The sequence below is a fragment of the Lemur catta genome, chromosome 16, assembly GCF_020740605.2.
Source record: "Lemur catta isolate mLemCat1 chromosome 16, mLemCat1.pri, whole genome shotgun sequence".
NCBI classification, from domain to species: domain Eukaryota; kingdom Metazoa; phylum Chordata; class Mammalia; order Primates; family Lemuridae; genus Lemur; species Lemur catta.
In genome coordinates this window covers 1,245,834-1,390,012 of record NC_059143.1, presented here as the reverse complement: position 1 = coordinate 1,390,012, position 144,179 = coordinate 1,245,834, and the positions used below count along the sequence as shown (strand labels likewise).

Sequence of the window (144,179 nt, the reverse complement as noted above, 5' to 3'; positions counted from 1 at the left end):
TTTGTTGTCCATATAATTTCTTTATATTTTTTAGTAGAGATGGGGTCTCACTCTTGCTCAAGCTGGTCTCGAACTCCTGAGCTCAAACAATCCACCCACCTCGGCCTCCCAGAGTGCTAGGATTACAGGTGTGAGCCACCATGCCTGGCCTCTAGAATTGTATTATTGAGTGTCAAAATGTTTGGGGATTTCATAGCTATCTTTCTGTTGTTGATTTCTAATTTAATTCCCTTGTGGTTAGAGAATTTATTGAGACTTGTTTTCTGGCATGACATATGTAAATGTTTCCTGTGCACTTGAAAATAATGTGTATTCTGTTAGTAATATTCTTTGTTCCATCTGATGTCATTTTTCTTCTGTCTGAAGGACTTCCTCGGAAAGTCTTCTTTAAACATAGTTCTTCTCTTAATGTATTCTTTCAGCTTTTGTATGTCCAAAAAAGTTTATATTTCACTTTCATTTTTGAAAAATATTTTCACTTGACATAAAATTCTAGGTTGACAGAATTTTTTTTCCATATATATATATATATATATATATATATATATATATATATATATATCTTTAGCTGTCCATATAATTTCTTTCTGTTTTTAGTAGAGACGGGGTCTCGCTCTTGCTCAGGCTGGTCTCGAACTCCTGGCCTCAAGCAATCCTCCCGCCTCGGCCTCCCAGAGTGCTAGGATTACAGGTGTGAGCCACCATGCCCGGCCGACAGAATTTTTTATTCCATAGTTTCAAAATGTTGTTCTCTTCTCCAGGCAAGAAGTCTGCTTTGTTCCTCTGTGCAGAATGTGTCTTTCTTCTCTGGCTGCTTTCAGATATTCTCTTTATCATTGGTTTTTTTTATTTTTTTATTTTTTTTGAGACAGAGTCTCGCTCTGTTGCCTGGGCTAGAGTGAGTGCCGTGGCATCAGCCTAGCTCACAGCAACCTCAAACTCCTGGGCTTAAGCGATCCTACTGCCTCAGCCTCCCGAGTAGCTGGGACTACAGGCATGCGCCACCATGTCTGGCTAATTTTTTCTATATAGATTTTTAGTTGGCCAGATAATTTCTTTCTATTTTTAGTAGAGACGGGGTCTCACTCTTGCTCAGGCTGGTCTCGAACTCCTGACCTCAAGCAATCCACCCGCCTCGGCCTCCCAGAGTGCTAGGATTACAGGCGTGAGCACCGCACCCAGCCTATCATTGGTTTTTGAGCAATGTGATTATGATATGCCTTTGTGTGGTTTTCTTCGTGTTTTTTTGCTTGAGCTTTGTTGATCTTCTTACATCTGTGAATTTATATTTTTCATTAAATTTGGAAAAATTGGTGCCATTATTTCTTCAAGTATTTTTTCTCTTTCTTTCCTCTCTCTCTCCTCTCCCTTGAGGATTCCAAATTACACATATATTATGTTGTTGACATTTCCCACAAATACTGTTTTCATTTCTTAAATTTATTTTTTTCTGTCTATATTTCAACTTCACTACTTTTTTTCCTCCTGAAATGTCCCATCTGTCATTAATTCCCATCCAGTGTATTTTTCATATTAGATATCATAATCTTCATCTTTAGAAGTTCTGTGTCTCTTACTAACTCATTGAATGTTGTGATTCAGGTATAACAACTGTTAATGTTGTTGTCTGCTGTTCTAACACACGAGTCAGTTCTGGGTCAGTCTCAATTGATTGTTATCATTCTCACCAGCTTTGTTTGCCAGGGATCTCTGACCGGATGCGAGGGGGTGTGAATTTCAGCTTGTTGAGCGCTGAGTATTTTGTATTCCTATAAGTGTTCTCAGCTTGGTCCTGAGGTGCAGTTAAGCTGCTTGGAAACATTTGGTCCTTTCAGGTCCTGCTTTTATGACTTGTTATGTAGGTCCAAAGCAATACTGCCCAGGGGTAATTATTTCCTACTGTAAAGGCAAGACCTTCCTGAACACTCTTCCCAATATCCCATGAATTATGAATTTTTTCAGTACGGCTATTAAGAACAGGCAGTATTCCCAGCCCTGTTTGAGTTTCAAGCTACGTTCCTGCAAATCCTTCCATGAGGTTCTTTCCTTGGTCTCGGGTAGTTTCCTCATGTGCATATGCTGATCAGCACTTTGGTAAAGACGCAGGAAGACCCTCCCCTGGTCTCCTGAGTTCTCTCTGCCCAGCTCTCTCCTCTCTGGTGCTCTGTCCCGCACCCTCAGCTGCCTGCCCTCAACTCAGGGGCCGCTGACTGTGCCTCAGTCCCTCTCCAGCTCCACAGCCTGGGAACATTCTCAAGGCAAGCGGGGCTAATTATAGGCTCATCTTTTTGCTTCCCATCTGTCGGGGATTACTGTCCTACACTGACTAATGTTCTATGTCTTGAAACCCATTGTTTATGTATTTTTCCTGGTTTTGCTTGTTTGTGTGTAGTTGTTCTTGTTGTTTTTGGAAGGAGGGTAAACCTGGCCCTGTTCATTTATCTTGGCCAGAAATGGGAGTCTACACCATCTGATTTTAAGACGTATTATAAAGTTACAGTAGTCAAGAGTGTGATATTAGAGAAGGGCAGACACACAGATAAATAGAAGGGAATAGAAAGTCCAGAAATTAACCCACATAATGATGGCCGATTGATCTTTTACAAAGGTGCAAAGGCAATTTGATGGAGAACAGATAAAATTTTCAACAATTTTGTTGAAACAGTAATGAATCTCAACCTAAACCTCATGTTAGACAAAAATTAATTCAAAATAGATCATACATCTAAATGTAAAACAAAAACTGTAAAACTTTTAAAAGAAAACCTAGGAGAAAGTCTTCATGATCTTAGGTTAGGCAAACAGTTCTTAGATATGACACCAAAAGCATGATCCATAAAAGTAAAGGTTGATCAATTTGACTTCATCAAAGTGTTAATTTTTTCCTGCACATTAAAACCACAATAAGACACCATCACATACCTTTGAGAGTGGCTAGAATTAAACAAACAACCAAACCAAACCTCATCAATACCAAGTGCTGGAAGCCCAGCCACTGGAACTCATGCCCACGGCTGATGGGAGTGTAAAAATGGCGTGGCCACTCTGACAGCAGTTTGGTGGCAGTTTCTCATAAAGTTAAACATGTACTACATATGACTCAGTAGTCCCACTCCTACATATTTCCCCTAGAGAAAACGAAAACATATATTCACACAAAAATCTTACACAAATGTTTATAGTAGCTCAATGCATAATTGCCAGGAATCATAAATAACCCAAATGTGACGAGCCAATGGTTGAATAAACTTTGGCTCATTCATAGAATGGAAGCCTACTCAGCAATAACAGCAACGCACTCTTTTTTTTTTTTTTTTTTTTTTGAGACAGAGTCTCACTCTGTTGCCCAAGCTGGAGTGCTGTGGGGTCAGCCTCGCTCACAGCAACCTCAAATTCCTGGGCTCAAGCGATCCTCCTGCCTCAGCCTCCCGAGTAGCTGGGACTACAGGCATGCGCCACCATGCCCGGCTAATTTTTTCTGTATATTTTTAGTTGTCCGGCTAATTTCTTTCTATTTTTAGGAGAGACGGGGTCTCACTCTTGCTCAGGCTGGTCTCGAACTCCTGACCTCCAGCGATCCTCCCACCTTGGCCTCCCAGAGTGCTAGGATTACAGGCATGAGCCACCACACCCAGCCTAGCAATGCACTCTTGATACGTGGAACACTGCGTGTGGATCTCAGAGGCACTAGGCTAAATGGAGAAGGCAGATTCAAGAAGTTACAAGCTATATGATTCCATCCATATGACATTCTGGAAAAGGCAAAACTACAGGGACAGAGAACAGATCAGTGGTGGCCAGAAGTTAGGTACAGAGGCTAGGTTTTCTACAAAGGGGTGGCATGCGGGAGATTTTTTGGGGTGGTGAAACTGTTCTGTACTCTAATTGTGATTGTGGCCAGCCTTCCCCAAAGCCAGAGGCTGGACTCTCTTCTCCAATTATATAGCCACTGAATATGTCCTTATTTGGCTCCTATGACATACATGACACTGCGCTGGACAGTGTGGGGAGTAAGACAAACTCTGGGGGGCTCCAGACACGAGCACGTGGCGAGGCAGGGCTCAGACTCCGAGGTCCCAAGTGAGGTGTGCGCGAGCGGCGGCTCCTCCCATCGCGGGTGCTGGTCTCTGCCCCGAGACCTGCTGCTGCGGAATCCTCATCAGGCCATGCAGTAACTCCTGTCCAGTCCTGCGCTTTCTCAGATACCTGGTGTTTGAAAACCAGTCCATTCAAGGTTTTGCTCCCTGCCCTCCTCCCAGGGCATCTAAGCTCTAGGGGCTCAGAGGTGAAGGGGAGCGGGAGGGTGCCCGGCTGTTCCCCCCTGCTGTGGGGTCCTGCAGATCTGGGCTTGTCCTTCTCACCCTCCTGGCACCCAAGAACTCTGGGTGACTGTCCACGTGTCTCCCTACTGGCAGCACTCGGGTCCCTCCTCCTAGATGGGCCAGAGCTCTGCTGCCTTCTAGGCTGCAGGGCTGGGCCTGGCCTTCCCAGTGGACTCCTGCCACCCTGAGCTCACCTGGGAAGGTATCCTCTGTGCTAGGTCCCTTGAGCCTCTCTGGATTCTGGCCCTGCCTTGCCCTCTGGGAGTTGGGAGGAGTTGAAGCAGTGTCCCTTTTCAGAGGCTCAGACAAGCTGTACTTGCCCCCAGCCCCAGGAGGCCCCGCACGGGCCCCAGGAAACTGGCTCTCGCAGTCATGCCAACCAAGGGCTCACGCTTTCTAGTTTGGAATTCAACATCCCCTGTCTTTCGTACCTAAAGGCCTTTCCCCTAAGAGCTATGGATGATCCAAGCCATGGGTTCCAAAAGTCACCCAGCAAGCACCTGGCACTGCCCTGTGTCTTCCTCCAAGGGCCAGGAGGACAGGATGCTGCATGAATAGCAGGTAGGCAGGAAGCAGGAAGTACAGACAAAGAAATCCCAGTTATTCTGCCCAGCTGGCTCTGGAAACAATGAGAAATGGGCTTGAATAATACCTTACCTACTTCCTAACCATGGGACCATGGCAGCTTCTTAAACCCTTGGCCACTGTTCTCCTGGCCCTGAACTGGGAATGCAGGCAGGGCTGGCTCCAGGGATTGCTGTGAGGAGTTGGGGATAATGTGGCTGACACAGCAGGAGTGTGTCATGGTGGCACTCTTAAGTGGTTAGCACCCCAGTGGGGGATACACGGCAGGAGTCTCAAACAGCCAGCAAGCCCTGGGGAGATGAGGCCCATCGCTGATTCCCCCTAAGCTGCAAGCCTCAGTCCCAGCCTAAGTGAGCTTGTCTTGACTGGGAGCAAACGAGGTTGGCAGAATCCCAGTTGCCACCACCACCACCACTGGCGGACAGCATGGCTTTTCCCTGTGGTGGCCAGGGCTGGACACAGCTCCAGGCTCCTAGGGCACGTGAACGCATCATCTTGCCCCAAACCAACCCCTCTCTATGGGCCCTCAGGCCCTGTCTTGGAGCCCCTGGAGAGCCAGCAGATGAGCGGTTGGACGTCCTTGAGACTGGTCTGCCCCGAGGGACTTCGAGGCCACCCCAAGTGCAGCAGAAGAGGAGGACTCCACACACAAGGGGCTGCCAAGGACTACAACCCGTAGGGGTAGAGCACTTGTCACAGAGCCATGTGACCTTGGAAATAGTCCCATCCCCAGCATGAGCCTCAGTTTCTTAATCTGTAATACAGGAACAACAATACATAACTCACAGAGTCACCGTACAGACCGAAAGAGACCGGGGGAGCAGAGCGCACCCGGCGGCAGTAGCACCACAGCATTGCTGCGCCCGCCCTGATCATGACGATGACGATGAGGATGACGATGATCATGCCCAGAGGGGTTTGGTGGGCTGGGAGTGAGGGGCTCCTACAACCTGCAAGGCTGAGCTGGTGGGGTCCTGCCTCCCCACACGTGCTTGCCTGGATGGTCCCCATGTGGCACAGTTTTTGGATTCTCTGGGAGAGAGAGGTCAGCGGTCCCCGTGGTCTCCCAGAACTGGGGCCCCATGACCAGGTGGCCTGGGCTCGCTCCTCGGGCTTGTCCAGAACGTGATCGGTGCTGTCTGGTGGCAGGTGCCGCCTGTGAGCCCTAGCGAGGGGAGGAGGGGGCTGGGCAGACCACCCGGCTGGAGGGAGGGCCTCCAGCACTGACTGCGCAGTCTGGGTCAGATCCCCAGAATGACAGGGAGCTAATTGAAATACTTTCTGCATAATGTATTTATTGCATTTATAGAGCACATTATTTTAACTTAGACTCACTGTACATATTTGCACATGACAAACAGAAAGAGTGTGTGTGTGTCTGGATCTGTCCTGATGTCCCTCTCTCAGCCGAGCGGCCCAGGACAGGACCGCAGCAGCTCTCACCTGGGCCGCTGGGTGGGGCGGAAGCCAGGCCTGCCCGGGAGGGGGCTGGGAGGTGGGCAGCTGCATCAGGGCCCCGCGTCTGCCCACCCTCATCGCTTAGCTCTCAGGCTTTGTGCCCGGGAGAGTGGCTCTGATCGGCCTTGCCCTACCTTGATCCTCCTGGCGAGGGCTGCCCAGGCACCAGGGTGACAGCTGCCACTGAGACTGACGAGCAGAGCGCGTGACCTGGAGCAGGAGGAATCAAACTGGGTGCCAGTCACTGCGATCCTCCCCTTTACAGATGCAGATACCAGGGCTCCAGCGGGGAAGTCACTTGCCCACGGCTGCTATCTTAGTCGGGTCCCCCAGAAGCAGACTCTGAGACAGGAGTTCGTGTGCAAGGAGTTAACTGGGCGCTGAAAGCGGGTTGTTTGGGTCCAGGTTCCCAGAAAGCACTGGGAGGGCGTGTGGAAGGAAGGTGGGGAGGCAGGGGGACCCACGAGGGTGTGTTATCGAGCAGGTTAGCTCTGGGGCAACTGGGGCTCAGACCCTGGGACCTTCTGAGAGACTCAGACGAACGCACCTTGAAGGCTCTCTTGGAGTGGAACAAGCTGGGTCCTTACCCTCCCACTTCCATCCCGGGGCGTCAGTCCTGGCACTGCGGGCCTGCCCTGGGGAGAGACGTGTGGGAGCGTCGTGTGACCTTAGGGCAGGCCTGGGCCCTGGGCTGCAGAGAGGCAGGCCGTCCCCCTGGGGGCTGCTGTGTTCCCCAGTACGAATAGACGGGCTGGAGTGGTCCTTCTCCCACTGGGACATCTGGGTTCTGGGCAAGACTCTGCAGCTCCGTCTGCCGCAGACTCAGTGTTTGTCCCCTCCCCCCGCACCGCCCTCCACTCATACTTGAAGCACAACCCCCAGTGGGATGGTGTTAGGAGAGGGGGCCGGTGGGGTGACTAGGGCCCGAGGTGGAGCCTGAGGAACGGGATCAGTGCCCTGACAACAGGGAGCCCAGAGAGAGAGAGAGCGCCGCTGGGCAGGAATCGGGAAGTGGGCCCTCACCAGATCTGCCAGTGCCTTCAACTTGGACTTTCTGCTACCAGAACTGTGAGAAATAAATTTCTGTTTAAGTAAAAAATCATAAGCCCCCAGGCTGTGCTGTTGCGCTACAGCAGCCCAGAGGGACTAAGGCACCTTGCTCGGGGTTGGATGATTTCTCCCCATTACCGTGGCTGTCTCCGGGCTCACCCTCCGCGTGGCCCAGCCCTGTCCTCTGTGGCCACGCCTCAGCCCCCATCTCTGTGCCTGCGGTCCCACAGCCCACGTCGGTTGGACACTCACGTGGCCACCTCCCCTGGATGGCCCGTGGGCACCTACAGACTGGCCGCTGTGTCTCACCAGAGCAGGAACAGTGGCCAGTAAGCACCTGCTGAACCAAATGCAAGCTGTGACTTTGCAGAAGAAACTTCTAAGGGCAGCCTTAGGTGGACATGTGCACACACTGACCTGTCTCTCGGTCACCACTGCCTGAGGGCAGCCACCCCTAGGGCCAACTGTGACCCATGACACAGCCTGAACTGAAAAAAGGGGCAAGAGCCTCAGAAGAAGCCTGCGTTCACACCCTGCCCTGGCCTCTCCTCGGCTCTGGGCCCTCGGCCAGCCAACACCCTGGCTGAGCCTTGATTTCCTCATCGGTAAGTTAGGGATAATAACAGAGTCTACCACAAGCACAGGATTAAATAAGATGAGGCAGCCCAAAGGTTACTGACTTATTTCTGTTACGATTGTAACAGTTTTTTTCATTACATGCTGTTGTGAAGATTAAATGTAACAGTATAGTAAAGGATTAAGCACTCTGCGGGCATATTAGTAGGTGTTCCATGAACAAATTTATCCTCAACTGGAAAGAAGGAATGAATGATGGACGATGGGATCATCATTCCCGGGGTGCCGAGCTGACGAGTGGGTCCTTGTCGACCACTGGGCAATAGGCACCCACCGAAACCTAGAACGTCGGTGGGGATGTCCCCCTGCGCAAGGCCAAGGTGGCACTGCTGAGAGAGGGCAACCAGAGGTTGTGTGCCTCCAACAGGCATGTGAGAAGCTCCCAGCCTTGCCTCTGAGATTTTTGCCCAAAAAGTTGAGCCTGAATCCAGTGAATTAGTTTTACAACTGACTTTCAGTTTCAAGGCAGAAGGGGACATGGAGGATCTGATTAAACAGCCCCTCTAGGCAGCCCAGACAAATTGGGAGGGAGGGGCAACACTGCGGGGTGATGGACCCAGCCCGCAGCAAGCCAATGGCAAGAAGGGAGGCTGCAGGGAGGACTCTAGATTAAAAGAGAATTAAGTAGGTTTGGTGGCTCACACCTGTAATCCCAGCATTTTGGGAGGCCAAGGCGAGACGGTCACTTGAGGCCAGGAGTTCAAGACCACCCTGGGCAATATAGCAAGACCCTGTCTGTACAAAAAATAGAAAAATTAGCTGGGCATGGTAGCGTGCCTGTAGTCCCAGCTACTCAGGGGGCAGAGGCTGGAGGATCACTTGAGCTCAGTAGTTTGAGGCTACAGTGAGCTATAATTGTGCCACTGTAGTCCAACTTGGACAACAGAGCAAGATCCTGTCTCAAAAAAATGTTTTTAAATTAAAAAATAAATAAAAGAGAATTACAAAGCATAACACCCAACTATTTATGGCTTTTGTTTGCATCTTATTTGAACAAAATGCACGAGAAAAGACTTAATGTTTGAGGCAGTGGGAAAAGTGACCATGGACTGGGGATTAGCAACATCAAAGACCTCTTGATCATTTAGTGCCATAGTGGCATTACAATCACGTAGGGAAACGTCCTCATGAATATGAAGGGGTAAAATAAGACTTGCTTTTGAGAAAGAGATATGATGTTTCCTAAATGCCTGAGTTCCACAAAAAATAAGAAAGAAAAGAAAACAAAAAAAAGGAAAAGCTATGATGGCAGACCAAAAATTTACAGTTATTTTGCATAAGCTGTCTGTTTACCAGTGGCCTCTCTATTTGTCTATAGTACAAGAATATTCTTGACAAGCAGATTTTATTTCTAAAAACAAAATAACAAAGCAAAAATTTTGAAAAATTAATGATAAAAATTAATGCCAGCAATGCTGTTGTGAAACCATAAGTTCATTTATCGATAGCAAAAGTATATAAGCACGTGGGAAAATAATCTGGCAGTAAGCCCCAAGAACCATACAAATGTTCATATTCTCCAGCTCAAGAAGCCCACTACTGGGAATTTACTCTGACGAAATAATAATCGGAAAGAAGGGGAAAACCTCTCCCAAGGGTGTGGCCCTGGAGTTGTGTGCTTTGCTCCTTGGCGCTGGAAAGCAAAATTCCAAGGACTATGTCGAAACTTGGGAGGCCCCGTGGGCAGATAGCCCGAGGCCGCTGCCGGAGGGACAGCCAGGGAGGCTGCACCACCCACGGGACGCAGGGGCCTGGCGTGCTCGCAAGCTGGTGCCATGCTGCCTGGCCATGGGTACAGCTTCAACAGAAAAGGGTCCTGAACCGGAGTGCCCTGGGGACACCTGGTGAAAACCCAGCCAGCCTTATGCTCAGTGAAGCTGGGTTGTCAGAGGCCCTGGGGGGTCCCTGTCCTTGCCGCACTCCTAGTCAGCCAGTTCTAGGGCTCTGTGCTCACGCACTGACCAGCTGCCTCCATAGGCTGGGATTGTCACACCCTTTCCAGAAATGTCAGCTGGGGAAGGGGTGAGACCATGCAGGCAGAGTGGGAGGGAGGGAAGGGCTGGAGAGGAGGGGGAACAAAGTGAGGACACTTCTTGGTGCTAGGTCCTTTGCACATTCATCTCACTGCCCCAAGACCTTTTTGACGTGAGGCACAGTTTAATATCTCCCTTCTCTGTTCCTTCATCATAGTCTACAGTAGATATTATTTCCATTTCACAGATGAGGAAAACTGAGGCTCCAAGGGATTTGTTGAGCAGATTATTACCATTAAATGGCTTTGAGTTATTGTCTATTGTCTATTGATTGAAGAATTGTTTTTCTGGATGTGGAATTCTTGGTTGACAGCTTTTCTCTTTCAGCACTTTACTTTTTTTATTTAAAAAAATATTTTTTGAAATGAAGTCTCACTCTGTTCCCTGGGCTAAAGTACAGTGATGTCGTCATAGCTCACTGCAACCTCAGACTCCTGGGGTCAAGTGATTCTCCTGCTTTAGCTTCCTGAATAGCTGGGACTATAGGCACCCACCACCATACCTGGCTAATTTTTTTATTCTTTGTAGAGACAAGGTCTTGCTGTTGCCCAGGCTGGTCTCCAACTCCTGAGCTCAAGCGATCCTCCCACCTCGGCCTTCCAGAGGGCTGGGATCACAGGTGTGAGCAAACAGGCCCAGCTTCTTGCAGCACTTTAAATATGTCAACCTCTGACCTCCATGGTTTCTCATGAGAAATTAGCTTTTACTCTTATTGAGGATCTCCTATATGTGACAAAGTTTACTTCTCCTTTGCTGCTTCCGAGATTCTCTCTTTGGCTAGATGGGAGGGGTGAAGTAGACTTTCCAGCGATTGTCCCACTGCAAAAACATCAATTTGAACAACTATCCATGCTTGAAAATATCTTCATAAGAGCCAAGGAAACCAGGTAAGAGATCACGGTAGCTGGTTGTAGCATACTAATAAGAAAAGACACATTGAAGAAGGTAGGAAGGACACTTTTACATTACCCACATCACTCCTTCCCAACTCTAGGCAACACCAAACTCGGAGAGATACCATCCACTTGGGGAAAGAGAGGGAAGTGAGCATAGACTTTAGCTTGGACCCCAACAACAAGCCTGCCCTAGTAAAGCCCATTACTATAGCCCCATATTCCAGGCCAATACCCGTGGACTTAGCCTCTAAACCTGCTCTAATACCACATCATATACAAAAATCAACTCAAAATGGACTAATGACTTAAGTGTAAGAACCCAAATTATGAAACTGCTAAAAGAAAACATAGGACAAAAGCTCCATAACATTGGCCTAGGGAATGACATTTTGGATATAACCCAAAAAGCATGGGCAACAAAAGCATAAATAGATAAATGGGATTACATCAAGCTAAAAAGCTTCTGCCATCAAAGGAAACAATGAACAGAGTAAAAAGACAACCTATAGAATGGGAGAAAATATTTGCAAGCTATACATCTTACAAGAGGCAAATATTCAGAATATATAACAGATGCAAACAGCTCAATGGGAAAAAAAAAAACAAACAATCCAGTTAAAAATGGGAAGGCCAGGCACGGTGGCTCACGCCTGTAATCCTAGCACTCTGGGAGGACAAGGCGGGAGGATCACTCAAGGTCAGGAATTCGAGACCAGCCTGAACAAGAGCAAGACCCCATCTCTACCAAAAACATAAAGAAATTATCTGGGCAACTAAAAATATATACATAAAAAAATTAGCTAGGCATGGTGGTGCATGCCTGTAGTCCCAACTACTTGGGAGGCTGAGGCAGAAGGATGGCTTGAGCCCAGGAGTTTGAGGTTGCTGTGAGCTAGGCTGATGCCATAGCACTCTAGCCTGGGCAACAGAGCACGACTGTGTCTCCAAAAAAAAAAAAAAAAAAAAAAAAATTGGGCAAAAGACATTTAATAGACATTTCCCAAAAAAAGACATACATATTACTAACAGGTATATGAAAAAATGCTCAACATCACTAATCATCAGAGAAATGCAAATTAAAACCACAATGAGATATCATCTCACACATGTTAGAATGGCTACTATCAAAACAACAAAAGAGAACAAGTGTTGCCTAGGGTGTGAAGAAAAGGGAACTCTGGTACACTGTTGATGGGAATGTAAATTGGTACAGCCATTATAGAAAACAGTATGGAGGTTTCTTGAAAACTTAAAAATAGATCCACTACTACTAGGTGTATAGCCAAAAGAATCCTAGCTCATGCATCCCAAGTAGCTAGGACTATAGGCATGTGCCACCATGCCAGGTTAAGTTGTCTGTTGTTTTGTAGACACAGGGTTTTTCTCTGTTGTCCAAACTGGTCTAAAACTCCCAGCCTCAAAGGATTCTCCTTCCTCAGCCTCCCAAAGTGCTGGGATTACAGGTATGAGCCACCATACCTAGTCCCTGCTACCTCTTACGTAGAGTAGTTTTTGATGGTATGCTGGACATTGTTATGCTACATTATTATAGGACTACATTATGTTATTTTCCTTTAAAGAGTGTCATATTTTGTTTGCCTTTATGTTGTCTCATTTGAGTTCTTGGCATTCAGCAAGTTCCTTTTATTTGGGCTGTTTGGAGCTACAATTTTTTCCCACATTGTGTGACTTCAGGAATCTCAGTTCAGCTCAATTTCTCAGTAGCTTTTCTTTAATTGGCCTCACGGAGTATTACCCTGAGCATTCCAGCTTAGTATTCAGTCAAAGAGTCTCGGGACTCTTGCATATGCATATTTCTAAAGTTTCTTCTTTGCACCACACCCTCCTCTCTGTCAGTCTGCCTCACCAATTCCAGCTGCAACAGCAGTTCTAACCTCTAATCTTCATTTCCTCTGCCCAACAAGACCAATGCTTCCTATTTCAGCAACAGTTTATTGTTTGGAAATTGCTCCCAGGCAGAAAGCTGGGATTAATATGAACTCACCACATGCTTCTCTTTTTTAAAAATCCTGTTTCTGTAGTACTACATCACATATTTTCTACAGTTTTACTGTTAGAAGGTAAGTCCAATACTTGTTTCGCTGTCATGGTTAGAACTGAAAATCCTCCATTCTACTTTTCTGCATTGTTTTTCTTTTTTTTGTTTGTTTGAGACACAGTCTCGCTCTGTTGCCTGGGCTAGAGTGAGTGCCGTGGCATCAGCCTCGCTCACAGCAACCTCAAACTCCTGGGCTCAAGCGATCCTCTTGCCTCAGCCTCCCGAGTGGCTGGGACTACAGCAATGCGCCACCATGCCCAGCTAATTTCTTTTTTTTTCCTATATATATTTTTAGTTATCCAGATAATTTCTTTATGTTTTTGGTAGAGACGGGGTTTCGCTCTTGTTCAGGCTGGTCTCCAACTGCTGAGCTCAAACGATCCACCCGCCTTGGCCTCCCAGAGTGCTAGGATTACAGGTGTGAGCCACCTCGCCTGGCCATGCATTGTTAAATGTTAATGAATAGTCAAGGATTACCACATGTTTGAAGAAAGCTTCTTATATCAAGTCTAGGGACCAAAACTAACTATCAAGCAGACAAAGAAACAACCTGAATGAGGAAGAAACCACACATGGAAAGAAAAACTTTAAAAAGAAACCTATTATTATCCCCAGAGAGATAGCGCATCCAGTGACTGACGAACAGGATTTTATAATATATTTTAAAGGGGTAAGAAGCCATCCAGAGAAAAAGACTGGTTTTAGAAAATAAAAACATGATCTTAGAAATATAAAGTTCAACAAGAGATAGAAAATATGAGGAGCAAAAAAGATTTAAAAATTTCTAACCCAGCCCAAAAAGTCCAATATCTGAATAATAGGAGTTTCAGAGAGAACAGAAAAATCAAAGGAGACAGAGATACCAAAGAAATGTTCAAGAAACCTCCTGGAAGCATGAGTCATTCATTCTGAAGAGTGAAAGGAACACCCCCCCAGAACAAGTGGTCTGCACAACTGATGAAAATACACCAACACCAAACACATCACCATGAAAGTTTAGCACATTGAATAAAAAGCACGTTTTATAAGCCCCCAGGTAGAAAGACGGAAAAAAAAAAAAAAAAAAAAACCTGTTCCACAAAAAAAAAGATCAATAATAATGCTTCGGATGTCTCAATAGCAGCTCTGGAAGGAAGCAGGCATCTTCAGAATGTGATGGGGAAAAAAACACTTCCAACCTAGATACGTATATCCAACCAAACCACCAATCATGTATGAGGGTAAATTAAATACATTTGCAGAGACGCAAGTTCTCAAAATAATTGTCTCCCATGCCTCTGGTTTCTAGAATGTGCTTACAATACCAGGAAGAAAACGAAGAAAGAGTAGTCATAGGATGCAGGAAAGAGGCTTGAGCTCAAGAATGAGGTGGAGGAGAGCCCCAGAATGATGGCGGGAGGAGGCCTCTGGTGAAGGCCATGCGCTAGGCATGGGGACCACACCACTCGTCCAGACCAGAGCAAATTAGGAGGCTCTAGGAGCCAGCTCCTCGGTAAAGCTTCAAGCACATCCAATGTGTTTTTACACAATGGAAAGTAGATTTCTCTAATGAGGGAAAGTTTGGGGATAAAATTAGTGATAAGTTCATAGAGAAACAGATGATGGTCATTACCTCTAGTGCAAAGAGCTGTTCTAGGAAAGGAACAGTAATCCCAGCACCACATGGTTCGGCTGTGAATAGCATTTGCACAGCCACAGTGACATTACTCCTGAGCAGCAATCTACCGAAATGACATGAAAACTGCATCTACTAGGAAGATGGGGGATTAAAAGTTGATGTGGGAGCTGGGGACAGAGAGGGAAGGAAAGAGACCTAAATTTTCATCTTGGATTGCAAGACACTTAAAATGAAACAATCAACAATCCACAATATAACCTGCTATTTAGAAGTATAAAATCAAACAACCCTATCAAAAAGTGGGCAAACGACATGAATAGAAATTTTTCAAAAGAAGATATAAAAAAGGCTAACAAACATATGAAAAAATGCTCAACATCCCTAATCATCAGGGAAATGCAAATCAAAACCACAATGAGATATCACTTAACTCCAGTAAGAATGGCCTTTATCAAAAAATCCCAAAACAACACATGTTGGCGTGGATGTGGAGAGACAGGAACACTCATACACTGCTGGTGGGACTGCAAACTAGTGCAACCCCTGTGGAAAGCATTATGGAGATACCTTAAACAGATTCAAGTAGACCTACCATTCGATCCAGCAATCCCATTATTGGGCATCTACCCAGAAGAACAAAAGTCATTCTATAACAAAGACACCTGTACCCGAATGTTTATAGCAGCACAATTCACAATCGCAAAGCTGTGGAAACAACCCAAGTGCCCATCAATCCACGAATGGATTAGTAAACTGTGGTATATGTATACCATGGAGTATTACTCAGCTATAAGAAACAACGGTGATACGACATCTCTTTGGTTCTCCTGGAGAGAGTTGGAACTCATTATATTAAGTGAAGTATCCAAAGAATGGAAAAACAAGCATCACATGTACTCACCACAAAATTGGTTTTCCTGATCACCTAAATGCACATCGGGGAAGGATATCAATTGGATATCAGACTGAGATGGGGGATGGGGGCAGGGGATGGGTGTATGCCTACATGTCGGGTGCGTTGCATACCGTCTGGGGAATGGTCTTGCTTGAAGGTGCTGACTCGGGGAGGTAGGGGGGTGGGGGAGGAGGGGATGGAGGTATGACTACATGGTGAATGCCAGGCGCACTGTCTGGAGAATGGACACGCCTGAGGCTCTGACTCAGGGGGATGGGCGGGACATGGACAATGTATATAACCTGAGGTTTTGTACCCCCATGAAGAGCTGAAAAAAAAAAAAAAGAAAAAAAGACTCAAATAGAAGGGTTGAACAGGAAATGGAGGGACTGCTGTTCTTGGTATGATTCTTGCACAATTTCTGAAGTCTGTGTTATCTGCATGCAAAACTTTGATGATCATCAACAATAAATTTAAAACAAATAATGCTGTAATAAGCACTTCTATGCAGAGAAGGGTTTCTTTTTTACTTTTTAAGAATTACTTCCAAAGATTACTAAAAGTGAAAATATTGGCCAATGGTGTACCCTTTTTAAATTTTTTTGCCACATTTTGACGTATTCCTCTGACCGGGACCCCCGTAGCCCTCCTGGCCGCTGCGCGGGGCTGTAGGCACGGACTGAGCATCTCTGGTGCAAAGGCCTGAAGTTGGACCCCTTAACGGTGGGTTGCAGGACCCCGGAGGAGAGCGGGGCCTTCTGGGGTAGGCTTCTTGGAGGAGGAGATATTCAAGAAGAAAGAAGAGTTCTGCATGTGGGGCAGGCTTTCTGGTGGGAGTGGGAGAAAGCCGTTCCGCGGCGGCGGTTTCCGTGCGGGGCTGAGTCAGACGCAGCCGCGGGAGCAGGCTCACGCGGGGGCCGCTCGCCAGCCAGCGGCGGAAAGAGAAGCGAGGGGAAGGTCTAGGCCGGAGCCTGTTGGGGGGCTTCCCCGGGAAAGGCAGGGAGGGGAGAAGAGCGTAGAACCGGCCAGCTGGGTCCCCGAGTGCCCAGGCCCGGCCCTGGGCTGATTAAGGCAGAGGGAGGTTTCCTCCGGGCGCGTGCAGCCAGGCAGGCGACGGCCGCTGGTCGCGGCGGGCGGTTTGCGCGTCCCAGGCCTGCAGGGTCAGCCCGCTACTGGCGCTAAGAATTGGCTACTCAGGACAGCCTCTCCCCGGCCAGAAAGGTTTTTTTAAGATGTCAAAACATCATAATATACAGAAAATTAAAACTATAAACGAATCAAAAGCCGGCTCAAATTAGCCATAGGACACACAGGTGGGGCAAGGGGGAGTAGCCTTAGGGATAATGGGAAGCAGCAACAGGGACACCAGCTCTCCCTCCAGCCTCCCCTTGGAGAGAGTCACTGGCCTCACCAGGAAGCCACACTGCCCAGGGCTGCCACAGCCGTGGTTGACCAAGCTCCTGGGTGCTCCAGGCAGCGTGTGGTTTGGAGGCCCTGGTCACCCCGCAGGGGAGCTGCCCTCTCCCGGGAGCCCGGTGACGAATGCCCGCTGTGCTGAGGGACGCTCCAGCTGGGGGCAGGGCTCTCCCCAGGGCAGGAGAGTATGGCTGGCTGAGTAACGGCCGCAAAGCTACCAGGTCCAGTCACTGCAGCCTGCAAACGCTGCCTTCTGCAGCACACTGAGACTCCGCAGATGAGATGAAGTTGAGGGTCTCGAGAGGGGACACTGCACGGGCTTGTCTGGGCGAGCCCCACAGGCAGCCAGTGTCCTTGTGAGAGAGAGGCGGAGGCAGACGAGACAGAAGAGGACAGAGGACGTGATCGCAGGGGCAGAGGCTGCAGCCATGCGGCCACCTGCAGCCGCCAGGGTCTGGGAGGGGCCAGGAGCGGACACCCACGGCCCCTCCAGAAAGAAGCAGCCTTGCTGACAGCTTGGGTTTAGCCCCGTGAAACGGACTCTGGGCTTCTGGCCTCCAGAACTCTAAGGGAATAAATTTTTGTTTTACGTCTTTGAGTTTGTGGTAGTTTGTCACAGCAGACATCAGTTGTGGGGTGGCTCCTCCTGTACCATACAGGGGTCCCACAGGGCCTGGGGAGGAGTCAGCTGGGGGTTGAACCCAAAGCCAGCAGCCCCCAAGCGCCCTTACCCTCCCCCGACGGCTGGAGCCACATCTGCCGGCTGTTGTTTCCAGTTCCCTGACCAGCTGGAGCCTCCCAGCTCGGCCCAGAGCGGTGCCTGCTGGTGCAGCCGGCTCCCGGGGCACCTGCAGCCCGGCCTGGCCTGCAGGATTGCTGAGAAGCCCCAGGCCGGCGCTCAGCGACCTCGCCAGCTCAAGCTCCCCCATCCGGAAGGCCCCTCCTGCCCTTTCACCTTTCAGGGTCTCCACTTCTGTCCGTGTGACTTGCCTCCCTGACCCTCATTGTGCAGAACAGGCCTCGGAGGCTGCAGCAGGGACACAGGTTGCCTGGCTAGGGCCGGGCCTGCCACCCTTCCTGCCGCGGGTCCTGGAGCACGGGCCAGCGAGGGTCTGCTCCAGCTTCCGCACCCGCTCCCAGGGACGGGCTGGAGCCCGCAGCCCCCGAGAAGGCTGGTTTCCTCTGGAGAGAGTCGGTGCTGTCTTCCCACCCCACACCTCCCAGGCCTCCCTTCTGTCCACTCAGCCTCCACCTCCCCATGGAGTCCCACAGCTGTGCTCCGTTGGGACTTCACTGTGGCCTAAGACAACCGGCTCCGAGCCCGGAGTCCTCTTGGCAGGGGTGGAAACCAGTGGACACTGGACCTAGGACAAAGGACTGTGCTGGTTGGTTAGCTGAAGCCCGGGGCGTAGATGGCAGGCATGGCTGGTCCCCAGGCTCATGGATCTCCTGCCACCCCAAGTGTCCCCCAGCTCTGCCGCACTCTGTGTTGCCTTCACTCTCGGCCAGGCCCCAGCCGAGACCTCAGACTTCCATGTGCCCAGCTGAATAAACCCACGAGAAACAGTCCCTCCAAAAGTCCCTGAATAGTGTCTGCCATCCTTGGCCGAACTCCTGCCCAACTCAGAAGCAGTAACTTTGGCAGGGAGTGGAATTCTCTGAGTCAGCCGGCCGGCCCGTGCCCGGTGTGGGCCGTGCCTCTGGAAGCCTGTCTACCGAGGGCGGGGCGGGAGGGAGCCCCAGGGGAACCCACCATGAGAGAGAGCACGTGCTTCACCGAAAGACGCCCCTTGGACTGCCTGTCTTGCAGGTTCCCCTGGGCACAGCCCCGTCCTCACTGTCCCAGGGCCGCCCCGCCCTGGCGGTGGCGCTGTGGCCGGCCGCCGAGCCTGCCGTTTGGGCGGCAGGGCCTCTGTGTTCTCTGCCCCCTGTCAGCGCCGCCTCAGCCCCAGCCTGGCGGCCTTGGCACTTTGTAGGAACCAGACCAAGTCCTGCCACGAAACCCTCCTCACCTGCCCCAGCCAGAAGAGGCAGTGACAGGAAGCAGGGCAGTGAGATACGTCTGCCACACAACACCCCGGGGAACTAAGTATCAATCTCTCTGACGTCAGCTTCCTCATCTGACCACGGGGGCGGCGGCACTTCCCGCTCACCTGCCTGGGCGAGGACGAGGGCAGCTGTAGGAGGATGCTGTGCAGGCCAAAAGGCGCTCTGCAGGCGTCCGGGCAGTTCCCCCTAAGTGGCATTGAACTTGGAGAATGCACCCTGGGCCAGGTGTGTTCCCCAGGTCAGCAGGTCCAGGCTGGATTCGTCCGTGCAAGCCAGAGGCCACCTGTTAATTTTTAGAGAGATTCATCCTGGTCCACGAAAGGCCACCAACAGAGGGCGCTCTGGAGCCCGGGGCTCAGGGCGGGGAGAGACCGGGCCGCAGTGGCTCCGCCTCTCTGGAGCGGCAGCGGCCTCCCCAGGCTCAGGGGCTCCTCACACCCTGTCCCCAGACAATACCCAGTAAGAACTCTGTGGCAAGGACAGGCCTGGCCAAACATCCGCTTTGCAGGGTCCCCTCTGCCTCGCCTCTTTCCCCTGGCAGGGCTGGACGGGCAGCGTTTGCCTTGGTTTCAGCGGCTTCCAATGCCCGGCTCGAGCTTCCATATTCTGAACTTCAGGCCTAGTCCACTCCCAGGGGAGCAAGACAGGAGGATGGAGGGTTCCCAAACCCATCCCTCAGCCACGCGGAGGCTGGTGTGGTGGCTCCCATGTGTCCCTGATCCTGTCCAGAGAGTGGGAGGTCTCTGGGAGGCTGCTCGGAGCTCAGCCAGGTTTACCAGTCTGTGCGTGCAGGGAACAGGGGAGGGGCTCACAGCAGCCCCCAAGCACCAGGCACTTGGCCAGACACAAGGGGAGATGCTGCAGGCCACACAACACTGAGCTAGTTCTGCACGAAGCCCAAGGTTATTGTTCCTGGGGGTTGGGGTCCTCGGGGAGGCTTCCCAGAGGAAGAAGCAGGCCTGGGACGGAGAGGGTGCCTGTGGGCGAGGCTGTGGTGGTGTTGGGAGGCAGGGTGTGGCAGCATGGGTGTGGCCAGCCATGAGCTTGGAGTTCCCCAGGGCTTTCCAGAAGCCAGCAAGCCAGGGTGGAGCGGATCGTCCCTGCAGTCTTGTCCTCCCTCACCAGCCATAGCTGAGAAGCCCTGGGCAGGCACCCATGGTCAGCTGGCACATTCTGCCTTTGGCAGAGAACTGAGAGGGCTGGGAGACGAAGGAGAGGGGGGAGAGGTGTCCTGGGGCTGCGGGACAAGGCCCTGCCCTGCACTGAAGATAGGAATTGAGGTGCGGAGGGGAGTGGTGAGGAAGGGGGCTGCCCCGTCCAGCTGTGGACCAAGGACAAAGGCAAGTCTGGCGCCCAGTTCCAGGGCTGGTGGGGACTGTTTCACAGTCCCGGGTTAGCCCTAGCAGGCCTCCCCGTGCCACCTGGCCCGGGAGATCTGACTAGGGAAGGTGAGGAAAGCATTTCCCATGGTCAGAGAGGAAATGGCCTCACCCCAGTTTACAGACAAGGAAACCAGAGCCCAGAGTGTGGTTAAAGCACCCCACGGGCTGGGCAGTGGGGGGCAGGCTGGCAGCAGCCCAGGGTTGCTGGGCACTGGCTCCAGATGGGAGAAGGAGGGGCCGATGGGCCTGTGCCGCGACGGGCAGCTCGGACTGCTGACCTGGAGAACAGGAGACCTGCGAGTCAGGGACACCAGGAAAGCGGCCCTGGCTTGAGTGTGTGCCCAGAGTTCGTGTGTTGGCAGCTTAGCCCCCAGCACAAGTGCTGAGAAGTGGGACCTGCAAGAGGTGACGAAGTCACGAGGGCTCTGCCATCCTGAATGGATTAGTGCCATTTTCCAGGGAGTGGGTGTGTCGCAAAAGCGAGTCTGGCCCCTTCTTGCTCTCTGTCTGACCCGCATGCACACTCTCCTGTGCTCCCACCCTCTGCCGGGATGGTACAGCAAGAAGGCCCCCACCAGATGCCAGTCCCTTGATCCGGGACTCCCCAGCCCCCAGCACTGTAGGTCAAACAAATTTCTGTTCATTATAAATTGGCAGTCTGTGGTATTCTGTTACGGCGACAGAAAACGAACTAAGACGGAAGCAGAGGTCAGCTCAGGAGGAGTGGGGCCCAGTGTGAGCCAGGGTCAGGAGCAAGAAGTTGGGGCAGAGCAGGGGCTGCCCAGGAGTTCTGGATCTGCTCAGGGCCTCTGGGGCTTCCCAGGCCCAGCCTTGTCACCTCTGCGTTCACATGCCTGACCCCTAGCTCCCTACAGCCCCTGCGGCCAGCCTGGTCTCTTTCATGTCCTGCGTGCTCACTGCAGCTCCATCTCCCACACTAAACCCTGCCTGAAACAGCCTGTGCTTCCGAAAAGCCTGCCTCCTGGAGCTTTATCTCGGGAGGCCCCAGGGCCCTGGGATTTCCTGGGTCCCGAAACACGTTGGCCAGTCACTCAGCACCAGCTTGAATACAAGTGTCTGTCACTGCACAGAACTGACAGTCGTAGGGGAGAGACAGACGATATCACCCGGGCAATGAACCGATACATCATCGTCACGTGGACATTGTTATGAAGGAAATGCTCAGTGTGCCGAGAACCAGAGTGAGGGCAAGGCAGGGGACCCGCTGTGCAGATCTGAGGGCGGGCGGAGGGGGGCGGTACCGCAGAAGCAGCGGCAGGGAGTGGCCCCGGGCAGAGCTGGAGAGGTTACCACCGCATGGCTGCCTTGGTGATAGTTTGGGCTTTGTTCTAAAAGAATGGGAAGCCACCAGTAGACTCCCACAGGGAACTATGTAGGAACAGATTTGCGATTGGGGATGATCCCTCTGACTGCTGCAGGGGAGTGGATTGGAGAGGTCTGCCACTTTTGCTTCAAGATGATGTTCTTGAACCCGGGTGGTGGCAGTGGGAATGAGGAGAACTGGATGGATTTGGGGAGCAGAATCAACAAGACTCTGGAGATGGGAAAGGGGAACAAGCAGGACTCTGGCAGAAGGAGGCAGGTGCGGCATGAAGCCTCGGCATGCGTTCCACTGTGAGTGTGCAATGCCAGTGAAGGACCGCGTGGAGGTGTCAGGTGGACAAGCTGTCACAGGGTGTGAGGAGGGATCTGGGCAGATGACACAAACCTGAGAGTCACTGTGGCACTGCAGACGCTTGTCTGAATGACAGGCAAGTGCAGGCTCTCACCACGGAGTCAGAAGAGCTGAGTTCAAATCTACTTCACCCATATATGTGGCCACCTGGATACCGTCCAGGCTACTCACCCTCCCAGAGGGATTTCGTCTGCACTCGGAGCTCCAGCCAGCACAGGTGTGCTCCCAGCTCCCACAACTGCACCTCCTGCCTCATCCCGCCCTCCCCCGATTCCCCCCCTTCAGGACGTGCTCAACCCCTTCTAGACACGGCGCCTGGTGTCGCAGGTCCCCCACACTCTGTAGACCCCAGTGGAACTCACTTATCCCTCCATACCTGCTCCTGCTCCAAGGACAGTGTCATTGCTCACAACAGCCAGCGTCCTAGTCATCACTCCAGACCAGGGCTTTCTAAACCTCAAGGAATGCATAAATTGCCTGGAGGTCTTCTTGCTAAAATGTACGTTCTGATTCAGCGGTCTGGGAGGCCCAAGATTCTGCATTTCTTTTTTTTTTAAGAGATGGGGTCCTGCTCTTGCTCAGGCTGGTCTTGAACTCCTGACTTCAAGCGATCCTCCCAGAATGTTAGGATTACAGGTGTGAGCCACCGCACCCAGCCTGCATTTCTCTTTTTTACTTTTATTTTTATTTTTTAGAGATGAGGGTCTCATTATATCGCCCAGACTAGACTTGAATTCCCGGGCTCAAGTGATCCTCCCACCTCAGCCTCCCAAGTAGCTGAAGCTACAGGCCAGATTCCACATTCCTAAGAACTCAGATGGAAGACTGAGGCTTCTCCGGGCCGTGCCTCTCCCTCCCTCCCGCTCCCCACCTCAAACACCGCCTGGATCTGCCCTCTGCTTCTTTCCTTCCACCGCACCTGCGTTCAGGCTCCATCGTCTCAATCCTGGACTACCGCAGCCGCCTCTGACACACCTTCCTTTGGTTAACGTCGCCGAAGGGTGTCGCCAGGAGACATCACGTGTCCCGTGGTAGGTGCGACGCGTCCAGTCGCCTCTCCCTGCGGGCGGCGGGGTCGCGTGTCCCCCGGGGGCCGTCCGCGGGGCCGGGCGCAGGTACGGCCGGGACTGAGCGGGGAGACGGGCCCGCCGTCCCGGGCTCGCAGCGGGGCCGCCAGGGGTCGGGACCCGCCCCGAGGGAGGGAGGCAGAGAGGGAAGCCAGTGCCCGCTTGGTGCTGTAAGCCAGCAGCTCTCAGATTTTCCTGGTGTGGACTAAAATCGCTTGTTCAGATACGCGGTTTGTCCCCCACCCCAGAGCTCTGGTCCTGTCCCCCGTGCAGCCATCACCGTGAAAGGAAAAGCAGCAACCGACGGCGGCCGGGGCTGCCGCGCGGAGTCGCTGGTGCGCACGGCGCCGCCTGGCGGCCGTCGTGCGAGTTGCAGGGAGGCCCCGCCCGGCGCTCTTGCGGACGCCGCTCGCTGCAGGTAGCGTTTCTTCTGACTTTCCTCATCCCCGCTGCACTGAGAGGGAAGCGGAGACTCAAAGAGTTAAGGTGCCGTCTCCAAAATCACACTTCTGGGAAGTGGAAGAGTCTGAACCCCAGCCACGGCGTCCATGCCAGCGACTTGTAAATAAATGTGGCCGGTAGGAAATCATCCCGGAGCCCTTGCGAGCTAGGGATGAGGCCATCAGGATCACCGGTGCACATGGCTCCCCGCCCTCCCAAGAGGGGGACACTCAAAATAGACAAAGTCAGGAAGACTTTGGCCACCCAGGACCAAGACTGGCCCTGGAGCTGGGGGGGAGGTGGAGGCCCTTCGCTGCTGAATCAGGCCCCCCCCCCCCACAGCTGCCGGACTGTGGATAGTGGGGCGTCTCCGGCTGGGGCTGTCGGGGAACCTGGGGCATGGGACCCAGATATTTCAGCATTTTCTTTCCTTCCTTCCTTTTGTTTTTCTTTTCTTTTTCTTTTTCTTTCTTCTTTTTTCTTTTTGAGACAGTGTCTTGCTCCGTTGCCCACGCTAGAGTGCAGTGACATCATCACAGCTCACTGCAAACTCCAACTCCTGGGCTCAAGCGATCCTCCTGCCTTGGCCTCCCAAAATGCTAGGAGTACAGGAGTGAGGCACTGCACCCAGCATTTTAACAACTGGGGTGTGTGTGTGTGTGTGTGTGTGTGTGCATGTACGAGTACATACACACACACACAAGCGTGAGTAGAACAGAAGAGGGAATGACAGCATACAAACTTGGAAACTGGAGGGCAGACACTGGAGCGGCCGCTGATGTGGCAGTGCACACTTGCCGAGTTCCTGCCATTTCCCTGAGAAGCTGTTAACATGAGAGTGAAGCAATGAAGGCCCTATGAGCCCCTAACACGAAGAAGAGGGGATGTTGGCAGGTAAAGGTTTCTACAAAGGAACCGGGCAGTGGGTGAATCAGCTGGGGCAGCACCCCTGGGATCCTCAAGGCCACCCAGTTGAGCAAGGAGTTTGGGCGCCCCTTCCAGCTGCCCGGCCAGGTCAGACAGTGCCAGGCTGGCCAAGGCTGGGAGAAGAGGGTTTGCCATCAATGGCTCTGGTCTCCAGGGACAAAGTTAGCCCTGGGTTGACAGCTGTCAGTCAACAAGTGCTACCCCAATATTGTAGTTGTTTCTTCCACACACATGTGAACAGAAAACGAGAGCCCCTAGACAATTGAGGAAAGCCAGCTTCCTGAAAGGGAAAGAACAAGAAAAAGAGACCCAACCTGTGGCTCCCACAGACATAAGAACAATTCTGGGAATGGAAAAGAAATTGCAAAGGAAAACTCTAGCATCCTCAGAAAGATCACAGGTGATGTTGCATATTTTATCCTCATCTAAAAGATGTCTGCAATTTGCTTTTCTCTCTGTTGTTTTTGAGATTTATTCATCACAAATAAATCAATAATAAATCATAAATAACTAAGTTAATTTGTTCTACATTCCTTTGTATGGATGTTCCACAACTTATTGAATGACATTTAGGTTGATTCCAGGTTCTGGGTTTTTTTGGTTTTGTTTGCAATTACAAATGATGCTTAATAACCCTGTGGCTTTGGAAAATTACCTTTAACTTCACCAGGCTTTTGTTCATGAATACTTATTCTGTTTACAGATACTCATTTGTAAAACGAGGGTAACAGTAGGTTATAGTTAGCTACAGTATCACGTAGGTCTGTGATGAGAGTTACATGAATTCATAAATGTAAACCCTTGGGATGGTGCAGTGGTTCTCATTTGGGGTGATTTTGCACCCAGAAGACATCTGGCACTGTCTGGAGGCATGTTGGGTTGAACAACTGGTGGGGATGCTACTGGCATCTAGAGATGGGTAGAGAGGCCAGGGATGCTGCTAGAAGTCCTATAATGCACAGCACAGCCCCCTAATAGAGAATCACCTGGCCCAGAATGCCAATAGTGCCAAGGTTGAGAGACCCTGGAATAGTGCATAGCACAAAATATGCACTCAATAAGTATCAGTTATTTTTTAAGAATTTCAATGAAACTTTTTTTCTTATTTTTAACTTATAAGCATGAGAATCTCTCATAGAAGCTATCACTCCCTTCAAATACTCATGGAATATTTACCAAAATTATTTTACTCAGCCATAAAGAACATCTAAGTAAATTCTAAGATGTAGAAATTGTACAGAGTATTTTCTTAACATGAAGAAATAATTGAGAAATTAACTGCAACAGGGAGCTTCCTCCTGCTCCACCCTTACCCTCCCCCACCTACCTAGAATTCCAAAGCCATGTGGAAGTTTTAAAACTTCATGAGTAACTATTTGTTGAAGAAGAAACATGAAGTAAAATATTAATTTATCAGGTAAAATCAATGAGAATATTAATCTTAGTAGTTATTGAATAAAAGGGGAAAATGCAAGAAAAAGTCCTATGAAATTTTGCAAAATAAAGAAAATTGAAAACAAATGAGCTACACTTTCACTTCTATAAAGAAAATGAATAATAAAATAAATACCACAAGAGTAGGAGGAAGTTAATAAAAATAGAAAAGAAATTAGTGAAATACAAAATAAAAGTAGCCTCAATAAATGACTACTTTTTAAAATGCCAATAAAAAATAAGTAATAAAATGGACAAAATTCTGACAAGTCTGACTTTGAGGGAGGAAACTAGAAACAGAGATAAAGAAATATTAGGAGTGAGGAAACAGACCTATATGGCCATAGGTATATAGGAGATTAAAAATTTTAAGACAGAATTCTGTTGGAGATGGAGTGCTGACTATACCCATCTGATTTATCTCATCCCCAAAACTCTATGGAAACTACAGTAAAGGAATGAGGAGAGGTAAATAAACCCACAAAACAAAAATGGGGAGAGGACAGGGGAAAACAACAATAAAGTTTTGGAAGCTGAAAAGCAGATACTCAAGTCAAAATGGATTTAGACTTCAGACAATATAAACTAATCCAGGAGAAAGGAGAGCTGAGAAACTGGATTAAAACCTCAGAATCTAGCCCCTGCACACACAGCTTGGCTGTACAATCCACTGGCATCAGAAGAGCAGGGAGGTCCTGGCCACCCCAGCTCCCACTCCACACCCAGGAGAGCTGACATCTGCCCTCAGCAGCAGCAGCAAAGGCTTGGGGTGTCCCAGACCCTGTGGTACAACCAGGGCACTAGTGGGCCCTACCGTGGCAGCACCAGCAAAGCCTTGTGTCTCCTTGCCCTCTCTACTCAGTGGCAAAAGAAGAGCCAGACCCAGTGGCTTCTTCCCTTTCTTCCCATAAAGGTCACCTAGCAACACCAACCAGAGAAGCTCCTCCTGCTCCCACAGAAGGCACCAGCAGGGACGGAGCAGGTACCCCAACAGCACCAGAGAACAAAGCGGATCAGAATAGCATATAAGGGCTCAGAACACTAACTGCCATTAGTGCTAAAACCCACAAAAGTAGACAGAACCTACATGCTAACTCGGGCACCTGTCTGCTAAAACGTAAATAGGATTAAGGGGAGGGGCCCTTCACATAATAACCAAAGTATGAAGCATAGAGTAGAAAATCACTCATCATACCAAGAACCAGGAAAACCACAACTTGAATGAAAAAAGACAATCAATTGACGCTGTTGCTGAAATAAATCAGAATTGTCTGACAAGGATTTTAAAATCATAAAAATGTTTCAATAATCAATCATAGTCTGGGCATGGTGGCTCATGCCTGTAATCCTAGCACTCTGGGAGGCCGAGGTGGGAGGATTGTTTGAGGTCAGGAGTTCGAGACCAACCTGAGCAAGAGCAAGATCCCATCTCTACTAAAAAATAGAAAGAAATTAACCAGACAACTAAAAATATATAGAAAAAATCAGCCGGGCATGGTGGCGCATGCCTGTAGTCCCAGCTACTTGGGAGGCTGAGGCAGAAGGATCACTTGAGCCCAGGAGTTTGAGCCCAGTGAGCTAGGCTGACGCCACGGCACTCTAGCCTGGGCAACAGAGTGAGACCCTGTCTCAAAAAAAAAAAAAAGACAAAATTTAAAAGCTCACTGGATAGACTCAATAGCAGGGTGGAGATGGTTGAAGACAGAATCAGTAAACTTTCAAACAGATTGATAGAATTTACTCAATATGAACAACAGAGAAAAAATAGACTGAAAAAAAAGGAACAGAGACTCAAACTATAGTAAAGTAAACTATAGTAGAGCATTCATATCACAGGAGTTTCAGAAGGAGAGCAGAAAGAGTGTGGGACTAAAAAAGTATTCAAAGAAATAATGGTTGAAAATTCTCCAAACTTAGCAAAGGACATAAACCTACAGACTCAAGAATTGGAGAGAACCCCAAATATAAGAAATCCAAAGAAACCCACATCAAGGCACATCGTAATTAAACTTTTAAAAACTAAAAACAATGAAAAAAAAAAAAAACCCTTTAAAACAGCTAAGGAGACAGGAGGCATTGCCTGGAAAGGAACGGCAATTAGAAGGACAGTGGCTTTCTCATCTGAAGCCACGGGGTCAGGGGGACGTTGCTGAAAGAACTATAGACTCTGAAGCCAGCTCTGTTAATAGCGAAGCTGTCGTTCGGGAATGAAGGAGAAGTAAAGACATTCGCAAATGAAGGGAAACTAAGAGAATTTGTTGCTAGCAGACCTACTTATAAAGAACAGCTAAAAGAAGGTCTCCAGAAACAAAATGATAACGGAAAAAGGCTGGGACCTTCTTCTTAAAGAATACTGGGGTGGACAGACAGAAGTAAATATGCTGGACTACCCTTGTGTGTTTTCTTAATCATATTTTATGGTTGAAGCAAAAGTTATAGCACCATCTAACATGGTGCCCAATGTATATAGAGCAATTATTTATGAAAATTATAATTTAAAAGTGCACCAGGTATAAGGACCCAAATGGAAGTAAATTTTCTACACTTTTCTCAAAGTAGTAAAATGACACCAATAGGCTGAGATAAGTTACTTAGGTATATGATAATGCCTGGGACAACCTTTAAGGAAACTATGCAAAGTGATACACTAATAAAACCTTATAAATACATCAGAATGGAACTCTAAAAATTGTTCAAGTAACCATCAGGAAGGCCATAAAAGGGAAACAGAGGAATGACACACAGAGGAAACAAGCAGAAAACAAAGTGGCAGACTTCATCCCAACATATCCACAGTTGCTTTAAATGCAAATAGTCTGAATACAGCAACTAAAAGACAGAGAGTAGAACAGTGGTTAAAAAAGTCAAGATCCAGCCATATGTTTTCTATAAGAAACTCACATCAAACATAATGACATAGGTACAACAGTTGAAAGGAAAAGGGTAGAAAAAGATAAAGGGCCTCCGAGACAGGATGGCTTCACCAGGGTATTTCACCAAACCTCCGAGGAACGAATACCGACTTTCCCAAATCTGTTTCAGCAAATGCAGAGGAGGGACATTTCCCAACTCATTTTATGGGCCAGTATCACTGTGACACCAAAACCACACAAAGATAGCACGAAAAAGAAAACTACAGACTAATATCCTTCCTGAACTTAAATGCAAAAATCCTCAAGAAAATTTTAGCAAATCAATTCTAAGAATGTATAAAAAGACTTATACACCATGGCCAAGTGGGATTTGTTCTAGGTATGTAAGGCTGGTTCAACATTTGAAAATCAAGGAAAAAAGTCATATATGATTATATTGATTTATTCAGGAAAAGCATTTGACTAAATGTGGCAGCTATTTATGTCACAATAAAACACTCAGATAAAAATTCTCAGTACACCTGGAAAAAGGGGGAATTTCCTAAATTTCATAAAGAGTCTCTTCAAAGTCTATAGCTGACGTCACACTTGATGGTGAAGGCTGAACCCTTTCCCTCTGCAGTTGGGAACAGGGCGAATCCTGCTCCCACCACTTTTACTCAACAGAGTGTGGGGGTCCTAAGCACTGCATGAAGGGCAGGGAAAGCTCAGGAAAGCACAGAAACTGTACAAGAAAAAATAAAACTGTTTCTACTTGCAGATGACACCATTGTCTACACAGAAAATTCTGAGGAATATACAAAAAATCACCTAGAACTAATAAGTGAGTTGGGTAAGGTGGTAGGCTATGAGATTGTGATGCAAAAATTGATTTAGTTTCTATATACTGACAACAAAGAAGCAGAAACCTAATTGCAAAATACCATTTACAATTTCTCCAAAGAAATGAAATACTTAGGTATAAATCTAAAACACACGTACAAGGTCTGTATGGTAAAATTTATAAAATGCTAATGAAAGAGATCAATTGATGCATAAATAGAGAGACATACCTTATTAGAAAGACTCAACATAATAAAGATGTCAGTTTCCCCCAAATTGATCTATAGGTTTACCAAAATTTCTATTAAACCTCAGCAAGATTTTAGTAATAAATATAGAACAACTTATTCCAAAATTTCTGTGAAAAGAGAAAGGCCCTAGACTAGCCAAAACAAATTTTAAAAGAAAGAATAAAGTGGAAGTACCCACTCTTCCAGATGTTAAGTCTTTACCATCAGCTATACTAATTAAACAGTACAGCACTGGTAGAGAGACAATCACACAGATCAATGGAGCAGAGAGGGAAAAACAAGAAAAAAGAAAAAAAAAAAAACCCACCAAGGCTGGGTGTGGTGGCTCACACCTGTAATCCTAGCACTCTGGGAGGCCGAGGAGGGAGGATCGCTCGAGGTCAGGAGTTTGAGACCAGCCTGAGCAAGAGTGAGACCCTGTCTATACTAAAAATAGAAAGAACTTATATGGACAACTAAAAATATATATAGAAAAAATTAGCCAGGCATGGTGGCACATGCCTGTAGTCCCAGCTTCTCGGGAGGCTGAGGCAGGAGGATTACTTGAGCCCAGGAGTTTGAGGTTGCTGTGAGCTAGGCTGACGCCACGGCACTCTAGCCTGGGCAACAGAGTGAGACTCTGTCTCAAAAAGAAAAAGAAAAAAAAAAAAACCAAAAAACAAAAAACAAAACCTGGACCTAATCTTCTTATCTTTTACAATTTTTAACTCAAAATGGATCATGTATTTAAATGTAAAATTATAAATCTTCTAGAAAAAAATGGGAAAAATCTTCAGGACCTAGGTCTAGGCAAAGAGTTCTTAGACCTGACACCAAAAGCACCATCTGTAAAAGAAAAGATTGACTAATTAGACCTCATCAAAATTACAAATTTTTGCTCAGTGAAAGACTGTTAGGAGTATGAAAAGACAAATTACAGACTGGAAGATAATATTTGCAAATCACATATCTGACAAAGGAATTGTATCTAGAATATATAAAGAACTCTCAAAACTCAGCATTTAAAAACCCAAGAATCTTATTAGAAAAAGTGCAAAGAACACACACAGGAATTTCCTCAGCGGTTATACAGACAGCAAATAAGTAACTGAAAAGATGTTCCAACATCATTCGCCATTAGAAAAATACCATTTAAAACCACAATGACGGCCAGGCGCGGTGGCTCACGCCTGTAATCTTAGCACTCTGGGAGGCCGAGGTGGGAGGATTGCTTGCGCTCAGGAGTTCAAGACCAGCCTAAGCAAGAGTGAGATCCCATCCCTACTGAAAAATAGAAAAATTAGCTGGGTGTGGTGGCATGTGTCTGTAGTCCCAGCTACTCGGGAGGCTGAGGCAGGAGCATCGCTTGAGCCCATGAGTTTGAGGTTGCTGTGAGCTATGATGACGTCATTGTACTCTACCCAGGGCAACAGAGTGAGACTCTCTCTCAAAAAAAATTTTTTTAAATAAATAAAACCATAATGAGATATCACTGGAATGACCAAAATAAAAAATAGTGATAACACCCACTGCTGGTGAGGACATGGAGAAACTGTTTCATGCAATGCATTTTTGGTGGGAATATAAAATGATACAGTCAATCTGGAAAATAGTTTGACAGTTCCTTTTAAAACTAAAAATGTAGTTACCATACCACCCAGTAATTACATTCTTTGGCCTCTATCACAGAGGAATGAAAACTTATTTTCATGGAAAAACTTGTACACAAATTTTCATAGTAGTTTTACTCATAGTAGCCCCAAACTAGAAACTACCCAGATGTATTTCAACAGGCAAATGGTTAAATAAACTGTGATACATCCACACTATGGAACACTACTCAGCAAATAAAAAGGATGGAACTATGATACATGTAACAATGTGGCTAAATCTCAAGGAAATTATGCTGAGCCAGTCTCTGAAAGATACAAACTGCATGTTTCCATTTATGTAACATTTGTGAACTAACATAATTAAAGAGATAAAATTATTGATTAACCGGAGGTAGGGATGGGTTGTTGTGGCTACAAAGAGGTAGCACAAGGGAGTCTTGAGGTGATGCTACAGGTAAGTATCTTGATTGTGGTGGTGGATATATGAAGCTACATGTAATAAAGTTGCATAGACCGTGCACACACACACTCACACACACATACACACAAATGACTGCATGCATAACTGGTGAAATATAAATAAGCTCTATGATTGTGCCAACATCAGTCTTCTGGGCTTGAAATCGTGTTCCAGTTATACAAGATGTTAATATTAGGGTGGTGGGTGAAGGGTGTATAGAACCTCTCTGTACCTTTCTTCACAACTTCATGTGAATCTATAATTATTTCAAAATGAAAGGTTTTTTTAAGAGGAAGGGGACTTCTGAGAAGCAAAATAAAACCAAAAAAATCAAAAAATTTCAAAATCTTCAAAGATCTCAGAAATTGTCATTACTTACATCTGCAACTGTGAGTTCAGGTAGGGGGAGGCTAAAAATGAAACAGCCAGAAGAAAGCACTCAGAGAGGAAATCAGACCCCTAGGTCCCCTCCTCCACTCTACTGGGCCAGGCATCTGCCCTGCCCCACTCTGTGAGGGCAAAGCAGAATACATAGTCATTTGTTCCCACTGAGCTCTGAGAACACTGGCAGGTAAAGGGAGATCAGAAACTTCATCTTTATTCTAGAAGAAGAGTTCTCCTACAGTCCTGGTACAACCTGCCCTTTGGCCTTGTCTGTGTCCGTGCTCAGCCTTTCATCCACACAGCATCCCGTCCTCATCCTCCCCTACCAGGCGATACGAAGGCCTGTGTCCCAGTATGGCGTCTAGTGGTCCAGAGCCTATGAACTAAGACTTTCATCTGCCTCCAACACACACAGTATAGGATTAGCAGCAGGAATAGAGAAATTGTAGCAAACAAACAAACACAATCTCATTCAGAAAGTGGGAAGATGGTAGTTACACAACAGTCGCTGGTCCCTGCCCATCCGGTTTTCTGGGAACACTACAGTCCCCCTTCTCTGGAGTGAGAACAAGTTATTGGTTGGCCCATCCGGGAATTCTCTGTCCATGGCCTCTGCAAGCTTTGCTCTTGTCTGCTGGAAGGTATATGTTCTTTCACGGTCACACTGGACTTGGGAATTAGAGCACCTGTTTCTTACTGGTGTAGGTTTGGGAGATTGGGCATTGCTTTTGAGATTTAATAACTGTAGGCCATATCTGTGGTTTCTTTGGCAATACATTTCCCTCCCAAACCTAGTAGGCATCTAGTCTATTCTCAGCCTATCATTAAATAGTTCCATGTGAAAGTATCCATAGCCAAAGATCTTGTCCAGGCATAGTTTTTAAACTCTAAGACTCAGATCTTTTACTTATTTGCCTTCGTGTTCAGTTCATTATCCAAATTTACAACTTAATGAATTCGAGGCCATTTTTATTTTATTTTATTTTATTTTATTTATTTATTTATTTTTTGAGACAGAGGCTCACTCTGTTGCCCGGGGTAGAGTGCCGTGGCGTCAGCCTGGCTCACAGCAACCTCAAACTCCCGGGCTCAAGCAATCCTCCTGCCTCAGCCTCCCGAGTAGCTGGGACTACAGGCATGTGCCATCATGCCTGGCTAATTTTTTCTATATATTTTTAGTTGTCCAGCTAATTTCTTTCTATTTTTAGTAGAGATGGTGTCTCGCTCTTGCTCAGGCTGGTCTCCAACTCCTGACCTCGAGCTATCCTCCTGCCTCGGCCTCCCAGAGTGCTAGGATTAAAGGCGTGAGCTACCATGCCCGGTTGAGGCCATTTTTAAAATAATTAACTTGTTTTGGAAGACAACACCTTCAATTCAATTTCTGCCAGCAGGCTTTTTGCATGGCAGGGCATCAGTCACATCTTCTGCCACATCCACAACTTGATTCCTTCCGGAGGAGTCAGCCTAGAGCTGGAGTGGGACCTCCATGGCAAAGAGTGCTGGGGCCCCACTCCAGCGCCTGGTCTCCTTCTGACACCGGAGCCCTTGTGTTCATGAGCTGAGAGGGCAGCTACCTGCTCCAGGCAGCAGGATGGAAGAAAGGCCAAGGAGAAGGGGGCGGAGACAGGGGGTGCCTCCCTTGACCACAGGAAGAAAAGGTTCCACTTGTTGGAGGGAGCGTGCATGTGGGTATCTGGTGGCCAGATGGGAAGACTGTGGCAAAGATGTTCATCTGTTCAACAAAATTCCTGCTGTCCTGTTTATTGCACAGATCTATTGCTGGAAGCAGGTGCTCAGACAGAATTGAGTAAGTGATTTCCAGACTTGGGGGAATCTTTCTCACATCTTCTTTGGTGTGTATATGTGCCTAGTTCTTGCCGGTGGTTTTTGAGAGGAAGTGATGTGAGTGACTTCAGGCTGGTCTGATTAGGAAGCACTTAGTGCTCCCTTATCTCTTCTTTCCTCACCAGCTGGACACAGAGGGCTGCAAAGCCTGGGGCAGGGTTCTTGACATTTTTTTATGCCATGAGCCCTCTTGCAAGTCTTGTGAAGCCTATAGACTCCTACTCAGAATAAAGTTCATACAAAGCATACAATAAAATACAGAGGATTATAAAGGAAACTAGTTATATTGAAATACAGACTCAGCTACTCGGGAGACTGAGGTGGGAGGATCACTTGAGCCCAGGAGTTCAAGGCTGCAGTAAGCTATGATCATGCCACTGTGCTACAGCCTGGGAGACAGAGAGAGACCCTATCTCTAGAAAAAATGAGCAATTAAATAAAATAAAAGAAAAGAAATATAGTTACCAATATATTTCAAGCATTATGGCGTAACAATATTTGTGCATTTAGATAGCACATTAAATAACAAGATCTTCTGGTAGATCTAATGTATATCACATTTTTAACATAGTAAATGAGTGAAAATAATATTTCAAGATATTCCAATGTTCTCTTTTAGGATGATGAAAATATTTTAGAACCAGAGAGCTGTGGTAGCTGCACAACATTGTAAGTTTACTAAATATCACTGAAGTGCATGCTTTAAAATGGTTAATTTTATATTATGTGAATTTCACCCCAATAAAAAAATTAATTGGGGGGAAATGATCTTCCCAACAGCTGTGATAGTATAGGATAATATCCAACTGGCATTTCCACTGGCGATAGTCACAGGTGTTGCTCACCAGGATTTGTTACCTATGTTCAAAATGGCAGGAAATGCTAGATTTCTTCCCATCTGAATTCACAAGTTCCTTTCCCTGAATGGTATACACACATCTCTTGGTGGTGCATGGAACCCAGAATAAGAACCCCTGCCCTAGGGGACAATAGGCCCATGAGAGCAAGGGACCTACGTCCCTGAATCACCACATGGAAGACAATCACCTGCAGATTAGGAGCACCTCAATGGATTGCTAGCAAGAAATGAATTGTTAGTGTGTTAAGCCACAGAATTTTTTTGTATCTGTTTATTAGAACAGCTAGCATTACTCTGTGCCAATAAATTCCCATTTCTGCTTAAACTACTTTGATTCAGGTTTCTATTCTAGAAACTAAATGAGTCCCAATACATTCAGACAGTGGCCCATGAATCAAGTTATGCATCAATAAACCTGGGGCTTCTGTCATAGGGGCTCCTGGGTGAAGTCCCCTGGCCCCCACCCTTTCTGGAAGGACCCACATTCTCTGCATCTCTTCAGATTATTGCCTTCAGCTCCACTGAAGTTCCCATGGAGACCCCAAGGGGAGTTCTGGATCAACCCACTGCCCACAGAGGCAGAGGTGCAGGATGGGGCCATCAGTCCAGCGTGCACTGCCCTGTGGCTGTCCTCGAGGTGAACACCATTCCATATCTGGCACATTATGGTTTCCCAGGAGACTAGAAGGTCAGGCTGACAAGGTCAGTTTTTGGAAACTTAACAAGCCTTATGTTACCTGCCGTGAACAAGAGTTATCATTCCAAGCCTGATGTGGTGGCTCACACCTGTCATCCCAGCCACTTGGGAGGCTGAGGCAGGAGGATCCCTTGAGCCCAGGAATTTGAGATTGGCATAAGCAACATAGCAAGACCCAATCCCAAAGTTGTCCGCCAAACTTTTGAATCTCCATAATAAACATCTTTCAGACTCCCTTCCTAGGTCAGCCTTTTGCGATCACTCCAACACCTCATATCCCCTAATAAGTCACAAGGTAACCCAAATGTTTTCACCCGGGGGAGTACTGGTGATTAATCTGCCTGTAGGCATTGGTGCCTTGCCATGTCTGAGTGGGAGGAATCGCTGGGCTCTCCTTGGAACCCAGCAAGGCCGAAAGAGAGTTCCACCCCAGCCAGCCGCGTGCATAGCTGGCGCCAATTCACCTTCCAGCTGCTGATGCTTTGGTGCCATCCCTAACTCCTGCTTCTCAGGCCACGCACCCAAACTGTCAGAAAATCCTGGAAGTAGTACAATGAATATAATATAGTGTCCAAAATAGTCTGGAGCTTTGTTTTGTTCCTTTTTTCCAGATCGACAATGGGACCCACTGGTTTAAATTTAGAGGTTAATTTATCTGAAATGGCATATAGTAGTTGAAGAAAAAGATACAGAGCATGCTATTTGAAATATGATTAACATAGTGTTTAAAAATAAATTTGTCCCATTTCTAGACTTTTTAGACACCTGGGTTAAGCCTTAGGTCAAATAGCCCTAAAGCCTGCCCTACATTTTGACTTGTAGTCATGGGAGTCAGCCCAGCAGGATTGAGGTTTGTTTTGTTTTGTTCATTATTTAAGGCCAAGGCATTGTAATCAATTCAAACGCTTGTCTTTGGTGAGCATGGCTGGGGCAGGGACAAGGATGAGACATTCACTTTCTTTTTCATGCTTTTTAAATTTTAATTTTTTTAAACCAAGACTACAAGTTATTTTTATAACAACAAAAAATGTGGTTTAATCTTTTAAAGTCCTGGCGCGGTGGCTCACGCCTATAATCCTAGCCCTTTGGGAGGCCGAGGTGGGTGGATCGCTCAAGGTCAGGAGTTCGAGACCAGCCTGAGCGAGACCTCGTCTCTACTAAAAATAGAAATAAAAATTATCTGGACGACTAAAAATATATATAGAAAAAATTAGCGGGGCATGGCAGCACATGCCTGTAGTCCCAGCTACTCGGGAGGCTGAGGCAGTAGGATCGCTTAAGCCCAGGAGTTTGAGGTTGCTGTGAGCTAGTCTGATGCCACGGCACTCACTCTAGCCCAGGCAACAGAGTGAGACTCTGTTTCAAAAAAAAAAAAAAAAAATCTTTTAAAAAGTGACATATTCTTAAAAACAGAAGGGGATTTCCTGCCTTTTCCCCTTCCCAAAAATTCTCTAAGGTAAGTCTTCAGGGAGTGCATTTGAACTCTGAATGGGAAGACTCCTCTGTCTCCCACGTTCTAAGATGCTTCTGTCAAGGTGTCTCCTCTAGACTCCACATGCTGGGAGTGAAGCCAGGAGAAGACAGTGACCAGAGATGCATCTGGCAGGAGGTCTGTCACATGCACGTGGAGGCTTCCCAGCGTGTGGAACTCAGGCCTCTGCCTCTCTGTCATTCTGCTTCTCTTCCTCTTTCTTCCAGCAACAGCAGCCTCAATTTCTCTTCCCCCAGCCCCTACTTTCCACATATGTTTTGAGGTTGAAGATAGTCCAGCTCCAGGAGTGGGCATGTAACACTGTTCTGGCCAGGATATGACATTCCCTGAACATTGTGTTAGACTCATGGATGGAAATGAGAGTCAGGCCCAGGAAATTTATCTGACTCTTGGGGAAAGCTCTCTCTCTTTCCTGCTGGGCTTGAACATTGAAGGATCTAGTGGCACCTGATAATAAAGTCACCATGGAGATGAGCAGGCTGAGAGTGGCATTACTGCCCTGATCAAGTCACACATGAAGCTGATGGACTCTTCCTGGTCTTTTAAAGCTATTTGAGCCTGTAATAGATGGAATGGCCTGGAAAAAATGGCAAAAATATTTTCTATCTCTTCAAATCATCCTCTACTCCTTTATGAGAACTAAAGCCTGCATCCCTGCCTCAGGCCAGTGGCCTGGAGGGGCATGGTAAGTCTTTTGTTTATTTGTGCAACAGGGATGGCCCAGCCCAACCTGGTAAAGGGAGGTCCTGGGCACAGGTCACGAGATTGTCTTTAGGGGAGATGGGATGAGCAGAATCATCAACTGTAGTTGAACAAAAATTGCCTGAAGCCGAGAGACCATTCTTTAAAAGCTCTGTATTTCTGCAAATGTTCAGGAAAATTCAGATTTTGAGATGAGGTCTACCATTTTTCCTCCTTTGCCGGCAAAGTAATAAAACTTCCTTATCCTCCTCCCCAAACCACTTGTCCTCGTTCTTCTGATTTAGCCTAGTGGACAAGTGCCGAGTGTTTGGTAATAAGCCAACTAATTCCTTTTTGTTTCCCTTAAAGCTGTTTGAGTGGGGTTTTCAATCAATTGCAGGCTAATACAGTGGAGCCAGAGACAAAGGATAATACAGGGAAGATACGGTTAAGATCTGAAACTTTATCTATTATACCAGACCCTGCCTGAGGAAAACTGTGGTGTGAGGCCCAGACAAGCAGAGACAGACAGCCAGGATGTAGGCATGTCCTTGGCACCACATAGGAGTAAGAAATTTTGGTCATCAGTCCTGGTCCTTAGCCACCACTCCTCCAGCCCTGGAGAGGAGGCATCAGCTATCACAGCTGCATGGCTCCACAAGGTCCATATTTCAGGCTCACCAAACTTCCTTTGGTACAGCTTATCTTCCCCTGCACTTTCCCACCGGAAGAGGATTCATGGATCTTTCACTGCAAGCATCCTGGTCACATAGCTGTTCAGATTGTCTTGCAAATAAACCTTGGGACCTACTTCATTCATCAGTCTCCTGTGAATTTTAGATATTGCAGTCAGTCTGAGGAACACTGCCCATCTCTGGGGATCCTGGCAGCTCCAGTTGCTGGAACCAAAAAGTTACAGTCCACATCTGTTTAATCTGTTTCTGTTTCTTATAACAGATTACCTGAAACTGGGTAATTTATAAGGAAAGGAATTTATTTTTCACAGTTACAGAGGCTGAGAAGTCCATGATTGAGGGATGACATCTCGGGAGGGCCTTCATAGTGATGGGAACCCTCTGCAGAGTCCTGAGGTGACACGGGGCATCACATAGTAGGGGGCTGAGTGTGCTCATCTGCCAGTTCAGGTCTCTCTTCCTCTTCGTATAAAGCCACCAGTACCCCTCCCATGATAACCCATTAACCCAATAATTTGTTAATCCATGAATGGATTAACTCATTCATGAGGGCAGAACCCCCATGATCCATCACCTCTTAAAGGCCCCACTTCTCAAAACTACCACATTGGGGTTTAAATTTCAACATGAGTTTTGTAGGGGACAAACACTCAAACCATAGCATTCCACCCCAGCCCCCTGAAACACATGTCATTTTCACATACAAATACATTCACTCCAATCTCATAATCCCAAAGCCTTCACTCATTCCAGCATCAACTCAAAAGTTCAAAGTCTCATCTATGAGCCTGTGAAATCAAAACAAATTATCTACTTCCAAGATAAAATGGTGGGACAAGACTAGGGTACACATTTCCATTCCTAAGGGGAGAAATAGGCAAGAAGAAATGGTAATGGGTCCCAAACAGATCCGTTTGTTTGTTTCCTTGTTTTTGTTTTTGGTTTTTTTTTTGAGACAGAGTCGCATTATGTCACCCCAGGTAGAGTGCTGTGGTAGAGTGCAGTGGCATCGTCATAGCTCACTGCAACCTCAAATTCCTGGGCTGAAGGATCATCCTGCTTCAGCCTCCCGAGTAGCTGGGACTACAAGTGCATGCTACCATGCCTGGCTAATTTTTCTATTTTTAACAGAGACAGGGTCTTGCTCTTGCTCCGGCTGGTCTCAAACTCCTGCCCTCAAGTGATCCTTCCACCTCAGCTTCCCAAAGTGCTAGGATTACAGGTGTGAGCCACATACCCGGCCCCCAAACACATCTGAAACCTGACAGCAGACTTCAGAGTTATCTCCTTTGACTCCAGAGGTTGGACCCCAAAGCCTTGGGCAGCCCCGCCCCATGGCCTGGCTGGGCTCAGTCCATCCGGCTTTCCCAGGCTGCATGATTAAGGCAAGAAAAATTATTGACTGGACTGTTAGGACTGAATGTCATCTTCAGGCAGACCTACTGGCTAAGACCAGAAGTCTGAGAGCTGTAGGCTGGGCGTGGTGGCTCACGCCTGTAATCCCAGCACTTTGGGAGGCCGAGGCAGGAGGATCACTTGAGATCAGGAGTTTGAGATCAGCCTGAACAAGAGTGAGACCCCCATCTCTAAAAAAACAGAAAAGAAAGAAAAAACAAAAAAAGAAGTTGGGGAGCTGGTCGGTGTGCCCACGTGACTGACAGGCAAAGACCTACGGAAAAGGAAGAGGAGAAACGAAGGGGAGGAAGATCAAGGAAAGAGGGAGAAAGGCGATAACAGTGAGCAACCTGAGGCGAAGAAAGAGCTAGATGAAAATGGAGGAGGGTTAAGAAGAGGAGGAAATAGAAGTAACAGACACCACAGCTACATCAGTGAGCACAGCCGCCACCTGGGTGCTCATCTTGGTTATTCATCCACCCATCCATCTATGCAACACATTTACTGAATCAAATTAGAATTATTTTGATTGTAAGTGACAGAAGCCCAAGTTAAACTAACATAAGTACAATAATAATGATAATTTATTGGTTCATAAACCTGGGGTAGGTTCTGGGAAAGGTCACAGGCTAAAACGAAAAACTACCAAAATCAGGCTGTTGGCACCGAGACTCCGCATCTTCATCACTGTCTGAGGTGGTGCTGGCTGCCACCACTGCATAAGGTCCTAGTTTAGCACAGATCAGTCCCAGGTTGGTCCTGCTTGGGTCACATGCCCACCCCTGAGGCTGAGAAACAAGATGCTCTTAATAAAGAAGGAACGTAGGAAAGCCTGCAAGACTCCAAAGCAACCCCAGTTGGTGCAGAGACAGAAACAGGAGTCAGAGCCAGCAGCTCATAGCCTGGCAGGGGAGGCATAAAAACAAATGATAATCACACTGTCTAGTAAGTGTGGCTAGAAGGGGAACAGGGCTGGGGAACCTGAGGAGACTGTGACTAACAAAGTCACGGAAGCCTTCACAGAGGAGGGCCAGGTGTCCTTGAAGATATCCCCTCCCCCACTCTCAATACACGGTTCCCATGGGGTGGACCTCATGCCGAGCTACAGGACTAGAGACAGTGCCCAGGCCAGGTCAAGGAGAGCCTGCGCTGGGTTTTTTGCTGGAACTATTAGGAAAGAAGTATGCTCTGTACCTAACTGGAGAAGCCGGTGGAATCCAAGCCTGCACCTGCAAAAAGGCCAGTAGAGACGAGAGCAGAGTGGAGGGTGGGGGAGTGAGATCAACTCTTGATGCCATCTTATGATGTCTGAACGTTTCAGTTATGTGACACCTGAATAGATAAATTACCTCTTTTTTGCATAAGCCTACTGAATTGGAGTTTTATAACTTGCAGTGGGAGGTCTTGCCTAATGTGAGGGGCACTTTGATCTGGATCTGAAAGTGTGAGCAGACATTTTGCAGGATTTTCTTTAGATAGGCAGAAAGAACAAGACATGCCCAGGCAGAGCCACTGTTAGCAAGTTGCCGGAGGCAGCTAGTCTACTGAGATGGCTCCAAACAAGACCCCTCTGTGTGTGCAGCTCCTCCATAGCTACGTCCTCTCCTCTTGGATCTGGATTGGGCTTGTGCCTGCTTTGAGGGAAAGAATACAAGGAAGTAAAATCCTCTGAAAGGCCTGGTAGCTCTGGGTTGCTAGGTAAGAAGTCCCGGCTAATCTGCTGGAGAGGCCTCACAGAAAGCCTGGAGGATGAGACACTACACAGAGAGACCTCCTGAGAGGCACTGAGGTGCCAGATGTCCAACACCCAGCCATCATCTGAGGCACAGGCATGAGATCCCAAGCGAGACCAGTAGGACTGTCCCACCGAGCAGCTGCACCATGAGACATAATAAAATTGTTGTTTAGGCCGGGCGCGGTGGCTCACACCTGTAATCCTAGCACTCTGGGAGGCCGAGGCCGGCAGATTGTTTTAGCTCAAGAGTTCCAGACCAGCTTGAGCAAGAGTGAGACCCCTGTCTCTACTAAAAATAGAAAGAAATTAGCTGGACAGCTAAAAATACATATAGAAAAAAATTAGCTGGGCATGGTGGCACATGCCTGTAGTCCCAGCTACTCAGGAGGCTGAGGCAGGAGGATTGCTTGAGCCCAGGAGTTTGAGGTTGCTATGAGCTAGGCTGATGCCACGGCACTCTAGCCTGGGTAACAGAGTAAGACTCTGTCTCAAAAAAAAGAAATAAATAAATAAAAATAAAGTTGTTGTTTATGCTACCAAGTTTTTTGTTATGCAACCAGACTTCCCACATTGTGCCAGTCACAAAAAAGTACCTCCCTCTGGGCAGATGAATTACTAAAAGGCACCCCTTTCTCCAGGTTGGAGCACAGGGGGCCAGGGCACAGCACTCACATGGGGAGGAGAGGCCTGGCTAGACGTCGGGCCCGCTGGCCCCTTAGCCTGGCACACTCTACAGCATGGGGATGCACGACTCCAGCAGCCTAGGGCTGGAGGCCGTGGAGGGATGCGTATAGTCTGCACTTGTTCTTATTAACTGTTGGGCTTTTGTGTTGCCCTGCCTTTGTCCAGTGTCCTATGGCACTAGAGGCCTGCGCTGTCACTGCTGATGCCATGGCAAATGGCAGGCAATGACCATCCCAAGGCCATGCTGGGGAGAGACAAGCACAGAACTCTTGCCCTGGCTAGAACATCTTGATCTTTGAACAGCTTTGTCCCTCATCTGTTCTTGCCCTTCCAGCTCTCCTCTGTCCCAGGCAAAAGCCATTCACTTCTCACACCCCCAGCGCTAGACAGCCTTCAGTGAGTGTGTGTGTCTCATTTTATTGCTTATTATTAGTCCCTGGAACCCATTTCTCTCTCATTTCTTCAGGGCTGATTTTCCGGGAAAGAGCCAGTAGCTCATCCTAGTTTGCTACATTAGGTGTTGGGTAGCTATTTCTTTTCCTTCCTGCCATACCCTTCACTGTAATCCCTAGTGGATTTTGACAGTCTGTTGGGTGTTACTCTTGTCCCCAGACTATGAACTTACTCAGGGCAGGGTGGAGTCTGATTGATTCTGTGCCCTGACCACCACTCAACTGATATTTTCTGATGTCAGCATCAGGAATCAGCCCTGTCATTTCTCTGTTCAGCTTCAATCACCACAGTTTGTCCTCAATAGAACATCTTAATATTTATTTATTTTTTGTTTTTGTTTTTTTCTCCCAATGACAAAATTGGGAAGAACATCTTTTTTTTTTTTTTTTTTTTTTGAGACAGAGTCTCACTTTGTTGCCCGGGCTAGAGTGAGTGCCGTGGTGTGAGCCTAGCTCACAGCAACCTCAAACTCCTGGGCTCAAGCAATCCTCCTGCCTCAGCCTCCCGAGTAGCTGGGACTACAGGCATGCGCCACCATGCCCGGCTAATTTTTTGTATATATATTTTTAGTTGTCCAGATAATTTTTATTTCTATTTTTAGTAGAGACGGGGTCTCGCTCTTGCTCAGGCTGGTCTCGAACTCCTGACCTCAAGGGGTCCTCCCGCCTCGGCCTCCCACAGGGCTAGGATTGCAGGCGTGAGCCACTGCGCCTGGCCTGGGAAGAACATCTTGATCTTTGAACGCAGCTGTTTCAGTTACTCAGGCTAGGACACCACCACCAAAATTGTCCATTAATTTACTGGGCTGAATTACCATTAAGGGACTGAAATGGATCATTAACTTATTTTTTTCTGTGTAACTGAGGCAGGAAGAATTATCAGACTGTTCACGATCGAATGTTTTGTCTTTTTATTTTTTTGAGCCAGAGTCTCACTCTGTCGCCGGGGCCAGAGTGCCGTGGTGACATCCTAGCTCACAGCAACCTCAAGCTCCTGGGCTCCAGCGATCCTCCCGCCTCGGCCTCCCGAGCGGCTGGGCCTGCAGGCGCCGCCGCCGCCTGAATGTTCGTGTCCAGGCGGCTCAAGACACTGGCTACGGGCAAAGGTGAGAGCCGGCCGTGTGTCCAGGCGACTGGCGGGCGAAGGCCTAAGGAGAGAGAAGAGGAGCAACGAAGGGGAGGAAGACCAAGGAAAGAGGCGATAACAGGGAGCAGCCCGAGGCAAAAAAAGAGCTAAACGAAAATGGAGGCGGGCCAAGCAGATGGGAAACCAGAAGCGCCCAAGCAGGCGAGGAGCGAGGAGAGCGGGAAGCGAGGGTGCCGGCAGGCAGGACGGCGGGAGCGCGCCCGGGAGCGCGCCCGGCCGTCTCCCGCCCGGCGCGGGGTGAGGGGCGGGGCCTGGGCTCCCCCGCCGGACGCCGCATGGTCCCGCCCGGCGGCGGCGGCCAATGGGCGGCCCGGATGTTGGAGCGGCGGCGGCGGTCGGGGGGCTCGCTGGCTGGGGCACGGCGGCGGCCGCCATGATGCTTGTTTGCTTTCAATGAAAACGAAGGGGGCGCGGAGGAGGAGGCGTCGGCGTCGGTGGCGGCGGCGACGGCGGCGCGGAGGCGAAGGCGGCGGCGGGCGCCTAGAGGAGGGCGAGGCTGGAGGCCAGGAAGGCGGGAGGGCGTAGTGGCAGCCCGTCGAGGCGGCTGAGGCGGGCGGCTGAAGCGGTGGCGCTCGGAGGGGGAACAAAGAGCGGCGGCTGAGGCGGCGGCGGCGCTGCAGCAGCGGGCGGGACTGGTATGGTGGTTCCACAGGGCAGACCCCGCTGCGCTCACAGGGAGGAGGCGGCGGCAGCGGCGGAGGAAGGCGGCGCACCCCGAGAGGTGAGCGAGGCGGCCCCGAGGCCCGGCCGGGGCTCTGCTGCCCGCCCTGGCTGCGCGGGGCCCCCGGTCGGTCGTGTCCCGGGGACCGGGGCGCGCCGGGCTCGGTCGCAGGCAACTTTAGTTTCGTGGGCGGCCGTCCCGCCGCTTGGCGGAGCTGGCGGCTGTCGGGGGCCGCCCTCGACGCGCCGCGGTCGCGATCCCGGGCCGCGCCCCCGCGCCGAGCCGGGGGCCGGGGCGCTGACTGGCGGCGGCGGCGGCGCGCAGGGGCGGGGGCCGGCGCCTGGGCCCTCGGAGCCGCCCTGGCCGCCCCGGGGGGGCGAGTCCGCGTCCCGGGACTCGCGGCCGGGGCGGGTGGCAACTTTCGAGGAGCGAAAACCTTGGTGAGGTTGCGCGCTGCGGAGTGTGGAGCGTCACACGCCGTGGCCGCCGTTACCGCCGAGCAGAAAACTTTACTCTTGGCCCGAAACGTATCTAAAATTAATTTTAACGCAGAGTTTTTGCGCGGAGGGCGGGATGGATTAGATGATTAAAGCAGCACTTAGCACCAGATGGAGAGATTTGTAGTATTGCAGAGGACTCGGAGATAGTACCAATTTCTTGAAGCAGTTTTCTCCATCGCCTCTCTCATTTTTATTTTTCAACACTAGTCTTTATTTTCTTTGGAAACTTATTTTTCCTTTAAATCTTTTTCTCTTTCACCTTCCCCAAAGAGCCTGTTAACCAACACCTGTGACTTTATTTCCTTTAACTGTTACTGCAAATGACAACATTGTGATTGGTCATCTTGCTTGACCTTTTTGATTTGTGTTATTCTGTTCAGCTGATGTTGTTTAAATGACCTTGAATTTGAACCCCCATACTTAACCTGTTTTCCAGGTGGCTTGTCTCGTTATTGCTACTGCTGAATCTTCTTACCTACTTGTGTCTGAGAATTTAACTTTGGAGAGGAAGAGAGTGAATATGAATAAGTGAAAAATAAGGTGGTGTGTAATGGCACTTTGGGTTTTTCACAGAACACTAGAATTTACCACTCCAAAACGGTTTATAGACTGTGGGAGCTCATGTGGCCATTGATCAAAAGGTTTTGAAGGCTTTTTTTGGGTAGTTGCTGTTAAGACAGTTATTTAAGTTGGCGGTAATCACAGGCTTTAGAATGTGACGACTTTTAGAATAAAATTTAGAGAAATTGCATCGTATCCTAAGACCAGTGATCTACTCCAGTCATCTTGCTTTAAACAAAATATTTGAACAGATGTTGATGAAGAAGCTGAGACTTTTCTAGGTGGAAGTGGCTTGCCAATATATTACAGTTGTGAGGGAAAGGACCAGGTTTCACATGCATATGACAGTGCAGTGCGTGCGAGTGTGATGTAATTGCTAGTTCTTTTGGGAGTGTGGGGGATGTTTTAATGGTTAGAAGTTATTTGAGGTAGTTGAGTCTGGTCAGTTCTCAGTAGGTGAACAAGATGCTTAATGAAATTGTCAAAAAGAGTATGTGACAAAAGTCATAAATTTTCTTGTGAGACTCTGAAGATTTTCTCTGAAAGTCAATTCTTACATAATTTTGAAAGTGTCTTGATCAGTGGGGTTATAGCCAAGAGGCTCCTTTTGAATGCCTGTCCAATTTGTAGGTATTTTTAGGTTTCTAAAGTCTTGTTGGCAAAGTAAAACTACAATTATTGGGGAATTTTAGGCTTTTTTTTTTTTTTTAAAGAAATGAAGTTGGTTTATAGAACTTGATCCTGACAATAAATATGGAAAGGCATTGTGGAAATTTGCCTACTGTACTTGAAATTTATAACTTTGTATTTTGGTTAATGCGTACACATCCTACTATACCTATATATTAGCTTATTCTTTAAAGCATAAGTTTCATCATATCAAAGTGCAGCAGAAAAGGATAATATATATATGGCATGCTGGAATAAATGATTAAAGCTGTTCATAGCTGTAGCCTTTGGGCCATGAGAGGTGAAGGGTCAATATCTCCAGCACATTGACAACCCATTCTCATATGCAAGGTCCACTGGTTTGGGAAGCTCCACTTTAAAGCGTTTATCACTTTGGAAAAGTCCTAATAGGTTCATCTAAGAATGTATATTTTATTGGAGAAAAGACTTGGATTTGTGGCTATACAATGCTTATATACACTTTTGTTGTGATTGGAACTTAATATATTATCTAGAAAAGTTCCTTTTTTTTGGGAGGGGGATTAGTCTCTCTCTGTTGCATGGGCTAGAGTTCTGTGGCATCAGCCTAGCTCACAGCAACCTCAAACTCCTGGGCTCAAGCGATCCTCCTGCCTCAGCCTCCCAAGTAGCTGAGACTACAGGCGCGTGCCACCACGTCTGGCTAGAAAAGTTCTAATATTAATTTTGAAATCCCCTAGTTTCTATAAAATCTTTTTTTTTTTTTTTTTTTTTTTTGAGACAGAGTCTTGCTTTGTTGCCCGGGCTAGAGTGAGTGCCATGGTGTCAGCCTAGCTCACAGCAACCTCAAATTCCTGGACTTAAGCGATCCTCCTGCCTCAGCCTCCCGAGTAGCTGGGACTACAGGCATGCGCCACCATGCCCGGCTAATATTTTCTATATATATTTTTAGTTGGCCAGATGATTTCTTTCTATTTTTAGTAGAGACGGGGGTCTCGCTCTTGCTCAGGCTGATCTCAAACTCCTGACCTTGAGCAATCCACCCGCCTCGGCCTCCCAGAGTGCTAGGATTACAGGCGTGAGCCACTGCGCCCGGCCTCTATAAAATATTTTACTGATGTATTTTTTTCTTTAACTTTACCCACTACTTACTTTAGGAAGGTAGTGATTTTACAACAAAATGCGATTAATAAAACAGTATACATGAAGTTAAGAAATTCTGAATAAATTAAACTGTAAACATATTGTGTGTGTAGCCTGTGTGCATTGGAGTACAGTGGGATGCACCATATCTAGGTATTTGAACAATACCTAATTTGAGTAATTAATGAGAGGAAGGAGGTTTATTTGGATCCAAGATGAGGACTCATTTGGGCTGCCTTAACTTAACCCTTCTCTGGGCTTTCTCTCTCCCTCATTCACAGATATTTTCTTGATAAGTTGCATGTCAAGGAACAGCATATGCTGGCCACAGTGTTTAACACTGAGAAGTCAAAGACAGTGCTCAGTTTCTGCCTTCTCGTTGTGTATGTGCTTAGTAGGTGCACAAAGCGCTGTGGGAGAACAGAACAGAATGATTAACCTTGTGGAGGTTGTGGGAGCAATTTACAGAAAATAACACTGAATAGGAGTTTGCCAAACTGGGGAGGCGTGGTCATTTCAAACAGAAGGAACAGTGGGTGCACTGAGGTGTCAAGTGTTGGGGGAAGGCCAATGGTGAGGTGTTACTGGAACAGTGGGAGTGACTTGAGATGAGCCTCCAAAGGTGTGTCCTGTCTAGATTTTGAAGGCCCATGCTTACTAAGCTAAAAGTGAAGTTTATACCTGATCTTATAGCAAAAGATGGAACAGAAATATTTTTGGCAGGGGAGCAAGGTGATTTAGAGATCACTTTGGCATCAGTATGGAGAACAGAATGGAGGCCCTAGAAATATTATGCAAATAAAGTCACATTTGAGATAGTATAGAGTTAGTGACTCTGAATATGTTTTTAACTTGTATATGGTCTTTCTTGTGTCTGTGGTCACTTTTGTTGTGGGCTTGAGGGCTCTGCCTAATACCTCCGTAATACAGGGTCATTTAAAATCAAAATGTCTATGTTTTTGGGACGGGGTTAAAAGCAAAGAAAACAGTGAAAGCCATAAAATGGTACACATGAAAATAAAAGTTCAGATGTTGAGAATTTGTCTTTGGAGTTAGGCTTAGGCAGACTATAGAACTTAAACTGGAAAAATAAACTATATAACCAGAAGCCACCAAGCTTAAAAGTTATGAGTATTCTGATGGCCTGCTAGGATGTGGGCCTGTAAACATTTTGTGAAATTTTGGGACAAGGCAGAGTTTTCTCTTAAGTAAATTATTGGCATCTGAGTATTGAAACTTTTCTGAAGTCTAAGAACTCCTCATACAGCTGTTAAATTGTACAGTCATTTCTGTCGTAAAGCAACATACAGATTCCTAAAAATCACTGTACTATGTAGAATTGTACAGTGGAAATGACAGGCCTTAGGGGAAAAATGGGATTGGGGTACCTCATTTAAAAGCTTTGTTAGTGACACATTAAAAAAAGAGCCAGGTAATTATGGTAGGACAGTTTTATTATACATGTTAAATGGTTAAAATGTAAATACTACAATAAAGATGGTATTACCTTGAAAAAGACCCGGTTTGCTTGTGGAAATGGACATCAGAAGGATTGCAGCTTGTGAATTACTGTGAAGTGGTGAGAGTTACCTGGAATCAGGTGGAAACTGGTAACACCAGAAGTGATTGGGTGTGGCTCTGACACACAAGGTCAACTGACTTAGCTGGTAGGTTTTGAAGTGTATACTTTGTGTATTTCCACATAGCTCATTTCAGCTGGGTGTAGTTTTCTACCTTCATCTATCACATTTTGCAGACAAAATGGCACATAAGTAAATGGGAAATTTGCATTATACTCAATTGTTCCCTAATATATTTATCAGTCATGTTGGAACAAATTAACATTTTCAAAACAAGTGTTATAGCAGAACTGGTTATATTTGAATACAGCATTTTAAAATAGTATTAAAACTCAGTTCCAAAAATACTTGTTGAGCAACTCAGGTGTCAGGCACCATTGCTCCCCTGTGGGGCTTAAGGTCTTTCGTCCCAGGTGGGTTTATAGTGGTGTAGAGAGAAAGACAAATGAACCAATAAAACACTCATCGGGTTATATAGTAATTAGGAATACATAAGGCATTTGGGACATGCTGAGGAAGGAGCACCTCATTCTGCTTGAGAAACCTAAGGCAGTCGTCTCAGAGGTTTAAGCTGAGTTTTAAAGGATGTACAGGGATTTGTTGGATTGAGTAGGACATTTCAGGGAGAAAGAACATGTCCAAAGTCAAGTTATGTACAACTTGGGCTTTGAAGCATAGAATGCAAGGATGAGAGGGACAGGAAAAGCGGTCAGAAACAGCTTGTGAACAGTCTTAGGCTTTTTTCCTAAAGTGTTGGGACTTCCGCCTGAATATGGTGGGGATCTATTGAGAGTTTAGGTGGATGGGATGGGCAAATGGTGGGTGTGATGCACTTTTCCAGGAAGCACACAGTAAAGATGAGGATGCTAGCTTAAAGGAGTCAAGATACTGGGGTCAGAGGGTTCATTGAATTCCTTGTGAGAGCTCAAGGACATCAGCATAGGAGATAGAAAAGCGTAGAATAGCATTGAACGATACCAGAATTTGGGAGAGAGAAGCAATGAGCTATAGAAATAGAAGAAAGAGTTAAATGTGATTCAGAAGTTCTTTAGCTTGGGGAACTGTTTGATTTAAGTTGGGAAACAGAGGAAGAAGAGCAGATTTGGGCAAGGAAAGTGGAATAGTTTGATTTTTTTATTCTGTTATGGTTGACATACGTCTTAGATATTTAGGTGGATATATCTAATAAATAGGTAACTGGACCAGAGAGTTGTGGGGTATTTGATAGATTTGGTAATTGTATAGTTGGCATTGAAAGTTAGGAGAGCACTCAGAGTGTATGAACAAATGTTTTTCACCTTTTTGGCAGAGTTAAGAACCACATTTCAGAGTGGGTTGAGAATTATGGGCACTGCTGAAGAGAATGGAAGTATGCACCTACACAAGTGTGACACTTACTCGTGGACCAGGTCCATAGGAAAGGAAGGGGAGAGAGGACCAAGGGAGCCCTAGGGAACAGCCGACGTTTCATTTTGAACAGGATTGAAGTACACTAGTTAAGGAGATAGGAGATAGTAACAGTACAGATGTCAAGAGAGGTAAGAGTGCCAGGAAAGAGGGGGTTTTTAGTGGTGATCAGTGGTCCCAGATTTAGGGTAGGATGAGGACGTCTGAAAATGGGTCAGTAGGATTTGGTGGGTGGGTGGGTGAATATAAGCAGAGCAACTTTTTATGACACTGAGGAAGTGGAAGTCATGTTGTAGATTGGGCTTGGGAGCAAACGGGAGGTTAGGAAAGAAATTTCTAATACATATTACATGTGTATTTTTCAAACTTTTTATATTGGCTGAAATGATTGCGTTTTGGTCACATAAAATTATTTTATTTGATGGCCGGGCGCAGTGGCTCACGCCTGTAATCCTAGCACTCTGGGAGGCCGAGGCAGGCGGATCGCTCCAGGTCAGGAGTTTGAGACCAGCCTGAGCAAGAGCGAGACCCCGTCTCTACTAAAAACAAAGAAATTATCTGGCCAACTAAAAATATATACAGAAAAAATTAGCTGGGCATGGTGGCACATGCCTGTAGTCTCAGCTACTTGGGAGGCTGAGGCAGTACGATCGCTTAAGTCCAGGAGTTTGAGGTTGCTGTGAACTAGGCTGACACCATGGCACTCACTGTAGCCTGGGCAACAAAGGGAGACTCTGTCTCAAAAAAATAAATAAATAAATAAAAATTATTTTATTTGAAATTTTATGTGATTTCAAAAACAGTAAAGAAAATTCTTCCTCATTAAAGGTGGAGATTGTCTAATGTAAAATCATAATATTATAACTTTCAGTTACTAAAAGAATAAGATTTGTTTTCATATCCTCTGTGCTAGTTTTATACTTAGGCTGTTCTCCATAGCCCAAAGTTCAGGTAAATATTTGATGCCGTTTTAAATGTAAAATAGTAGCAAGGGGGGGATTGTTAGACGTAGTCATTTTCTTTCAAAATTATTTGCTACAAACATGTGGAAATGTAACAAAACAGAAATTAGGCAGTGGCTCTTTATATCCAAAAAGAATGTTACTAGTGATTCTTTTAGGTACATTGAGTGGTTGTGTATCCTTTTATAAGGCAGATTTTGATTATGAGGAGATAGATGTATTAGGACCAAATGGAAATGAAGATACAACTTACTAAAATGAAATAAAAAATTTTATTTGTACTCAGCTTTTTGGGAGGTGAATTTTCTTCTTCCATAAGGTTGTGTATAGTAAGTAAACACTACAACATCATAAAGCAGTGTCTGATGAAGCTCACTGCCATGTTCATACTAGTAGTTTCTTTCATTTATTTTAATCTAAAATTACTGAAAATGAAAACTTGTTTATTTGAAACTAAAGAATTGTCATTTGGTTTCTAGTTTTATGGAAACTATAGAAACTCAAAGATTTAGAGGTTTGTAGTCACAGAGAGAAAAAAATGGTATTGAATGCTAGTAATGTGATGAACACTGTGCTTTATATGTGTTGTCTCATTTAATTCTCACACTGAAATTGTGAGGTAGATATCACCATTTCATAAATGAGGAAATTTAAGCCTTAAAGATGAATGTAAACCCATTGCCAGCCAGGACTTGATATAGGTCTGTCTGACTCCGGTTTGTATTCTTATTGACACTGTGCTCTACTTCTCCCTCTTTCCTCTTAACACTCTTTCATGGTATTGTGACTTGGAATGGGCCTTCGATGTTTGTTTAATAATATAGGGAGACCCAACTGCTGTCCCAGATTTATAACCACTACACTAGTGGCTGATCATGTTGACATAGTAGAGCTAATTGGCAGAATCTTTTAGTTTTTGTGATTCTCTTTTTGGTTATGGATGAAAAATGTCCTTAGAGTGCACATAAGAATATTCTTCATGCTGGTCAAAAATCCGGTTGGCATTTCACTATTTTGGAAAAGACAGTCACTTACACATCTGTAGTCAAAAAGTAGTGTATAAGCTGATGCAGTGGCGTGTGCCTGTAGTCCTAGCTACTCTAGAGGCTGAGGCCAGAGGATCAAATCCAGCCAGGACAACATGGCAAAATGGTCTCTAGATAGATAGATAGATAGATAAATAAATAAATGGCAGCGTATAGCAGGACTGCGGTGTGTAAAGAACACAGGTGCTTTAGAATTCTTGTCAGATGGTGGCTTTAGGATAATATTCTAGTGTTGTTCAAGGCTTCTTAACACCCTGTAAGATCAGCATTTCATAAATAATTTTCTTAGTTTTAGTGGGAAAGACTATGGATCAAAACTGATTGCTAGTCTATTAGGACCTCTCAAGTGATTGTATATGTGAATTAGCAGCTAGAATAAATATTGAATGTCTCAAAAGGCTAAAATTCCCACTAGATAGTAGTAGTTAGAATATTAGGATTCATTGTAAGTGAGAGGGAAGCGAATAGATTTTGGAAAATCTGACAAAAGATTAGAGAGAAATGAAAAGATTTATGTTGGCATAAATTTTTATTAGGGTACTGAAGCCATAAACTAGATGGTTGTTGCTTGTCTTATGCAAAGGGAACAGATTTAGGGTTGATGGCCTCCCTCACTTTACCTTTTTAATCTTGGTGAGATTTTACTACACATCATGGCTTTGATTTAGTACCCTGCATATTAGTGGGCACACTTTAAAGATATTTGCAAAAATGTAAGACACTGTCACTCTTCTCACTAAATTTTACTATGTTTTTTAAATAGTTTTCATAAAAATGTCATTTGTGATGTTTATTTTTATTGAGTTCACAAATATTTTAAAAGTTCTCAGTTCTAATTTGATTGTGATTGATTATTGATAGCTATAACCTACATAAACAAGCTCTTTGAGGCACTGGTTAACTTTAAAGAGTGTAAAAGGGTCCTGAGATGGCAGTGTTTGATAGTTGCTGTTTTAGTGTAGTATGGAGGGTTTGGGAGTAGAGAGGATAGGTGAGGAGGTTAATTTAACTTGGGAAAAATGATAACATCTGAGACATAAACTAGGGCTCATAGGCCCAGCAACATAATATTTCGAGAATGAACATGAAATCTTTTTCTTGTCAGTGATACAGATTGTAGAGAATGAGGGTAGGAAAACTACAGCTTTGGAGCTAGATTGCCCTAGGTTCAAATCCCAGCTCTATTACTTATTAAAAGTGTGTGACCTTGGACAAATTATTTAAACTTTGGGTTTCAGTTTCCTTATCTATAAAATGAAGGTACCTCAGGGGTTGCTATGGGAATTATATTGGGATAATACAGGTAAATTATTGCATAGTAGTTGAAAGAAAGCACGGACTTGAATCACACTTCAGTTATTAATAAAATAACAATTGTGACATTTAGTATCTCTATGGCCTCAGGCAAGTTATTTATTCTCTGAACCTTCCTTTCTTTATGTATGGAGTAAGGAGGATAATACTATCTACTTACAAGAATATTGAGAGTTAAATGAGATAATGCATGTAAAGTGCCTGATAGGCCCGACAGTGTGAATGCTCAAAACATGTTGGCTGTTATATGCCTAGTGCAGTGCATGGCAGATAGGTGCTCAGCACGTTGTTTCCATGACCCCCATCTGTTTGATGTTTGCTCTTATTTTGCCATAGCGGGTCACTGAGATTAAGTTTATACAGTTTAACCTTTAAGTTTGTCGCCTTGCTGCTTATCCCAGGCTATCATCGAATAAGTATTCTCAGTTCTCTTGGATACTAAGGTCCTTTCTGTTTTCTCTAGATTTTGCTTTCAAGATTAGAAGCCTAGATGGTAGTTTTTCTTATTCTGAGTAAGATAGTCACTGCTTCTGTTGCTTTTGTACTCTTACGTTTGCTTTTTTACTGTCACAGCTTTTCCTCTTAAATTCATATAAGCATCCCCTGAGTACTTACTATTTGCCAGGTTCTGGAGTTACAAAAAAATATTTAAAGTATAAGTGTAAGGAACCCTGTATGAGAGAAGGTGAGTGAGATATGAAAAAAAATTAAGATGGGATTAATGAATACAACAGTTGACGTTTTTCAAGCTTTAGAATAACTCAGAGTGGGCAACAGTAAACTCCTATGTTTGGGAGGGATAGGGAAGAAGGTTGTAATGGCCTTTTTGAAGTTGTATGTCTGAGTTGGCATTTGAAGGATGACTAGGGGCCTTTTGGTGTCTGGGGCATTGCAGGCAGAAACAATAACATATACTCAGGCAGGGAGGTTTGTGAGAGGTGAGTGGAAATTAGTGAGATCCATGATGGTACTAGAGAGGTACACAGGGGCAGGTCATATATCCACCTTAATTTGTTTTGTAAATGAGCCTGGATTTCCTCTGTTTCTGTAGTTCAATACATGTGTGAACCTTTTTATATCGGGTTCAGTGCCAGATTACAAGGGTGCTGAGAAGAACGAGAGATATAGTTTTAGGACCATGAAGTACTTGTGTTTTTGGGATAGTCACTTTGGACAGTGTCTAGGGTGGATTAGAGAGGAGAAGAGTAGTAAAAGAAAGAACATGGATCTGGGACTGTTGGAATAGCTGAGGGAATTGCGTCAGGGTGGATAAGAGATTTAGGAGGTAAAATGGGCTAGAGTTGGAGACTGGATGTGCAGGCTGGGATTAGATGGGAAAGAAGGAAAATATTCATATTTTTGGCTTGGAAAACTGGGTGGGGATCATGGGAAGGAGGGCAGGTTTGAAAACCAAGACGATAATTTTATTTTATTTATTTATTTATTTATTTATTTATTTATTTATTTATTTATTTATTTATTTATAGACAGAGTCTCACTCTGTTGCCCGGGCTAGAGTGAGTGCTGTGGCGTCAGCCTAGCTCACAGCAACCTCAAACTCCTGGGCTCAAGCGATCCTCCTGCCTCAGCCTCCCGAGTAGCTGGGACTACAGGCATGCACCACCATGCCCGGCTAATTTTTTCTATATATATTTTTAGTTGGCCAGATAATTTCTTTCTATTTTTAGTAGAGATGGGGTCTGGCTCTTGCTCAGGCTGGTCTCGAACTCCTGAGCTCCAACGATCCGCCTGCCTCGGCCTCCCAGAGTGCTAGGATTACAGGCGTGAGCCACCGCGCCTGGCTGATAATTTTATTTTTTAATAAGTTCTTTTTGATACCTTATTTTTTTGCTAGCTTTTCTTTCTTTCTTGGTTTTTTTTTTTTTTGGAGATGGGGTCTTGCCATATTGCTCAGGCAGGTCCTGGCTCAAGCGATCCTCCCCACAGGGATTATAGGCATGCCCCATCATTCCTGGCTGACTAGCTGCTTTTTATTCTGTCTCCCGTCTGCGCAATTCAAATACTTTGCTCTGAGAGATTATCATGGGTTGTAAGAAACCTGCCATAGTATCATCAGCTATTATTGTAATAGTAGTAGTCTCAAAATTTACAGTTAGGATTTAAGTTTTGCTTTTTAGACAAGAGTAGTCATCTTTTGCAGAGGTTTTTTTTTTTTATTTTGTTTTTGTTTCCCACAAGGACACTAGTGAAAGACATTTGCCACTGAGGACAGCTCCTGAATGAGGTTTATCATCTGTAAACTTGTTTTTAGAGGTGGGTTCTTGCTGTTTCCCTAGCCTGGAGTGCAGTGGATCCTGGGTTCAAGGACTCCTGCCTCAGCCTCCTGAGTAGCTGTGACTGCAGGTGCCACCACCATGCCCAGCTCTAATTTGTAGACTTTCAGTTGTCTAATATGTGGTGGAAACCTGGCTGGAAAGAGAAGGAAACACATGTGATGACATTGAGAGGCAAGATGCTTTGGGTTTACAGTGAGAGTGCAAGTACCTTAACTGAACTGAGGCTGTGAAGAAGGCGTAGGACTGTAGTCCAAGAGAGCCAACTGGTTCTGTTTACACTAGGATCACACCATATTTTTAATTTGTGGAATCCAACTAATACACTTGGCAAAAATAGAAGTGTTTTTTTTTAAGAGACGGGATCTTGTTCTGTTGCCCTGGCTGGAGTACAGTGGTGCAATCATATCTCACTGTAACATTGAACTCCTGAGCTCAAGTGATCTTTCCACCTCAGCTTCCCCAATAGCTGGGACTACAGGTGTGTGACACCACGCCTGGCTAATTAAAACAAAAACAAAAAAATTTATTTTAATTTTTTTAGAGACAGGGTCTCACTATGTTGCCCAGGCTGGTCTCAAACTCCAGGCTTCAAGCAATCCTTCTACTTTAGCCTCCCAAAGTGCTGGAATTATAGGCATGAGCCACTGTGTGCCTGGCCCAGAAGGTGAATATTTTAGAGTGGTAGGCTTGCCATCCCAGCCATAATTTTAATTTAAAATTCCAGAATATGTCTATTGATTATTGTGATTATATGATATTTCAAATGTCTTACAGGATTGGTAGAGACAGAATACAGTAAATTAGTGTGTTGTTATCTAAAATTGTTTTAATGTATCTGTGAGTGAATTGTCATTTGGATCGTATTCATAGAGGGAGTAATTTGGGCAGGGGTGGCCACTAATAGTGGCTTGGCTTTTTTTAATATTAGAAAATAGGGAGGTTTTTTTGGGTATATGTAATTTGATTTCATTTCTTTGAATATTTCCTTGTCCATTTTGAAGTATCACCATTTTCCTACTTCCCTTTCCACCAAAAGCATGGCTTGGAACTCATTTCTGTTAATCTATTTTGAAATTTGTAGACTTCTTCATTAAGTTCTCTTCTCACTTTAAGGTATGAAAATAATGAGCTGTAATAAAGACATAGGATTATTGGAAACATGAGTTACATTGTATTTTAGTTTACTCCTGAACGCTGTGGATTTCAGAATGGTCTTTGAAGAACATTCAACAAAAGTCATTATTGTTTTGCCTAATCTTCCTTTGTTCAAGGCATCGATGGCTCTAGTGTTATGGGAAAACTGCTCGTGAGCAGCTCCACTATGGGGTGGGTAGGAGAGGGATAATATTTGGGCTTAATCTTGAAGTATGGGTAGAATTTCAATGGGAAAATGACATAACTAATGGCTTGGAGATAGGGCAGTGTGGAGCATATATGAAGGATGGCAGTTTGTCTGGTATTTGCATCAAAAGGTACGGAGAAGTATTGGGACAAAAGTCTGAAAGGTAGGATATGTTGAATTCTCAACTGTGGAGTTTGAGTTTATTTTCTAAGCAGTAGAGATCTTAAGGGGAGAGGAGGGGATGACATCATTTTAAAGCTGATATACTTTGCAGTTTTATAGTCAGAAGTCTGCTCTACAAAGGATGGGTCTTTTTACTGAGTTTTGCAGTAGAATTAGAACTTGGCTTTAAGAAGAGTAATTTGAGGGTGGTATATAGGGTAGTTGTAATCTTAAAAGCAGAAGTACCAAATAAGAAGAGGCCATTTTCACGGCTGAAAAAATGTGAAATAAAGTCCAAAATTAGAGTGGTGGCAGCAAAAGTAAGAAAGGATTGTAGTGTGATTGCTTGGTTGTAAGGTTTTTGTTTGCTCCCTAATAGTTGAACTGTAAAGGTATGTATTTCTTATTTATTCTTTATTCATAGCATTTGTCAGAGGGCTTGACACATACAGTAGAAGATGCTCAGTAAATATTAATATTTGTTGAATGAATGATTCTGTAAAGAAAGCTCCCTTAAAGCATGGTTCTGCTTATCAAATTGCTTTTGGATTTTTTTTTTAATGAAAACCTGATTTTGGGTCCTGAAGGAAAGATAGATCAGTTCTTTAGTGTAAGATGCTAAGGTATTACATTACATAAGACACTGGGAGATACAAACTGGGGGTGTGTGTGGGGGTAATGGATGCTACATTAAACATGTGGTGTGCAGACCAGGGAGTATTGAACCTGTGTCTTCCTTGGAAAGGGTGTATAGAGGCTGTAACATGTCATCTTAGTTCCTGTGAAGGGCGAGTAGGAGTTTTGGGTGAAGATTGTCTTTGGTAAAAGGATTAGCACGTTTTGAAAGACTATGTCTTAGAAGTAGATTTACTCTAATTTATGGCTTTATAAGGTGGCACTTGTGGAAATGGCTGAAGATGAGTGAGGAGGGAGTTAGCTAAGTCCAGGTGGTAAAGAAGGACTTTGAGCTTTGGATTTTATCTAGGCAGCCAGGGGAGGGCCATCTTCGGGTTTTTCCAGGAGAGTGGCCTACACAGGAAGCCAGTCAGGAAGCTAATCAGGAAGCTAATCTACGGCACTGCAGAGAAGGTTGTGTGACAGTTGATGGTGAGAGATGAGGGGGGATGTTAACTTCAATAGCAGCGAAAATGGAGGAGACAGGTTAAGAAATCCCGAGGAGGTAAAAATCATTAGAATTTAGTGAAATATTGGATAAAACTTAGTGAACAATTGTATTGAAAGAAATAAATTGGCACCAAGATTAGTGTCACTGCTTTCAGATGTGCCCTACCTTCAGATTGATTAGTGGTGAGAGGAGCCTAATCAATCTTAGAAAAGGGTCTTTCTGCAATTGAATTTATTTCTTCCTGCTTTTCTCCTTTCTTTCCTTTGCTGCTTTTCTTTTCTTTTTTTTCTTTATGATTGGGAAAGAAGTAAAACACAAAGAATGGAAAAGGAGAAAATAAGGAGCATGTAAAAGAAAAGAGATGTTAAGTTCAGCAGTTTATGTTGTCAACTGAGATTGGCTGCAACACAGTGTCATTTCCCTTGAAGAAAATCTGGCCAACTAAAATAAATTGTTTACCTTCAGAGAGCCTTTGAACAAAAAAATCATGTTTCTGTACATAGCCACAATAACATTATTACATATTTTTTTTTTTTTTTTCTTTTTGAGACAGAGTCTTGCTCTGTTACCAGGGATAGAGTGCCATGGCGTCAGCCCAGCTCACAGCAACCTCAAACTCCTCGGCTCAAGCAATCCTGTCTCAGCAACCCAAGTAGCTGGGACTACAGGCATGTGCCACCATGCCAGGCTAATTTTTTCTATTTTTGGTAGAGACTGGGTCTCACTCTTGCTCATGCTTGTCTTGAACTCCTGACCTGAAGCAATCCTCCCACCTCAGCCTCCCAGAGTGCTAGTATTACAGACATGAGCCACCACGCCTGCCCACATGTCTTTTTAATAGAATGTCTTTTTTTCTTTGGGGTAAACACCCAGTAGTGGAATTGCTGGATCAAATGGTGGTTCTACGTTGAGTTCTTTGAGGTATCGCCATATTAATTTTCATAGAAGTTGTACTAGTTTGCAGTCCCACCAGCATTGTAAGAGTGTTCCCATCTCTCCACATCCATGCCAACATTTGTTGTTTGGGCACTTTTTGATAAAAGCCATTCTCACTGGAATTAAATACTTCATTGTGGCTTTGACCTGCATTTCCCTGATGATTAGAAATGTTGAGCATTTTTCATGTGTTTATTGGTCATTAGTCTGTCTTCTTTTGAAAAGGTTCTGTTCATGTCCTTTGCCCACTTTTTAATGGGGTTGTTTGATTTTTTTCTTGTTGATTTTCCTGAGTTCTGTATAGATTCTAGTTATCAGACCTTTATTGGGTGTGTAGCATGTGAATGTTTTCTCCCATTCTGTAGGTTGTCTATTTGGTCTGGTAATAGTTTCCTTGGCTGTGCAGAAGCTTCTTAATTTGATCAGGTCCAATTTATTTATTTTTGTTGATGCCATGATTGCCTTTGGTATCTTCTTCATAAGTTCTTTGCCTAGGCCAATGTCTATAAGAACTTTTCCAACATTTTCTTCTAGAATTCTTATGGTTTCATGCCTTAGGTTTCAGTCTGTTATCCACTGTGAGTTGATGTTTGTGAGAGGTGAGAGGTGCGGATCATGTTTCAGTCTTCTACATGTTTCTATCCAATTTTCTCAGTACCATTTATTCAATCAGTATTCTTTTCCCCAGAGTATGTTTTTGTCTGCTTTGTCAAAGATTGGACGGCTGTATGAGGATGGTTTTATATCTGGGTTCTCAGTTCTGTTCCATTGGTCTGTGTCTCTGTTCTTGTGCCAGTACCATGCTGTTTTGGTTACTATAGCGTTGTAGTATAGCTTGAAGTCTGGTAAATTGATGCCTCTCAATTTGTTCTTTTTGCTTAAGGTTGCTTTTGCTATGCGGGGTCTTCTCTGGTTCCATACAAAGCGTATAATTATTTTTTCTAGATCTGCGAAAAATGATGTTGGTATTTTAATAGGGATTGTGTTGAATCTGTAGATCACTTTGGGTAGTATAGACAATGTTGATTCTGCCGATCCATGAGCATGGTATGGTTTTCCATCTGTTTATGGCCTCTGCTATTTTCTTCCTCAGTGTTTTGTAGTTCTCCCCATAGGTCTTTCACCTCCTTAGTTAAATATATTCGTAGGTATTTTATTTTCTTTGTTGGCTGTTGTGAAAGGTATTGAGTCTTTGATTTGGTTCTCAGTTTGACTGTTGGCGTATAGGAATGTTACTGATTTGAGTACATTGATTTTGTAACTTGAGACTTTGCTGAATTTGTTTATCAGTTCCAGTAGTCTCACGGCATAATCTTTGGGGTTTTCTAGATATAAGATCATATCGGCAAAGAGCATCAGCAGAGAGCTGTAGTTTGACCTCTTCTGCTGCCATTTGGATGCCCTTGATTTCCTTCTCTTGTTTGATTGCTCTGGCTAGGACTTCCAGCACTATGTTGAATAGAAGTGGTGATAGAGGGCAACCTTGTGTGGTTCCAGTTCTAAGTGGGAATGCTTTCAGTTTTTCCCCCGTTCAGTATGATGTTGCCTTTGGGTATGTTGTATATGGCTTTTATCATTTGGAAGTAAGTCCTGTCTATGTCTATTTTGTTAAGCGTTCTTATCATAAAAGGGTGCTGAATTTGGTCAAATGCTTTTTCTGCATCTATTAAGAGGATCACTTGGTCTTTGTTTTTACTTGTATTTGGTGAATTACATTTATAGATTTGCTTATGTTGAACCATCTCAGGGATGAATCCCATTTGGTCATGATGGATTATTTTCTTGATAAGCACCTGAATTTGATTTGCTAGGATTTTATTGAGAATTTTAATATCTATATTCATAGGGGATATTGGTCTGTAGTTTTCTTTTTTTGTGGAGTCCTCTTCTGGTTTTGGTATCAGGGTGATGTTGGCTTCATAAAATGTGTTGGGGAGGAGTCCTTCCTTCTCGATATTGTGGAATAATTTCTTGATATTGTGGAATAATTTCTGCAGGATAGGCACCAGTTCTTCTTTGTAGGTTTGGTAAAATTAGGGTGTGAAACCATCTGGTCCGAGACTCTTTTTTTTTTTTTTTTTTTTTTAGGAAGCTTTTTTATTGCTGCTTCAATTTTGGTACTTGATACTGGTCTGTTCAGGAATTCTAATTCTTCCTGATTGAGCCTAGGGAGGTTGTATGTTTCTAAGAATTCGTCCATTTCCTCCACATTTTCAAGTTTATGTTCCTAGAGACTTACAGTGATTGTTATTGCTGATCTGTGGGTCCAGTGTAGGGACTAGTCATTGCATGTGGTTATGTCCCTTCATTCTCTTCAAATCTAGGCAGAAAACCAGTTGACCTGCAGAAACACGTTCTCATTTTGTCCCATTGCTTCTTTGTTGTCATCTGGCCCATTCCTCTAGTTTTTTTAATCAAAGTGTAAACATTGGTGATATGTGTTTCATACTCCATCACATTAAGAGATCCAATATCTGATCTGGTTCTCCCACAATTAGTCTTGGTAAGATTGGTGAGGGGGATAACAAGTTCTACCTTCTGATCAGAAAGTAATGTGTGGTGGTGTTTTCTTAGCATTTCTGTCAGTGCCAGTGATTCATGTAATGCTTTTAACCTGGCTAATAATCCTTACCTGAATAATGGTCTATTAGAAATTACAAAATGATGTTGCTTTTAAAAAAATTCTTCCATACTTAATTTATTACCTATTGTTCTTTTGTAAAGTAGGGCTTTCCTTCAGCAGGGGCTGTTTGATTACTCTGAATACAGTTCCTACTTAAGGGATAACCACTTAAATTTTTCTCTTTAATTACCGATTTTCATAGTTTATTAGCTGCCTCAGATGGTGGCTGGCTTGCAGGTTCTGTGTGCTCCAGGCACTCTCCCTCTCTCCTCCATGCCTTGATTACTGTAGTAGTTTCATCTTTTACATCACTGCCAGCTTTCTTTCAGCAGCACAGATAGCATCATGTTATCCCTCTTTTGTTTTGGCTTTCTTTTTTTCAGGTACTGATGGATTTTTATTGATTTCAATGTGTTTCATTCCATTATAATTAAGATTCTTTTTGCTCAAATTGTCATAACAATGTAGCCCTTCCAGCTGGCTCCTGTATCATGTTGACATGGTGACCCCATCAGACTTAGCTTTGAGGCACTGAAAGATGTCCTAGGCTCATTTTATACACTTCCTGCCCCAGACTTGTAATTGGCCATTTTACAAAGTACTTTGCTTTCTTGATTTTCGAGCTCAAAATTGAGGATTAGGAGTGCTGTTATTCCACAGGTAGCATTGCTTCTAGAAGACTTAAGTGAATAGTTAGAAATAAATTAAAAAGCATGAGTTTGTTAATAGACTCAAGTTAATTTTAGTATTTTCATTTAATTTCCTTGATTTATAAACGTTCTCTTGCCCTGCAAATCTTGGTTCCTAATGTCAACCCAAAGTGAACAACAGAAAGACTGACTCTGCAGAACAAAGAATTTATCTGGGAATAGCAGGGGATCGCAATCAGGGATATTGTGTGCTGTGAGGGATCATAGGTGTATCCAAAGAGGTTGGGGAAAGGGGAAACCTAAAGGAGAAGTCCAAGTAAGCTGTTTTGTAACAAAGACTACTGGTTACAGGGCCTTATTTATTACAGGAGTTTGTGCTAGTTTATTGGTAGAGACAGGGTCTTGCTCTTGCTGAGGCTGGTCTTGAACTCCTGACCTCGAGCGATCCTCCCACCTCAGCCTCCCAGAGTGCTAGGATTACAGGTGTGAGCCACCGCGCCCGGCCTGAAGTAAATAATTCAATACAATTCCATTAGCCTACTTACTTAGTCTCATTCTTTTCACAGCTGCATGATTTTCCATAGTATGGCTGTATATGGTTTTTTTTTGTTTTTGTTTTTTTGAGACAGAGTCTTGCTCTGTTGCCCGGGCTAGAGTGAGTGCCATAGCATCAGCCGCACTTACAGCAACCTCAAACTCCTGGGCTCAAGCGATCCTACTGCCTCAGCCTCCCGAGTATCTGGGACTACAGGCATGCGCCACCATGCCCAGCTAATTTTTTGCTATATATATTTTTAGTTGGCCAGATAATTTCTTTCTATTTTTAGTAGAGACGGGGGTTTTGCTCTTGCTCAGGCGGGTCTCGAACTCCTGACCTCGAGCGATCCACCCACCTTGGCCTCCCAGAGTGCTGGGATTACAGGCGTGAGCCACCGCGCCCGGCCTGTACATGTTTTTGTTGGTGGCCATTTTAGATTAACATTTTTTTCTGTCATAAACAGTGTTGTAACGAGTACTTATTTAGCAAAAGTACATGTGTGTTTTCTTAGTAATTTTTCTCATGTGAAAAAGTCCTTTTGTTTGTCCTCACACTTGACCAAGTGTTTGCAGTATAGAATATTTTTTAGTGGAGGTAACATTTACATAAAGTGAAATGTGTGGATAGGCCTTAAATGTACAATTTGAGTTGTAATAAATGTATATACCCATATAAACCACACGCCAATTAAGATATTGAATATTTCTGTCACTCTCCATAGACTCATCCACTGTTGTGATTTTTGTTACTACAAATTCACATACATGGAATCTCTTTTGGGTCTCATTCAGTTAATGTTTGAGATTCACCCATATTTGTGTGTGTAGCAGTTCATCAGTTCATTCTTTTTTATTGATCAGTAGTATTCAGTTGTGTGGACATATTAAAATTTGATTGTCCCTTCACTATTGCTGAACATTTGGGTTGTTTTCAGTTTTGGACAGTTATGAGTAAAGTTTTTAGGAACATTTATATACATACCTTTTTGTGGATGTGTATTTTTATTTTGGGGAGGGTAAATTCTTAAAAGTAGATATACTGAGTTATAGGGTGGGTAATTACCAGCTTGAATATTAATAATTTCTTTGCTTTTCTTCTCCTTTATCATAAAAACATATTTAATTTTGCCCACTTTGTTTTTTATGTTACTGGGACTGTGTTTATGTATTTTCCTGTTAACTTGCCTTTTTGCTTTAACCTTGTTTTAGGTATTGTAGCATTCAGATACTTATTTTTTTTTCCATTAGGACTCTGCATCTCTTTTTATCTCAGTTTGTCTTATCCCATACTTCTTTGTTTGTGGTTGTTGAGTTTTGCACTCTTTAATTTCTTTAAGTGTGAGAAGCATTTCTTGTGGGTTTTTTTTCCTATTTCTGTAACATTTCTCTTTTCAAAGTAGATTCTTCGTTAGAGTTTTGCTGTGTTTGTGTTAAATTTGTGTTTGACATTGGCCACTCTGTGTTGACTTGCTTTTGATTCAAACATAGTGTGAATGGATGTGGTATGGTATGAAATATATTTGTTTTTTTTTCCTGGATTCTTGTCACAGAGCACCTAAAACCTTTGGAATTTCCCCAGTGATAGTACTGTCTTTTGTTATTCATAATAAGCCCCCTTTGAGCACACCTTAGTTTATACTAATCAGGTGACTTAGGATGGTAGATAGTCTCAGGATGAGGCTGTTCACCAGAAAGACCCAGTGCTTGGAGGGTTGGAACTTTCAGCCCCACCCTCTGATCTCTGGGGAAGGGGAGGAGGGTTAGAGATCATGGCTGTCAAACTCTATAAAAGCTCTTGAATGACGATATTTGATGAACTTATCTGGAGGTTCTAGGAGGGTGGCCCACCTGGAGAAGGCATGGAAGCTACGCACTTGTTCCACCATCCCTCGCCCTGTGTACCTCTTCATTTGGCTCTTCATCTCTGTACTTTATAATGTCTTTCATAATAAGCAGGTGAGCTTAAGTGTTTCCCTGAGTTCTGTGAGCCATCCAAGCAAATTAATCCAACTCAAAGAGGGAGTATTAGGAACCCTGATTTATAACCGGTTGGTCAGAAGTATAGATGACAACCTACTACTTGAGATTAGTGTCTGAAGTGGGGAACAGTCTTGTGGGACTGAGCCCTTAATCTGTGAGATCTGACTCTAACTCCAAGTAGAGAGCATCAGGATTGAATTGAATTACAGGACATTCAGTTTAAGTGTCCCTGTCTCTGTCCCTGTCTCACTTTAAGAAAAACCAAGAAAGGGAGTGGTTGGCTGCCTAGGCATAAATCATGACTCTGATGAAGTGATCATAGGTATAGGGCATGGTTTTCAGATTTCTTAGTTCAATAGCACTTGTCTGAAGTGTGATCCAGACTCTGGACATTGATTCACACTAAACTCAGATGAGATTGGTAAATCAGACCAAGAATTCAAATGATTAATAGGACTAAAACACTATTCTCAGTTGATCAGAGCAATTTCTTACCATTATTAAATTCTATTTAGGACAGCTAATGAAGATTAAATGGTTGTTTTGTAAGTATTAATAGTATCTTGTCAGAATAAGGACATTTGGGTTATCTTGAATGCTGTCATCAAGCTCTAGTAGCCTTATACAACGTTTTATATTTCTAGGTTGTTACTGGTATACTCATGGCATTCAGAAAGGGCACTTAACTTTACCATTGTCCTCTAGACAGAATGAATAGTTCTTTATAGCTTTGTGTGTTGGACATTTTGTATCAGTCTAAAAACTTCAGTTATTGTATTTCTATACTAAATAAATTGATATGTAAGAGAATAGTTCATCAGTAATACTTAAGAAAACATGTTTTAGATGTGTATTTCTTGTGCAGATTGTCTCACCGTTAATATTCTTATTTCAAGCAGCTTTTTAGGCTTACTTATCTCCTCCAGTGCTTTGTCAAAGTCCATTTCTGTGTTTGAAGAATAGTTCTACTTTCCATCAGCAGGGAGGCAGCATAGCATAATTAAAGTAACTTTAACTTTTTTTTTTTTTTTGAGGCAGAGTCTTACTCTGTTACCCGGGCTAGAGTGAGTGCCGTGGCGTCAGCCTGGCTCACAGCAACCTCAAACTCCTGGGCTCGAGCAATCCTCCTGCCTCAGCCTCCCAAGTAGCTGGGAGTACAGGCATGTGCCACCATGCCCGGCTAATTTTTTCTCTATGTATTTTTAGTTGTCCAGCTAATTTCTTTCTATTTTTAGTAGAAACAGGGTCTCGCTCTTGCTCAGGCTGGTCTCAAACTCCTGACCTTGAGCGATCCTCCCACCTCAGCCTCCCAGAGTGCTAGGATTACAGGCATGAGCCACTGCGCCTGGCCTAACTTTAACTTTTAATCAGACACATTCAAAGCCTGACTCTGCTATTTCCCAGCCTTGTAATACTGGACAAATTGCTGAAAACTGTAGTCTTCAACCCCCAGTCCGTGGCCTGTTAGGAACCGGGCAGCTCATCACCTCTTGAGCTTCCCCTACATCCCCCAACCCCCAACAAAAAAATTGTCTTCCATGAAACTTAGGAACCGGGCCACATGCAGCAGTTGGGTGACTGAAGCTTTATCTGTATTTACAGCCACTCAGCTCAGCTGCTCCCCGTCCCTGGCATCACTGCCTAAGCTCCTTCCCCCCGTCCGTGAAAAAATTGTCTTCCACGAATCCCGTCCCTGGTGCCAAAAAGGTTGGGAATCGCTGGCTTAAGCCTTTTTGGGCTTTAGTTTTCTGTTGCTAAAATGGAGATAATTCCAACTCTGCAAGAAGAACTAGCAAGAGACTAAATCTAGAGGGATAGGAGGAAAACTTAAGGGGAAAGATATTCTGGAAGCCAAGTGAAATAAATGTTTCTAGGAGGGAGTTATCATCTACATCAAACGTTGCTCATAAGACAGGTAAAAAGAGGTTTGAGAAATGACCATTGGAGATAAGAAGGTGAGGGTTTCTTCTGGATAGTTTTTGGTGGAATGTTAAAGACACTAATTTGAATAGGTTTACCTGGCAAGAGAAGAATAGGAGACAGTGTACACAACTCTTGGGGATTTTTTGCTGCAGAGAGAATGAGAGAAGGGTGGTAGCTGGAGGGAGGAATGGGGTTAAAACTTTTAATTGAGGAAATAATACCATGTATATGTCTGCTAAAGGTTTTTTAGAAAGATGCAGCAGGGAGGGATGATGTGGTGAGAGAAAGAAGAGAATTGCCGGAGTCATATGCTTGAATAGACTGAAGGGTGGGAGGGTGTAAGTGCACAGTGGATTAAGTGCTGAGAGTGCTGGCCGTTGGTCCTTATTAAGAGCGTATAGATGGGCACAGGTGGCAGTTCATATAAAAGGCTCTGGCTTTCTGTTTCACTGGGAGAATAGAAGTAAGTTTATCAGCTGAGAGGGAAGACGGAGGAATAGGTAGGTGTTAGAGGTCTGAAGAGGGAAGAAGTCATATAGGAGAAGGAGATAGACTAGGAATTTACAGTGTAATTTGTAGGCAGCGTAAAGTCCATTTGAGGTAAGTCAGTGCTGACTGACTCACTTTAAATTCAGAGTCACAGGTTTTTCCCCACCTATGTTTAACTGTATAGGTATACAGAGTAGGTCGGGTATTGTTTAAACTAGGGTTATAGTTTATTTGAAAGAATAAGATAAAGTGAGATAGGGACAGGGGCTTTGAGAGAATAATGCATGGGAGTGATATTTCATTTTAACTAAATATTTCAGAATGTTATTATATAACAGACAAGGATTAAAAATAAAAAAAAATAACCACAAGCAAAATGAACAAAATACTTCTTTAATATTTATCTTCAAATTTCTCTGGTTCTCAAAAGTGTCTTTTTACACTTGATTGGTTCAAACTGGAACCAAATAAGGTCAGTACGTTGTGTTTAATTGCTATGTGTCTTAAAACATTTATTCCATGTCAGTTTCCTCTCCCCTTTTTCAAGCCATTAATTTGTTGAAGAAATTAGATATTTTGTCATCCAGAACTTTCCATATTCTCCATCTGGCTGGCTGTATTTTGTGTTATATTTTTAATTATTTTTTTATTTTTAATTGTAAAATACATGTAACATAAAATTTACCGGGCGCGGGCCGGGCGCAGTGGCTCACGCCTGTAATCCTAGCACTCTGGGAGGCTGAGGCGGGCAGATAGCTCGAGGTCAGGAGTTCGAGACCAGCCTGAGCAAGAGTGAGACCCCGTCTCTACTAAAAATAGAAAGAAATTATCTGGCCAACTAAAATATATATATACACAAAAAATTAGCCGGGCATGGTGGCACATGCCTGTACTCCCAGCTACTTGGGAGGCTGAGGCAGTAGGATCGCTTAAGCCCAGGAGTTTGAGGTTGCTGTGAGCTAGGCTGACGCCATGGCACTCACTCTAGCCCGGGCAACAAAGCGAGACTGTCTCCAAAAAAAAAAAATTTACCATCATATTCAAATGTACACTTCTGTAGTATTAAGTACATTCACATTATTGTGTCCTGTGGGTATTGTTTTTAACATATTCTTCCAGATCCCTTACTTTCTGTAATTACACTGGTGCCAGATCTAGAGAGGTTTGATTTGATTCTGATTCAATTTTTTACTTTTTTGGTGAAGGGCCAAGGGCATAAATAGTGTGTTTGTACTTCGTATAGCATCTCCTCAGAAGGCACATAATGTCTGGTTGTCCTAGTGATGAGCTTGATCATTTAATTTAGGTCTTCCAGCCTGACTGATCCATTTAAAAATTTTCCATTGATTTTTTTTTTCCCCCTCTAGTGGTTTTATTAACCATTGATGATCATTGCTCAGATCCATTATTTCATTAGAGCTTATAAAATAATTATTTTCCAATAGTGTAAACTCCTTTTGCATTTATTAGCTAGAATTCTGTTAAGAACATTCACTCATCTAGTTTCTGCTGGAAATGCAGGATAAATGCTTGATTCTTTCCTGTTACTTTCCAATTATCAGATGATTAAGTTGGTTAATTTTTAGTTAAAATTATGAATTCATGAAGTTCAGAATGACTCAATGAATTGTAGTCATTCTTGTGATGTTCAAGTTGTCCTATTATTGGCCAGTGGAAGCTTCTAAAAGCTGGCTCCTGTCTCCTCCATAACTGGAGCATTCTGGATAGTGCCTGAGCTTGTTTGTGTTTGTCTTGTCCTAAACTTGAAATCATCCATTTCTCCAAGGAGCCCCTAGTTCCTTTCAGTGGGATTTAGAGTTCATAATATCGGTGTCTACTTTAAAAAGGTGTTGTTATTTTTGTTTATTTGGTTCTTCAGAATACCATTTGGTTTCTTTTCTTGATTCAACAGGCATGCCCAAAGAAAAATACGAGCCCCCTGACCCTCGGAGGATGTACACGATTATGTCTTCTGAGGAAGCAGCAAATGGAAAGAAGTCACACTGGGCAGAGCTTGAAATAAGTGGTAAGACATGGAAGCATGAATTTATGGTATGGAAATTAAGATATGGTAGAAAATTAAGTTTTCTAATGCCAATACACAAAAGAAGCAATGATTGTGTTTTACAAAAAAATGCTAATTTATCTTAGAAACAGGAGGGTTCAATGAAAAGAACATTATTTGAGTCAAAGTTCAAGACCCACTTGTTGCATATTCTCTCAGTATCCATGTCCTGTTGTACAGTGGGGATGATAGTGACAAGGATGAAATGAAAATAACGCAAGTGAAATGCTAGTGTGTTAGCTAAGAAACCAGTGGTTTGTTCTGACGTTTACTTCTCTGAAAAAGTAGTATTGAGCTTTTGCTTTATCAAATAATAGATTTCCAGTGGAGTAGGAAATGGCTGGTCTTTATAGATTTTGGGATAGACTTTTGACTCCTATTTTCTTCATTTGCTTTTCAGTTTGTGTCTCTGGGGACAGCTTTATTCAGAAACTCAAAATCTTAAGAGTTTGAAGCACATCTCAAATTTCCTTTCACTTTGAATGCCATATTCTAAGACATAGTGGAATTCATGGAAATGTATGAGCCTCCAGACACAAAGATACCCTTTTCCTAGCATCCCTGCCAGTGGGCGTATAGTCTGTTTCTAAATATTTCAAAGGTGGTAAAGGGATATTATTACTTTTCAGGGAAAACAATGCTAAAGAAATTTTGTGTTACTGTTGACCTAATATGCTTCCCCATATGCTCATTCCAATTTGTCCTGCTTTTTGCCTTCTGAAATAGTACAGAACAAATTTTTTCTTCCTTCATCTGACTGCCCTTTATTTTTAAAAATTTAATGCAGCAAACATACTGAGCATATGGTATGTGTAAAATATTTTGTCTGGTGCTGGGCCAGGCATATGGAAGATGCATAGATGAAGAAAAACCCCACAGTCCCTGTCCTTAGGGAGCGTATGACATATTAGGGAGTGAAAGGAAGGTAGTACACAAGTGTAAAAAACACACAAAATAGAACTACCAAGTCTAGGTATAAAAGTGCTATATAGGAAGCAGAAAGGAAGTAATGATTCCTCTGTTAACTCAAAATTTCTGGCTAATCTATTAAGTGAACTTAAATGCTCTCCTTTGCAGCCATAGAAGCAGTCAATACCCACATGGGTCTCTTGTTTTCCCTCTTCTGATTTCTAGGGTGTTGGACTTACCCAAGTTCAGTTCAGTAAAGTAGGTGTGGTCGTAGACAGTGAGATTTCTATCTTCTTTCCTCTCTCCTGTTATATTTGGCCTTCTGTGCCAGGAGCCCAAACAGAAATATGTTCTCTCATTTAGTAGTTACTCTCAAAGCACACAACTGTCACTTTTCCCTTTTAATTTCTGCAGGATTGGTATTTAACTATATTTTTCTCTCCTTTTTTCAGCCTGAATTAGCAGTTTGTGAATTATAAGTCCTTTGCTTGTAAGGAAGTTTGCCCTATCTTACAGCATCAGGATAAGCTAGGAAGTACTCACTTAGGTCTTTGAGATTTTATCTTTGAGGGTAAGGAGATTCTTCTCTGTCCCTCCACTTCATGCTAGGAACTCCTTAGCGATCTTGAGTCACTGTTCTCTGCTTACTCTGAACTTTGGGAAGAAGTTCTGTAAACAAGATACAAAGGAAGAGAGGAGACTCCTCTAAAGTAACCTTCTTAACACTTCGTCATCTTTAACAACTATCCTCATGGAGAATAAACTATTGGTTGACTAGGTCTGTACGGTGGGACCTTGCAATTAACAAAGCCACTTAATACATAAGTTCCTATATGTAGAAATTGTCTAGACTGAATTCATTTCATGCTACGACTGTTATTTCATATAGGCAATTTAGCATCAATTCCTTAACATCCTGTGATTAAAAAGTTCTCAGGATCTGAGGTCATTGAATCCTGGACCTGCAGTTAGCTCCTGTGCTGTTCTGGTTCCAGGGCTTGGGGGTGAGAGTTCCTCGTGCCATCTGAAGGTAACCAGATGAGCTGGACCATTCTCTATCATTTACTTTTTTTTTTTTTTTTTTTTTTTTGAGACAGAGTCTCCCTCTGTTGCCTGGGCTAGAATGCTGTGGCGTCAGCCTAACTCACAGCAACCTCAAACTCCTGGGCTCAAGTGATCCTTCTGCCTCAGCCTCCCAAGTAGCTAGGACTACAGGCATGTGCCACCATGCCCGGCTAATTTTTTCTGTATATATTTTTAGCTGTCCATATAATTTCTTTCTATTTTTAGTAGAGACAGGGTCTCGCTCTTGCTCAGTCTGGTCTCGAACTCCTGAGCTCAAACAATCCGCCCACCTGGGCCTCCCAGAGTGCTAGGATTTACTTTTTAAAGTGATCATTTACTTTTTAAAGAGAGCCTTTTTCTTTTTTTAGTTAAAATGAAACACCGATAAAGAAAACCAAGCAATATGTTAATGAATTATTATAAAGCAAAAAAACCTTGTAACCACTATACAGGTCAAAAACTAAAATTTTTTCACTTTGCCGGGAACACTCTCCATATGCCACAGCCAGTCACACTACCTACTCTGCTCCCAAAATAACCATCATCCTGACTTTAATCACTTTCTTGTGTTTCCATATAGTTTTAACATGAAATTATGTATACCTGAGCATCACAGTTTTGTTCCCCCCACTTTTTGTTTGGTTTGGCTTAATTTACAGTTGTCCTCTCCATCTTTTTCTTTTTCTTACAATTAATGTATCTGTGGATGAACCTCTTGTTTCCCCAAAGTCTTTCGTTTTGCTGATTGCATACTCATAATGCTGTTAAGCTTGTTCTTCATCCTCAGCATTTCATGCAAATGGGCAGCTGGATCCAGAGGCTTGATCAGACTAAGGTTTAAGCCCTATGACAGGACTTAAGGTGTTATTTTACAGGTAGTGTTGTGTAGGTGGTGGTGTACTTGAGGAAGCACATAAGGTCTGAATGCGTTTTCTATTGCTATTCATTGCCTAGGGCTGGTTAATTCTTTGAGGGTTGCAAAATGGTGATATTTTAATTTTATCATTTGTTTTTCATTACCTGAGATACGTTTATAAAGAGACACTTTCCCTCATTTACTGTTTGATTACCTAATGTACAATTTATATAGGAAAGACAGAAAAACAGGCTTGTTTCTTTAGTTTTGTTTACTAGTATCTAAGATAAACTCATCGTTTGAAGGTTACCAATTAAAGTTTTTTTAAGTATCATTTATTAACTAGTATATTTAAACATTTGGGTTTTATACCTATTTGGTGAGTTGCAATAATTATCTCCGTTGATACTTAAATTGTCCTGTTGTTGGCTAAGAGAGAACCTCTTTAATTGTACTGAGTTCTTTGACAGAACCGTAGTTGTTTTTGGTAGCTCCTTGCTATCTGGCATGACAAGGTTTTCTTGGTTCATCTTGTTTATTTCCTACATCAAAGCTGGAATATGCCATTTTTTTCAAGAAGTCTTTTTTTTCTTTTGATTTGGAAATGTTATTTCAAAACCATAATTCATGTGCCCCAGGGATGCTCATTGCTACTGGGTTGGTCATTGTTTCTAGGTCTTTTTGGTGGACAGAGTTAGGAAATATATGTATGTAATCTATACATTAATAAAAGTGATACATACTTATATAAGTAATATGTACATATTTATATGATATATGACAAAATATCTTTAGATATATAAAATGTATTTGTATATTTAAGGTTAAAATATCTTAGGAAAACATACTGATACTTTTAATTCAAATTTAGGGTCACAGGGTTTTTAGTTAACCTCTTTTATAATTACATCTATTTCTCCTTTAATACTGAGAGTCCTGGTACATAGGGATATAGGATGACAAAATTTGAATATCTATAATTATTCATTTGTTTTATTCCATATTATACACATAATAGTCTCAGTAACAGTGCTAATACTACCACCAATATGATTACTGAGAACAGATAAAACTTTGTGTGCATATCATCCTATCTCCTCCCCATTTAAATAGTTGGGTTCTGTCTACATTGTCAGAGTATATAGCCGTAACATACTGTCAGTTTTCCCATTTATCCTGCATAAACCTCTTAGTTTTGCAAGTCACTACATACTAAATGTCCCCTACTAGTTCATATGTCTGTCTAATCATTTTGGTTCTCTGGAAGCTTGTTCTCTAGATAATTCCCTAAAAAGCCCTCATGGGAATGGTATTCTTTAAGTTTCTTGTACATTGATAACAGTTTGTACCCTTTATATTTGAAAGTCAGTTTTACTGAATGTAAAATCCTTGGCTCACACATTCTTTCCTTAAGTATCTTAAACGTATGTTACTCCAAAAAGAATTTTCTTTGGTATGGCATAAACCCTTGCTATAGGTCTGGTGACAGTCTAATTTTCTTGTTATTTTTGCCTAAATGTCCAAAGAATGTTTCCCCCCACCTTAAAATCAGTAATTTTACTAGAATATATCTTGGTGTTAGTTTTTTGACATTGATATTCTCAGGTATATTGTGTGTTCTTTCAGTGTGCAGTTTGAATTTTTTTTTGTTTTTCCGGAACGTTTCCTTGAATTATAGTTTTTAGTATTTGTTCTGATCGCTTGGTTTGGTTTTCTTCAGAGAGGTCTATTTTCTGTATGTTGCATATTTGTCACTCTCTTGAATCTTTAAAAAAAAATTTTTTTTTTAAAAAAGTATAAAATATGATAAAATTCACTCTTACTGCTTTACAGTTCCTTTACAAATGCATAGTTGTGTAACCCCTACCACAATTACAATATGGAACAGCTTCATCACCCTAAAAACCTTCCCCATAGACAGATCCTCCTCCACTCTGACCATTGGGCAACCACTGTTTGTGGTGGTGTTTTTTTAGGTAAACGTGTTTTTTAGAGCAGTTTTACATTCATAGCAAAATCAAGTGGCAAGTAGAGAGAGTTTCTGTATACTGCCACTCCCCCACATGCATGGCCCCCCACACTGTCAACATCCCCCACTAGAGTGGTACATGTGTCATAATCAGTGAAATTACATTGATGTATCAATATCATCACCCAAAGTCCATAGTTTACTTTAGGGTTCACTTTGGTATTATATATTTCAAGGGTTTTAAGATGTATAATGGCATTTATCCACCATTATAGTACTGTGCAGAACAGTTTCACTGCCCTAAAAGTCCTCTGTGCTCTGCTTGTTCATTCTTCCTGCTCCCCACCAACCCCTGAAAACCGTTGATGTTTTTTACTGTTTCCGTAGTTTTGCCTTTTTTAAAGTGTTATATAGTTGGAATCATATAGCATGTAGCCTTTTCAGATTGGTTTCTTTCATTCAGTAACACACATTTAAGGCTCCTTGTGTGTTTTCATGACTTGATAGCTCATTTCTTTCTTTCTTTCTTTTTTTTTTTTTTTGAGGCAGAGTCTCACTGTGTTGCCCGGGCTAGAGTGCCGTGGCATCAGCCTAGCTCACAGCAACCTCAAACTCCTGGGCTCAAGCAATCCTTCTGCCTCAGCCTCCCAAGTAGCTGGGACTACAGGCATATACCACCATGCCCGGCTAATTTTTCTATGTATATTTTTAGCTGTCCGTATAATTTTTTTCTGTTTTTTTAGTAGAGACCGGATCTCGCTCTTGCTCAGGCTGGTTGCGAACTCCTGAGCTCAAACGATCCACCTGCCTCGGCCTCCCAGAGTGCTAGGATTACAGGCGTGAGCCACCACACCCGGCCATTTCTTCTCTTTTCTTTTCTTTTTTCTTTTCTTTTTTTGGGACAGAGTCTTGCTTTGTTACCCGGGCTAGAGTGCCATGGCGTCAGCCTAGCAACTTCAAACTCCTGGGCTCAAGCAGTCCTCCTGCCTCAGCCTCCCAAGTAGCTGAGACTACAGGCGTGTGCCACCATGCCTAGCTATTTTTTTCTATTTTTAGTAGAGATGGGGTCTCACTCTTGCTGAGGCTAGTCTCGAACTCCTGAGCTCAAGTGATCGTCCCGCTTCGGTCTCCCAGAGTGCTAGGATTACAGGCGTGAGCCACACTGTGCCCAGCCGCTTCGTTCTTTTTAGCACTGAATACTACTCTGTTGTCTGGATGTACCATAGTTTCTCCGTTTACCTACTAAAGGACATCTTGGCTGTGTCCAGGTTTTGGCAGTTTTGAGTAAAGCAAGTTTTTTGTGTAGACATAAATTTTCAACTCCTTTAGATAAATATCAAGGAGTCTTGTTTGCTGCATTATACGGGAAGAATATGTTCAGTTTTGCCAGAAACTGCCAAACTATCTTCTAAAGTGGTGCCATTTTACACTACCACCAGCAATGAATGAGAATTCCTGTTACTCTACATCCTCCTCAGGATTTGGTGTTGCCATTGTTTTGAATATTTGCCATACCTAATAGGTATGTAGTGGTATCTCACGATTTTAATTTGCAATTCTCTAATGACGTAAGATGTTGAGCATCTTTTTCATGTGCTTATTTGCCATTGGTATATCTTCTTTGGTGAGGTGTTGGTATGAATGTTTTGCCCAATTTTTAATTGGGTTTTTGGTTTTAGTGTTGTTGAGCTTTTTTTTTAATTTCAGCATATTATGGAGATACAAAAGTTTAGGTTACGTATATTGCCCTTGTTCCCCCCCATCAGAGCTTCAAGCGTGTCCATCCCCGAGGTGGTGCGCATCACACTTATTATGTATGTGTACATCCATCCCCTCCCCCTCCTTGTTGAGTTTTAAGAGTTCTTTATGTATTTTGCATGACAACCATTTTATCAGATATGTCTTTTTGCAAATATTTTTTCCCAGTCTGTGGCATGTCTTCATTCTCTCTACAGTGTCTTTCACAGAGCAGAAGTTCTTAATTTTAGTGAGAATTTTGATTGGAATTGTATTGACTCCATAGATCAAATTGGGAAGAACATCTTGGCTTTATTGAATCTTCCTATCCATGAACATGGAATATCTTTCCATTTATTTAGTTCTTTGATATTTTCATCAGAGTTTTGTAGTTTTCCTCATATAGTACTTAACATATTTGTTAGATTTATACCTCTTTCTTATTTTTTTTGTTGCTAATGTAAATTATGTTGTGTTTTTAATTTTAAATTCCATTTGTTTATTGCTGGTATATAAGAAAGTGATGGACTTCAGATCTTTTAACTGTTTAGTTGTAATTTAAAAAAATTTCCTCCTATTTTTCTAAAAGCATTCTTTTTTATAGTTATTCATTATTAAGTTCCTTGTAGTTTTTCTTTACTGAGTTTTTCTAATTCTTTTGTTCTTTTATTGCTTCTATGATTTTGTCAGTATCTTTTAGTGCATTTTGAAACAGTAGGGAATAGTTTTGGGGGCATGTTTGTGATATACTTTTGTCTGTAGGGAGTTATTCTGGTCTGTATGCTCTTCTTTTTGTAATAACTTTTTGAAATACAACTTTTATGTGGTTTGACTTAAGCACTTTTCTGTTGCTCATTTTTATTTGAATTTAGTTTTTCAGAACTTTCAGAAGGAGGCTCCAGGTAGTTTTTCTAATATCTGAGCTCCTTTTTCTGTTGTTTTCATAGAGATGGTCACAGCTATGGGAACTTGCTTTTCTAAGACTTTCTGGTTCTATTCCTTTTTCTCATTTTATATGGACCTTCTTTTTCCTTCATCTCTTTAATCCCTGCGCTACTAATTTTAAATCCATTCTTGGAGCTTTTTTTCTCAATTTGGGGCCTTAGCTGGTCGGTTTGTAGAGTCCCTGGGGCCCAGACTGATCCACCCTTTCATTTCAGACTTACTATGGACACTGTGTATTCACTTATTACTAACTTGGACTGAATCCCTCCCAGTTGCATTGATGTTTTCAAATTGGCGCTGTCCAGCGTATACCAGTTGGTTTCTCTCTTTTCAGTTCCATTAGGCACATTTGTGTTCAGTGTAGTTATTCAGCAGTCCCCAACCTTTTTGGCACCAGAGACTGGTTTCATGGAAGACAGTTTTTCCACAGTTGGGGGGGTTGGGAGGGTGAGGGGCGGAGCTTGGGCAGTGACATAAGCCAGCAAGTGTTGGGGAGCCGCTGTAAATACAGACAAAGCTTTGCCACTCACCTCCTACTGTGTGGCCCGGTTCCTAAGTTTTATGGCAGACGATTTTTCCATGGGAGGGCACAGGGGCATGGAGCTCAGGCAGTGATGCGTGGTCTGGTTCCTAACAGGCCGCCGACTGGTACCAGGCAGGGTCTGGGGTTTGGGGACCGCAGTAGTTATTGATATGGTTAGGTTTAAATCTGCTGCCTTGTAACTGACTTTGTATTCCTTCTGTCTGTTCTTTGTTGCCTTGCCTTTTTCTTTTTTCCCTTCTTTTGGATTAAGTGGGCATCTTTTTTTTTTTTTTTTTGAGACAGAGTCTCACTCTGTTGCCCAGGCTAGAATGAGTGCCGTGGCATCAACCTAGCTCACAGCAACCTCAAACTCCTGGGCTCAAGTGATCCTTCTGCCTCAGCCTCCCGAGTAGCTGGGACTACAGGCATGCACCACCATGCCCAGCTAATTTTTTCTGTATATATTTTTAGCTGTCCATATAATTTCTTTCTATTTTTAGTCGAGACGGGGTCTCGCTCTTGCTCAGGCTGGTCTCGAACTCCTGAGCTCCAACGATCCGCCTGCCTCGGCCTCCCAGAGTGCTAGGATTACAGGCGTGAGCCACCGTGCCTGGCCAGTGGGCATCTTTTTTTAAAGATTCCAATTTATCTCCTTAATTGACAAGCTATAACTGTTTTATTTAATAAGTAGTTGCTTCAGAGTTTATAGTATAAATCTTTTATCAAGTAATATATCATTTCACATATAGTATAAAAGTCTTAAAACAATATTACAGACAATCCCCGACTTACTATGGTTAAACTTAAGTTTTTTTTTTTTTTTTTACTTTACCATGATGCAAAAGCACTACACATTCAGTAAAAACTGTACTTCAGATATCCATACTCCTGTTCTGGTTTTCACTTTTAGGGCAGTATTCAATAATTATCTAAGATACTCAACACTTTATTAAAAATAGGCTTTGTGTTATATGATTTTTGCCCATTTCTTGGCTGATGTAAATGTTCTGAGCACATTTAAGCTAGGCTGAGCTATGATATTTGGTAGGTTAAGTATATTAAATGCATTTTTGACTTAGGATATTTTCAACTCACAGTGCGTTTATTGGGACTAACCTAGTGGTAAGTTGAGACACATCTGTACTTCTGTTTCTTCTCTCCTGGCCTTTGTGCTATCATAGTCATGTGTTTTTGTTCTGTATATGATGTAAATCTCACAATACATTGTTATTTTTCCTTTAAACAGTTGAATAATACAAAAAAGTTATTTTTTATTTCCCACATACTTAGCATTTCCGCTGTTCTTCATTCCTTTGTGAGTGTAAGTTTCTGTTATTTTCCTTCTGACTGAGGACTTGTAATGGAGGTCTGCTGGTGATTTTTTTCTGTCAGGGTTTATGCCTGGAAAAGTCTTTATGTTGCCCTCTTTTGGAAAGATAGTTTTGCTGGGCATAGAGTTTTAGGTTGACAGTTTTTCTCTTTCACTACTTTAAAGATGCTGCTACACTGTTTTCTTGCTTGCATTATTTCTGAGAACTCTGCTGTCTTCTTTTATGTGTTCTTTTTCTGTGGTTACTTTAAGAGTGTCTTCTTTATCACTGCTTTTAAGCAATGTGATTATGGTGTGTCTTAGTATAGTTTTATTTTTTCATTTTTCTTGTGCTTAGGTTTTGTTGAGCCTTTTAGATCTGAGTTTGTAGTTGAGCTCACTAACTTTTTCAAATAATTTTTTCTGCCTCCCTCCCCCTGCCCTTTGGGGAGTACAATTATTTGTATTTTAGGCTACTTGCAGTTGTCTCGTAGCTCACTAATGCTATGTTTATTTTATTCTTATCTTTATTTTTTTTATTTTACACAATTTTTACTGCTATGTTTTCCATTTTACTAATATTTTTCTTTACAGTATCTAATTTGCCATTAATCCCATCTAATAATATAGTTTTCATCACTATAGGTTAAACGTGGGTTTTTAAAAATATCTTCTATGTTTTTACCTAACATTTTCCCTCTACTTTTTTGAGCATATGTAATATATGTGTTAATACTTTTTAATGTCCTTATTTACTAATTTTGTCATCTTTTTCATTTCTAGGTTGGTTTTTAATTCATTTCTTTCTCTCTCTGCGTGCCTAATAATTTTTGATTGGACACAGTACATTGTGAGTTTTACCTTTTTGGGGTGCTGGATATTTTTGTATTCCTAGAAATACTCTTGACCTTTAAGATACAGTTAAATTATTTGGAAACAGTTTGATTCACTCAAAGCTTACTTTTAAGTATTACCTTCCTCACTGTTCTGTGGGTTAAGAGGTCTTCTGCTTTAAATAGTGGATACATAAACTTTTCCTGACCCATGTGATCCCCAAGGATTGTTCCCTCTGCTCTTTTTGATTTGTCTCCACTTATTTCTCACATGTATTTCTAAGACTTGGCAGGGGGGAGGTTCCATCTTCATATCTCTAGATCTTTCTCTCTGTATAGCTCTGTCCTCTTTGGCCCTCGTGCGTCCATGCATACCCATGGTTTCTTTTCCATCCCTCTGGAGTTCCTCAATGCATATACACATACAGATTCTTGTTCCACACCTCTTATTTTTAGTACAAAAACTAGTATATATATTCTTACACTGTCCTTTTTTTCCACTCAACATTGTATTTTAGAGAGATTCTTAAGTACTATATGGCTAGCTGTCCTGTACTTTCTACGCTGCATAATATTTCTATTACTGTGCTGTAATTTATTTACGTTATACTTACTGATGGTCAGTCATCTATGACAAGCAGTGCTGCAGTGTATATAACGTTATAGATTATTATATCTCTGCTAATATATCTGTAGGTAAAAGGCTGTATGCATTTGTGATTTTGACAGATGATACCTTGCTATTCTTTCTTATTTATGATGAAATTCAGAATCAGCTTATCTAGTCCATGACACTTTATTATGCTATTTTATAAATCAGGATGATTTATGATATGTCTTTCCATGTGTTCTCTTATATCCATCGGTCTAATATACTTACTAGATTTATTCCTAGGTATTTTATCTTTTTGTTCATATTATAAATTGGGTCTTCCGTTATCTTATCTGATGGTTATATATGGAAATTTTTGCCTACTATATGTGAACATGTTCTGTATGTTCTGTATGTTCTGTTTATAACATAACAAATGTTTTATTGAGATATAACTCACCATACAATTCACTCATTTAATGTGTACAATCCACGAGTTTTGTATATTCACAAAGTTGTGCGACCATTAGTACCAGTAATCTACTTTCTTCATCTACAGATTTGCCTATTCTGGACATTTCATTTAAATGGAATCATACATTATGTGGTCTTTGCGACTGGCTTCTTTCTTTCACTTTGCTTAATATTTTCAAGGTTCATCTGTGTTAATAGTGTGTATCAGTACTTCATCCTTTTAATAGGCAATAGAGGCTGGGCGTGGTGGCTCATGCCTGTAATCCTAGCACTCTGGGAGGCCGAGGCGGGTTGATTGTTTGAGCTCAGGAGTTCGAGACCAGCCTGAGCAAGAGCGAGACCCCATCTCTACTAAAAAAAAAAGAAATAGAAATTAGCTGGACAACTAAAAAAAAAAGAATATATATATATGTACACACACACACACACAAAAAAAAAAAAAAAAAAAAAGAAAAAATTAGCCGGGCATGGTGGTGCATGCCTGTAGTCCCAGCTACTCGGGAGGCTGAGGCAGTAGTATTGCTTGAGCTCAGGAGTTTGAGGTTGCTGTGAGCTAGGCTGACGCCACGGCACTCTAGCCTGGGCAATAGAGCGAGACTCTGTCTCAAAAAAAAAAAAAAAGCCAATAGATACTATATTGTATGATTATATCACATTTTATTTATCCATTTACTAGTTGATAGACATTTGGGCGATTTCTACTTTTTTGCTTTAAAGAGTGATGCTGCTATGAACACTTATGTACAAGTATTTATGTGAACATGTATTTTCATTTCTCTTAGGTATACAATTAGGAGTAGAATTGCTGGGTCACATATACACACACACATATATATAAATTTTTGATAACAAAAAAATTAATGAGTAGATGAGAGAAAGAAAGTGTAAAATAATTTTTTTTTTTTTTTTTTTTTTAGCGAAGGTCTTGCTTTGTCACCCAGGCTGGAGTGCAGTGGCCCAGTCTTAGCTCACTCCAGCCTTCAACTCCTGGGCTCAAGCAATCAAAAGATAGTCTTTTTATCTTTTTTTTTTTTCTTTTCTTTTCTTTTTTTTTTTTTTTTTGAGGCAGAGTTTCATTTTAGCTGGGACTACAGGTGCACACCATGACAATGGCTAATTTTTCTATTTTTAGTAGAGATAGGGTCTTGATCTTGCTCAGGCTGGTCTCAAACCCCTGAGCTCCTGCCTTGGCCTCCCAGAGTGCTAGGATTATAGGTGTGAGCCTCTGCACCTGACGAATAGTCTTTTTATCTTTCATTGAGGAAGTTATTAAAACTATGAAGACTGTAACCTTTAGTGTATAAGTTTAAAGATCGGTTGTTTCATCATTTTTTTCCTTGTGTTACATTAAAGAAACGTATAGTTTAATGCATTTTTATTCCAATTTATTTTTTATATTGCTATATATATTGTCCCTTGGAATGATGTAATGGTAATTATATCTGAGTAGTAGAATTTTGGTGCTTTAAACAGTGCTGGTCAGGTGCAGTGGCTCATACCTGTAATCTCAGTGACTCGGGAGGCTGAGGCAAGAGGATCACTGGAGGCCAGGAGTTCAAGACCAGCCTGAGCAACATAGCTAGACCCCATCTCTAAGGAAAAAAATAAGAAAAATTAGCCGAGTGTGGTGGTGTGGACCTGTAGTCCCAGCTACTCAGGAGGCTGAGGCAGGAGGATTGCTTGAGGCTAGGAATTTGAAACGCCAGTGAGCTATGATGGTGCCACTGTACTCTAGCCAGAGTGACAGAGTGAGACCCCATCTCTTAAAAAAACAAAAAATCTCACCAGTGCTAGATTATTTAATAAGCATATCCATTTAAAAATAAGTTTGTTGGGCTTTTTAAAAAAGTGTAGGATGGTGTACTGGTTTAGATGTTAGTTGCTGTGCTTTCTGATTTCCTTTTCCCAGGGTCAAACAGTTATTAAAATGGTAGAGCTACTTAGTGGTAGAGCACAGACTAAAATGTAAGTTCTCTGACTGAAGTGCATCGTTTTTTTCTTTGTATCACACTGCAGTGTTCATTTATTTTGAACATAATCTCAGTTTTCTGTCTTCTTTGTGTACCTTCGCCATTGTGTTTGCCTTTATGGATTGAAACTTCCGTTTGTTAACTCTCATGCTTTGGTGCATTAAGTACTTTTCCTTACCCATCAACTTTACTATTTTTAAGTGAAGTGTTATTGTGGTATGGCTGGCGGCGGACCTGTCCTCTCAGCATGTGCCAGCACTGGCTGACAGGAGCTGGTGGGGGCAGGGGCAGGCCAGGTGCAGGGAGAGGGCTGGGGCAGGTGCGTGGGGCGCGGACCCCTGGACCGGTGTGCAGGGGGCTAGGGTTGTGGGCTGCCTCTGGGGGAGCAGGATCTTGGGGGTAGGGGAGCTGGGGATGGAACCAGTTGGCCTGGAGAGAGTGAAGCGGGGTCCCTGTGGGGCGGAGGCTGCCCAGGGGAGGGTTTTAGAGGTCTGGAACCCTCCTGGCGGGGTGAGGAGTCGCGGGGGATGCGGCTACCCAAGGAAGGTTTTTAGGGGTCAGGGACCGCCTGGTTGGGCGAGGAAAGCCTGCTCCAGTCAGGGGTGTGGAGCCCGGGGGCACCATGCCCGGGGGCGGGGTTTGAGTCCCCCTAGGGAGCGAGTAGGTGAGGGGTGGGCATGGGCCTGGCTTATGTGGGGGCAGGCGAGCTGGGCCCTGCGTTGGGAGGGGCGAGGGCGGCCTCCTGGAGTAGGGGCTCCCTGGCTTTGGATGCGAGGCCAGCTCTGGGCCCTGAAAGTCTAGGTTGGGGACCCAGGCAGGGTTGGGCAGGGCTGGAGCTGAAGTAATGTGGGTGGGCGGGGCCTGGGGAGAGGCTGAGTCCAGCGGAGGGAACAAAGGGCTGGGACTGGCAGGAGTGGGGTGGCAGGGGGTTGGCGAGAGGGAGAGCGAAGCAGGAACGCTGCAGGGTTGGGGGGCCTGGGGCATCCGAGTGAACTGGGTGATTCAGAGATGTGTTCCCCTAATAGCAGGGCAGCTGGGGAGGGGTGCAGTAAAAAGCAGGTAGGTGCAGGTGGAGTTCCGCTGCGCGGAAATGACTGAGGATGAGGTCAGATGTTGAGGGTGAAAATAAAAAAAAAATAATAATCTGCCAAATGTTCTCCTTCATGCCCTTCATGTAATTTAATCTGGTCTCTCTTTTCTCCCAGTTAATCCAATTTGTGGATCTCAGGACATGGTCTTTCCTGAGGTGGTAGTTTCCATTGCTAGGAGCCTGAAATCAGGAATTGTGACTTAGGAATGTTCAAATTATTGCCTTTTCCAATTATAGTTGATTCTTACTTGCAGTATTATGTCCTATAAAGCCACCGTGAACACTGAATTAGTGAAAACTGAACCATTGCTCCCAGGGGAAATACAGGGTTAAGTTCTGTAAGCCTCTGGTCATAACATTTTTGTCAACTGATCAATATATGATCTTGTTTTATCCCTGTTTCTGTTTAAAGACACTCACCCAATTTAATATGTATCATTGACTCATTAACGTTTAACTCACAGCCAACTGCACTATCACTCGGTCCTGAACACATCTTCTCCAACACTTGTATATTCTGCATGAGGCACATCATAATGTTCTGGTGCTTAGGAACATTAGATAGCACTTCAGCAGTATGCTGGGGGCCAATTTGAATATCAAAATCACCAACAAAAAGTGCAAAATGCAAAAAACGTGGCACTTAATAGACAGTGAAAAGCACAGTTGTTTATGATATGAGAGCAGAAACAAGGAGGCAGAGTGTTGCCTTGTTGGACCTCAACTGGGAACATTTGCATTGAGCATCTAAACATTTTTGCTACTTTTCGTGTGTCTGTAAATGACTGTGATTTTGGAGTTACAGATAAATTTTAGGGAGTAGTTTAATTCTGAAGTACAGAATTGGCAAATAATGAGAACAACTGTAATTCCTCTGTTTCTTCTACAATGTCAGAGTTTTTAGACATTCAGCCTAGATTTTTTTCTTCCTTGTTTTTTCTAAATCTTCAAATGTGTAGGTAGGTACATCTAGTACTTTTAGTGTTCGCTGATCACCCCTCTGATTTCAGGAAATGCTAATTGATTCCTCTTGTCTCCTAGTATTTAGCACTAAAGGATTCTGGGTACTTTAGAATGAAATCACTTGCAAAACAGGGCTCTTACCCTAGGTCAGGATAATCCCAGCCCTGCTCAAGTCACTAAACTGCATAAAAGTGAATGCAAATTTTGGGCTGCTTATGTATATATACAGTTTTACGGAGAAAAGGTGACTTCCTTTTGCCCATTGACCTTTCTCAGAAAATTAGGAACCTTAATTTCTTGTATTGCATAGTTCCACTGATAGAGATTTATCTTTCCTCAGTATCCTATGTTCTTTTACTCCGGTAATTGATCTTTTAGACTGTAATTTTTTTTTTTTTTAAACAGAAATGGAGCACTCTAATGTTTTGAAATTTGCTTTTTTCTGCATCTTTCCACATCAGTGTATATAACTCTCTCATTCTAAAAGAGAATGGCTGGAGAATATCGTGAATGAACCATAATTAATTATGCCTTATTAATGATGATTTATGTTCTAATCATACCTGAACAAGTATTTTCATAGGATGAGTCACCAATTGTGGATTTGTTTTGGGGAAAAGAATACTGAATATGTCTGTTCAGATCTTTTACCTGTTTTGAAAATTGTATTGTTTTCTTATTATTGAATTTCAAAAGGCAATTTTAATATTGCCTAATTTCAGGCAATATTAGCCCTCTATATTCTTTTTCAAAATTTTATTGGTGTTTCTAAGTCCTTGAAATTTTCATGAATTTTAGAATCACCTTGCAAGATTGAAACTTTGGCATTTTGATTGGGATTGTGTTGACTCCGTAGTCCAAGTTGGGGAGGTCTGACACCTTAACGATATTGAATTTTCTGATCTTTGAACACTATATATCTCTTCATTTGTTAAGGACTTCTTTAATTTTCTTTTCTTTTCTTTTTTTTTTTTTGACACAGAGTCTTGCTCTGTTGCCCGGGCTAGAGTGAGTGCCATGATGTCAGCCTAGCTCACAGCAACCTCAAACTCCTGGGCTTAAGCGATCCTCCTGCCTCAGCCTCCCGAGTAGCTGGGACTACAGGCATGCGCCACCATGCCTAGCTAATTTTTTCTGTATATATTTTTAGCTGTCCATATAATTTCTTTCTATTTTTAGTAGAGAGGGGGGGGTCTCGCTCTTGCTCAGGCTGGTCTCGAACTCCTGACCTCAAGCGATCCACCCACCTCGGCCTTCCAGAGTGCTAGGATTACTGGCGTGAGCCACCTCGCCCAGCTGGACTTCTTCAATTTCTCTCAGCATTGTTTTGTAGTTTTTCAGTGCACAGGTTCTGCACATTTTTGTCAGATTCACCTCTGAGTATTTCATCATTTTGATCCTGTTTTAAATGGTATTTCCAACTTCAATTTCTGATTGTTCATTGTTAGTATGAAGAAATACAATACAAATTTTTTGATCTTGTATCCTATGATCTTGCTAAATTCACTTACTAGTGGCATTTTCGTAGATACCACAGGATATTTACGTAGATGATTTTGCTATTTTCAAATACAGACAGGTTTACTTCTACCTTCCAAGTACTTACTGTACTGGCTAGGACCTCCAATATAATGTTGATTGGAAGTAGTGAGTGTGGATATTCTTGCTTGTTTCTGATCTTAGGAGGATACCACTCACTCCTTTACCACTAAGCTTTTTGCAGATGCCCTTTATCAGGGTTAAGAAGTTCTATTGCCAAGCGTAGTAGCACACCTGTAGTCCCAGCTGCTACTCCTACTAAGGTGAAGGATTGCTTGAGCCCAGGAGTTGTGGGCTGTAGTGTGCTATGCCTGCCGGGTGTCCGCACCAAGTTCAGCATCAGTGTGGCAACCTCCCAGGAGGGGGGCACCACCAGGTTGCCTGTGGGGGGTGGACTGACCCAGATCAGAAATGGAGCAGACCAAAACTTTCATGCTGATCATACTAAGTTTTTTCTATTTTAGAATCAGAAGTAGATATTGTATTTTGTCAAATGCTTTTTAAAGTGCATCTATTTAGATGATTATAAGATTTTTCTTCTTTAGTCTAAGATGATTTACGTTGACTTTAATGTTCAACCTTGAATTTCTCCCATAAACCTTTCTTGACCACTATCCTTTTGCTAACATTTCATTAAGAATTTTTGCATTTATATTCATAAAGAACTTTTTCTAGTTTTCTTATACTGTTTGTACTGTTTTCATCTGGGTGGTATCAAGGTGATGCTGGTTTCAGAATAACTTGAAAAGTATCCTCTTGTATTCAGTTTTTTGAATGAGTTTGGGTAAATTGGCATTATTTCATCCTTTAAGTGTTTGGTGTATTCACCAGTGAATACATCTGGTTCTAAGATTTTGTGGGAAGGTTTTAAAGTACAGATTCAATTTCTGTAATACTGTATTGGTCTATTCAAGTTACCTCTTTTTAAGTGTGCTTTGGTAGCTTGTGTCTTTCTGGGAAATGGTCAATTTCATCTGGTCTGAATTTATTGGAATAACATTCAAAAGATTTTTTATAATCTGTTTATAATTTATTAATGTATAAGTTACCTACAGTAAATTTTACCCTTTTTAGTGTAGAATTATACAGGTTTTGTCAAACATATAGTTGTGTAACTACTAAAATCAAGATATAGGGTATTTTTGTTGTGTCCCCCCCAAAATCCCCATTGACTGTAGTCAACCTCTTCAACAGCCTCTGGTAGCCCCTGATCTTTTTTCTGTCCCTATACTTTTGTTCTTGCAAGAATGTCATGTATATGAGATAATATAGTAGGTCGCCTTTTGCATTTCATACAAGTTGTGTGAATGAGTGGTTTTCATCATTTAGTAGCATTCCAGTGTCTGCACCGTGTGTTTGTCCATTTCCTAGTTGAGTAACATTTGAGTCGTTTCCTATTCTGAAAATTGTGAATAAAGCCAATTGTGAATAAGCATGTGAACAGATTTTTATGACCCCATCTTTTTAATATTTGTATTAATAGAATACATAGTGATTTTTACCTTTCATTCCAGATTTATTTGTGTCTTTTCTCTTTTTCTCCTGATCAGTCTGGCTAGTGGTTTATCCATTTTATTCTGCTTCTCAAAGAAAAAGCTTTTGGTTCATTGGATTGTCTCTTTTTCCTTGTTATATTGTTAATATTTTATTGACCTCTACTCTTAGGCTTATCTCCTTTTTTCTGCTTATATTATGTTTAAATTTTTTCTTCTCTAGTTTGTTAAGGTGAAGCCACAGTCATTGATTTGAGACTTTAGTTTTTTTCTAGAATGGATTTATAGTGTTATAAATTTCCTTCTAAGTATTTTCTTGGCTGCATCCTACAAAGTTAGATATGCTATATTTTCATTTCCATTCATTTCAAGAAACTTTCTAATTACCCTTTTGAATGCTTCTGACCAGTGAGTTAATTTCTGTGATTTGGGAATTTTCCAGATACCTTTATGGATTTCTAATTTAATTGCAACATACTTTTGTCAGAAAACATACTTTTTTATTATTTTAGTCCCTTTGAATCTTTTGAGGCTTGTTTTATGGCTTGACATGTAATTTATCTTGGTAAGTATTCTTTGTGCACTTGAAAAGAATGTATATTCTGCTATTATTGGGTGGAGTATTCTAATAAAAATTAGGTCTGGTTTATTGGTAGTGGTGTTCAAGTCGTCTATATCCTTTCTGATTTTCTTTCTTATTGTTAATTGAGGGAAGGGTTCTGAAATCTCTTGACTATATGGATTTGTCTATTTCTCCTGTTAGATTTTGCTCAAGTATTTTGATGCTTTATTATTAATTGCTGCATAAACATTTAGGATTTAGGATTGTATATCCTTTTTTTTTTTTTTTTTTGAGACAGAGTCTTGCTCTGTTGCCCGGGCTAGAATGAGTGCCGTGGCGTCAGCCTAGCTCACAGCAACCTCAAACTCCTGGGCTCAAGTGATCCTACTGCCTCAGCCTCCCAAGTAGCTGGGACTACAGGCATGCACCACCATGCCTGGCTAATTTTTTCTATATATATATTTCTTAGCTGTCCAAATCATTTCTTTCTATTTTTAGTAGAGACGGAGTCTCGCTCTTGCTCAGGCTGGCCTCGAACTCCTGACCTCAAGCGATCCTCCCGCCTCGGCCTCCCAGAGTGCTAGGATTACAAGCGTGAGTCACTGTGCCCGGCCTGTGTATCCTCTTGATGAGTTGACTCCTTTATCAGTATGAAATTACTTTCTTTATTCCTTTATTCTTTGCTCTGGAATCTGCTTTGTCAGATATTAATGAAGCTATTTCTATCTTTTGATTAGTATTGGCATAATTTATCTTTTTTCATACTCTTATTCTACTTGTCTTTATATTTGAAGTATGTTTTCTGTATGCAGTGTATAATTGGGTTTTGCTCCTTTTAAATGCAAATTGACAGTCTGTTCATTTTAGTTGAATTGTTTAGACCATTTAATTTTAATGTAATTATTATGGTTGGATTTTAAATCCACCATATTGCTATTTGGGTTTTTGTTTGTTTTACTGGAAATCCCTTTATCTTCTAATATTTGTTTTTTGTTCATACCATTTATTCTTCTGTTTTTTCCTGCCTTGTTTCAAAATAATTGAGTCTTGTTCCTTTTCATCATTCCATTTTACCTCCTTTGTTGGCTTTTTTTGCTATAATTCTTTGTTTCATTAGTTGATTCAGTGTACTTTCAAGTAATATTACACCACTTCACATACAGTATAAGCACCCAATAGGCTTTTATTTTCTCCTCCCATCCTTTATTCTTTTGTCACTTCTGCATGTTATAAACTCGACAGTATTTTGTTGCTAATTTTTTAAAATAGTGAATTATCTCTTAAAGAGGTTTAAAATATGTAAGAAAAGTATCTCTTACATTTACCCACATAATTTACTATTTCTGTTGCTCTTCATTCCTTTATGTTAATACAGATTTCCCATCTGGTATTCTGTTTCTTCTGCCTAAAGAATTTTCTTTAATTTCCTATCATGTAGGTCTGCTCGCAACAAAATCTTTAAGCTTTCCTGTACAGGTATCCCTTATCTGAAATGCTTGGAACCAGAAGTGTTTCAGATTTTGGAACTTTTTAATTTTGAAATATTTTCATATACATAATGAGATATCTTGGGGAGGGGACCTAAGTCTAAACATGAAATTCATTTATGTTTCATGAACACCTTACACACATAACCTGAAGGTAATTTTATACAGTATTAATTTTTTGCATGAAACAGAGTTTGTGTACATTGAACCATCAGAAAGCAAAGGTGTCATCATCTCATGTCAGCACTTTAAAGTTTCAGATTTTGGAGATTTTGGATTTTAGGTTCGGGATGCTCAACCTGTATCAGAAAAAGTATTTAACTTGCCTTCATTATTGAAAGATATTTTTGCTGAGTTGCTAGGTTGGCAGGATTTTTTTTCCCTTTGAGTACATTAAAGATTTTGCTCCACTGTCATCTCTCTTGCGTTGTTTACAACGAGAAGTCTGCTGGTATCTTAACTTTGCTCCTCTGCGTAAAATGTAGTCCCCCCCCCCCCCCCCCCGGCTGCTTTTTAGATTGTCTCTTTTTTATTTGTTTTAAGCCATTAAGATGTGCCTTTGTGTAATTTTCTTTTTTGCTTTTTATGGAATTTTCAAATGCTTGATGGATTCATTGAGCTTTTTGTACCTGTGGGTTTATAGTTTTCATTAAATAAGGTAACTTTTTTGCCTTTCTCTCTTTTTTGTAACAGTTTGAGATAGAATTCACCATTTAAAGTGCACATTTAGTGTTTTCTGTATATTCACAGAGTTGTGCAACATTTACCACAGTCAGTTTGAGAACATTTTCATCATCCCAAGAAGGAACCATTAGCAGTCCTCCCTCTGGTGGATGGGAATACATCTAGCCTTGGTTCTTTGTGAACCTGGGGATTGTTGCCCAACAGTCCTTTTGGGTGTTTCTTCCTCTGTCTCAGGCAGTTTCTCACATGCATGTGCTGATCATTACTCAGTTGAAAACTTGAGGAGGACCATCTTCAGACATCTCTGTCTATCCATTTCTCTCTCTGCTACTCTGCCTCTTGAATTCCAGTCACCTTGATTTCCCTGGACTTTCTCTGTCTCATATCTCAGGGGGAGATCACGTGCTCAACCTGGGCTGCCTCCTGCAAATGCTGTACAGAAAGTAAGCTGAGGCAAATGTAGGGCCCACCTTGTTTGTTTCCCACCCTTTAGGGATCACTCTCCTGCACTGGTTGGTGTCTAATCTCTGAAACTTGTTGATTCGTTTATATTGTCTAATATTATAGTTGTTACAGGTGGGATAGTAAATTCTGTTCCTGTTACTCCATCTTAATTAGAAGTAAAAGTCTCCAAGGGGTGCTTTTTTTCAGCCAATAGAAAATCAGTTTTCAAAGACTGGTATATTTTTATTACATTTGTTTATTTCATTCTGTTTCAGATTAGTTCCTGAACTAGTAGGGGACTATGGGGAAAGTTCTTAAATGGATTGTAGAAACGTTGGCATCTTATCAAAAAGTGCCAAAGTACAGATTGAATATTGTGTTGCAAGTTATTACTATTCTATTCTTAGTCACTGAATCCTGTGCCTACTACTGTTTGATTATAAAGTTATGACAATATCTGAAATATTTCTGGGCAAGTATTTTTACTTGTATAATGCGTATACAGTACAAATTTTATTTAGTTACATGGTTCTTGGTACAGTTATCCCTTGGGTACTCTGGTCCTAAAACGCAACTAAACCGAATATCTTGTTTTCCTTTTTGCTTTAAGGCAAGATTCTTATTTTATGGGGTACAGATATGAGCAGCCTCTGAGATACTAGAATTTGTTTTTGTTTTGCATAAATCCCAATGAATCATAATGTTCAAATATTGGATTTGTCATTACTATAAATTATTCTTACCTTTTCTCTCATATTTGAGGTCCTTCAAAGGGTAAATTCTTTCCCATTGTGCTCTTAAAAATAAAGATGCAATCTAAATATTGATATATTAACTTAAATTTTTGGTTTAATCTTCTAAATAGAGAGTTTATAACTTAATTGTAGCAGTGAATTGTTCGAGAATAGCTAACATGTTCCGTTTTTACCCCTTCCCACAAGTTTTTGGATAATACTTTAAGTTACTCATCAAAACATCTAAGTCTTATTTAATCCACAAAACAAATTGTACAGAACACTATATAATCCTTCCCCATTTTTATCTTCTTTTACAGGAAAAGTAAGAAGCTTAAGCTCATCTTTATGGTCACTGACTCACTTGACAGCTTTGCATTTGAGTGACAATTCCCTGTCCCGCATTCCTTCAGACATTGCCAAGCTTCACAATCTGGTGTATCTGGACCTGTCATCTAATAAAATCCGTAGTTTACCGGCAGAACTTGGAAACATGGTATCACTCAGGTATGCAGATTCAACTTAGTCCATACTATCTCTATATCTCCTAAAACAAAATTATAGCCTTTGCTTTGTTAGGAAACAGCACTGTTCATTTAATAGCATTTAACAAAAGTAAACATAACTATATACTTTATGAAAAGGTTTTTGGGAAAATCGAATGTCAACTAATAAATAAAAAATTAAGTAGATCCACTGCCTGAGATTTTTATTGCTATGTTTTGTGTAATGTACTTATTCTTGAACCAAAATTTTTGGACAAAGTAGGGGTAAACGACGATAAAGCACTTGTGTTATCCCACATACTCACCCATGACAGACAGATGGGGCACCATACCATCCTTCGTAGCACTGTGTGGTCCAGGAAGCCATTGCCAATTGGTGAAATCTTTTTTGCCATCCCAGGGCTTGTATGTATGATAGTAAAGCTTGGACTTGAAAGAAGCCAAGTTAGTTTTTAAATTTGGAGGATTATAGTGTGATGTATAGGATTTAGAGTCACATGGAATTCAGGTTGGAATCTTGACTTTGCCATTTACAAGTTGTGTGATCTTGGGCAAGCTTCTTAACCTATTTAGGGATATTTAAGATAATGAGTAAAAAGCCCTTAGCACCTTGTCTGGCACGTACTGTATTTTAACAAATGGTAATTACTATTTTTTTTTATTACCTCTGTTTTATAAGGTGAATAATAGCTATTCAAGTTAAATAGAAATCCAAATTCTAGCTCCTCCGTTAATCCCGATGGAATATTTTATCCATTTCATAGCACCTGCCTTTTCTCCATGGTTCCACTGGGTTTTCTCCTGCCTTCTGCCATTAGCTATGTAGTAAAAATGAATAAGGACTCGTGAAAGTTCCTTTGCCTTTATTGCTCCCAGGCCAGCCTTTTGACATTTTTCTCAGATTAATTATTGAGTATATAATATAATCACTTTTAGTCCTTTGAAACAAATTTACTTGAAGAACTTTCTTTTCCATGTATATATTTGGAAATTAAACAGGAACCCCAGTTATGCAGAACTAGTTTTTCTTGTTCATTTTATGGCCTTACAGACTTTTGGTTTTCTCAGTAGTGACCTAGATTGACTTAAATTTCAAGAACCAAAGATTATAGAAATAGTTTTCCCTCATACTTAAAAAATTGATAAATAAAACTTAATTTAGGAAATTGCCAGTATTTCGTTGTTGGGTCTCTGGGTTCCCCCCCCCAATTGAAGATTTCTTTGATATTTATAGTATGGTTATCTATATAAAACAAATTACTAAAATGATCATGAGTAGTTAATACAGTTGATGTTATTTCTAAAGTGAAACTTTAGTAAATATAATACAAATTATAAAGTTAATTGTGCAGCTATCATAAGCTCTTTTGAGTTTTGAGTTGTTACTACATGATCATTTTATCATTTTAGTCCCCCCCTCCTTTTTTTTTTGAGATGGAGTTTCACTTTGTCACCCAGGCTAGAGTGCAGTGGCATCATCAGAGCTTACTGCAACTTCACACTCCTGGCCTCAAGCGATCCTCTCACCTCAGCCTCCTGTGAAGTGCTAGGATTACAGGCATAAGCCACCAGGCCCAGCCTCTCTTTCAACAGTTCACATGTTAGGCTGTTTTATCTGTTGAATCTAATACTTTTTAAATGGAGGCTTATATTTAGTCTTTTATCCCCTTGTTTCATTTTTCTAGTAATTTGTTTTTTCCTGTATTTTACAAAAGTATTGCTCTATAGCAGTTGGTTTTTCCCCCACCTCCCACCATATAGCAGTTGGTTTTATTTTAACCACATAGAGTTCATGAATCACTGTACTAGATGTTGGAACATAACATAAAATTATGTGATTCTTAGTTGCTTGTATTCTTAGAAATTACATTGTTGACTTCAACAGTTAAAGGTTAATATGTTTTCTGAATTCCTGGAATTTTTACATCAACAGGGAGCTCCATTTAAATAACAACCTGTTACGAGTTCTGCCTTTTGAACTGGGAAAACTGTTTCAGTTGCAGACTTTAGGCCTGAAAGGTATGACTTCCATATTTGTGCTTCTTATGGTTTGTATGTATGTCTTGGATCTAAAGAAGCTGTAAGGATTCATTTGCCAGGGAATTTTTTTTTTTTTTTGCAGGATCACTTTTCCTTAGACTTCATCAGTTTCTTAGATGTATCCCAACGGTTTTCTCTCATTTGTTCAGGTGTAGACTGTCTACTAGTTTTTGAATTCTGTTTTGCTCCTGGTCCAGCCTTGTTTTTCTGGCCTCTGTTTTAGTCAACCCGCTATGTTTTGATGATACGTTCCTGAGGATATACTTTCTTTATTTCATTATATTATAAGCAGCTTTTTCCCCTTATGTTCAAATCTCAAAAAATGGAGATTCTTCATAAAGTACAGAAATCCATTTGAGCCTGCTAATTAATAAAGATTAGGATTTAAGCATATTTTTTAAAGCTTAATTTATGAGGACTTGGTTAATATGTTAGCAATTGAGGACATAATTAATCCAGCAGGAACTATTGGAAATATATATTATTTAAGCCAGCAAGATTAAAAGTCACATTTTGACAGTATGTCAGTGCCTGTAAATTTTTCATCACATTAAGTGATCCTTCACCAGTCTTGGGCAGGTGTGTCCTGCCTACTGTACAGTTGCTTCCTTCACAGAAGGTTACTGGATAAAGAGATCAAGAATTGCACTCTTATTTCTTAAAAATACAGATATAAAATTACATTTTATTCCTACGAATCTGTTTCATTTATCAAAAAAACAGTATTTAAAAAATACAAATACATGTTTACAAATGCAAAATCATATTCAACAAACATCAGCTGTATAAATGGTTCTTTGGAAAGTTTTTTTATGTGTGGGCTAGACTGGCTGATGCTTATTAAAATAAAGGCCAGTGAAATGTAGAATGAAGATTTTTTTCTGTTATATCTCACAGCCTAGTCCTTTTTCTTTGTATCCTGTTTTTAAATTTGAAGAACAGAAAAGTACTGTGTAGCTAAGTGTGTTCATATGCTTGACCACCAGAATTAACAATGAATATTTTGTCACTTTCCTGTTAATTTTTATTTATTTATTTTTCTTTCTTTCTTTTTTTTGGAGACAGAGTCTCACTCTTTTGCCCTGGCTAGAGTGCCATGGCGTCAGCCTAGCTCACAGCAACCTCAAACTCCTGGGCTTAAGCAATCCTTCTGCCTCAGCCTCCTGAGTAGCTGGGACTACAGGCATGCACCACCATGCCTGGCTAATTTTTTCTATATATTTTTAGTTGTCCAGATAATTTCTTTCTATTTTTTAGTAGAGACGGGGTCTTGCTCTTGCCCAGTCTGGTCTTGAACTCCTGACCTCAAGCGATCCTCCCGCCTCGGCCTTCCAGAGTGCTAGGATTACAGGCGTGAGCCACCGCGCATGACCACTTTTCTGTTAATTTTTAAACGTAAAATAAATAAAACATTACAAAATGTTGAAGCTTTTTTATTCCTCTTTCAGTCCTTCTCATGGCAGAGGCAGCTATTGTTGTATGTCCTTCCAGTTCAGAGTTTTATAATTTTACAGAATATATTTTGCAAACCATAATTTGGATTCACTAAGAATTTTCACTAACTTTATTTGAAGATAGGGTCATAAGTCACAAATTTTCATACTGATTTAATGTGCATAAAAGCCTCTAAAATGTAAACGTTTGCAGGGCTAGGGCAGTCTTTATGGCACCTTCATTTTTGATGATCTCTTGTTCTTCCATTTCAAAAAGATCCTTTATTCTTTTACCTCTAGACTTTTATGTTTCTTCCTTGGAAATATAGTTTCAAAGAGACATTTGTTTATCTGAGATACCCTGTTGAACAGTATTACACACCTGTCTGTAATTGCAGTCTTTTCACTGATTTCACCTTTTTTGGATAAGTCCTGTTGTTTTTCTGAGCTTTTTGCAGCTTACACTTTAATTCTAATGTTGTGCCAGCTACTTCTTAAAGTGATTGTATCATCTTTGCTCTCTCTGAAAACTTGCTATCATTGATTTCTCATGGTACCTCTTAATTATTTGGAAGAGAGAAAAATGTATCACTTCATAGTCATGTCTATTTGCTACAAAATACATTCATACAGAGCCAGTTTTTCTGCCTGATGAATCAGTTCAGACAATTTTCTTTAAAGTTGATTGTATAAGGCTTGCATGCTTTGCTTTCCCCCCCCCACCCACATTTTTCACATTCTTCAAATTGTGCTATGGTAGGCCGGAGCGGTGGCTCACGCCTGTAATCCTAGCACTCTGGGAGGCCGAGGCAGGTGGATTGCTCCAGGTCAGGAGTTCGAGACCAGCCTCAGCAAGAGCGAGACCCCGTCTCTACTAAAAATAGAAAGAAACTATCTGGCCAACTAAAATATATATATATAGAAAAAATTAGCCGGGCGTGGTGGCCCATGCCTGTAGTCCCAGCTTCTGGGGAGGCTGAGGCAGTAGGATCGCTTAAGCCCAGGAGTTTGAGGTTGCTGTGAGCTAGGCTGACGCCACAGCACTCATTCTAGCCCGGGCAACACGGCGAGACTCTGTCTCAAAAAAAAAAAAAAAAAAAAAATTGTGCTATGGTAAAAGACAAGACTGTCACTTTAGATGCTTACTTTTTTTTACTTAAACTTTTTATTTTGAGATACTTGTAGATTCACATGCATTTGTGAGAAATAATGCAGAATAGTCCTTGTACCCTTTACCCATTTTCCCTCAATGGTACTATCTTTCAAAACTATAGTTTCACAGTATCATAAGCAGAACAGTCAAGATACAGAACATTTTGTGAAATAAGCTAGGCACAGAGAGACACATACTGCATGATCTCATTTACATGTGGAATCTTAAAATGTCAAACTCATGAAACTAGAGAGCAGAAATGGTTGTTACCAGAGGCTGGGGATTGTGGGTGGGGTGTAAAGGGGAGATATTGGTCAAAGGGTACAAAGTTTCAGTTAGACAAGGGGAATAGGTCTGGTGATCTATTGCACAGCATGGTGACTATGGTTAATAATGAAGTGTATTTTGAAATGACTAAAAGAATGGATTTAAATGTTCTCAACACAAATAAGTATTTGAGGTGATGGATATGTTAATTAGCCTGATGTGATCATTCCACAGTATATACGTGTATCGTAACATTGCATCATACCTCATAAATACATACAGTTATTTGCCACTTTTACAAAAATACAGGACATTTCCATCACCAAAGGATCCCTTTGCTTCCCTTTTATAGCCACACCTACTTTTTTCCTCCCCCAGCTCTCTGCTGACAACCACTGATTCATTCTCTACTTCTGTAATTTCACTATTTCAGGAATATTATTAAATGGAATCATACCATATGTAACCTTTTTGAGATTGGCTTTTTCCCCTCAGGTTAATTCTTTGGCTCTTCATCCAGGTTGTTGCGTGTATTGACAGTTTGTTCCTTTATATTGATAAGCAGTATTCCATAGTATGAATGTGTCATGGTTTGCTTGACCATTCTCTGCTGAAGGATATCTGGGTTGCTTCCAATTTTGGGCTGTTATGAGTAAAGTTGCTATGAGCATTCCATGTACAGGTTATTGTGTGAATGTAAGTCCTCATTTCTTTAGGATAAATGCCCAAGAGTGCAATTGCTGGATCATTTGGGGGTTGCGTGTTTAATTTTTTAAGAAATTGCAAAACTGTTTTACATAGTGACAGTACTGTTTTATATTCCTACCAGCAGTGTGTGGGTGATCAATTTCCCTGCATCTTCGCCAGCATTTGGTGTTGTCACTATTTTTATTTTAGCCATTCTGATGTGTAGTCATATCTCATGGTTTTGATTTATAGTTCTCTGATGGCTGAAAACATTGAACATCTTTGTATGTGCTATTTGTCATCTGTCTTTTTTTCTTCTGTTAAATATCTTCTTCATGTCTTTGTCCATGTTCTAATTGGATTGTTTGCTTGTTTATTAGAGTTGTTTATATATTCTAGATACTTGTCCTTTAAGTCTGTGATCCACTTTGATTTAAAATTGAGTTAAAATATGTGAGGATCAGTTTAAGATTTATGTATTTTTTTTTTTTTGCTGTGGATGTTCCAGTGGCTCCAGCACCATTTTTGGAGAGGCTGTCTTGCCTCCATTGAATTGTTTTTGCACCAAAAATCGGTTGGGCATATGTGTGGATCTGTTTCTGGATTCTCTGTTCTGTTCCATTGATCTATGTGTCTATCCTTCCAACAAACACACAGTTAATTGTAGCTCTGTAAGTAGCTCTCTACGTCTTAATAGGGTAGACTGATTCCTCAACTTCAGTCTTCTTTTTCAAAATTGTTTTAGCTCTTCTAGTTTCTTTTGACTTTCTTTATAGACTTTAATCTTGTCTGTTGTTGCAAAAAATATTGCTGGGAGTATGATGTGAATTATGTTAAACCTGTGTATCAGATTGGGAGAATTGACATCTTTACTGTGTTGAGTCACTCAGTCTATGAACATGCTATATGTCTCTGTTTATTTAGATCCTCATTGACTTTTTTCATCAGTGTTCTGTAGTTTGGGGCATATAAGTCCTGTACTTGTTTTATTAGGTTTATACCTAAGTCTTTTTGTTTTTGTTTTGAGTGATTGTAAATGTTATTGTATTGTAAAATTTGCTGTCCATGCATGTTATTCCAAGTATATAGAAGTAGTCATCTGTTGCTTAACCACAGGGATAGTTCTGAGAAATGCATCATTAGATGCAAGCATCACAGAGCATACTTTCACAAACCTAGATGGTGTAGCCTGTTACACACCTAGGCTATATAGGATAGCCTATTGCTCCTGGGCTACAAACCTGTATAGCATATTACTATATTGAGTACTGTAGGCAGCTGTAAGTATGGGTATATCTAAACATAGAATGATACGGTAAAATACAATATTATAGTCTTACGGGACATGGTCCATCGTTTACCAAAGCATTATGTGGTGCATGACTGTACAATGGATTTTTTAATGTTTATCTTATATCCTGCCATTTAGTTGCATTCACTTCCAGGAGTTCTAGAAGGTGTTTAGTTTTTTGTAGATTTCTTGGGCTTTTCTATGTAGAAAATCATGCCATCTTAAGAATTTTTGCCTCTGCATGCATGAGGGTTGTTTGTCTATAGTTTTGGCTTGTTTTATATTTATACTCTGTTTTTGGTAGCAGAGTAGTATCAGCTTCATGTAATGAATTTGAAAGTATTCCCTTCCATCTTCTGGAAGAAATTCTGTAGAATTGATAGTAATTCTTTAAGTGTTTGCTAGAATTTTCCATTGAAAACATTTGGGCCTGGAGATTTCTTTTTTGGACATTTTAAAATTACAAATTCATTTTTTTAATAGCTGTAGGACTATTCAGATTGTCTATGTCTCATAATGAGTTAGTTGTGACAGTTGTGTTTTTTTGCAGAAGTGGTCCATATATATATATATACACACACACACACACATGTATATACACATATGTATATATGGTTGTTCATAGTGTTCCCTTATCCTTTTGCTGTCTGCATGGTCTGTAGTGATACCCTGTTTCATTCCTGATATTGGTAATTTTTGTCCTTTCTCTTTATCAGTCTTGATACAAGTGTGTCAGTTTTATTGATATTTTCAAAGAAACAGCTTTTTAAAAAATTTCTTCTATTTCTCAGTTTTCAATTTCATGAATTTTTGCTCTTTGGTATTGCCTTCCTTCTTGCTTTTAGGTTTATTTTGTTCTTTTTCTCTAGATTCTTGAGGTGGTAGTTTAGATTCTTGAATTGAGACTTTTCCTCTTTTATAATGTATCTCTCAGCCCTGCTTTAGTTATGCCCAGCCACACATTTTGAAGTGGTTGTATTTTCATTTTCACTTGCTCAGTACATTTAAAAATTTCCCTTGAGGCCAGGCGCGGTGGCTCACGCCTGTAATCCCAGCACTCTGGGAGGCCAAGGCGGGTGGATTGTTTGAGCTCAGTAGTTCGAGACCAGCCTGAGCAAGAACAAGACCCCGTCTCTATTAAAAATAGAAAGAAATTATATGGACAGCTAAAAATATATATAGAAAAAATTAACCAGGCATGGTGGCGCATGCCTGTAGTCCCAGCTACTCGGGAGGCTGAGGCAGGAGGATTGCTTGAGCCCAGGAGTTTGAGGTTGCTGTGAGCGAGGCTGACGCCATGGCACTCTAGCCCAGGCAACAGAGTGAGACTCTGTCTCAAAACAAAACAAACAAACAAACAAACAAAAAACCAAAATTCCCTTGAGACTTTCTCTTTGACTTGTGGATTATTTAGAATTTTCCAGTGCTTAGAGATTCTCCTATTGTCTTTCAGTTATGGTTTTTTTGTTTGTTTGTTTGTTTGTTTGTTTTAAGAGATGGGTTCTCATTGTGTTGCTCAGGCTGGCCTCAAATTCCTAGGACTCCAGCCATCTTCCTGCCCCAGCCTCCTAAATATAGCTGGGATTACAGGCATGCACCACCACACCTGGCTTAGTTTGTGATTTGTAATATGATTTCTTTGTGGTCAGAGTACACATTCTGTATGACTGTAATTCTTTTAAATTTGTCCAGGTTTGTTTTATGGCCTAGGATTTGGCCTATCCTGATATGTTCCTTGAGCACTGGAAAAGAATATGTATTTTGTTATTGGGCAAGATGGTCTATGAATGTCTATTAGATCCTATATATTAACCTAATGTCTATTAGATTGATAATGTTGAGGTTTTTATTGAGTTCTATCAATGGTTAAGAGAGGGATATTAAAGTCTCCAACTATAATTGTAGATTTATCTATTTTCCTTTCAGTTCTGTCGGTTTTTGCTTAAAATATTTGGCAGTTCTGTTTAAAGTTGCAGTGTCTTCTTGGGGGATTGACCCTTTATCATTACATACTATCACTCTCTGTCTCTGGCAATTTTATTTCCTCTGAAGTTCTCTTTATTTTAGTTTAATATAGCCACAGCTGTTTACCTTTGTTCAAATTATACGTGATACAGATATATTTCCATTCCTTTCCTGCCTGTGGTGTTATATTTGAAGTGAGTTTCCGTGTATAACATATAGTTGGGTCGTGTTTTTTAATCCACTCTGCCAATCTGCCTTTTTTTTTTTTTTTTTGGAGACAGAGTTTCACTCTGTTGCCCGGGCTAGAGTGCTGTGGCGTCAGCCTAGCTCACAGCAACCTCAAACTCCTGGGCTTAAGCAATCCTTCTGCCTCAGCCTCCCGAGTAGCTGGGCCTACAGGCATGCGCCACCATGGCCGGCTAATTTTTTCTATATATTCTTAGTTGTCTAGATAATTTCTTTCTATTTTTTAGTAGAGACGGGGTCTCGCTCTTGCTCAGGCTGGTCTTGAACTCCTGAACTCAAACAATCCACCCGCCTCGGCCTCCCAAGTGCTAGGATTACAGGCGTGAGCCACCGCGCCTGGCCCAATCTGTCTTTTTAATTTGGTATATTTAGACCATTTATGTTTAAGGTAGTTATTGATAAGTTGGGGCATGAGTCTGCCATTTTATTTTTTGTGTTCTATTTGTTCATCCAATTTTCTTGTTACTCCATTTTCTTTTTCCTGCCTTCTGTGGGTTTCCTAAGCATTTGTTTTCGATATTTGTTTTGATTTATCAGTGGTATTTTGATTATATCTGCATAGATTCTTAGTGGTTGCTCCAGGTAGTACATTGTGTATGTGTAACTTATCAGTCTAGTGGTGTTATTTTACCAGTTCAAGTGAAATGCAGGAACCTTAACTCTGTTTATATCCTTCTGTTCACCCCCATTTATAATGTAATTGCCTAAAATACTTCCTCTACATACATGTAGAATCACATCAGTGTTACATAATTTTTTTTAACTGCCAAACATGATTTAGAAAGTTTGAGAGAAGCAGGCCAGGCGTGGTGGCTCACGCCTGTAATCCTAGCACTCTTGGAGGCCGAGGCCGGAGGGAGGATCGCTCAAGGTCAGGAGTTTGAGACCAGCCTGAGCAAGAGTGAGACCCCATCTCTACTAAAAAATAGAAAGAAATTAACCGGGCAACTAAAAATATATAGAAAAAATTAGCCAGGCATTGTGGCAGATGCCTGTAGTCCCAGCTACTTGGGAGGCTGAGGCAGTAGGATTGCTTGAGCCCCGGAGTTTGAGGTTGCTGTGAGCTCGGCTGACGCCACAGCACTCTAGTCCGGACAACAGAGGGAGACTCTGTTGCAAAAAAAAAAAAAAAAAAAGAAAGAAAAGAAATGAAAAATTAGCCGGGCGTGGTGGTGCATGCCTGTAGTTCCCAGCTACTTGGGAGGCTGAGGCAGGAGGATCACCTGAGCCCAGGAGTTTGAGGTTGCTGTGAGCTAGGCTGATGTCATGGCACTCTAGCCTGGGCCATGTCTCAAAAAAAAAAAAAAAAGAAAAAAAAAAAGGAAGAGAAGGAAAGCACACATTTGCCCATATTTTTTGTTTACCATCTTTTTTTCTTCTTTTCTAATGTTGCAAGGTTCGTTCTTTTATCATTTCCTTTCTATTTAGAGAACTTCCTTTATTGGTTTCCTTAGGGCAGATCTACTGACAGCAGATTCTCTGAGTTTTTCATCATCTGAGAATGTCTTTATTTCTTTCTCATTCCTGAAGGATATTTTCACTGAATATAGGATTATGGGTTTGACAGGTTTTTTTCTTTCAGCACTTGAAAAATATTGTGTCACTTCCATTTGGCCTCTATGGTTTGTGATGAGAAATCAGCTATCATTCAATTTTTTTGTTTGTTTGTTTGTTTGAGGCAGAGTCTTACTCTGTTGCCCGGGCTAGAGTGAGTGCCGTGGCGTCAGCCTGGCTCACAGCAACCTCAAACTCCTGGGCTCAAGCGATCCTCCTGCCTCAGCCTCCCGAGTAGCTGGGATTACAGGCATGTGCCACCATGCCCGGCTAATTTTTTCTATATATATTTTTAGTTGTCCATATAATTTCTTTCTATTTTTAGTAGAGACGGGATCTCGCTCTTGCTCAGGCTGGTCTTGAACTCCTGAGCTCAAACGATCCGCCCACCTCGGCCTCCCAGAGTGCCAGGATTACAGGAGTGAGCCACGGCACCTGGCCATTCAAATATTTTTTTCTCCTACAGATAAGGTGTCTGTCATTTTTCTCTAGCTGCTTTTAAGATTTGTTTTTTTGTCTTTTGTTTTCAGAAGTTTAATTATGATATGTCTTGCTTGCTGTGGGGCTCCTTTGGTTTTTTCCTGTTTGGGGGTTCACTCAGTGTCTTGAATCTGTATGTTTATATTTCTTGCCAAGGTTTGAGAGTTTTCGGTGGTTATTTATTATTATTTTTTAATGCTTTTTCAGTACTATCTTCTTTCTCCTTTGCTACCAAGCCCCTGATGACGTAAACATTAAATCTTTTGTTACAATCCCATGAGTCCTGGAGACTCTGTTCTTTTTTTTGGGCGGGGGGGGGGGGGGGGGGTCTGTTTTCTTTCTGTTGTTCAGATGAGGTCATTATTTCTATTGTTCTGTCCTCTGGTTCACTGATACCTTTCTCCCTCTACTCTGCTGTTGAGCCCATTTACTGAGATTCTTATTTTTTGGTTTTAATATTTCCATTTGGTTTTTAATATGTTTTCTTTATTTTCCAGAACTTTGTTTTTCTTTGCTGAGTCTTCCTGTTTTTTCATTTATTTCAGGCATGTTTGTAATTTCTCATTGAAGCATTTTTATCATGACTGCTTTATCTTAGTCATCTAATGTTTCTGTCATCTCAGTATTAGAATCTATTGTTCATCTCTTTTCATTTGAAATCTTCCTGGTTCTTGGTGTGATGAGCGATTTTCACTTGAAACTGGACTTATTCATATTATGTTATGAGACTATATTTTATTTAAACTGTATTTTAGCTGGCTTTCTCTAACACTGCTTTGGCAAGAGGAGCAGGGACACTGTCTCCTTACTGCCAGCAGAGGTAGAAGTTCAGGTTCCACTTAGCCTGTGTTGACACCTGTCAGTACTGCTGGGCAGGGGTGGCAACTTTGGCTCCCCACGTAGTCTCCACAGACACTGCATTGATGGGGGTCATTACCTGAGAGATGTGAAAGTCTTGACTGTTCGGCCTCCTCTGACAGCAAAGGAGGTGAAGGGAAGCCTTAGTACTCACTGAGGAGGAGGAGCTTGTTCTTGCCTTGAGGGGAGTGAAGTTGGCTCTGACACTGCTCCAGTGGGGCACTGGAGCACCTCCTCGCTTCCTTACCAGGGTGGAAGTCTAGACTCCCCACTTGGTGTTTGCTGTCATGGATGGAGATGGGGCACAGTTTTTCTTTGGTGTTTAGCTGGAGTAGAGTGGTTCTTATCTAAAGCTTTTATCTTTTTAGGCGGCCCTTTCTTGGTCCTTTGGGTTTTGTTGGGTGTTTTTTTTTTTTTTGAGACAGAGTCTTGCTCTGTTGCCCGGGCTAGAGTGAGTACCATGGCATCAGCCTAGCTCACAGCAACCTCAAACTCCTGGGCTTAAGCGATCCTTCTGCCTCAGCCTCCCGAGTAGCTGGGACTACAGGCATGCGCCACCATGCCCGGCTAATTTTTTGTATATATATTTTTAGTTGTCCAGATAATTTTTATTTCTATTTTTAGTAGAAACGGGGTCTCGCTCAGGCTGGTCTCGAACTCCTGACCTCAAGCGATCCACCCGCCTCGGCCTCCCAGAGTGCTAGGATTACAGGCGTGAGCCACCGCGCCCGGCCTGTTGGGTGTTTTTAGTCTGCACCAATTGGTATTTTTGTGTTGCTGGTTTGAGCTCCATGCCTGGCATAAATGAGGCAAGAAGTAAAATCAGGAAACTCACCACCTTGTCATTCCTCGGGTCCTGAGTTCTCTAGCCATTCTGCCTTCTCTCTTTCAGATTCTTATGTTTGCTTGACACATAATGTACAGGATTTTTAGTTGCACTTTGTGGGAGGAATAGAGAAAAGTATGATTATTCCATCTGCCCTGAAGCAAGTTCTCTCATTTACTTTTGTTCCTTACTTCTGAGGACTCAATGCCGTGTTTTAATTCCAGAATTTTGTTGTTGTTAACTTTACCCTATGTATAATATTTTCTTTTTCTAGGTAGGGAAGAGCAGATTAATTTTAAATTTAAAGGAATTCTCCAGAGCAAGCAGACATGGGGGAAATACACCATTGGGCTTCAGATGCATTTATTAGAAAGTCATAAATGTCTTTGGGGATGGTTTTTAGTTTAATAAGAAAAATCTTAAAAGGGAAGATCATATAGTTACAAGTACTCAACAGTCACCTCTAAATATCTCTTGCACTAGAAAGCGACAAAAAGGCAGCCTCAGTGTAGGTCTGGGTAGAATAGTTGCTTCCCTGGTGTTGAGAAGTTTTTGGTTGGCTTCATTTTCTCAGGATATGCTTAACAAAGGGTCCTGATAACTTTCAGGTTATGACTGTACCTATCTCATAGAATTTTAACTAAATGAAAATTTGAAAAGCCTGTGGTAGCTGTAAAGAACTGTACACATGTGAGGAAATGATGCCCTTGTAACTTATCTTCCTACAAAGAAATTTTGGACTTAGAGCAGGACATTTTTACTTTTATAATTCTTAGAATCCTAGAATCTTAAAACTGAAAGAGATCTTAAAGGTAAACCTGCCTCACTGTTTTTCCCATGCATGTAACCCAACTTATTTGAAGGATACTCCACTACCTTGTAGCACAGGACATTTCACCGTAAATAGTTTTGCTATTTGCCAACCTCCTCTCCTCTGAGTTGGCTTTTCCTGTTAGTCTCTTGGTCCTCATTCTGCTTCTGAGCCTACTCTTCATGTGAGAATAGGGGGGAAAAAACCACTTTTTTCTTTAGGTTGTAATCATTCTTATAGACCATATCCTTTCATTTTCTTCATTTGGTATGCTTAAGATCTTTCACCATTTTGTCTGCCTTCTTCAATATGTAGAATTTATCCAGCCTTTGTTAAAGTGAAACTGTGGCATCCAGAATAACACACACCACTTGTGTAGCATGGATAGAAACTTTGCTCTTTGAAGCACACTGCACTGTACTGTTATTTCTCGTATGTACATAAGAAATCCTGAGAGGATTTGAGGCTTTTGTAGATAATGTAACTCTTTGCTTTCATTTTTGGCACATAACAGTTATTGAATTTACAAATGGCTCATGGCCCCAAGATTTTCCTTAACTCACTAAGGAAGTGAGTTAACTCTTAAACTAAGTCTACCCCATCTTGTTACTTTATTTAGTATAATTTTTAAAAATCTAAAGTGCAAGACTACATTTGTCATTAGGATGTTTTCTTGTTAGCTTTGTGGCATTCTAGACCTTTGATTCTCTGATTCATTAATACTGGCTTTCATCTTTCCCTTGTCTAATTCCTCTTCCCACCCCTGCAATCCCAGTTTTGCTCACTTTTGATCATCATAACCATCTGTATTATCAAAAGTTTTGATGAGGCAAGGTCACATACAGAGCACTACTAGAGTATTTCTAAGTTGACATCATTCCATTAACAATAATTTTTGAGTACGTCAAACTTCCCATATAAAAAGATTTTGGTATATTTTTTGAGAACACGGTATGAATCATTTTTACTCTTCAAAAACTTAAAAAAAACCCAGTATTTTCTATAGTTTGGTATTTTACTAGTAACTGTTACATTGTTGTATATGATCTGGTAATTTTGGCACATTTTTAAATTTTGAAGTATTTATTACTTGTCTTGGTTTCATTTTACCTATTTTAAAAATATTTCCAGGAAATCCACTTACCCAGGATATATTGAACCTCTATCAGGAACCAGATGGAACAAGAAGGCTATTGAACTATTTGCTTGATAATTTGTCAGGTACTGCAAAAAGAAGTAAGTGGTCATTTGCTTAAACCTTTTTATTAGGAAGATATGTAAGAATACTATTTAATTCTGTGTTTTCTGTTCGACTAGTTTCAACAGAACAACCACCTCCAAGATCTTGGATTATGTTACAAGAACCAGACAGAACAAGGCCAACTGGTTGGTAGCCTTATTATTTTTCACTCTTATTTTCACTTGGTCTCTATAAGCCTAATGGTCTTATTGGCATGCTTTAGATTATGGGCAGCATTAAGATAGAATGTTTAAAGTTGATTTGCTTTGGGGGGTAATAATAAAGACTTGATTACCTCGATACTATAGAAAGCATGCCATAAAGCAGTGCATCTCAAATGGGTTAATTTTATCCCCCAGAGGACATTTGGCTTTGTCTGGAGACAATTTTGATGGCCAAAACTGGGGAAGGTGCTGCTGGCATGTAGTGGGCAGAGGCCAGGGATGCTATTGAACATCCTACAGTGCACAGCGCAGTCCCTGACAGCAAAGACTTTACCCACCCAAAATGTTGATAGTGCCACTGTTGAGAAAGCCTGCTATAAAGTATTGATCAAATTCGTTTATAATAAATACATCAAAGTCTTTCTGTATTGGAAGTTTACAAATCCTAGCATATTTCAAATGTATTTGACATTACAAAGTTGTAAGACAGCTAAAACCCTAACTTGAGAGAAAAATTGAACTAATGGCCTCTAATCACTTTTTAACTTAAATTCTATGAAAATAGTTTGGGAGCTTCCATGGCATGTGTATCAGAATTTAGTCTGTGAAACCCCTTACATGAATTATTAACAGTTGCTCTATAGAAGAAAACTAGACATGCCTGTTAAGGAAACTTCCTGTCAAGTTTCCACATCCTACGTTAACGATTGATGGTATGGAGGGGGAGGGGGAGTGTACAAATGAGGAACTTTGGTCTTCTAGGCTGAAGGTCTCAAGATCTTAGTTTTTTGGCTTCCAAACCTTTCGTACATCCCTCTGCAGGAGGTAATACACGGTGTTCTAACGTCTTCACATATCTGTCCTCCTTTCGTTATTCATGTTTATTTGTATGCCTCCTGTCTGGCATATAGTAGCTTTTCAGTGAATATAGACTGAATGAATAAAGTCAAACTTAACATTTAAGTGAAAACTATTACTCAAATTAATTATACTTTTTTTTCCTGCCACGTGTGTGAATAAGTAAAGTTATTTTTCCTACAGCCTTATTTTCTGTCATGTGCTATAATGTTCTTTGTGATAAATATGCGACCCGGCAATTATATGGCTACTGTCCATCATGGGCACTAAATTGGGACTACAGGAAAAAGGCCATTATTCAAGAAATCTTGAGCTGCAATGCTGATATCATAAGTCTTCAGGTAAGTCATACAGAAGAGTATTTAGATTGCATAAATCCCCCAGCACTGATAAAGCAGGGAGCAAACTAGGAATACATTACACTGACACATTTGAAGTTTCAGCTTCTGTAGTTCTTAAAATACTGGCTTTTTCTGTTTTTAGTGAATCTTTGGAGCACTACCTGCTTTGCAGCACTGTGCTGCCAAATAAGCAAATGGGGTGGGCTAGGTTTTGAACATTTGTTGTGACAGCTAAATATTTGCCTTCTTCCCCCCTCCAGTGTCCCTGCACACTATTTTATAGTTGGATGGCAAAGTTACTGAAATTCTGGCACGGTCAGGTATAATTTTGCTTTACCACCAGGGCTACTAGAATAATTAGGGCATAGTGGAAAATGGGCTGGACCTGGTGCACTGTAACTTTGGGTTGCCAGTCTAACTCTCATAGTAATGTAAATGATCCTGGTCAAGTCGCTTTCTCCCTGTGGGTCTGAAATTATGATTTTGAAGTTCCTTTTACCTCTGTGATTCTTGTTCCACACCAATTCTAAGACAAAAGGCAATGTACAAGCATAGGGGTATGTGTCTTTCCATTCATTAGTCCTAGACAACAAAGAATTGACCTTGGCAGCTAGTACCTATAAAATGACAAGTAGGTGTTATGATTGGTTTCAGATGAGTAACAGAAAAGATGTTACATTCTTCAGTCTGTAAGTTCTTTGAAATTATTTTAAGCTCTCAAACTGTATATACAGAGTTAATACATAGGACTGATTTTTATCTTATGAAATAACTTTGCCACTTATAATTTTTCAGGAGGTTGAAACGGAACAGTATTATAGTTTTTTTCTGGTAGAACTGAAAGAACGTGGCTATAATGGATTCTTTAGTCCTAAGTCTAGAGCTAGGACAATGTCAGAACAAGAAAGAAAACATGTTGATGGCTGTGCAATATTCTTCAAGACAGAAAAGTAAGTCTTTTTTTTATTTTTCCTTTTTTAAAATTTAGTAATTTCCTATTTTTTATTTATTTTATCTTGTTTTATTTGCCTTCTCCTTCTGAGGCATCATCTTATTTTTAACAAAGAAAATTTTCTCAGAATCTGCAGGGTGGGGGCCAAGGGTGTGGAAATTAGTTGGTAAATAAGAGAATGAGGCACTATATTTTTTCCAAGAAAACAGTGCTATTGACTTGGGGGATTTTTTTGTTTGTTTGTTTTTAATCATCAGAAATAACCTTTTTTCGGGGACATACTGAAAGTGCTGCTGTTTCTTCGGGATTAACTCCAGTCATTAATTGAAACACATTGTAGTAGTTAACATTCCCTTTAGGATGGTAGAGGGATTCTTTAAAGTCGTACTTGGGAACCAAAGAATTGTTTAAAAATTACAAGATGGAATATTCCAGCATGAAACCTAAACAGAAGATGACTGCATTTTCCTAAGTTGCAAATGTATTTTGAGATGTTATTTGTATCAGTAACAAACTGAGAACAACTTTGTATGAGAACAACTTTATATGGATGTGGGAAGCTTGGTGCTAAATGTGAAGGATTTTTCGTAATGTGATTTAAGTGCCGCCGTATTTGTTAAGGAAGTTTGAGAAAACTATTTCCCACACAGCTAACATGTTGGTATTCCCAATTCTGTGTTTGTGTGTGTGTTTTTGTTTTTGTTTTAGATTTACTTTGGTTCAGAAACATACTGTTGAATTTAATCAGCTAGCAATGGCAAATTCAGAAGGGTCTGAAGCTATGCTGAACAGAGTTATGACAAAAGATAACATTGGAGTTGCAGTACTTCTAGAACTTCGAAAGGAATTGATTGAAATGTCATGTGAGTGACCCTTTTCACTTTCTGTAAAATTGACCTCCAAAATTTAATAGTTCCTACTAGGCATCTTCAAAAAGGATAGAAAGCAGAAATTTCATTGTGTATTAATGGTCTTGTCTAACACCTGAAGAAACTCAGTGAGAATTTGTCTTTTGTAAAATATGTCTTTTTTCTCTACCACAAAGCTTAAGATGAGGTAGCATTGCCCAGAAATGTATTACAAACCTTGAAAGGCATAAAGCAAAAAAAAAAAAAAAAAAATTTTTTTTTACTCTTAAGAATTTTTCACATAAAAGAAATGTTGAAGTAAATAACCATTAAAATAATTGCTCAGGGGTAAGAACTCCATATACTCCCATAATTTCTTGACATCGAGGTTATTATGTAAGCTAACTTCTCTTCCTGATCTACTTAAAATAATTATTTTAAAGTTCTTGAATTTTGGATAAATGGGGAACTTATTTCAAATGGAAAGTATATTTAGAAGTGACCATTATGCTGAGAACTGAAAATTCTTTCACTTGAACAGTTGGAACTGGGAATATTTAACGTGGATAGAAAAGATGAAAGAGAACTTAATGACTGTCTTAAATATATCTGAGAAGGTTTAGATTTAATTTTGTGAAGCTCGATTTAGGACATCCAAACTAAGACCAAAAGTTTCAAGGAGACAACTTTAAATATCAAGCTGTCCCAAATAGATAGGACTGAATGCCCTGTGCTGAAAGTATCAGCCAGAGGTTTAGATGTCTATTTCTTAGATTTGTTGTAGGGGATACTTAGTCATCAGGTGGGAAATTGTCAGATGACTTTTAGGTATCTTTCCTATTTTGAGACTCTGAGATATTATTTGCTTTCAGATTCTGTAAAAACATGGGCTGATGGGTGAGTTTTGTCTGTTTGTTTTCTTTTTATCTAATGTAGCTGGAAAGCCTCATCTTGGAACAGAAAAACAACTAATTCTTGTGGCTAATGCTCACATGCATTGGGACCCTGAATACTCTGATGTGAAGTTGGTACAAACGATGATGTTCCTCTCAGAAGTGAAGAACATTATTGATAAAGCTTCTCGAAACCTTAAATCCAGTGTATTGGGAGAATTTGGAACTATTCCACTTGTGTTATGTGCAGATCTTAATTCTTTGCCAGACTCTGGTAAGAAAAGAATGTTAATTTATATAGAATGCTTTTTGACTGAAAACATTTTTGTAATGTGTTGTGTCTGATCATTCCAAGTTTAGTCAAAATGAAAATTGAGTTTGTAGTGGCAGCCATTTGCAGGTTTAAAAATTTTTTTGTGTGGGGTGGGGGAAAATTTTTAAAATGAAATAGTATTATGGAACCCTAAGGAGGAAGGATATTACAGTCATCTTCAGTAAATACATAGATGGTTGTATTTTATTATCTCCAAGTCACATATAATCCAGACTCTGAAAAGTTTTATTGAGACAGCTGCTTTGGGATTCCAGCATATGATAATAGTAATTGCAGTTTAAATTTGAACTGTATATTCTAGGATCTCAGTTTTTTGTGTGTGTGACTTGATCAGGAAAAGACAACTCCAGGTGGAAATTGAGCTCCTTAGCACAAATCAGTCAAGTGATTTTTAACAAAGAGCAAGGATCCTGATTTTTATCACAATGTAGAATACAAAAAGCTTGATCTTGAATACTTTTCCACAGATAGTAGACGTAATAAACCATAGCCTTTGTACCATCAGACTAAATATTTCTTCCTTTTTTATACTCCTACACAAGAATACTTTTCCTTAGACTTGCATGAATGAACACACGTTTGGAATAGGTGAATTTGGTAGCACATTATTGCCATCACAATTGATAAGAGCCATTAAGAAGAAAGAAACTGTAAAATTTGTTTTCAGGGAAAATAAAGGTATCTAAGAACTGTAATTCTTCAGTCCATTTTATCAAGCTGTCTGGAGATTACTACAATTGAAGTAGTTGAGGATTATTTTCTGGCAAATTCTCTGCATGGATTCTACCCTCTGTGTAGCTATAAAGCATCTGGGGGGCAAGGAGAGAATCTAGTCAAATAAGACACATCTGACACCCATTTCAGGGTTGAAAAACACAGTATTTTAATAGCAAACACATGGAGAAATGTCCAACCTTGCTAACTAATTAAATGAAAATTAAAATATATTTGCAGAGCTGATCTTATGCTTAAGAAATTGGGAAAACGTGGCGGGAGGGGGCCAACAAAAAAAAGAAAAAGAAATTGGGAAAACTGTGTCCCGGGATGGTGAAGTTGCTCTGGAAGTAACTGGTGGCATGTTCTTCCATAGTTGACAGGGTTGTAAAATGGTACATTCAATCTTAATCTTGGGATTTTATATCAACTAAATAATTTAGCATAAGCAGAAACCTGCATACTAAGATATTTATTATGGTGTTGTCTTTAATTCTTTTTAAAAAGTGGAAACAGCCTTTTAAAAATAAGTAGTTTAGCAAATATTGTACACCAGCCCAGTTGTATTATGCAACCATTAAAGAAAGATAATTGGGAAGGCAAATATGTTCACATGGTACAGTATTAAATGAAAAAAGCAAAGTGTAAAATATTCAGTATATAGTGATTACGTGTAAACACAGATGTGGACAAGTTCTGACAAGTGTACAAAAATGAAACATTTTAGAAAGTAGGAATATGTGTGGTTTAAAACTATTTATTGCATGACCTTTTAAAATTACCTTTTGTATAGTGTATCTCATATATGACAATGAAAAATTACCTTTCTCTTCATTATAGGTGTTGTAGAATATTTGAGCACTGGTGGAGTAGAAACAAATCATAAAGACTTTAAGGAACTGAGATATAATGAAAGTCTTACAAATTTCAGCTGCAATGGGAAGAATGGAACAACCAATGGAAGGATCACTCATGGTTTCAAGTTAAAGAGTGCCTATGAGAGTGGCCTGATGCCTTACACGAATTATACATTTGATTTCAAGGTGTGTTGAGATTATTGTTATGCTTTTAAAACCTTCATTTTATTGGCAAGTCTTATAACTTCAATATGTCTTTCAAATGTGGAATGTGGGTATTTGTTCAGACTGGAATTAAGCAATCATGAAATTTTTGACAGCAGTATTTTTTTTTTTTATTATTTTTTCCTGAGAGAGGGTCTCACTCTGTCACCCAGGCTGGAATGCAGTGGCATAGTCATAATTCACTGCAGTCTTACACTCCTGGGCTCAACCAATCCTCTTGCCTCAGCCTCCTAAGTAGCTGGGACGACAGGCAGCTGGCTAAATTTTTTTTTTTTTTTTTAATTTTTTGTAGAGATGGGGTCTCACTTTTATATTTTTTCTTTTTCTTTTTTTTAAATAGAAAATTTAAATTTTTTTCTATATATTTTTAGTTGTCCATATAATTTCTTTCTATTTTTAGTAGAGACAGGGTCTCGCTCTTGCTCAGGCTGGTCTCGAACTCCCGAGCTCAAACGATCTACCCTTCTTGGCTTCCCAGGGTGCTAGGATTACAGGCATGAGCCACCGGGCCTGGCCTCACTTTTATATTTTAATTTAACTGTAACTGTACTCTTTTGAGTGCCAAAATGTGGTTTTTATTAGCCATTTTTAAATCTTTCTAGGTGTGGATGGAAAAATCCAAATTCTAAAGTAATCTAAAGAGGTTTATTCTGAGCAGAGTATTAGTGACCATGGCCTGGAGCCATGCCCAGGAATTCTTGAGCAAGTGGTTGGCCATGGTTGAACTACAGTTTGGTTTTATACATTTTAGGGAGGCAGGAATTACACATAAAGTCATAAATCAATACGTGGAAGGTATACATTGGTTTGGCCAGAAAAGGTGGGACATCTTGAAGGTGGGGGCTTACAAGTCATAGGTGGGTTTTAGGGATTCTTTAGTTGATAGTTGGCTGAAAGAGTTAAGCTTTGTCTGAAGACCCGAAGTCAGTGGAAAGGAATAGGGTCTGCTAAGCTGCTTGACTTAAGACTAAGGGAATCTTCTGTCTTTCATGTGGCCATACCAGACTCAGGTTGGGAAGTAAACCACATTATATTAGGTTAACAAAACCTGTATAGTGAGATTTCATTGTTTGTAGGCATGACTCACCAGGCCTCTTAGAAAGAAATTTGGGCAAAAGAAAAAGGTCAGAGTTCGCTTCTCATAAGATATATCTCTTATCTTTATGTGCCTTCTTACACAGTCAACAAGATACAATATGGAGCTTTTTCTCAGTGACTCTCATCGTTGTGTTTTGTTTTATCTTATCGGAGAGAGAGAGGGAGTCTCACCCTGTTGCCCTGAGTAGAGTGCCATAGCATCAGCCTAGCTCACAGCATCACAGCAACCTCAAACTCCTGGGGCTCAAGTGATCATCCTGCCCCAGCCTCCTGAGTAGCTAGGACTACAGGTGCGCACTGCCATGCCCAGCTAATTTTTCTATTTTGAGTAGAGACGGGGTCTCACTCTTGCTCAGGCTAGTCTCAAACTCCTGAACTCAAGCAGTGAGCTTCGGCCTATAATCCTAGCCTTGGCCTCCCAGAGTGCTAGGATTATAGGCGTGAGCCACCACGCCTGGCCATATCATTTTTAATATTGGTGATTGTTTAGAGCTGTGTCCCTTTCACTATGTACTGGATCCCACAGTTGGGTGCTGCTGAGGAGATACAGGACAGGCGGAGACAGCGTTCCCTCATGCAGCTATGGTCTGGTGAGAGAGACAGGTCTTGGCCACACAAATGAGTATGTAATTGGGATGAGCATTAGCAAGAGAAGAGAATTGGTGGTAAGCAGTATTAAGTGTGTGGGAGCAGGATTCAGGAAGGTCTTTAGAAAGTGGTTGGAGCTGACATTTAAAGGCTGGGAGGGAATTCACCAGATGACAAGTAGAAGAGCCTGTTGTAGGCAGAAGGGACAATAGGGAAGAGTCTGGTACTACAAACTCCTCCACCCCCCAAAGGCTAGTAATGGCAGCAGGGTGAAAGCAAGGGAAGATGGCACAAATTAGGTTAGGAAAGAAACAAAGGCTGTGTCCTAAAGCAGTGGTCCCCAATTTTTTTGGCACCAGGGACCAGTTTCTTAGAAGTCAGTTTTTCCACTGACCCGGCAGGGGTTGGGGGGAGGTGGAGAGGCAGACCTCAGGCCGTGTTGCCGGGCCCTGTTTTCCTAATTGACGAGGACCATGCATTGCCCCAGGGGTTGGGGACTGAAGTCCTAAAAGGTCTTTTATGTCTCATTAAAGATTTGGTAAGGATAGGAGGAAGAATGCTTTATTCTGTTAGATTTGACATTTGGGGAACCATTTGGTTTATGTAGTACAGACCTCTTACTACAAGCTAGGAAATTTCATTTGTTTTATTTACTCTTACATTACTGTAAGGGTATATGTCTTGAAAGCTCTCACTCAGTATTTTAGTGTTATCTTATGTGGGGCCTTGTCTTTTTTTTCCCCTTGTTTTTCAGGGTATAATTGACTACATCTTCTATTCCAAACCTCAGCTGAACACTTTAGGCATCCTGGGACCTCTGGACCACCACTGGCTGGTTGAGAATAACATCAGCGGCTGCCCACATCCACTCATCCCCTCTGACCACTTCTCACTTTTTGCACAACTGGAGCTCTTACTGCCTTTCCTGCCCCAAGTTAATGGCATTCACCTTCCTGGCAGGAGGTAGTTAAGTACCTTCAGAGGACAACCTCGATTTACTTGTAAACTCGTGAAAATCTGAATATAGGGGAGTGAGGTATGGCCACTAGGGATTTTTTTTTTTTCCTAATGATGATTTGAATTTTCAATCTGATTATTTGATAAGGATACAGTATGAAAGCCAGGTGCTAGCAACAGACAAATTCTGAGCCCAATATGCTTTATATACTGTTAGACAGGGATTGGTGTGTTTGCACCTATCTTTAATTTGTTACAAGAAATTTTCCTGTTTCTTCAATATAATATTTTCATGCCTTGAAACAGGAAAATGTTTGAACAGCATATTCTTTTTGCACAGAGATCTGTAGCACTACTTTTTTGAGGCCAGTAGTAACATCCAGAGACCATTCTTCCGTACTTGACTCTCTCCTTTTTCAGACTTGTTTGTAAAATATAGAATTTGAATTTAGCCTTTATGATTGTATATGATCCACAGAAGACCTGATCTATGAAATTTTGTACTAAAAAAATCAGATTTGGAAATGATTGTATTGTAAACTAAGGCTAAATTTTATTTTAACTGTTTCATGTGTTATAAAGGCCAGCTTATAAAAGAAGCTGCAACAGACTTTCTCTGCTCATGATTTGCACTGTTAGGGTTTTGTTAGCCCTTTTGTACTACTTTATTTTTAAATTGAGAACATTGTTCTTTAATCTAAATCTGCTTAAACTTTAGAACATTTTCTTGGACCAGAGGCAACTTATTCATGAATTTCTGAATTTTTATGAAAACTATCTACCAGGACAGATAAGCTGAACAGTGAATGGATCTGTAGGCATTTATGGCTTGAATGTAATGGTTGGTATATGTACATTCTGATATTTTTAAATCTTTAACTTTTTTAAGTTAAAAAAATTACAGCTGCTTAGGTACAGCTTCTTAACTGTTTTTTGAGACACTTCCTGTCCTATCTCCACTGTGCCTGCCTAAATTTGTTCTCACCAAGCACTGCCTGTGCATGCAGAGAAAATCTGTGCATCCTCTTTTATATTTTTAAAATCCTGTTTAACATTTGTGAGAATTTTATGAAAATGCTTTTGTATGAGCTGTGGCTTTTTCCCATTGTGAAGCATTGGATATCCCATTTTGGAACATGTTCATAGGGTGGGTCCCTGGATCTTTGCTCACCAGACCCAAGCACTGCTTCTTGGTGTCATTGCACAGTGCTGCTTGTCACCCAGAATACTACTATCATGTGAATTCTTTTTGTTATCCATGTATTCCTTAGTCTCTCTTTTTTTTTTTTTAATCATTCCCTTTTTTAAGAAAAAGTAATTTTCCATTTATGAAGCAGTATAAATTAGATGCATTTTCAAAACGGGTCCCTAAGACAATTCTTCAGATCATTTTTAAAGTGACTAAGTCATTTTAGTATGTCAACCAAGATAAAAGTTATATTGTACCCTGTATTTTGCCCATAGTGCCATTAGTAGATTAGAGATTAAAGCCAGCTTTGACTTTGCAAAGTTAACTTGTATATGTTCTGTTCTCATTCATTCTTCTCTCGAAAATCAAATGAATTCAGAGGGAGCTTGGTCTAACTGCTTTTGTTTCAACTGCAGGCAGGGGAGCAAAAGGGCACCATGTGAGCATTAAGAAAAAAATAGTTATTAGCAATTTTTATACAGAGAATGAGTCATTTTGGATAATGACTTAAAATTTTATGAAAAAATGTTCAGCACTTAAATGTGCTTATTCTGTTTTTAAGAAAAAATAAAATTACATGCTGTTTAAATAAGTGATTCTTTTTTTTCCCCCCCTCCCGTTCAGAAAATTCTCCAAAAGCTTTTATTCTTGAATCTTTGTCTTGGACCTGGTTTTTCCTTTGAGGTTTCTTTTCTTTTCTTTCTTTTTTTTTTTTAAGATTTCGTTGTGATGTGTTTTTTTATATTTTGCTTTTTGTTTAAGTTGTGCTGACACCAAACACATCCAGTTTTATAATCAGTACATTGGAAAGCTGGTATTGATGTAGAACCAGTGCATAACTTTTTGTGGGTTTTTTTTTTTGGTAAAGTGTGAATAAAAGGTGTGTTTACTCATTTTTCCTAAACACTGTGTTGGTAATGTGCATCATGACAATTTCCAGTGAGGGTGAGCTGGAGCTGGTTGGACTGAGACTGAGGAAGCCACTTTTCCTATGATCTGCATTATGTAATCACAAGTCCAGAGAGCTTTATGGAGGAGGGAGGGATGGAGCACTTACTCATTTTGTATTTGTTAATGGAGGATGTAATCTTTTCATAGATGCTGGAACTAGAGTGCACTTGTTAGATGCTAAAGGTTTGAGCTTTACACAAAATGTTTTCATCTGTATTTGTTATTGTCTGCGGTATATTTGAATTTTAGGGCAACACATTAAGATACAATGGCCTGTTATGTCTTGAAAATACTTGTTTTTGCCTCTTCCAGTCATACTGCATTCTGTGGGTCAGTTTGAACAGCTTCTCCACCTTATTTGGATAGTGATAAATTGAACCAAGAGTGTAGATTTACAACTGTAACCTTCAAAAGAGAAAGAAATATTTGGGGTCTATAGAGAATAGTCATACCAAAATAGACTATGATACTTTTGTTAAGCAAGGTTTTGTGTTTTAAATATTTTCTGTGTCCTGAATAATTTCTAATAATCCACATTCCCTATAATGCAATAAAAACTAGTATATTTTCACAGTGTAGATTTTTTTTCAAAAATCTTTAACAAATATATTTAATGTATTGCCGTAATGTAATTTCAGTGTTTTTCCTGATAAATCCATCTTAGGAATATTTTACAGAAAATTTGGGGCATGTTTTCTGTTTTAAAAACCAGAAATTTGGAGGCACTCAATTCCTTTTTGCAAATCTCTCAAAGTACAGTTTACTGTATTGGTGGTAATTATTTATGCCTTGAGAATTTAAATAATGTTCATCAAAATTAATTTATGGCATAATTTACGTTAAAGTTGTAGAAATAAGTTGTTGATTGCAACTTTAATAGTCCTAGAAGATGGGCAAAGAACATCTCCAAGAAATGTGATTTGGGTTTTTTATTTGATTTGGTGACAACCAGCAAAATTTATTTGGGGTTAGCACTTTGAAACCTAGAGACATTATTAAATTGGGTGGAATGCACTTCTCATTGTTGAAATTAAAATTTCAAAGCTCTTCTAAGATTTAGGTTTTCTGTAATAACATTCAAGTTTCAGAGTTCCACTTTTATTACTAAAACTTAGTATTAATACTAAACTTACGGAATTAGTTTTCAGAGTTCCACTTTTATTACTAAAACTTAGTATTAATACTAAACTTACGGAATTAGTTTCCATAGTGACTTTTAAGATTTTGGAATCGTGTCATATAAGGACAAAAGCCAACCTAGGTAAAACAATTACAGAGGTTTGTTCTGTAATGAAACAATCAGAACATCCAGTAAAATGTTGCAGATAATTCAAAGAACACTTTAGCAAGTGTTTCTCCCCCACTCATATACAGTGTTTTAAGATGTTCACTTTGCTCTTCTTTTTGGTTACGTAAATTTTGATAATTGATACGTTTACATAGTGTCTAAAATAAAGTATCTAGTCTTTATTCACAGTACATTATATTGTGTAATGCACTGGACTAACTCTTGTTTACCATTCAAGTAACAAAACCCAGCACATTTATCTGCACTAAGCTCAAAGAATGTCACATTTGCCCAGGCGGCTCTTTGATAAGGGTGATGGGAAACTGAATATATACCATATGGACTGGTGGTAACAAGGGCTTTTACTGTTCTTTTCAGTGGAACCTTCTTGGTCGAATTGTAACTAGCTAGTATTATATTTATATACAGGGTCTCATTCTTTACTAATGTATTTTCCTACTCATAGCCAACCAATAAATTCAATATCTGTTTCAAATATTTAAAAAGTGTAATTTGTACAGCTGTAGTACTGAGGTTTGAGAAAGCAAGTGTTAATCAGCAGGCCACATATTTAAAATTCTGAATCATCTGGGACAGGGTTATAACTCACCTTTCCAAAGGGAAAAGTGAACTGGGACAGGGCCGTGATAAGGGGAAATGAAATGGTGTAAACTAATGTATTTCCTTATTGGCTGTGTTATTCTGTATAACACTCATATCTTTGCCAAAGGTCAATTTTATATTTAGGCAACTGATGGTTTTTTTGCATTTAGGATTTTCATTGTTGTTACTATATACCTCATAATATAAGAAATAGGCTCATGTGTCTTCCGTCTTTTGGAAGAAGGTTGACATATTTTAAATAAATACTTTTAAATACAGTAGCAAACATTGTGTTGGGATTATGCTGATTCATTAAATGTTTTACTTGTTACATGAATATTTGTTGTATATGTAAACTTTAAAAATATGTGACTTCACAAGTCTTCATATGTTGGCTTACAGTTAAGAAAAAACATTAAGTCCACTTGCTTTTTAGAAACTACTTCTATAACAAATGTAAATTTTTATGTAGATGCTAGAAAAAAATTTAAAATCAGAAGACAATTTAGGTCAAATAAATGCTGAAATGCTCAGTTTTTAAAGCAGGCATGTTCTACTTAATCTATAATACAGTCAAAGGAGATACTTTCTGGAAAATTTGTAGTTAGGTGATTTTGTCATTGTGTGAACATTATAGAGCGTACTTACACAAACCTAGATGGTATGGAGTATACAGGTAGGCTGTATGGTGTAACCTGTTGCTTCTAGGCTATCAGCCTGTACAGCAATGTTACTGTACTGAATACTGTAGGCAGTTTTAACACAATGGTAAGAATTTGTTTATCTAAGTGGAGAAAAAGTGCACTAAGAATACAATATAAAAAGTTATACACTTGTATAAGGCAGTTCCGTTATAATCTTGTGGGACCACCATTATATATGCAGTTTCTCCTTGACTAAAATGCTGTTAACACAACACATGACTATATAATTTTACCTGTATAATGGGTCTTGTTCCTCTATATAATTGTCAAAAAATAAATTTGAAAAGTTAATGAAGTATGCCATGTTACTTTATAAATTCTAGTTAGTGTTCTTTAAAGGAACAAGTACCTAAAGAAACACGAAATGAAATCTATTTAAAGTTTTTAGGTTTTAGGCAACATTATATATTTGAGACTTCCCTTTTTAGACTGTTACTTAGGTATTCAAATTGATTTTAAAATAAGCTTTCACAAATATTACTAAGACAATTTTAACATAATGGGTTATATTTTAGAAGAGTTTTGTAGAAGATAGTTTTTTACTAGAATTTTAGTAGGAGAATTTGAGAGATACTTGTGTAGGTAAATTTCCCTCAAATAATATTTTTAAGTAGCTTAATCCCCAAATGAGTCTAACCAACTAGTCTATAACTAGGAATTAGGAAAACTGCTGGATTACAAGGTAGTTTGAAACCCAATTTCTACAGTTGCTTTAGCACACTTAACAGTTTTTTTAATCAAATGAGTAAGATGTCAGTTTTCTTTTTTTTTTTTGAACTGCAAACTTCAAATCACTTTAATTTACCCAAAAGCTATTATTTGGGGCCTGTCATGAGAAATTTTGCTTACTTTATTAGTGTGACCCGAGGCAGGCTCCAAGAGCTTTTATTGCCGGATACTTTTCAGTTTAACCAGCAAAGTGAATCTAAGCTGCTGGGCTTGCAAAGTTACCACTAGTAAGCTGCCTAAGCTTACTTAAAACTGAGGCATTTGAGGGAAATGGAAATTTACAGGCATGATTCCTGACTTAAAGTTGCTTGTTGACCATTATAATCTAGTGCAGTAGGCACTGAAGTTATACCAGGTATGGAGGAAGCAACTCTGTCTACGTGGGTTTACAAAATCTTTCAGTGGTGACCTTTGAGCTGGATTTTGAAGGACTAAGAACTTGTTTTCAGGATGAATAATAGCTACGTTAACACCTTTTGTGAAATATGTGTAAATATGAATAGCCTTTTGAACCACATGCTAAAGTTTGAACTTCATGGTGTAGGTGGTGGAGGAGCCATGCAAGGTTTTGATTGGGAGTAGTGTTACCAGATTTTTGTGTTAGAACATGTGCTCTAGCAGCACTGTGGAAGATGGGTGAAAAGAACAAGACTAAATTGTCATCAGACTAGTTAGCTGGCTTCTGGTAAGGTCCAGTTGACAGATGATAAGTTGAGGAAGGCTTGCAGAGCACTAAACATAGAAAGGAAGGGGAATTTGAAATGTTTACAAAAGAGAAGTGAGCTCCTGCCTCACACATGGGTGAAAAGACAGGTAAGTGAGTTTTGAATTCACTGTTTCATTACATAAGCCCTGACTCAACATCTCCTGTGTCTACCACCAAGGCTTTCATTTTTACTTTACTGATTTGACAAAGTATTTAGTGAAAGAATTTTCTCAAGCTGCATTTTACTTCATGTTTCTTCATTTCTCCTTATCTTTCTCCCATCCAAGTACTAACCAGGCCCCACCCTGCTTAGCCTCCGAGATCAGACGAGATCAGGAGCGTTCAGGGTGGTATGGCTGTAGACCATTTCTTGTTATCTTTCTTTCAGATTTTAGTCTGCAAGAGATCCAGCGTGCTCCCACTAAGCAGCTGAGTATTTAAAAATAATAAAAGATAGCATTTGATGCTAAGTTGATTCTTTTTAGCCTGTTTCCTTTTGGTTTTTTGTGTTATTCAAAATGATTTAAGTGTAAAAAGATTGCCTTTCAGAGGTTACTGGTAAGATATGAAGCATTAGAAGACAGTAAATAGAGCAGCACATAACAGATTGAAGGTGTCCAAGAATTTCTAAACTCAGCTAAGTTTACCCTGATGCAAAGGATTAGCTCTGTGTTCTTCAATATGGTGGCCTCTAGCCATGTGTTGCATTTGAGCACTTGAAATATGGTTAATGTGACTGGTATTGTAAAAATTTTTTTGTTGCTAAACACAGCTTGGTTATTTTTATAGGATCATATTTTCCTTTAGCTGTTACAGTGTTTAAGATAAGGAACCATTGCATTGCTTGTCTGTATTGCACATAAACACATCATCAGTTGATGTCAAAGAACTGATTCCATTCTAACAGTGTTTTACTACTAACCAAAGCAACATTTTAATGTGTTTATCTGAATATTTTATGCAGACAGCGAGAATTACTGTACCTATGATGATTATTAGTAATTAAGGTACCTATGTTCATATTATTTTCCTAGTTTATAGAATAAATAAGTATGGACACATTATTAAATTTAAATTTAAGATCAGTTCTGGTACAGAATTGAGTGGAAATGCAGAGCAAGCTGTACAACTGGATCAGTAAAAACTAGATCTAGCAGATTTCAGGATGGATGACAATTGCAATTTGCTGCACCAGAGCAAAAGAAGAAAATGTGTTTTGTGTAAAAAGATAAAGGTAATAAAACAATAGTAAGACATCTTCTTAAGGTACATATTGAATTTAATGTTTCCTCTGAATGGTCAAAAAATAGATGAAATTAATCACCTGAAATCAGAATTAAATGTCCAGCAGAAAGTTTTTAAACAATTTTGTAACAGGATCTGAGATTATAGATTTGGCCAGCTATAAAAGGGCTTGTATTTTTGCACAGAAAAAAGTTTTTTTCTAATAGAAGGTAGAAAAATTGATGATATGGCAGTTTTGTTAAAAAATTATAAAGCAGAAAAATGTTTTACAAAAATGAAAGATCTTCAGGTAAGCCAACAGTTACCTATAGAATACAAGACCTTTCTGATACTATTAAAGATCAGTTGATTCAAAATTTGAAAAATTTAAGATACTCGTTCAGATGAATGTGCAGTATAAAACATTCTGCCCAGTTAATACTTTGTGTACAATGTGTCTTGAAGGATTTCCAAATTTACAAAGAAATGTGAATTCTTAGCCTAAAAAATCAGACTTGTGGCATACATATTTTTGTATCTTTTCCATCTACTAAAGAAGACCTTTAGCTACATATGAAAAGGAAAAAGGAGAGAGGGTTTGTCATATCACTGCAAATAGTGTTTCTGCTATGTTAGGTCAAAAGTCTGGATTTACTGGAATTTTAAAATGAGCCTGAGTTTTCCTTTTTGTTTCACCACATGGAGCTTATTGGAAATAAAGTTGTGTTCAGTTTTCTGAAACATTCTTCTTGAAAAGGTGTCCCAGACACCTGGTTGCTAGAATTGTTTAGTATATAGGTTCAAATCAAAAAGTCATTCAGAGAAATAGAAGACAGTTTAATCTTGTCTTTTGCTAATTGGTTTAATTATGAAGGAGTTTTAATGATTTACTATTCTGTTGATTCCAGTTTAAGATTATCTTGAAACAGAAGGAATACTTGAACATTTTCTCACCAATATTGCACTAAGTAAGAATGAACCAAAGTGAAGCTCCAAGGGAAGGAAAAACTTATTTGTGACCTTCACATACAAGTAAAAGAATTTGTGTTGAAAGCAAAACTTCATAATACAAATCAAGAATATGGGTTTTACCTATCTTCTAACATTATAAAGTTTTATTATAATCAACATTTTGTAGATTGCAAAAAATACAAGTAAAATTTGAAGGATACTTTTTTATGTTGATAAGTGTAGAGTTGCTTTTTAAATTATGCATTACCCCTTTGAATTTGATGTTAATAGTCTATAGAGTCAATAATTTATGAGTACTTGGAGAGAAATTTATATAAACTTTTGCTACAAAGTTCAATAGCTTCGAAAAAAGCACCAGTTTTGTTCATACAAATCCAAAATTTTTTAAAAATGATTTTGGAGGATTTGATTCAGTTATGAGAAAATTTTAGTATATTTGGTACAGCTTTGTTATGTGAATCAACTTTTTTAACAGTATGTTTTATGAAATTGAGTGCAAAAAAGTATTAAAGGAATTAAAATGTTACACTAGAAAATAACTCAATGCAAAAAAAAGTAGTAAAGGAGGAATAGAAGAACAAAAAAGACATGAGACATAGAAAACAGAGTAAAATGTCAGCCATAAATCCAACAACATCAATAACAACATTAAATGAGTGGATCAAACAATCGAAGGACAGATTGGTTGAAAATAAAGAAGATCCAAGCATATGCACTCTGCAAGAGATGCACTTTAGAGAAGAAAATACAAATAGGCTACAGTAGAAGGATGGAAAAAGATGTCATGCAAACAAACTAGAAGAAAGTTGGAGTGGCTATCCTAATATCAGACAAAATAGCCTGGAGAAAATAAATGTTACTAGAAATAAAGAGGAATATTTTATAGTGATAAGTAATACCAAAGTCCTGAACTACATGAAGCAGAAACTGGTGGAATGGAAGGGAGAAGTACACAATTCAGGAATAATAGACGGGGACACTTCAATACCTTGTTCTCAGTGGATGGAACAACTAGGCAGAAGAGCTATAAGGTAATAGGAGACTTGAACAACGCTATAAACCAACTGAACCTAAGCATATTAAAAAATAAAAAAGATCTCAAATCTTCCACCTTAAGACACTGGAAAACAAAAAGCAAACCAAACCCAAATCAAGCAGAAAGAAGGTAGAAAATTATTAAGTAGAGAATAGAAAAAGCAATAGAGAAAAATCAAAACCAAAAGTTGATTTTTTTTGGACAGGTCACAAAATTGATGAGCCTTTAAGTAGATGGAACAGAAAAAAAAAGAACAATCAAAAATGAAAGGAGGGCATTACTGCCAACTCTATATAATAAAGAAGATTATTATGGAATACTATGAATAATTGTATGCCAATGAATTAATGCAGATGAAATGGACAGATTCCTATAAAGATGCAAACTACCAAAACTGAATCAAGAAGAAATAGAAATCTGAGTAGACATGACAATAAAGAGATTGAATTAGTAATGAAAACAAACTATATGGAAAGAAAAGCTCAGACCCTAATGGCTTCACTGGTGAAATCTACCAGACATTTAAGAATTGATATCAATTCTTCACAAACTTCAAAAAATAGAGGAGGGAACACTCCTTAACTCATTCCATGAGGCCAATATTACCCTAATATCAAAACCAGAGTTATTTTAAAGAAAGAAAACTACATACCAGTATAACTTACAAATATAGTCCCCCAAATCCTCAAAAGCATACTAGCCAAACTGGATCCAGCAATATATTAAGAAAGGAGTATACACCATAACCAAGTGAGATTTAGCCCAAGAATGCAAGGTTGGCTTAATATCCCTCAATTAATGTGATGCTTTGTCAGTAGAATAAAGGACAAAAGCACAGGATGATTTGGCAAAATTTTAAGCCCCTTCATTAAAAAAGAGAGGAAAACTTCTTTAACCTGATAGAGGGCATTTGCAAAGAACCCATAGTTAACATCATACTTACTGGTGAAAGACTCCCCCTAAGATCAGAAAAAAGACACGATGTCCTCCTATATTTGTAGAAGATGTGATCTTGTACATAGAAAATCCTAAGTAATCCACACCAAAACAAAGTAAAAAAAAAAAAAATTAGAGCTAATAAATGAGTTCAGCAAGGTTGTAGTAGCATACAAGGTCAATATACAAAAATCAATTGTGTTTCTATTCACTAGCAATGAAAAAAGGTGAGATTAAGAAAACAATTCCATTTACAATAACATTAATAAAAGAATAAATTTAATGAAAGAAGCACAAAACTCATACACTGAAAACTACAAAGCATCATTGAAAGAAGACCTAAGTGAAAGATATTTCATGTTCATGGATTGAAAAACTTAATATTGTTAAGATGGCAGTACTCCCCAAATTGATCTACAGATTCTATGCGATCCCTATTTTGTGTGTTGCAGAAATTGACATGCTAATCTTAAAATTCATATAGAAATTCACTGGACCCCAAATAGCCAAACAATCTTAAAAAAGAAAGTTGGAGGACCCAAACTTCTTGATTTCAAAACTCATTACCAAGTTCCAGTAATCAAGACAGTATGGTACTAGCATAAGGATTGCATATGGATAATGGAATTGAACTGGGAGTCCAGGAATAAACCCTTACGTTTATGGTCAATTGATTTGTGACAAAGATGCCAAGACACCAAAATAGGGGAAAGCATAATCTCTTCAAAAAATAGTGCCGGGACAACTGAATTTGTGTTTTGATTAATTTTTAGACACATTTTTTATTTTTTATATCTCATTGCAGATTTGGTTCCAGACCACTGCAATAAAGCAAATATTGCAAGGAAGTGAGTCACGTAATATTGTGGTTTTCCAGTGCATATGACAGTTATGTTTACACTGTAGTCTATTAAGTGTGCCATAGCATTATGTCTGAAAAACCCCAATGTACATGCTTTAATTAAAAAATATTGCTAAAAGTGCTAATGATTATCTGAGCCTTCAGCGAGTTGTAGTCTTTTACTGATGGATGGTCTTGCCTCAATATTGCTGACTGATGACTGATGAAGGTGGTGGTTGCTGAAGGTTGGAGTGGCTGTGACAATTTCTTATAAGACAACAATTTTGCCACACCAATTGACTCTTCCTTTCACAAGATATCTGTAGCATACAATGCTGTTTGATAGCATTTTACCGACAGTAGAACTTTCAAAATTGCAGTCAGTCCTCTCAAACCCTGCTACTGCTTTATCAACTAAGATTATGGAATATTCTAAATCCTTTGTTGTCACTTCAACAATGTTCACAACATCTTCCCCAGGAGCAGATTCCATCTCAAAAAAACCACTCTTTGCTCATCCATAAGAAGCAACTCCTCATCCGTTCAAGTTTTATCATGAGGTTGCAGCAACTCAGTCCCATCTTCAGGCTCTGCTTCTAATTCTAGTTCTCTTGCTATTTCCACCATGTCTACAATTCCTTCCTCCACTGAAGTCTTGAACCCCTCAAAGTCATCCATGAGGGCTGGAATCAACTTCTTCCAAACTCTTGTTAATGGTATTTTTACCTCCTCCCATGAATCACAAATGTTCTTAATGGCATCTAGAATGGAATCTCCTTTCCAGATTTTCAATTGACTTTGCTCAGATCCATCAGAGGAATCACTATCTATGGCATCTATAGTCTTACAAAATATATTTCTTACTTGAAAGTTGGAATTACTCCTTGATCCACAGGCTGTGGAGGAGATGTTGTTAGCAGTCATGAAAACCAGAGTAATCTACATCTCCATCAGAGCTCTTGGGTGGTTATTTTTCAACAGTGGGCTTAAAATACTTGGTAAACCACGCTGTGAACAGACAACTGTCACCCAGGCGTTGTTGTTGTATTTACGGAGCACTGGCAGAGAAGATTTAACAATTTTTAAGGGCCCTAGGACTTTTGGAATAGTCAGTGAGCACTGGCTTCAATGTAAAGTCACCAGATGCATTAGCCCCTGACAAGCGAGTCAGCCTCTGCTTTGAAATTTTGAAGCCAAACATTGACTTCTCCTCTCTAGCTGTGAAGGTCCTAACTGGTGTCTTCTTCCAAAATAAGGCTATTTCATCCATATTGAAAATCAGTTTTTTAGTATAACCACCTTCATCCATTATCTTAGCTAGATATTCTGGATAACTTATTGCAGCTTCTCCATCAGCACCTGGTATTTTACCTCACACTTTCATGTTATGGAGATACTAGTAACGTCTTTCCTTAAACTTCATGAACCAACCTCTGCTAGCTTCTAACTTTTCTGCTGTAGCTTTCTCATCTCTCTCAGCCTTCATAGAATTGAAGAGAATTAGGTATGGCCTTGCTCTGAATTAGGTTTTGGTTTAAGGGAATGTTATGGCTGGTTTGATCTTCTGTCCAGACGACTAGCTTTCTCCATACCAGCAGTAAGGTGGTTTCATTTTCTTATCATTTGAGTGTTCACTGGAGTAGCACGTTCCTTTTCCTTCAAGAACTCTGTATTCACAACTTGGCTAACTGGTGCAGGCGGCCTGACCTTTGCCCTGTCTCAGCTTTCAACACGCCCTCCTTGCCAAGATTAATCATTTCCAGCTTTTGATGTGAAGTGAGAGACGTGCGAGTCTTCCTTTCACTTGGACACTCAGAGGCCACCGCAGGGTTATTAATTGGCCTAATTTAAATATTGTGTCTCAGGGAACAGAGCAGCCTGAGGAGAGGGAGAGAGATGGGGAACAACCGGCCAGTGGAGCCGTCAGGACACACAACATTTGTCAGTTAAGTTTGCTGTCTTGCATGGGCACAGTTCATGGCTCCCCAAAACTACTCTTAATACTGTAGTAACATCAAAGATCACGGATCACCATAACAGATACAATAACAATGAAAAAGTTTGAAATATTGTGAGAATTACCAAAGTGTGACACACAAGGTGAGCACATGCTGTTGGAAAAATGACACCAATTGCCTTGCTTAATGCAGGGCTGCCACAATCTTCAATTTGTACAAACCCACAATATCTGCAAAGCACGATAAAGTGAAGCACAATAAAACAAGGTATGCCTGTATTCACAAGCAAGAAAATAAAGATGGACTTTCACCTCACATCATAATACAATAATTAATTCAAAATGAATAAATATAAGAGTCATCATCCAAAGAAAAAATAATTGAGCTTCATCAGAATTAAAAACTTTGGTGCTTCAAAGGAAAACAAAGTGAAACAACAGCCAGTAGAATGGGAGAAAATATTTGTAATATTTGCAAATCATATATCTGATGAGTCTAGTCTTTAGGATATGTAAAGAACTCTTACAGGCTGGGCATGGTGGCTCGCACCTGTAATCCTAGCACTCTGGGAGGCCAAGGTGGGAGGTGGGAGGATCGCTTGAGCCGAGGAGTTTGTGTTTGCAGTAAGCTATGGTGACACTACTGCACTCCAGCCCAGGCAACAGAGCGAGACCTTATCTCAAAAAAAAAAAAAAAAAAAAATGGACAAAGGATTTGAATTGACATTTCTCCAAAGAACAGTGACTGATAATGGGTAAGGGGGTTTTGGGGGGCAATTGAAAAATCTTTGAGCTGTTACTAGTTTTCTTCTCCCACCTCCCCACCCTCTACTTATAACATGTTCTTCTCTAAACATTCTGGTAGATAGAGATATGTAAGATTTTCTCTGGAGTGTAAACCTTAGGGTTGGAATTGCTAGGTGGTAAGGCATGCATGTGTAGTCATGTGTTGCATATACAGCAGGGGTCCCATAGGATTTTTATACTTTTACTGTTCCTTTTCTGTGTTTAGATTTATTTAGATACACAAATACCATTGTGTTACAATTGCCTATAGTAATTCAGTACAGTAACATGCTATACAGGCTTGTAGCCGGGGAGCAGTGGGCCATACCATACAGCCTAAGTGTAGTACTCCATCTGGTCTAGATTTGTGTGCAAACACTATGATGTTTGCACAATGATGAAATTGCCTAACGATGCATTTCTCAGAATGTATCCCCGTCGTTAAGTGACGCACGACTGTATTTGACTTTGCCAGATATGCTTAACCCTTTCCAAAGTGTTTGTTCCCATCTACTCTTCCACCAGCAGTTTATGAGATGTTTTTCATTGTTCCACAATTTTACCAATGCTTATTTTTATCAGGCTTGTAAATTTTGACAACCTGGTGGATATGAAATGGTATTTCACTGTGGTTTCAATGTCTGTTTTCCTTATTAAAAACAGGCATACTTCTTGCTGCTTGTTCAGAGTCCTCTTACGATTTTATGTCTACTGGGGATTTTGTCCTTTTGTTGATTCATGGTTCTTTATGTATTCAGGATACTTGTCCTATATCAGTTATGTGTGTTGCATGTATTCTCTCAGTTGACTTTTAATCGTTTTTTAACTTTGCATTTTGAAATGTTTGTAACATATACTGAAGTGTATTTAATCTACTCTATCCACTCATTACCAAGTTTCAGTTACCCTTACATGGCCAATCTTGTTTTGACTTGGCCCCCACCTGGCATGCACACCCTGGATCATTTTGAAACAAAGTCGAGATATCATATCATTTCATCTGTAAATATTTCAGTATATATTTTAAAGTGATAAGCATTCTGTTTAACAAATGAAAGCATTATGCCCACCTAAAATAGCCACATCATTAAATAGTCAGTGCTCGCATTTCCCCAGATGTCTTTTTTAAAATTTACATTTTGCTTGAATCAAGATGGAATTCAAATGTGTATGTTGCAATTCTTTGATATGTTTCTTAAGTCTCTTTTGTGATCTATAATTTCATGCCTGATTTCTCATCTTTTTTGTTGTTGCTGTTAAAGAAATTGAGTTGTTTGTCCTGTACAGTTTTGCCCCAATCTGGATTTCATTGGTTGCATCCTGATTGTGACCTTTAACATGTTCCTCTAGCCTCCATATTTCCTGTCATTTGAATGGTGGATCTAGAAGCTTGTCAAATTCAAGTTTGATTTTGAGGATGGAAGACAGAACTACTTCAAAGATGGTGTTATGTGCTTCCATCAGGTGTGTGTTGCTCGCTGGCTTTTTGTGGTACCAGCAGCCTTTGACTGACGTCCCTGCACCCATCAGTCCATCACAGGCAGCAGCCAGTTCTCACCATTCCTTTGCGTATCCTTTGTGCAAAGACATTTCCCTCATCTGCTGTTGGTTACCCTGTGGTATGGATTTTATAGAAAAGACAGGATGCATTCTTGATTATCTCTTTTATCAGTTTTCAAAAAAATGAGGTAGTTTCCTTGTGTCTTCCAAAGGTTACCAAGCAGGATACTTTTTCCCTGCAGATGGATTTAAATGAATTTGATGAGTCTCATTCATTGCCGAGGTTACCATTACATGTTCTTGGACCATGGGGACTGTATTCAGATTGTGTCTTGTTGGCCCAATCCTGACAGTCTTTGGTAGCCTCCTTCTATTCTAGTATCTTTTTTCATAAAAAGATGTTCCAGGTTTATCTTTTATGTTTTCTTCCCCAGACCTGGAATTGGCCATTTCTCCAAAGATTCCTGGTTCCTTCTGGATGCAAGCATTCTTTCTTGTTGCTACTGGGTGGGTCAGTTTCTAGGTCATTTCAGGAGTAGAGATAAGAGAAATTTTTTCCCAAAGATAAAATACATCAGACATTTATAATTATGCTTCCAATTCTAATCTTGAGCCCCTAAGGTTTTCATTTAATGTTAATGATCTTATCAGCATCCCCTAATGATCTTATCAGCATCTCCTTTTAACTTTACCAGGAAGCTCAGGCTTCAGTGACACTGACATAATTACTCATTTGACTTGTCACAGAATCTACAGAGATCAGCCTCAGTATAGCAACACCACCAATAAGAAAAGTTTAATACCACTTGGTTGAGTTTGTGAAGAAAAAAAAAAGGAAGAAAAGTTCAAGATTGTTTTTGCAGTTCCTCTTGTCCTTGGGGTGTGTCCTCCCACCCCCTAGGATGTAGAGTTAAATTACTATGTCTTCACGTTACTTGGAATAATAGTTCCTTTATGGTTATGGCACCATTAGAAATCAAGTTTATTTGTTTTGTTTTGTTTTAATTTCAATTTTTAGAGGTTGCTTTTAAAATTTTTTATGTGGTCTTTTATGGTAATGTAAAATATTTTTAAAATATTTTATCCTACACATAGACACCTTTCTTAGATAAACAGTAATGTACTGTCTTGCCTTGGGTCCCCTGGAAGCATTCTTCGAGACAGATTTGTGTGCAGGGATTTGGAGAAGATACAGCAATGGAATAGCCTTTTAAAGATGCAGCTGAGCCACCAGCTCCAGGGCACAGGACACACCCTAAATTAACAACTGGGATGTGCAGGTTTGGGGAATCTGAGGAATTAATATTGGCCAATGGGGAAGTTGAACTGCAATGCCCCCCAGGGCCAGGGGGTAGTACTGGGGCTGGGAGCACCCTGCAGATTCCTCTGCCTTGAGGCAGGGCGGCCCAGCCTTCATAACCTGCCTCAACCCAGCCTAGACTCAGACTGCCTCTGGGGTAGGAGGTGACCCTGGGCAAGGTGGATTTCTTTGACTGAGGGCAATTCTCAGAAAGCAATTTAGCTGACTTCTACCAGCTACCAATGCTCCCAAGAGCCATGGGAATGTGCAGCTCCTTCCGGAGGGGAACTGGCGTCTACTATAGCTCACCCTTGGCGCTGTTCACTGCAATGTGTGTATGTCACAGGTTTGGGACCAGGCCCTCCAGGACCGTGCTGCTGACCCTCAGGGCTCTCTCCAAGCACTTTGCTTCCCCTTCATTGTTTTCCTGGGGAGATCTCACGGTGGAGGGAGCAGAGCTGTCTCAGGATGGGGTCCTTGGACCACCCACCATCAGCTCCAACAAGCTCCTGTAGCATGTAGTGCTCCCTGAGAGATTTACTTGGACATTTTAATCCAGTCAGTTAAGGAATTGTTTCCAGACAACCTGCGGAGAGCCTGGATATGTAATGCTGGGAGAGGTTGGCCTAGGGTCATATCAGGTCCGAGTCCCCACTGCCTTCCTCACCAGAGATGCAGAATGATTCCTCTCACTCCTGGTTCATTGTTGTCTAGCCCAAAGCCTTCCAGAAAGATTCACAACCCTCGACAATCTTAGGGGCAATGTGTTGATACTGAGATTTACATGCAGTCTCTATCCAGGTGGCTTCCTTCCTGTTCTGGTTGGGCTGTAAATGTATCAAAATGGCCAAAAAAAAAAGTTTAAATCCCTAAATATACTTGTCAAAAGGAACAGAGGAAAGCCAGAGCCACGTTTTAATTATAAAATAGGTGAAAACGGGTTCTGTCTGGGTGCACGGAACAGTTGTTAATGTTTCAGCAAAGGCGTTGACCGGGCAGCGCCCCCCGAAGTGCAGGCAGTGCCTGCGTTCTGGGCCCCCTTCCCATCAACACGGGGGTCAGTCCGGAAACGCGGCCCCCTCTGCTACGGCAGACGCCGTCAAAGCCGCTAGGTTATTTGAATGAAGCCACCAAAACCATAGGGAAACAAACATCAGCAAATTTTCTGTAGCCCCCAATTCTGCGCATTCTAAGGGAGAAATCTGTAAGTCAAGGGAAAGTTAAAACTTTCAAATATTAGCAACAAATGGCTTTGGTTGCTAGGTGTGTTCTCACCAATCTTTACCAATGAGATAATTTCCATGTTTCCTAAACAATTACAGAGCAATTTAGTTTCCAAATCCAGTTTAACTCTGATACCTGCCTGATCTCTGTCACCTTTCATTGCTGGCTTTAGGCCACCTGCCACATGTCAGCAACCTTTCTTCTTCTCTCTCTCTCTGTCTCTCTCATGCACGCGCGCACACACACACACACACACACACACACCCTCACATAATCTGGGACATGGCACTCTCAGCCCCCCATGGAGATTGGCATTCAGGCAAGAACACATCAACCCAAGTTGCTCTTAACCATGTTTATTAAGAGAGGGAGGGCAGGCCGTGGATGCTCAGGTGGGCCGCATCTTGTCCTCAGGCACGGCTTCTCCAGCCTCCGGTCAACCAAACAATGTCAGGGCCCCCTAGAAAGGAGAAGCCGAACTTGAGTGTCTTGCCCCTCACTGCACCAAGGAGAACTCACGTGGGCACTCGGGCAGCTACCGGCTCTGGGAAGTGGGCCCTGGGACAGAGTGCCGTAGCCCCCTGGCAGCCTCCCCGTGGGGGCTGCATCCCATGCTCCACCAGCCCCTGCAGCTCAGCTACGGTCAGCCCAGTTCAACCTGAGGACCCGAGCTTCTCCCAGGGCCAGGGCTTGAGAGAGCAGGATGGACATGAGCCTGATGGAGGGCCGGAATGCCTCTGGTGTGTCGAGGATGGCTGGGGAGGGACAGCCCCATGGGGAGGTGCCCGCAGTGCCCATGTTACCAGCAGAGTCTTCACGGCCCCCACGGCCTCGGGGCCCAGCTCAGCCACACACTTCTGGGATTCCTCTATGAGGTGCTCCACGGGGACCCCCAAGCTGGTCAGCATGAACTTCAGGGCACTGAAGTGGTTGGGAAGGGGGTTGGCCACGGCCCCTGCGGCGGAGTTGAGGGCAGCCACAGGTTGGGCCACAGGCTTAGGCACTGAGTCCACAAAGAAAGCGGCAGCTACAAACACAATGGGGAAGAATCAGCCACTGTAGGCAGAGGGGCCCGAGGAGACCTGCTGATGACTTGTCCTCTCTGGGAGGTCCTCAAGAGAGCCTTCACTCTGCCCAGCACCCCTCAGCACCCACTCCTTCCCTCGCTGGTGGCTGCCCGGTGCCGAGTCCAGGGTCACAGAGATGGGTCCAACCCAGCCCGGGCTCTGGAAGGCGCCTGCTGGTCGGGAGAAGCAGCCTCAAATACAGACGGCTGCGGCCCAGCAAAAGCACTGCTGCACAGAGGGACACAGGCAGCCTGAGGGCACAGGAAGGACAGGTGGACTCTGTGCAGGCTCCGCACAGGAGGGGACACTCGTGCTGTGCCTGGACGGTCACCAGACGGAACAGATGTGTGTTCCGAGACCAGGGGCAGCTGTCAGTGGGTCAGAGAGAGAAACCCGCGGCGGGCAAGGGTGTGAGAGGAGGCCAGAGGGCTCGAGGGCCACAGGAAGCCGGGGACGGGAGCCCCGTGGGGCAGGAGGCTGGGCATGGGAGGTGAGCCTGGGAGGACCAGCAGGAGCAGCCTGGCGGCCCAGGTGTGGATGGCTACAGTGGGGAGCCCAGGGGTCACTCACCAGAGTGGCTGAGCAGGGCCACACAGAGCACCAGGAAGGTGGCGGTGAATTTCATGGTGCAGCAGTGCTCCATGGACACTCCAGGACCTGAGATGGGCCTCCCGGAGCCTGGCCCTGAGGGTTTCATATATCCTGTCCTCACCCCCTCCTGGGCTGGGGCCTCAACCTGTCTGCCTGAGAACCTCACTGTTTGCTCAGCTAATGGGCAGAGCCCCAGCCAACTTCCTGCTCTGGCTGGTGGGCCCTGAGAAGCCCGTGTCCCCTACCCCTCCCGGGTCTCAGGGACTTCCTCTTGGCAGGGTCTCCTGGCCAGAGGGCTGGGCCCTTCTCCTGGGAGCAGGAGCAGCAGCTTTGCCCTGGGCTCTGACCGGGTGAGGAGGAGGCTCCCCACACGAGGGAGGGCCTGCGGGCTGCAGAGCCCACTAAATCTGCAGGTCTGTGGCCCTGTCCTTTCCCCGATCCATCATCATGGAAATTTCACTCAGTGGGGGTCCTCGGGGTTCCTTCTAGTCTGGGGAAGCCAGGGTGTTTTAGCACTGGAGAGCAAACTCCATGTGCCCCCATAGATGACTGGGCCCTACTCCTGGTCACCTCCCTGGTTGAGTCACAGGCAGCCACTAGTGCAACCAGAAGGACCTGGGACATTTTTCTGTCTTTGAAATTAGTCTCAATGCCCATGGATGGACCCAGTTTATTCCAAAAGTCCTTATTTACCTGTCACCTATGGAAGTATGACAGGTGGAGGGCAAAACGTAAGCATAGCCCTGACACAGGCTCACTGGTGTGGTAAGAGGCACCAGCTCTTCACGGGTGTTCCGGAACATCTCTGCAGCGGCTTTCTAAGGGCCTTGGCCTTTGCCGCGAGGTGGGGCTGCAGACAGCCCGTGGCCGGCGTGTGCACAGTCGCATTGCTTCTGTTCATTTCTTGCCTTTTCCTTGACTGTTTTGTTTTGGGGGATTTTTGCATTATAAACCTGGAGTTTGGTTGTTTATATTTTGTTGATCATTGTGGAAGTGATTTCAACGGGGACACATTTCCAGCTAGTGAAGATTCACTGCCCTCCCAGGGCTTTTCTGGAGGAATGCTTCTTGCAATGCTTGGGTCCAGCACTGTCTTCTCAAGGCATTTGCCAGATGGACGCTGCTCTGGCCAGTCACCCTTCTGAAAAGCCAGGCCAGCGCTTGGATGACCGCCTCCCAGCTGCCAGGGTAACTGCCTTGCCACAGGCAGAGGGCACCTGTGAGGGGCAGTGAGGTGGGGGCTTCTCCCCCAGAGTGGAGGCTGGTTCCCAGGGAGGCGACCACAGAGCAAGGTGGAGAAGGAAAATTTGAAAAGGCCTCTGGTATCTTTCTAACAGCTTCATTCTCCCATTCTCAAACCGATAAGAGCAACACTTTCAATTTCTAATGACCATTGTCAAGTTAAACACAAAGCAGGCCTCATATTTTCCCAAACAGGCGATGACTAAAATTGTTTTGCGTTTTTGAATGATTTATTGATAGATGATTAGCGAAGACTTTTGGGGAAAAAAGATCTCCATTGTTTGTTTACAAGTTGTACAGACAGCAGAAATCTCTGAGGGGATTTGAGAGTCCTTTTTGGTCTGAACTCAACTCCCAATCTCATTAGTCTCCCTCTGCAGAAATCTAATTCTAGAAATTAGTCCTATGATACAACCAGACATGCCAACAGAAATGCCTTAGGAAAATGGTCATGACAGTCATTTATAAGAGGAGCACAGGGTGACTTTGTGGGCCCTAGGCACTTTTTCCTTTGTGTGTGGATGTCTTCCTCCTTAAAAAAATACTAAAACTATATTTAATAACGGCATTGGCATAAAGATACATATAATCCAGGCTGGATCCATTATAATATATTCATTACTATTAATTTTTTCTTCTGATTTAAAGGGAAATTGAAATGAAAACATTTTCATGGACCCTAAATGCATTGCTAGCCCTCAGCTCTGGGCCTCGTAGGCCTAGTGGGGAAGTTGACCGTGACAGTGACAGGAAACCATCTATCAAGTTGTCACAGAAGGTATGGTCCTTCTCTCTGGTGCTGCTGTCAAAAATGATACAGGAAAATTTCGTGATATGGACTGGGCCTGGGTGTGTGCGTGGGGTGGTGACCTGCCCCTCTTGGCCTCTCCCCAGGGTGACCCCAGCACACATGGCCGGGCCACCCCACCCTGTGTCACAGGGGACGTGTGGTGGGGCATTGTTCTCTCTCTGTTCAGTTTGCCTCCGACACTCAATAAAGGTCTCAGAATTTTTATCAAGCCCAATCCACCCTCTGCCCAGCACCCCTCAGCACCCACTCCTTCCCTCGCTGGTGGCTGCCCGGTGCCGAGTCCAGGGTCACAGAGATGGGTCCAACCCAGCCCGGGCTCTGGAAGGCGCCTGCTGGTCGGGAGAAGCAGCCTCAAATACAGACGGCTGCGGCCCAGCGAAAGCACTGCTGCACAGAGGGACACAGGCAGCCTGAGGGCACAGGAAGGACAGGTGGACTCTGTGCAGGCTCCGCACAGGAGGGGACACTCGTGCTGTGCCTGGACGGTCACCAGACGGAACAGATGTGTGTTCCGAGACCAGGGGCAGCTGTCAGTGGGTCAGAGAGAGAAACCCTGAAGGTCCCCAGAAGGGGACCTGACTAGAAGAGGGAAAGGTGTGGCCCTTTGTCACGCTAGGAGAGCCTGAGAATGCCCCCTGGGGCAAGTGGCGTGTTGGCTTCCTGGCCTCCCCTGCCTCCTAGTCCATGCTGTCAGAGTGGCAGCTACACGTCCCTACCAAGTGACTGCGCCCTGCCCTGCTGAACCAGAAGGGATTGGCACTGGCCCCGATGGGGACCCCTCTAGCAGGTTTCTTTTTTTACCCCGATATTTTTATTATGGTAAGTACACAAAGAGTAAAATTTACCATCTTTACCATTTTAAAGTGTCCAGTTCTGTAGAACTGAAACTCTGTATCCATTAAATACTAATGTAGCCCCTGGCACCCGCCTTCCGACTTTCTGTTTCTGGGAGTTTGACTGCTCCAGGTGCCACGAGGCAAGCGGGGTGGCACAGGGTCTGTCCCTCTGTGCGCGGCGTCCTGGAGGCCCACCCCGCGCAGGTGCCAGCTCTTCCTTCCTGCCCGAGGCTCAGTCATATTCCACGGTGTGTCCCTCTGTGATGGACACTGGCACTGCTGCCGCTTTTCGGCGACGGTGAACGACGCCGCCACGAACCCTGGTGTGCGGATGCGCCGCGGACCCGGCCGGCCCGGAGGTAACGCTGTGCTTAGTGTTTCTGAGAACCGCCACGCGTTTCCACCGCCGCAGCGCCTGTCTGTGCCCCACGGTGGCGCGGGCGCCCATCTCCCTGTTATGTCCGAGAGTCCGCAGGATCACCAGGCTGAAATTATCAAAAGGAGTTTACTGGCTGGCTCGAGCCAGGGTCCAAGCCCCGGGCACCGGGCAGCGGCCTCTTCCCACGGGCAGGGCCCCGCCGCGGGGACGCGTGTCTTTTACACTTGGGCGGCGCCCCGTGCTCCCCAGCACTTTACTTCACCCTGCCCCGATCGGTTCCCCCTGGTTCCGGGTCCTGGACTCAGCGCTTTCCCCTGCATTTTATTTCAACCCGTAATGCCTCACGCAGTCGGGGCCCGGGACATCAGGAAGTGACTTGCGGTTTTACCCTCCGGGGCCTTGTCTTTCTTTATTTTCCCAGGCCTGTCATGGCTTCACCTAAGCTTAAGCAAGCAAGCAATGGCTACAGAAGCTAAGACCGCTCGTTAGGCCCTCACATCCCCACAACACTTGTCCTCCTCCTGAGCTGGGGACCGGCGAGGGGGCCCGAGGAGATGGAGGCCGGCGCCGGGGTCCCCGGCAGGCCGGGGGCTGGCGTCGTTCCAGCGGCCCCTCCAGCCCCTTCCTGGCGTTCTCTGCCCGCGCAGTGACCTCCGCGGCCTCGGTGCCCGCAGCCAGGTGGGTGGTCGCGCCCCTGAGGGCGCCGCGACCCCCGGCCGCACAGGGCCACGCAGCGGGCAGTCCCGCGTCGCCGGGGCGGAAGCCAGGTCGGGCCGGTGGCCGCCTCGGCGACCTGGGCCTCCTGGTCACGCAGCCTCTTCTGCGCGGTGGGGCCCTCATCTCCGGTGGTTCCGTCAACCGCGCCGCCAAGACGCCACGGGAAGGGACGGGTTCCGGGAGGCAGGAGCTGGCCGGTTTCGGGGCGACCCGGCTCCGACCGTCCGCTGCGGGGCTCCGCGCGGGTGGCGCTCACGCCCCAGGGGCCGAAGCAAACGCCCCGCCCGCCGGCCCCTGCGGAGCGCGGGGACCGCGGCCGAACCCCGTCTGGGCCTCGAGCGCAGCCGAGCGCTTGGGCCGGAGCCGCGAGGAGGCACGTGCCTTTGTCTGTGTCCTCAGCGCCTGTCCTGTCGCCTCAGACCCTGCGTCTGCCCGCGGGGTGGGCTGGTGGGGAGGGACGGGCGGCGACGCTGCAGGAAGGGCCGGAGGCATCGGCCACCACGTAGCTCATCGCCCCCGGGCCTTGGGCGGCTCAGGCCTCCGGCAGGCTTGGCGCTCTCGCCCTGGTCCTCGGGGTCCCATTCCAGCCCGCGGGCCGCCCCAGCCTGTGTGAGGCCATGTGGCCATCCCCAGGTCCCCTCAGCCACAGAGAGCCCGCTGTGGCCCAAGCCAGCCTGTCCTGGACATGTGACACCCTCTTTCTCTGACACCCCCTCTCTCTGACACCCCCCCCGACACCCCCCCTGACACCCCCTCTCTCTGACGCCCTCTCTCTGACACCCCCTCTCTCTGACACCCCCTCTCTCTGACACCCTCCCTCTGACACCCCCTCTCTCTGACACCCCCCCTCTGACACCCCCTCTCTCTGACACCCCCTCTCTCTGACACCCTCCCTCTGACACCCCCTCTCTCTGACACCCCCCCTCTGACACCCCCTCTCTCTGACACCCCCTCTCTCTGACACCCTCCCTCTGACACCCCCTCTCTCTGACACCCTCTCTCTGACACCCCCTCTCTCTGATGCCTTGTCTTTCTGCCACCCTCTCTGATACCCCCACTCCGTGCCTTGTTAAGCGAAGTGGAAGAGACACTCAGGACCAATTTCATCTCTCAGGGCAAGTGTGGCCACTCTGGTTAGGTGGGCATTGCCCCCTGACGTTCAACCCAGTCCTCCTGGTTACTGTTTGTCATTGGAGATGCCTTGGAGGTCCTCAGTGCCCACCTCTGCTTTCCCTACGACAACTCAGTGTCAGGTAGTATCACAGTGGCCACTTGAGTTGAGGCTAGTTAGGTCACCCCGCACCGAGGAATGATTTGTGCTTTGGGATGTGTGTGTGGTGCTGTTCAAATACAACCTGCTCCTGTTTCTGTCTAAACCTGACGCATGCGCCACCCGGAAACAGGCCCCGTAAGGCTTTTCCTTACTTGTTCCTTCTGAGCAACTGTCCCCCTGGCAGGGTGGATGGATGGGTAGCCCTGAGGGGGGTCAGCCAGCACCCTGCTTTTTTCCAAGGTCCTGGGACCCCTCCCCTGGCTATGGCGTGGTCTCTGAGGCACCCCAGCCAGCACAAGCACGCAGGTTCCTCCGGTGGAGGTTCTCCTGGGCCACCACACCAGCCAGCAGGGGGTCCTCCCTCTCTGCTGCCTTGAGTAGTCACAGGGAGGACAGGCGGGCATGCCCCAGGTCTGGGCGCTCTCTGCCGCACTGGTTAGAAGGGGCTTGCAGAGGAGTAGGCTGGGGTGCGGCAAGGCGGGGCCGTGGGCAGGGCCAGGGCCAGGGCAGGGAGAGCGGCTGGGCTCCCCCAGATGGCCTGGCTCACCCACCAGGCACACAGGGTGCTGTGTCCTGCCCAGGGGTCACCCCACCGATCCCAGTCAGCACTCCCTCCTCAGCCTCCTTCCTCCTTCCTCATAGCTCGGCCACACAGGCCCTGGGGCTGTGGGCAGCATCCTGAATGCATCCTGTCCCCACCTCCGTGGGCACCTCCCCCTGGGTCAACACTGATCTGGCTCTCTCAAGTACTTCCTTTTGCTCCCCCCTGCCCAGGGCGCTCCTACTCGCAGAGCCCTGCCCTGGGGAGGGGGCAGATGCCTTCCACAGGGTTCTTGCTGTGTGGCTTCAGGGCATTGATGAATGTGACTGGAAAGCTGAGGCACTGGTTTGAGCAAGGACTGAAATTCCAGAGATGGTTCTGCCTTCAGGCAAAGCTTCATCCAAGCTCAAATGATGTCACCAGGACCTTGTTCTTCTCTGCCATCTCTTGGCTCCTGTTTTTTAGATAGTTGTCCTCCCTGGGGTGACAAGCAGGTAGCCAGCAGGGCCAAATCTCGGATACCGATTCAGGCTCAGGGGCATGAACCCAGCTGCTGTCTCCAGGGCCTCCCATGAGATTATACCGGGTCCCTGTTGCTCCAAGAGGCTGTGCTGACCACAGCAGCTGTGTCCAAGGAACCATGGTAGATAATTAGGTCCAGTTTACCTTTGCAGCCTGGGCTAGGGTGCAGCCCTATGGAGTCCATGGACCGAAGGTGTGGTCAGCAGTGCTTTCCTAAATGGAATGGTATTGGGGCTGGGGTCGGTATTATCACCCTTATGATTCAGAAGAAACACAGCTCAGAGAACATCAATGACCTGCCTGAGGTCCCCTGGACAGTCAGAGTGGGTCTGCATGGTGCCCAGGCCATACTCTTCCCACACCTAGTGTCCCCATGGGACTGGAAGTTCCCCCACTGACCAGTGCCCTTACTGCCTCCATGCACTGGGGCTGGGAGCAGCTGCCTGCCAGGCCGGGGGTGTGAGTTGGTAGGTCAGTCCCCTAGGGGTCCCTGCCCAGAATCCAGACCAACATCCCACCACATCAGAGATGCACTTGCTGCCATCCCACAGCAAGAGCCCTTCTAAGAAGTTTCAGCAGCTTAGAACCCAAGAGTTGAATGGCAATTCCTTCTGTTCCTCCCATCTCTCCCTGGGGGGATTGAATGCATGACTTCCAGTTGCCTGGTTGTGCCCAAGGGCGTCCATGTGCTCCCCTTTTTGGGAAGGAGGAGCTGCCTCCTTCCAGCACAGGGCCGTACGCGATTGCCTAGCTGCACACAAACCAGCTGTGAGGGAGCTCCTGGCGGCCCCTCAGAGCAGCCGGGGACAGGGACCTGGGAGCTGCACCTGCCCGGCGAACTGGAGCCCTCGTCCCACAGAGGGCAGGCGAGGCCGTCAAGGATGCTGCCCAGACATGTTCCAGATCCCCTAATTCTCCGCGTAGTCACTCTGAGCTCCTCCCCCAAGCCCAGAGACAGTTCCCCCTTCAGATACGCTCTCTGCCCCCATCGGGTCTGTGGCAAACTTTGCCACCCTGGCTCTAGCCAGACAGTTTAGGGGTCTGACTCTTTGTGTCGGTGTGGCTCTGAAGGGAATGTGGGGTACTCCACTCAGTCCAGGATGGAAAAACAATCCACTGTCCTTGCAGTGGTGGCTGCAGCCAGTTACTCCTAAATTACTCAAAAGCAGAACCATGGGGGTGCTTGTTGACTTCAGACACCCCCAGTTCGGTCACATGTGACGGGCGCATTTCCTCCTGTTAGCACCACTTTGGTCCTCACCCTTCTGACAGCAGGCTTCCCCTCCCCTCCCGCCAAGGGCCCGGCCCCAGAGAGCGCCTCTGCCCACGCTTGGGTGCTGCAGCCTCCGCAGGCCTCTCTGATTCCCTGCGAGGCGCACGTGTGTGCCCGTTTATGTGGCTGCAGATGGAGGGACAGGAGGATGGTGTCTTGGTCTGAGTTGCTGTAACAAATTCCCACAGAGTAGGTGGCTTGAACAGTACACGTTTATTTCTCACTGTTCTGGAGCCTGAGAAGTCCAAGGTCAAGGTGCCAGCAGATTGGGTGTCTGCTGAGAGCCGCTTCCTGGTTTGTCGACAGCCGACTTCTCGTGTTCTCACATAGTGGAAAGAGGGTGAGGGGCTCTCCCGCCTCTTCTTAGAAGGGCACGAGCCTACTCGTGCGGGCTCCACACTCATGCCCTCATGGCGACCCAAAGGCCTCCTGACACCGTCACATTGGGAGTAGGGTTTCAACATATGAGTTTTGGGGAGACACAGCCAGTCCATTGCAGACGGGTAGTCAGGGGGCTGCTGAGAGCCTGTGTTGGTTGGTGGGTGGGTGGGCAGGTGAGTCAGCGGGGGTCAGATGCCACTGCCCACATCACTTGGTTGGGGCAGGGGCTTCCTCCTCTGTGTGGTCACTCCCAGCA

General features: G+C 42.5%; 2 protein-coding genes and 1 long non-coding RNA gene across 5 annotated transcripts; 2 read left to right on the top strand and 1 right to left on the bottom strand.

Moving 5' to 3' along the window:
- The first annotated feature begins 44,463 nt into the window (after positions 1-44,463).
- Positions 44,464-119,055, top strand: CNOT6 (CCR4-NOT transcription complex subunit 6). Of its 3 annotated transcripts, none has more exons than XM_045527705.1 (12): positions 44,464-44,749; positions 69,828-69,941; positions 92,479-92,665; positions 94,598-94,683; positions 107,407-107,511; positions 107,593-107,661; positions 108,721-108,878; positions 109,674-109,828; positions 110,539-110,693; positions 111,615-111,845; positions 113,460-113,662; positions 116,142-119,055. In XM_045527705.1, the coding sequence occupies exons 2-12, from the start codon at positions 69,830-69,832 to the stop codon at positions 116,352-116,354; spliced, it is 1,674 nt and encodes a 557-aa protein (XP_045383661.1). In that variant the 5' UTR covers positions 44,464-44,749; positions 69,828-69,829; the 3' UTR covers positions 116,355-119,055. The 3 variants fall into 3 exon arrangements, with proteins under 3 accessions (XP_045383661.1, XP_045383662.1, XP_045383663.1); XM_045527706.1 differs by having other exon boundaries at positions 44,637-44,749; positions 107,407-107,496; XM_045527707.1 differs by lacking the exon at positions 44,464-44,749 and having other exon boundaries at positions 69,929-69,967.
- Positions 119,056-119,493: 438 nt separating this feature from the next.
- Positions 119,494-120,710, top strand: LOC123621796. The gene is made up of 2 exons (XR_006729262.1): positions 119,494-119,591; positions 119,669-120,710. It is a non-coding gene; the product is annotated as an uncharacterized LOC123621796 (long non-coding RNA).
- A 13,920-nt stretch (positions 120,711-134,630) lies between these two features.
- On the bottom strand, positions 134,631-136,099 carry SCGB3A1 (secretoglobin family 3A member 1). Its single transcript, XM_045527574.1, has 3 exons — positions 135,928-136,099; positions 135,094-135,317; positions 134,631-134,750 (listed from the first exon to the last, which is right to left on the bottom strand). The coding sequence occupies exons 1-3, from the start codon at positions 136,052-136,054 to the stop codon at positions 134,727-134,729; spliced, it is 375 nt and encodes a 124-aa protein (XP_045383530.1). The 5' UTR covers positions 136,055-136,099; the 3' UTR covers positions 134,631-134,726.
- Between the last annotated feature and the right edge of the window lie 8,080 nt (positions 136,100-144,179).

Bases quoted from the DNA above. Each gene is read 5' to 3' on its own strand.
- SCGB3A1 (XM_045527574.1), bottom strand. From the start codon at position 136,054: ATGAAACCCTCAGGGCCAGGCTCCGGGAGGCCCATCTCAGGTCCTGGA. The intron at 135,318-135,927 runs GTGAGTGACCCC...TTGTGTTTGTAG, and splicing joins GGCCCTGCTCAGCCACTCTG to CTGCCGCTTTCTTTGTGGAC. The intron at 134,751-135,093 runs GTAACATGGGCA...TCTCCTTTCTAG, and splicing joins GGGCCGTGAAGACTCTGCTG to GGGGCCCTGACATTGTTTGG.
- CNOT6 (XM_045527705.1), top strand. From the start codon at position 69,830: ATGCCCAAAGAAAAATACGAGCCCCCTGACCCTCGGAGGATGTACACG. The intron at 69,942-92,478 runs GTAAGACATGGA...CTTCTTTTACAG, and splicing joins GGCAGAGCTTGAAATAAGTG to GAAAAGTAAGAAGCTTAAGC. The intron at 110,694-111,614 runs GTGAGTGACCCT...TATCTAATGTAG, and splicing joins GGAATTGATTGAAATGTCAT to CTGGAAAGCCTCATCTTGGA.